General features: G+C 43.3%; 2 protein-coding genes across 5 annotated transcripts; one reads left to right on the forward strand and one right to left on the reverse strand.

Moving 5' to 3' along the window:
* The first annotated feature begins 1,964 nt into the window (after positions 1-1,964).
* SMC5 (structural maintenance of chromosomes 5) lies at positions 1,965-74,107 on the forward strand. The gene is made up of 24 exons (XM_006265195.3): positions 1,965-2,247; positions 5,226-5,367; positions 6,876-6,928; positions 9,599-9,761; positions 11,527-11,661; positions 12,486-12,626; positions 17,378-17,539; positions 27,587-27,658; positions 30,646-30,901; positions 32,420-32,574; positions 35,295-35,408; positions 37,011-37,105; positions 37,302-37,434; positions 39,208-39,381; positions 40,025-40,194; positions 42,338-42,461; positions 48,432-48,554; positions 60,407-60,532; positions 66,407-66,502; positions 66,898-67,002; positions 67,253-67,372; positions 71,097-71,276; positions 71,369-71,464; positions 73,837-74,107. The coding sequence occupies exons 1-24, from the start codon at positions 2,114-2,116 to the stop codon at positions 73,972-73,974; spliced, it is 3,207 nt and encodes a 1,068-aa protein (XP_006265257.2). The 5' UTR covers positions 1,965-2,113; the 3' UTR covers positions 73,975-74,107.
* A 15,455-nt stretch (positions 74,108-89,562) lies between these two features.
* On the reverse strand, positions 89,563-109,990 carry KLF9 (KLF transcription factor 9). 4 transcript variants are annotated; one of them, XR_001373618.3, is made up of 4 exons: positions 108,798-108,886; positions 101,943-102,116; positions 99,609-100,191; positions 97,761-98,340 (listed from the first exon to the last, which is right to left on the reverse strand). XR_001373618.3 is itself a non-coding variant. In XM_006265196.4 (2 exons), the coding sequence occupies exons 1-2, from the start codon at positions 109,291-109,293 to the stop codon at positions 92,861-92,863; spliced, it is 726 nt and encodes a 241-aa protein (XP_006265258.1). In that variant the 5' UTR covers positions 109,294-109,990; the 3' UTR covers positions 89,563-92,860. The 4 variants fall into 4 exon arrangements, 1 of the variants encoding a protein (XP_006265258.1); XR_002087259.2 differs by having other exon boundaries at positions 99,609-102,116; XR_002087260.2 differs by lacking the exon at positions 101,943-102,116 and having other exon boundaries at positions 108,798-108,882.
* Between the last annotated feature and the right edge of the window lie 34,189 nt (positions 109,991-144,179).

Here is a 144,179-nt window from a genome sequence, read left to right on the forward strand (position 1 = left end):
TGAGGCAAAAACACTTGTGATTTTTTAAGAAAAAAAATTGGTGTCATTCTATGTCAATACAGCATAAAACAAGAGTGAACAACTGTCTCAATTTGTTATATATACAGATGGAAATCATGCTCCGATAATGTTTAGTTCCCAATTTACATGAATAGTTTGAACTTTTAACAGTCTTTTTTGTGTTACTGTCTTGTTGACAACAGGCTTATTGCACTATATTTACAACTTCTACAGCTAACCAAATGACACCTGATGTTGACTATTAAAAACTAACATACTGATTGAGACTTGCCTGACTGAGCAAATTAATTAATTTTAGCATGTTTCCCTGTGGAATCAGTTGGTCATTTCCTTTATGTTTAAAGTCAGCTGTTAAAAAGTCAGGAAAATCTTTGGAGATAAGGCAGTAAGGATAATCTAAATTCCATTTCCATCCAAATTTGGCATCATGAACAGGTCTGAAGATGTGCTGCTACTGTAGCTCTCTGCATTGATCCAGCGTGTGTTATGTCAAGGGGAGAGACAGACAAAGCATGATGATAAGGTCCGTGACGCTCCTCCCTGAGGAGTTTTGCGGGCTGTGGCATTCAGCACTGAATTGAGGCAGTGGAGCTGAGCTGCAAGGGCACATTTCATGGCAGCTCCAGTAGCAAGTAAGAACCTGCTCCAAACTTGTATCTGGAGATGACTCCTTTCCTTCTGTAAATAGGAGACAGGTTACACAAGGTGGGAGGCTCAAAAGAAGTTTGAGGTGATGATTACTGTGTCGCTCCTTCCTCTGTTTTGGCTATAGCTGCCAGCACCCTCCAAGCTTGCTCAATGAGGGCAGACCTTTGGCTTTGTTCTCATGTCATTCAGCACCATGCAAACCGCAAGGCAAGGCAAGGCAAGGCTGGTGACTCTGAGGCAAACGTTACTGCAGAGTAACTCGACTTTACGACAGCATGGAAGTGGAAGGACACAGGAACACAGGAAAGCAGGGCTGGCAGAGACTTCACCAGGCCATCAAATCTGGCCCCAGGCTCAAGGCAGCACCACCTCTAAACCATCCCAGCCCAGTATCTGTGCAGCCGGCTCCTGAACATTTCTAGGGATGGAGATTGCACAGCTCCTTTAGGCAGCCTGTGCCAGTGCCTGCCTGACTAGCCTAGGGGCCTTGCCATGGGTTCAAATGAAAGCTGGATAAGAACCAGCCATCAAGTTATTACACATGTTCAAGCACTACCTCCCAGCCCTGTAATGGAAGAGACAGTTTTATGGCAGGATACTGCAAGTGCAGCCCTGCTCAGTCTACTGTGCAATCGCACTATGCCTGCAACCTGCGAGAGCCGCAGAGACAGAAAGCTCCTCCCCCACCCCCAGTCGGGGGCAGCCTGAGGCCTTGGCCTAGTCCTGCCCGAGGTCACGTGTCTGCACGACCCAAACCACAGGGCCAAGCGCGGGCTGTTTGTGCCCGGGGGACTACATCTCCTAGAATGCGCCGCGCCCGCCCGCAGCGCATGCTGGGAGGGCGCCCCACGAGCCGCGGTGCAAGCTAGGAAGTGTAGTCCTGACAGCCCCATGACGCGAGCTCCCCCTCACGCAAACGTAACGCGAGGTAGCCAGTGAGAGGAAACCAAACCGGGCACCACCCACCCGGCCCCGCCCCCTCTCCCTCTGAAGGAGGAACCGCCCCTGCCCAGCCGCAGCCAATGGCGAGTGCAATAAGGCGTCACGTGCCGGGCAGAACGCGCGGCCATAATCTCGAGCCTAGCGAAACTGAAAGTAACGGGCGGACCCGGCCTTCCCCCGCCTCTCTCAGCCAATGAGGCTTCTCGTTACATCGCCTCTCGCTCTCCTTCAGCCAATAGGCTCGGGCGTCGCTCTCTGTTAGCGTTTCCTTCCCCTCCCCCCCACGTCACTCCCCCCCCTCACCTTTTCCCCTCCCCGCCGGCATTTCCGCACCCTGATTAGCCAATGGGCCTCGCGCTTCACCGAGCGCTGTGACGTCTCCCCCTCTCCCCGCCAATGGGCGCCTGGGCGCCGGGAGCGCTGAGCCGGCCGCTTAGTCTCTACACGGCGCGCGGCAGCAGTTCGGGGGGGTGGGGAGAGTAGGAATACAGCCGGCACCAAGATGGCGACCCCGGCCAAGCGCAGAGCTGGGAGCAGCGTCGGGCGGGGCGCGGGCGCCGCTGGCCCGGGGGAGGCGAAGCCGCCGTCCGCGTTCGTGGACGGCTCCATCGTGCGAGTCGCCATGGAGAACTTCCTGTGAGCGCGGGGCGCGGGGATGACGTCAGCGTGTGGCGGCGGGCAGTGGAGGGTGTGACGTCAGCGTGTGGCGGGGGGGGGGGAGAGAAGCAGTGAGGGAACCTCCCCCTGCCCCCACGAGGTCTCTAGCTGTGCTGCCCCTCCCCCCCCAGCCCGCCCAGTAGGGCTGTGAGTCCCCTTTGGTGGTTGCTTGAGACACCCAAAAGACAAAACCGGCTGGGAGCGAGGGCACGGAGCGCCAGGACAAGTGCACCGAGGGGCAACACGGAGCACAGCATGCTGGGCACTGCCTGCTGGGCTGGGGATAGGCAGCAGATGCTCAGGAAGCAGCAGACCCTGCTCAGTGAAACCAGCAGCCTTGCTAGGTCTTCAATTGCAGAAATTATTGTCTTGGAAGCTCAAAATGATCATATTTGCTGAAAAACAATCGTAGGCTGAAAAAAGGAGGCAAATAAGTTTTTTTCTTCTTGACTTTATATTGCGCACTGTAATCACCAGTGGGTGAGTGAGAACCGGGTCCTCAAAGTTGAAGCGTTTCTTTATTTCGAGGCCATTGGTCATAAGAAAGCACTGACCACAAACTTCAAAGTCAGTTAGGCCTCCCTGAGAGTGACTTGGGTTTTGCCTGTGCTGCATCAATGAGCGACCTCAAAAATGATCATACATTTTGAAAGCTTTTGCTCTTATTGATCATATGTTGTACAAGGGTTGAAATTATCATACAAATGCGATAATTATTGTAAACCTGGGAACACTGAGTGCAACTGTCTGGAGGTGTGAATGGGCCATAGATGGATAAAGGTCTTGCAGCCCTCAGGGGAGGCAGGGTGTCCTCCCAGCCAGAGCCTCTGTCTTGGTTGGGTAGATCGCTAGCATGGCTGGGCCAATGAGGAGTTTGACCAAGCCTGTTTGTTATTCCATTGGGTGAGGAAGCTTGGTAGCTTGGCTAGATTCAGGAAGAGGTTGACTTAGAGGTCCTGGGACTAGGGGGGACCTAGTTTATTGGTCTAGGACTGGGACTCTGTGAGGCCTAGTACATTCAATCACATGGGACTAGTTCATTTTTGTAAATGAACAGGTGCAGGGAGTAATGCAACCCTAAACTCAGCAGGCGGTGAAGGGGCTGCAGCCTGGCACGTTCTAGGTAGGCACGTGCCAGGATCTCCCTCTGTTCATGGGGCAGGTTTTGGGGGAGTCTGTAAACTGTTCTAGATGGCCATCCATGGTGACAGCTCTCTGGAGGAGCTGCCAGCTGAGGTCTCCTGATGGCTTGTGGGATTGAGGTGGAGTACACGCTCATCCACCAGGGACCCTCATCTTCACCAAGGATGTCCTGTCACTGTGTCCAGGGGGGATGTAAGGATAGGGATGATGGAGGGTGCAGACCCTGAGCGTGTACAGCTGGTGGTGATGGGCTGTCCAGAAGTGGACTGGCGTATCCCACAGCCTGCTACAGAGAATCCAGCAGTATGGTGGAGAGTACCATGGGGTCTGCCAAGGCAGGGGCCCCATGCCAGCTCTGGGGAGTGGAGACTGTCCTTATGCAGGACCTGGTTCTGTGTGATGCAAGACAGGAGCCCGGGCAAGATGGACCTATGGTCTGACCCAGTAAATGGCAGTTCTTATGTCCCCAAGGGCTTTTCTCTGAGGATCATGCCCCTGCATATGTGGGGATGGGGATTCCCCTCCTCCCCCCACCTTTGTAGTCTCTCACAGCTATGATTGCAAGAATGGACAGATGGAGTGTAACCAATGCCCTGGTGTCGCTTAGCCTGGAGTCATCCTGGGAAACAGCAGTGCTGGGTAGTGCAAGCTGTTCACTGCAGGGAGCTATGGGAGGAGGTGTAACCGCAAGACATGGATTTTCTGGGCGAAACCATTTAATGGCATTCTAATGGCATTGTCAAAAAAACTGCTTTGACATAGGGATGGCCCAGAGTGTTAGATTCAGTCATGAAAATGGAAGAGCCTTGTGGTTTTATATATGTTGGAGTTGCAGTTAAGTACGCTCAATTATGTAAAACTTTGTTCATACACATTAGAAGGAGGGAGTCTGATTGAAGTGTGCCTTCTGAGAACAGCCTGCTCTCCCCTTTCTGCACCTCTGGTAATCTTGTTACTCCCAGTACTTTACTTCTAATGGCAGCCTAAAAATGATGGGATCTGGTCAGCGTCAGGTCTTCTAATGGCACAGCAGTTGATGGACTAAAGAAGGATTTGCTGTCTATCAGTGTGTCTGGCAACTTTCTGGTTGGCAACTGAGCATGCTGTGTCTGGCTTAAATACAAAATCTGAGGAGTTTAGTCTAAATTAAGTTATTGTAGGATAGAAAGCTATTGTAGGTAGCTGCACTTGTGTGCCATGGAATCAGAAACCTTTGCAGAACTTAATATACAGCACAGCAGGCTGTGTCTGAACTTTGAATATAGGCAATGCTCATTAGGATCTGTGATGCAGAAGATGGCTTGTGTCAAATATGACACACTTCAACACAACTTTAGGTGCTTTTGTTTATCAGTTTTGTCAAAATTCTGCTTGCCCTTTTTCCCTGAATGAAAAAAACAAACTAATAAGGGTGAAATCCATGCTCCATCAAAGTAAATGGCAGCTTTGCAATTGCCATACCTAGAGCAAATTTTTCAAATTGGCATACCTCTCAAATTTTTCATTTTCTGCAGTCCTTATGGAAAAGGATAGACGATCACTACAGCTTGATGGCTTTTCTTATGCTGCATCAGATGATGTGGAATTAATTCTTTTTATGATGCAAATTTTTATACAAAGCAATATTTGGGGAAGCACTTAAATCTCATCTGTAGTATTGTAGATGTATTGTTGTGTTGTGCTGTGCTTGCCTTAGACCACTTTGATGTTACTTTGCATGTATTTGTTTTGTTTAAAATTCTCACTTTTTTTTCTAGTATACCTTGCTTTATATTTTATAATGAAGACTAACGTGAAATCATGGTGTCTTTCAGAACATATGATAATTGTGAAGTGTATCCAGGACCTCACTTGAACATGATAGTGGGTGCTAATGGAACAGGAAAATCAAGCATTGTTTGTGCCATCTGTCTGGGATTGGCCGGAAAACCTTCTTTCATAGGGCGAGCAGACAAGGTCAGTACAAATTTCTGTCTTCCAGGTACTTAACTGAGGAAATCACTGAAGGCCCTGTCCAGCAGGAAGCAGCCATAATCCCTGTACTTTTGTGAACTCCATTTGAAGGTGCATAATAGCTCCTCAGCAAATAGGGCCAAGTCTCCACTTAAGAGAGCTTTGATTGCAGAAGTTAGTGAGACTGAGTGCATTGATGCTAACAGCATCTGTGACAACAGAGCCCTTCTTTCTGCCAGCAGAGCAACACCTGCTCAACTGAAAGATGGTTGCTGCAGTAGACTGGGCTCTCTAACCTGTTGGCACAGCTCTTGTAGTTGAGCAGGACCTGGACAGAGCTGCCAAAAGCCGTGCAGTATGAATGTGGTCTGTTAATTTCTCTGTGACAACTACTGTCTGCTGCCAGTACTGGAAACAGAGAGAGCCTCTGTAGGACAATACCTAAGTCTGCTGCACTGAAAAAGCTCTCCATGAAAAACACAGCTCTGCTTTAGGTTTGCCAAGGAGTGACTTAGCAAGACAAGATAAATAGAGAGAATTTGCATTCAGTCTGAAAGTATTTAATTCATGTTGGGACACTCAGATATCCTAAGTAACATAACTTAATGAAAACTCTAGGGCTGGGGAAATGCATGTTCTTTTCCTCTTGTTTCCTGGATAGGGAGTTTTGGGAGGCTGAAGTGTTCTTCTTAAACCTCAGTAGGTTATTTAAGTGGCCTTTGCATGTTCATGTTTATAGACTGCAACAATGACCTCTGACAAACACTGCAGGGCCCACTGTCACCAGTGCATCCCATAAATGTGAACATGTAGAGTCCATTGGGAAGATTTCTGTTTTTTCTCTGTTACTTTGTCACAAGAAATGTATTATTATCTGTGTAGTAGTATAAAATAAATGTCTTGATTAGACAATGGGGTTTTAAAATTGTTTTGACATTTTGAGATTTTTCTGAAAATTCAAGAGTGAATTTGGTGGCCATCTAGAAGTGGTTGTGTCCATTAACTGGTCACTTAGTGACTTAATCATTCTCCTGCCTGGACAAGCAAATATTTTCAAAATAGATGGGTTTGATGGGGCCAGCTGTCAGGTTTCTCACCTTTTTTATTTAGGTATTGTGTATACTGCTAGAAAATAAAAATGAATATGGCTTTATCTGAAACTCATTTTGCTAAATGAGTTTCAAATTATGATTCAAGTATCAACCTTCAGGTAGGGCATGAGTTTTGGAGCAGTCAGTGAATTATAGCAGACTGTTCACTAAATCGCCCTATTCTCTCTTCCGTGAAGAAACTGAAGTCCTGGTCTATTATTACTGTCTAATGGGCTTTCAGTATTGGCCATGCACTGTCTGTATAGTAAGTGCATGTTTGAGAACTGTGTGTAAAGTAGCATAGATTGGTATTGATTATGTGGTGAAATATTCAAAAGCTGTTATGAGTTTTCTGGGAAATTTGACTTTAGAGATGTCTTTGATTTTCAGGTATTAAATTCTGTAGCTCTTTCTTTGCAGGTTGGTTTCTTCGTAAAGCGAGGCTGCTGTAAAGGCACAGTTGAAATTGAACTGTAAGTACTAAAACCACCTTTCAGTTTTCATTTGTTTCTGCATCACAAAATAGATCTGCAAGAAGTCTAGTATAGTGATGTCTCCTGGTTCAAGTAGTTCTGACTCATTTTGAAGTTGATAATATTAATTGGCTTTCACGTGATTATAATTGACCAGCTAATAACCTGTCATATTTGCCATAATCTCAAAATGGGGCTCTTGGCACACAGAAAAAGAAAAGGAGTGAATGTGAAAATACTGTTCCTTGATTTAATTTGTTTTAGCTTTTTATGTATTCAACTTTCATATAATGCTGTTGCAGTTTTGATTAAGTGAACGCATAGAATGCTGTATGTAGTTGTACCTTAATTGCTTAAATTGTTTTTATGTAATACAGAGCTCTTTCTTAGCTTGAAGTTATTTGTTAAGATTGCAACATGACTTCATAACATTGGGTATTATGGGCAGTGTTGGGTCCTGCAGCAAAGAATTGTGTGTCAAACAAAAGGGAAAGAAAATGGACAGAAAGGTAGTTCCAAGGACATGCTATCTTTTATGTATGTAAACTGTCTCTTGGGTCCCTGTTGCATGTTTAAATTAAAACTGGATAGAAATGAGCTACAGAGCTACACATTTTCACGCTTTATTCTTGGTAGCTGGTTGGCTCTTTTTATAGCTCTAATCATTTTTTATGGTGTGGTAATTACTTTGCATGGGAGGCTGGTCTAATTTTATTGTGTGATTAATGAGTTAATTGCATAATATATGTAACATATAGCAGTGGCCTAACAGAGAAAATATTTGGCCATGAATTAGTGAGAGGTACTGAATAAGAGTGTTTTGAAATCCAGCATAAGAAACTATATTGAGAGCTGACTAGAACAGTATTGTCTGGATAGCAAAGACAGTCTTGTTTCCAGAATAAAGAGGTGAAGAAGTGACAACTGAGTCACCTTGGTGATGTGTGAAAGTTATTCAGCGAAAAACCTTGGGTATTGATAAAGAAATTTGGGCTAGGAAAATGTCTGGTAATACAGGGACAACTAATTGTAGTGTTAGAAGCAGAAAGAAAGAAAGAAGATGCAATGACTGCTTCCTTAGGATGATGATTTATACTTTTTGGATAGAAAGAAACTAATTATTTGAAGGGACTGTTTGATTTCCACTCTTTCAGGAGATAGGGGTGGAGCCAAGGATTATTATAATCCTAATAATGGGACCCTCATCTAATTGCAAGGTAGTATAAGAGGACCATAGTTAAGTGTTACCAGAAAGAAAGTGGTGATGGATTTGCAATAGACTTGTTTGTCAACACTAGTCAACTTTATTTGTCAGCAGCAGTTCTGAGTTCATTTGCCTGCATAATGCTGTACTAAGCAATATGTTAGAGGAGTAATTTTAGGGGCAGATTTTAATTCCCATGTGAATGTGTTTATGGGTCTCTTGCTTTCTTTTTATTTGCCTTTTCTAGTGTGTTTGTGGGTTTATATAGTCTAGCTAGTCATTTGAACAGTACAATGCACTCATAGAGATTCTTCATATATCAAACATATGGACATTTAAAAACAGTAGCAATATGTGAACAGTACCTTGCAGAGGGATTTTAGCCAAAGCAGAAAGGCCTGCAGAAGGAAACTACTTGAAACATAATATTTCATAAATCACTTTTATATAGAACACGTGAAAGGCAGGACTTAGGACTTGGAACATCTCACCTGTTGGCCAGGAAGTAAGGCAAATATGTGAGAACTGAGATGACATGCTTACACTGCAGCAGATTGGATAAAAAAGAATTTAATTTTTGAGTATGTTTAAAGTAGTAACTTTGTTAAAAGATGTATTTTCCACTTCACTTTTAAATTGATGAAGTGGATACATTTATTTATTTATGTTTGTTCTTCTAATTGTTACTAGAATTTAGAAACTTAATAATAATAAATATTGCACACAAGCTTTCCAATACTTGTACTCTACAGTTGTAGGGCTTCATTAATACGTGTAAGGTGGCACCAGCACAAAACTCATAAGTAATAGTTCGTATAGTAATTGCAATCAGCACTGACTTCTGGTATGTCAAAACTGTTGGAATGCTTTGACCAAGCTATATTTCTCCACCAGTATTTGATGTCCATAGGACTTACACTCAAAAGTTGTATCAAATGCTTATGAACATGCCATCATTTGTTGCCTGAATATGGTTTTGTAGCCTAATTTTAAGGTTCTATTTTTGATGTGTATGTACTTAAAGCTGTTTTTTAAAAAAAGATCTAGAAGCAGTAAGGCAGCATAGGTAAATTAAGTCTGTTTACATTCCTTATTTGGAAAATTTGGCAAGAGAATGATGGCATGCAGAGGCAAATAATTTACTATCTGGAGAGATCCAAACTGAACTGAATGTCATGTTTGATCAGTAGAAAAATTTCAAGATGGAAAATATGGAATGAGAAAGTGATTACATCTGTGACTGCTTGTGTAAATTCTCATGTTTGCAATTAATGTTACATTCTTAAATATAACTTGCTGATTTCCATTAATCTTGTATTAAATATTAAGGGCAGTTACTCATTTGCCATTCACTAAAAGGCTATAAGATTTCTGATTGTAATGTAAGAGACTAAAACATGCAAGTAGTTTCGTCAGGTATGAAATGCTTAAACTAGTAAATACTTAACAGTTTTTCTATTCATCAGATTTAAACCTCCTGATAATCTTGTTATCACACGTGAGATTCATGTGGCAAACAATTCATCAACATGGTTGATCAATAAAAAGCCTTCTTCCTTGAAAACAGTAGAGGAGCAAATTGCAGCCTTAAATATCCAAGTGGGCAATCTGTGCCAGTTCCTCCCTCAGGTAAGAAGGAATTTTATTTTTAAGGTATTATATACAAATGGAGGCCTATACTTAGGTTTTTTTAGCTTCTAAAAGTACTTCAGTAGAAAAGACAGAAAGAGTTGTGGGATAGAGAGAAAGCTATTTTAGTGTTACTGTGATGAATCCATTTTAAATATTTGTGAGTGCAGTACGCCTAATGTTTTATGGCTCAATTTTGTCAAATTAGGTAATCATTCACCCATTACTTGTTAAGTGGCATAGTCTAATGGATAAGAAATGGTTTTAAAAGGTCTCCATATGGGTGTCCGGGTGGTAAATAATCTTAAATATAACTTTTATTAAATATACAAGATACTCTCTGAGTACTTTTTGTTTTATGTGGAGCACATGTTTGAGAAAGAAAAGTGGCAGAGAGAATCTGGGATCTGTCATGCAGGCAATTGCCTGCAAAATATATCTGCGTAAGAAAATTCCACTAGACCCATTCAGTTCTGGGCAGGAAAAAGATGATGATTTTAAAAAACGTGCTGGCTTATATAGTTTTACCAAGTGGTACTTAACCATGTTAATTATCCCAGGAGCCTAACTGCTTTAAAACATCCTCATGGTAAGTGAGATCTTAAGGAAAATAGCTTTAGAACAAACTCTTGGAGCATGATGGAGTGACATGTTGAGCTTCCCAGGGCAGTCTTTTTTTTACTTAGAGAAGTTTGAAGTATTGTGTAAGTGGGTCCTTTATCCAGCTGACTTCTGCAGAAGAGTTCCCTCCTTCATGAGTTCCTCAGCCGGTTTTCCAAAGCAAAATTCAGTAAACAACCAAGCCAAGCAAAATCCTTTGTCCTGTCCTGGGGACCAGGAGAAGTCATTTTCTGCTGTAGCCCCAGCACAGAAGCTTGGCTTCTCCTTGAAGCAAGCTGTTTCCTTAACAACTTGCTTTCTCCTTCCACTTATTTTCTCTTTTTGGAACTTTTAAAGCTGTCAGTAGGACACTGCCTCCTTAGCCAAATACCCCACAGTTTAGCTGTCTTAGCAGGGCTGACTGTTCCTCCTTAAAAGGACAACTTGTCCTGTTACATATGGCTGGATAGTAGCTGCTATAAACTATGGGCAGAAATTGTCATAAATTGGGGCTTAAGCTAGGAAAGCTCTAAATGGGCATATGTTAACTACTTTTGCTTTTGATAGTGGAGTTACTGGCTAGGCTGTGGTGCATAGCTTGTGTTCATGAGTATTATAAGTTGAAGAGTGAATTTCCAAAACCATCTGACACATAGCTGTGCTAGAAGCTTGTTGCCATCTATGAGCACAGAGAGGCCGTTAGCCATACTAGTCTGAAGTCAACGTAGGGATGTATCTTGTAGGCTAAGTAAATCAAAGATGCATAGGCAGACAAAGTTCCTTGGGTGAATTTGATATCTTTTATTAGACCAACCCAAATAGTTGGAGAATATTTATTAAGCAGGCTTTCAGGTTCAAAAACCCTTTGTCAGGCTAAGGAAGTTTCAGCAGTTGGTGTGTGCTCATGCTTTTATGAGCCAGAGCTCATTTCATGCAATGCTATGAATGATGTAATCAGATCCATTGATAGCATCTGAAAAAGTGAGGTCTGGAACACAAAAGCTTATGCATTTCTGATTTAGTTAGGCTACAAGGTGCATCTCTACCCTGCCTTCGTAAGTATGTGAGAGCTTGAAATAGGCTAATATAGTCTAATAAGGAGTATTGATTTGTTGCAGTGTTATAACAGATGCACAGTGTTTGATATTTGCTTCCTGTTTTATAGGACAAAGTTGGGGAATTTGCAAAACTGTCCAAAGTAGAACTTCTTGAAGCCACAGAAAAATCAATTGGTCCTCCAGAAATGTACAGATTCCACTGTGAGCTAAAAAACTTCAGAGAGAGAGAGAGAGAACTTGAGGTAAGAATCCACAAAATGGGATGTATATAGAAGGATTGTGATAGACTTATTTCATTTTTTTAAAACAAGTACAATAAGTACATTCAGGCAGATGTGTTATATGCTTCTTTTACAAGTATAAGTCTTTTTCCTTTTATGCTTGCTGAACATATTCCTAATAAGTACTGAGTTTTTTAAGTTGGGCTCCTGCATAGGAACCATTGTGTCAGTTTAATATCTAATTGAAGGTCAGTTTGCTATCCATTATAATAATCCCTTTGGTGTAACCTGTTATCAGTCCTGCATTAATGGATCAAAGGAATCTTAAAAAGAGAGACTTGTTATATACTGTAGCTATATATGTGTATATTGCTATAATTAACTAAAAGTTCTGTTAGTTCTCTTCTAATTAAATAAGAAAAGCAGATTACTCTTATTTGGCTAGGACTTCATCTTGAAAAATGAGTAATATAGCAAAGAAAAACTGTTTTCTCCTACTCCATGACCATAACTCATTCTGATCAGAAAAGCTTCAGATTTAAAAGCAAGAATAATTTGAATTCCATTTTATCTAGATCAGGCCTGAGATTTTAGAGAAGATCTAAAGGGTAAATAAAGGTCCTGTAACTTCAAGTACTGCCCTTGGCTGTGACAAGTGGTTTGGGTATTCCTTTGTTGAAGAATGAAATCGGTTTGCACATTATAAAAATAAACTACTGTACTAGAACTTCTGCCTAATACTTAATTTCTGCTTGTTTAAATACAAATGAGATATTGAGGAATTATGAAAATTGTTTTTGTTTTTATTGAGCAAAATAAATAATGTAAAATTCATACTCTGACAGAATTTATGCAAAGAGAAAACTAATTCCTTGGAGAAAATGAAACAAAGGATTGAACGATATAGACAAGATGTTGAGAGGTACCATGAGCGCAAACGTCATCTAGATGTAATTGAGATGCTTGAGAGAAAAAGGCCTTGGGTGGTAAGAATTTTATTTTTAGTCTTGATTTTTTTTTTTCACCCCTGTGATTTTATGAATCTATCACACTAGAGAGAGGGAGAAAGAAACTTGACCCAGAATTGCTTGAAAACTACCAAAATTATAAGGGGCAACCAGATTGTCTTGTGTTCTACTTCTGGCCTCACTTTAGCCTCCAATTAATTCCACATGTTGCTTCCAGTTTATACTTTGTCTTAAAGGGAAAGCAGATTGACTCCCAACTGATAGATCGCTTATTCAGTGCTCTCTTATGGTGTGAGGGTACTGGCTTCCTAGGATGTGATGAATAATGGTAGGTCTTTTTGCTTTTTCAAAAGTAAGCCTTTCAGTGTATTTTGTAGAACATCTGTTAAACAAATGCCTGGAGCTGAGGAAATAAGTGCTTTCACAAAATAAGGATATTCCTTCCTGGGTTTAATACAGACATCTGCGTACATTAAAAGAGATTTGTAATCCAAAAATGATTCAAATGTAGTATTTCCAAATGGATTAAATATTGGAGAACTGAAACCACCAATTAAGCTTTTGTTGTTCAGTCTGTTGGGGCATTACGTAACCATTAAAACGTGCTCCCTTGCTGTTTGGCATCCTACGGTGACATAGCAGTCACGTGGGTTTATATGTGATGGTCAGCTATGTTGCTGTAACAGCATGCTCCCCAGTTACAGCACGCCGCTATGCTAACATAGCGGTGAAATCTAGTGTGCGTTACACACATGGTGCAGTAATCACCCGTACTGCAAAGGAAGTACAAAAGCATGGCGATGTGTAGATGCACCATATATGTGGCTAACTTTTATACCTCATTCACACACAGTAGAATTTGTAATGGATTCAGAAACTCTGTGTAAGACACTCTACTGTAGTTTAGACAGGCAGAGTGCATATGAGGTGACATCGTTTATAGATAAAAACCAAATCCTGCCATGCTTACTCATGCTGCAGCTCTTTCTGTTCCAATCAGTGTCTCCTGAAAACCGAGGCATGCCAGGTATGTGGAACTGGAAAGGCTACAGCAGACGCCTTCTCTTTTGCTTGCTTAGAGAACCGTAATTCAGGAGGAGCATGTTCCTGCTGCAGTCTTGCACATGGGACAGTTTTATTTGGCTGTGATGGCAGCACCTGCATCACAACAACCTTGAGGGGGTCTCATGGCATAGCCCCCTGTTTGAGAAACACTGTCCTCGTTACTGGAAGGGGTGGGTTAGTGAAGTTGGGCAGCCCTTGTGTAATGTAATAGTACTTTTTGTTCAACCTAACAATGGGTGGTTGGACCCAGATTATGCGAGCAGGCCGGAGACAAAAGGGTTTCGGGGCCTTATTCCTTCCTCTTCTGTCTCTCCTTCCGTTGACAGAAAAACACCAAGGAGGCGGTGAGATAAGTAAATGCTTTACTCACAGTTTAGGCAGAAAAAAACTTAGCAGCTGTTTCAAGATTAAACTCGCTGATAACTCGAGAGCTCTTAAACACGTTTGGATGGTATACCCAGTCGTGATGGGGCGTCCGGGGAGAAGGGATTTCGTGGACGCAGGACCTCCTGTGAGGGTGATCAGGCCTCTCCGATATTGTGCGGGTCCCCCCTTTCTTTTGGCGCGCTTGCCTTTTTAAACGGGCTGCATCCGCCTGCCAGTCAGCCCGGGACCGCCGATCTCACGGCTATCAGGCCGCGCCCACTACTTCCCCCACGCCATGAGCACGACTTGCTCCTACGTTTGGCGTTTGGTCATTTTTCTTTCTTTTCTTTATCACACTTTTAATTTGCTTTCTAAAGTGGAACAAACTTTAGAACAAACTGCCTGTATATTCTTATGTTATAGATGTAAGACATTGCCTGTATAGATTTATGGTTGAGACACACATACACATTTCACATTGTTAGTGGAACTCCCTAGAAAGCCTTGACCATTTTATCCTCAGTCAGACAAAAACAATAGTCCAAACCTCGTCCCGTTGGCTGGTGGCAATCTCTTAAAGCATTGAACTGGGTCAGAGAAGACAGCTCTCATGGTAAGTATATAAGAAAAATATTTTATAAGACATATAAGATGTAGTAAGTATACAAGATGTCTGCATTTGTATTATAGCAGAAATAAGCTTATTGAGACCATAAGAGATTGGTTGGCCCTCAAGTACAGGAGAAAAGAATACAAGTATTTAACAGACAGGACCATGGTGATAACCTATATAATCCACAAGGGTGGAATCAAATATTATCATTGTTGTAAAGAAGTCATTCACTTATGGAAGTAGTACGTTTAAAAGCAAGGGTCTTCTGTTTGTTTGTACATTAGTGTACAACTGCAACAGGAATTTTGTAAGCTATAAAGTACAAGGTGCTTTTTTTCATTGTTTTACATATGAGGAATTGCTCAAATTTGTTGGTATTGTCCTTCATTGTCAATTATAAAGTCTATTAGCAGGAGATAGAGGGTTTTTTTGTTTGTTTGTTTTTAACCCCGTCTTATGCTTGCTTTCTTGGGAGCAATAACTCCAATACCACTCTTTCCAGAAATAAAGGAAGATTGAAAAGATAGGGGGCAAAGTGCCTATGTTAGCTCAATACAGGTGAGTCTAATTTCAAGCTGATGTGGGAGCATTAGTTCCCTTTGCCATGGATTCTTACTTTTCCTTGACATAAGAGACCAATTTTTGTTAATGGACCAAAAAGCCTTCAACTGGCTTTTGTAGAGTTAGTGCTTTTTGGAAGAGCAGCTGACAGTTATGCAGATTTGTAAGCACCCATGTAGACCAACATATGTTTAAAAAAAGGAGACAGTCCTCCTTTGCTCAGCCTGAAAGCAGATTAATCCAACATCTGCTGATAATCTGATGATGCAGTCTTATCCTTGGCCCTTTAGGAAAAATCAACTCTTTCATTCTGAGTTACATTAGTTTACTTCACCACTGTTTCACTTTACCATGATACTCTTTGAAGACTCAGCTGGCTTTCACAGTGAAGAGGCTTTTCTAAGGCTTTGTCACATTTGTGTGGACAAAAATTACCTTACCATAATGATATCTTTTTATTCTCTCTCTCATGAAGAGACCCAACAATGTCTTGCATTTGGAAGTTTGTCTTACATTATCCCAACTACATAGTTGGTCCAATAAAAGATATCACCCTAAAAATCTTTGCCTTTCACAGTTTCTGGACCATCATGGCCACAGCATCACTCTTGCATTACCTTATCCATATGAAACATTGTTTAAGGGGGCTGTAAATGTCTGAGCATTAGCCCAACCTGAACAGCGCCAGAAGAGAGACCTAAGTGGGCTCCATTTGCAGCCCTGCACACAGCTGAAAGGAGCTAGGGATGGCAACTATACTTGTGAGGAAGCAGGAGCTTGGCAGAGGGTTGGGGCTTAGGAGGCAGTGGAGCCATTACCAAGGTGGGGAGCAGCAGACAGCCTGGGTTGCGGGGAGGGAGAACACAGGCTGTGCTGGGCTGCGCAGGGCACATTGGGTGGTAAGTGCCAGGCGGGAGCTGCACGGTGTGAGCCATGCTGGAGATGTCATGCGATAGGGGCAGTTGGGAGCAGCAGCTCCATGCATGCAGCTAGTTGCTGCGATCCTGGGGCCTCCATGGAGACCAGACAGGACCTGTGCTGGCAGGGCACCTGGCTAGTCAGGTGGGATGTGGCCATTTAGGGAGATTTGGTGAGTTATTGGGCGGGGGAGTGGTTCTGACTCAGCCCACTGCAGCTCACCAAGGCTCCCTATGTGGCCCATGGGCCCAAATAATTGCCCCACCTCTGATGTAGTCTGTTAAGATCAATCTTCTGCCCCCCTTCTCTTTTACTAGTTCTAGTGGATGCTGAGATAAGCTAAAAAGACCAGAGGAGCAGAACTAAAGTGTCTGGATTATTCTAAATTGTGGAGTGTAGAAAACAGAAAGAGTCTAAAAGTAGGCTTTCAAGACTATCTTCTATTATTTTTGCTTCAGGTGATGTTGTTTTTTCCTGCCTATATACTTCATTTTTCCACTTTTAAATAGACAGCATTTTTTCTACTGCAGTCTAAGTGATGGAGACACTCCTTGCCAACCCTTTTCAAAGCAGCCAATTTTAGAATAACCTATACCCCTGCTAACAATAAGAGAGAAGTCGATTGCTGTCTGGTAACTGGAGGTTAGTTAGCTGTCAAGACAAATGAACACTCTTAAAATGGGCCCATGCAAGCAATATTTTCACTAAACCGCCCTAAAAAGCTTTGGCCTATAAAATAGTGTAATACCAAATATTCAGAGCAAAGGTTATGTAAAGAAGCGTAGCTTTCTAGAGTTCAGACTTCAGTAGGGAAGGCATCAGGGCCCTGCACATACTAGTTAAATTTCAACTGTCTATTGGTGTTGGGCATTGAAAAAAATGTTGATGATTTGAACTGGTAGACTATACTGAAATTGGAACAGATTACCCAGGTTCATTAGTATCAAGGACACTAATGGAAAAGTGTACATCTCTTCCTGTATTTGTTTAATAGGATTATTCAAATATCATTGAACATTGCATGATTTGTTCAGCAGGTACTAGCTGGGCTATATCTTATTACAGAGTCAAGTTGACAAAACCCTAACAAGGTGCTAGAACATTTACTCAAACAGCATCTCTTTTAAAAAGCCTTTGTGCAGTTCTCTTTTTGTTAAATGTGAACACTGCAGGGGCATAAAAATGTATGGCCCACTAAACACAGATGGTAAAATGCTTTAATTACTTTTCTTTAAACTTTTGAAAGGAATATGAAAATGTTCGCCAACAATATGAGGAAGTGAAACAAGACCGTGACTGTGTAAGAGAAGAATTGAAAAAACTAAAAGAAACACAATCTCCAATGATACAGCAAATCCAAGAAATTGAAAAGCAATTCAGAAGTCTGGATGTGAAAATCAAAGAGAAGGTATGCATTAGATTTCTGAGTAAAATGTTAAGACATTTCCATGGATTCAGTTATTGTTGCCTGTTCCATTTTCAGCTTTAAAATATGCTCATTTTTGCATGGTGCGTCTGCATGTGCGCTTCTGTTTAAAAAAAAAAAAAGCCCAGAAGTAAAATATTCTTGTCTGTAGTTTCCCCTGCTTTCCCCTTGAGCATGTTTGTTCTCCATTGAAGGGAATGTGACTTCACTGATTTCTGCTTTCCAATGCAACTTCAGTGACAATGCTGGGAGATTCCTCAGTATAAATTGTTTAGAACAGACATGTTTGCAGCTCTCTTTCAAACTGTATTGAAAATATTTAGAATATTTTCATGAATAAAAGTACTTTAACTGTGTAACTCATGTCTTGTGGCTTAACCCGATTTGTTGGTTTTCTGGGTAGCTGCCATAAAAGTTCTGAATTACCTTTCCATCAAAATTAATATCAAAAGTACCATATTCACTCTTCTGTTTTATTTTTAAAAGGTATGCCATCTAATCAGGATACAAAAATCATAGGTGTCCTATGGAGTTAAATTACCAATTGTACAGTGTTTATTAGGAATGAACTACATGCAGTTTATGAATAGCTAATTGCTTTGGAAGAAAATGAAGGTTGGGTTAAAAAATTAGTCAAAAAACCAAAGGATACAAGATAGCTGAAGTGATGAATTCATATTGAGCAGCTTGTAGATTTGAAGCCCAGTATTTGCTAAGTAAGCCTTGTAACAAATAGTTTAACAAATCCCATATTTTCATATTATATGCTTTCTTTAAAAAAATGTGTTTAGTAGGTAGATCATAATAGATTTCTGATTTCTGATTGAAATGTTGAATTGTATAAGAGATCTCTTATTTGAAATTCAAGACTGTATAAATATTTCCATAAATATATTCCATAAATATTTGGACACTGACTTTAACAAAAGAAGAATCTGGCTCATACGGGGCATATCTACACACGCAAGTAATGTGACTGAATAAACTAAACCTGACCTCGCTGTCTGTGCGTGCGTTTAAGCACAGTAATTTACTGTGCTGCCAGATACCATTTGTATCTGATGGGACTACCCAACAGTACAGTAAATTAATCTGCTCCCTAATTGCTGCACGTGTGTAGATAGTGACACTTTACTACATAGCAAATTAGTCTGCTGTAAAGTGTCTCATGTAAATGCTACATTGCTGTAGCATCGGTGACATAGTGTCAGCGGGCACGAACCATGATGCCAATGCTACTGTGCAGTACTAGTGGTTACTGCGTAGACATTTAGTACTTGCTTTAGTAACAGCTGTGCAGTCGGGGACACACGTAGACACACCCACTGTGTTTGTTTCACTTAGTCAGATGAATTGAACTGTGCCTTCCATATCACTAGCAGCAAAGGATTATACCCATTGTTAATTTGTGATCAGATTTCTGATTTATTTCCTAAATTGGATTTTAACAAAGGAGGATAAAAGTACATAGACCTTTTTCTGTTAAAGATGGGCTATGTTGTTACACCGTTTCCCAAGCAACTAAAACATTTTGCTAAACTAATCATTTAAAAAATGCATGCATGTTTGGATTCATACTCTACAATGCTACTCAAGATTTCCTTTTTTGGTTGGTGGATCAAAATATTTAAATGCTTTTTAAAAGAAAGTGTTCAAATTATTGTCAGTTTTACTGTAGAATTGAGCGTTTTCCTTTTAACAGCTGGAAGTTTAGGATTAATTTTCAAAATGCAGTAAGGGCCTTCATGCTTGTTAGGTTGTGTAGGCACAGCTTGGTATTCTGCAAAGTTTTAATCATTCTCTCATTTTTAATTAATGTTTTACTGACTCATAAAGCAGGAAGGAATTCTGCTCTGAACCGCTTGACACAATTCTTAGCCATATAGAACTACGTTAAGGAGAAGGTTATGTTTCATTTCTAAGAGTAGCATAAGAAAATAGAATGAGAATCTTAGGGTGGAGACAGGCTTCAGCTGTTTTCTCATTTGTGCCGCCTTAAAAATGTTTAAGGCGGCACAAATGCAGAGCAAATAGAAGTCCTTACCCTTTGTTGCACCACATGGCAAGAACATTGGTGGCACAATAAAAGGCAGTAATAGACTCTGAAGTTGTATTGCAGAAGATGTCTGTTACCTTGTGGCGCTTTCTCCACTGCCCCAGAACTGTGCCAAGGGTCTGGGGCAGGGAGAAAAGCACTTCCTTGGTCAGCCAGCTCCCTATCCCCACTGCCCCAGACCTACACCACAGGTTTGGGGCAGCAGGGAAACCCCGTGGGGCTGGCTGGGCAGAGGAAATCCCAGATTTCCATGGGGCTGGCTGAGCAGGAAAAACAGAGAAACCTAACCACAGCTTAGGTGTGGGGCACTGGGAAAACTAAGGGGATCATGTTGCCCCTTGTCTTGCACCATCATGGGTGGGACAAAGGGCCATGTGCGTTTCACCCAGTGGAGTGAATCAGCTGTGCTGCAATGTGGGTGAATTGTTCCATTTGGTGACATCTGTTTCTAGCTTAGTTCTAACTTGAGCACAAAGCCGTCACAAGTTATGTGCCAGGGAAGTCTGGGAACCAAAGCTAGAGAGATGTGAAACACTAATAAATGGAGAAACCAGCTGACTGAGCAACGTACTTGAGTTAACACATTTTTTTTTCTGAAGTCAGATGTAGATTAAGACCCTGATCCTATAAATGGTAACATGTTTATCTTGACTCACATGAGTAGTCCTGTTGTGGACCTGAGCGTATAAATTAGGTAGGCATAAATTATGCATCTAATTCGGCAGTGCTCCAGCTGTGTTCCTAGCAGCTAAGAAGTAGGGATGAAGAAAAGAAAATGCAGCATTTGAACTAAATTGGGGCTGTAATAGAATATTCATTGTGACATTCTGACATTGCTTTGTAATGGATATGGCTTACAATTCTTTTGTGATTGCATTGACTTCATTTACAATTGACACTGCATTGTGATGTGGCATTTCCATAACTCAGGACTTTGTCCTTGTATTATTTGGAGTCTTTAAGACTACTTTTGATGACAGCAGCTCTTCAAGCCGGAGTATTGGTTATTTAGCATAGGAAGAAAGGAAGGTCTTGTGGTTAAAGCAGTAGAGTTGGATTTATGAGACATAAGTTCCATGCTGGTCTGTGCCACACTTTTGGATGATGTTGAACAAATTGGGGTGAAATTCTGGCTACATTTCAAATCATTTATTAAGCTTCCACTCTCCTTTTTTGTGCTAGAAATCTGCACTTCAAACCTCTGTCTCAGTTCTCCGTTTGTAAAGGGTGTATTAAAATGTTTTGTGTTGTGAGGAAAAACTTTAAGGTGTATGTATGAGTGAAATTGTCAACATTATTAGTGGGGACTACATAAGTATGTAGGCTCTGATAATCTAATTAAACTTGTATTTTCCTTGATACTATTACAGGAGTACTAGTTTGCAGAAGAGCTACTGATATGATTTCAGTGACTTCTTGCATGCCAGTCTTTCTCTGTCTCTCTTTTTTTTAATATCATTCCCAACCACCACCCTTTTCCTCTCCTCTGTTGGCATGTAAAAGCCTGAGTGTGCTCCCTCCATTCAGTGCCAGGGAACATTCACTAATATCAATTGCAAGGTGTGGGAGCAGCACCAGTCTCCACAAATGCAGTGCCTCTACTGTCATAAGAACACTGTACTCTAAAACAGGGGTTTTCAACCTTTTTTAAAGGAGTGTACCCCTTCTGGGTACACTTCTGGCAGAGCTGGGGGGAGGGCAGGGAGTGGTGGCAGCTGGATGCGGACAGGGGGGTGGGACACAGACAGATGGGGCTTGCATGCTGCGGCAGCACAGGGTGGTAGATGGTGGCAGCTGCATGTGTGCTCTCCATTCACCCTTCCTCGTGTCCAGCTGGTTGGGTGGTGCTTGTGCAGCCCTCAGAGGGGAGCCACTGCCCTTGCCCCTCAAACTCTGCTCCTGGGAGGTGGTGGTGCGGGGTGGTGGGCGGTGGTGCTCTGTCCCTGCCTGCCTGCGTGTACCCCCTAGCCCCTTTCCAAGTACTCCCTGCTCTAAAGCATTTCTTTTAATAGCATAATGCCAAACTTCCCCTGTTAATTTGATAATACACAGTAACATTGCTGTCCCATCCTAAAATAAGACACAGGAACTGCATGGTTTGCATTCTGAAACATAAGATACTTTATTCTGCCTCTATTGAACTTCATGTTTACTGAACTAAAAAAAAATTGTGTAATTTTTTTAATGAACAATCCACATATAATCTTTGAGGCAAGACATGTATTGCATGTAAATCTTGTTTTTGGTTCAAGAGTTGTGACTTTCTTCTGTTTGTCCTTAGTTTGGCATTAGGTGGATGCTGTCTAGTATTAAGTTCTGCTTGGGTGCATCTGCATGAGACGTTGGGTATGGAGTTGACTAATTAGCTCCATAGTAAATGTCTCAGTGTTTACACGTGCAGCCCTATTAAGCTTCACTGAACTAACTAACTCCACACCAGGGTAGTACTTGTAAATATGCAAAGTAACAAATTCCACAGCAGGGCAGTACTTGTATTTACAAATACTACCCTGCTGCAGAGTTTTTTACTCTACAGCATAACATGTGTAGACAGTGATGTAGCTGGCAGGGGCACTAGAATGCTTCAGTGGGGGTGTTACCTGCCTATGGTAGTTGCCTGCCTGCTGACCCCTGTGGCCCAGCCAGCCCCTCTGCAGCATGTTGAGCCAGGCTGGAGCAGCCCTGGGCTGGCAGGCTGATTCCCCCCCAGGCCTCCTGCCAGCTGGGGCTGCTCCAACTGAGGTCAACATGCTACAATCCTGTGGGGTGCTTATGTAAGTGTGGTGCCCAGGAGCAATTAACTCTGGCTGATATGTGCCAGAGTTTATTGCTTTGCATTATTATGCATGTGTAGACATCTCCCTTCAGGATCAACCATCATGACCACTGTATAATAGAATTTTCTTCAGGCCTTTTATGTGAGACAAACATCAATATCAAATAACTGTGAACCTCACTGTTCCTCTGAGATCATGCCCTTTGCTTGAGAATGTGTACGTGGGGTTAGATGTGCCATGTCCTTTTTCTGGCAGGTAGTAAACAGGGAAGTACTATAGTCCTCTGGAAGGGCTGGGAAGGTGGTAAAGTTGAAAACAGACACAGTGATTCACTTGTAGGAAAGCTAATGTACCCAGAGACTGTGCTGTATTTATAACCACTTCTGAAGTGCAGTTAAAGGAACCCGTGGGCTGGGGAGCTGAAGTGAAAGCATAGGACATGTGCATGGGATGACTGTGTTGTAAATGGATTCTCTAGATTCTGGAGAACATCTTGCTCATTTTGGAGGTTGTGCAAGCTTGCTTTCTTGAGTGGTTTGGAAAAATCTCCCTGAGCCAATCCTACCAGAGCAGAGGTTCCCAACCATCGGGCCACGGCCTGTCACTGGGCTGTGAAGTGTTGTCTGCCAGATTGTGGCACAAGCCCCCTGTTCAGACCCCCATCTGTCCTCACGGGCAAGCGGCTTCCGCTGCTGGCAGTCCCTTGTGGGGTTAAAGCTGCGGGGCAGGGCAGCTCCGGGAGGGAGGCAGCCAGCTCCATGCACCCCGTCCTGCTCCTCTGCTGTTCCGCAGGAAAAAAAGGTTGGGAACCACTGTACTAGAGGCTTCTCCCCTAGAAACTCCAGATGGCATTTTCCACAGATGGGTGCTATTCAGTCCTATTTTTCTTTAAATAATATTTTAAAATATAATGCAAAAATATATTGCTTTTCAATTCTGTGGAGTAAATTTCGTATTGTATTGCAGATGCTCAGAAAAAATTAAAATGTGAAACTCCCCAAAATTGGCACACAATTTTAATGTCTGTTGTAATCCTGGTAGAAACTTTTTTTTCCAGTTGGCATGTAGCTGTCTTCCCAGTGTGCTGACTTTGAGACTTGTTGGGAAATTATTTTCTTTGAAAGTTTTGCTATTGTTTCTCAGAGGACTCATTTCTCTCCAGAGTTCAAGAGGCTTGTTGGAGAAGGAGGGAAGAGGATAATTTATTTTCAATAGTTTAATAAAAACTGATCCGGTTTGTGATTAGTAAAGTTTGATCCTGCAGCTACTCATACAAACTTATTTTTCTTTACCCAAATAGAATCATTTCAGTCTAAGAACAATTAATTTTATAACCTCTTTGGCATATGTGGCTACACATAAAATTAATCCTTGTTCATCAGATTAGGACCTTCAAAAAGATTAGCTTTGTAGTTCAGTTTGACGTTCTTTAGTATTTCTTACTGTAGTAGACTAGGATTTTTCAGTCAAGATGCTGTTATTTTTGGCACCTACTGGAGATACTTTCCCCATGCTATCTTTGAGACCTGTCCTAAAAATTTAATCCCAAAGTCATTTTTTCTGTTCATAAAACTTATTATTTGGCACTCAGAGGTTTAATTTCAGTAGTGTTTTTCCCCCAGTTTTCTGTTTCATCCCTCTGAAATTGATAGAATCCACTTCTCCCAATCACTAAGGCTAGTATTGCATGCATACTTTGGAAATAGCCATCAAATTCCTGCAAGATGGTTTTGAGTTTGTATGCTTTTCAGCAGGAACAGAAACAGTAGTTTGTAAAATGGCAGATCCTTCATCCCAACTATTTTACAGTTTTACGTAAAATCCTAATAGTTGCTCAGAATTTAACACTAAATTTGCTAGATACCAGTGCTGACAAGTGAAATAGAATCGCATCCTCCTGTTTGCGTTTTGGCTTTGCACCTCTAATGGGTATTTTTAGATTCCACCCACTCGCAGCTGTACTTTCCATTCATTTTTGATAATAGCACGCAGATATTGTATTCCTCTGACTGTCTAGAGGAATGGCTTTGCAGTTCTGTAAAATATTGAATAAATCTTAATAGTTGCTATCTCTGTCAGAATGCAACAGATCACAGAAAGGTGGGAAAGTTACTCCAGATAATCATATAATAAACCATTAAAAACCCTATCTCGTTCTCCTGTCCTTGTCATTGTTCATCCTTCCCTTGCCAGAACCAAAATAAAGCACTTTTAGGTTGTCTTCACCTTTCTTTTTTGCCTCCTTTGATTCAGATATTGTCCTTCCTGATATCCTCTACTTTCCTCCTCTTCTCCATTCTGGATCCATTATTTGTTCATCTGGGTTCTTCCCATTCCCACTGTGCTCATGCTGAATAGCATCCTTATCACCACTGCTTTAGGGAGTATATATCTTTTGGCAAAAAATGCTGGATTTTGCTTCCTTCCTGGCAGTATAATTTCCTTAACTTCTCTGTGGTCCCAGCTTCTGTCTGCTGAGTGTTTTCAGCCCTCAGGGCTCAGAGGTAAAGGGCTTGGCTTGAGCCTTTTTGTATTGGTGTGGTATGTTTCCACCAGACAGTAGCATTTGAGGGCACTGACAGACATGGGGGAACCACCCTCCACCCGCTTTACTGGAAAAGGCAGTTGGCTTGACCTGGCTCTGCAGCATCTGTATAGATTATGCACTTCGTTGGGGGGTTTTGGTGCTTTTGTATAATAGCTGTTTCAATTGGCTATTAGGTAAAAGCTCCAGAAAAGCCCTGCTGAAGCACCTGATCTATACAGATGTTGGGCAAGCCAGGTCCAATTGATGCAGTGCCTCTTCTGGGCATGGTCTGGGCTAGTTGTGAGGGTGTGCTGAGTTTAAAGTAAAGCACTGTTGTGTGTTTTGGGTTTTTTTATGTCTGTAAGCAGCCTGAGTGGCTTGTGCTATTATTGCTTTACAAGTTGAAGCAGATAAAACATTCCTTCTTAAACTTTTTTCAGACGGCTTTGTTGCTACCTACTCCTTTTTTCTATTTAAGGGACATCATAATAAAACCTACTTTTGTGTATGAAAACTTTTACCACCAACTGTTGTACCGATAATTCCGCTCTGTCACTCACTGCTGAAAAATTAGAGGGGAAAATGTTTTTTCTTTCCTTGTTTTATAATCTGGAAATACCCTGATCTGATCCTAATGCCATGGAAACTAGTAGAAAGGCTTACATTAACTCCACCTCCTCCCACCCCCTCCTATCACCACCAAACATTGCAGTATGCATTTTTCTCTTTACGTATATTTATCTTTACTGTTTCCTTTAGGCAAACAAATGATGTACCTGTCAGGTCTAGAATACAGCAGCAGAGAAATGACGCATTTGCAAATTAAAAAGTAGGAAATTGGTGGTAAAACCAGAGTTTGATGTAGGAAATCAAATGTGTAATACCTGAAGTTACCATATTTACTGAAATCTAAGATGAGATTTTTTTTCTTCCTCCCCCCCCTTAGTTAACACTGGGGGAGGGGTGTGGAAAACCTCTTGTCCTGGATGGGAGTACAAGTTGACAGGGGGCAGGCAGCTGCTATAGCTCTGGCCCCAATCTGACATTGCAGCCAGAGGTGCAGTAGCATTCCCCCCCACCATCACCCCCCACAAATTTTGCTTCCCCATCTGTCCCCATGCAGATTCAGACCCCTTCCACCCACCCCCCAACCCCCCGCCCAGTCTTTCCCTGCCCCACAGCCTCTGCCTCTTCCCTGCCTCTTTACCCTTGGTCTGGCTCCAGCAGGCCTCAGTTCTGGCACAGACCATTCATTTGCTCTGGCTCTAGAGCAGGTGGATAGCAACAGCGACGGTAGCTCAGGCCTGGCCCCGGAGCTGCCATGCTGCTGCCACTCCTTTGGGACTGGGCTGGGGCCAGAGCAAATGCATGCTCCATGCCACAGACTGGAGTGGGGCTGGAGCCTTAGTAAAGGTAAGTGGTGGGGGGACAGATAGTCAGGGTAGAGGCTATGAGAGAGCAGGGAAGGGGGATTCAAGGCTATTTGGGAGGTGGCAAAGACAGTGGCAGGGGAAGGCATGCAGGGGCACGTGGTGGGAGCAGATAGACAGTGGGGGTCAAGGCCCACTCCCACCCTCCCTACTACCTGTTGTCCCTCCCTCCCACCTATGCTGGAGTGGCGGGAAGGATGAATTTAAAATAGCCCTCTAATAATTAGATTCTATACATGGAAAATGATAACAAATTTATAGGATTTCCATGCATATAATCTAGTTATTGGGGGTGGGTCTTAAATTCAGATGAATTTAATATAAGACCCCCAAATTGATTTAAATTTCTATTTGATTAATATCACTTTTATAAATCTGCTCCAAAAAATGTTTACCATATAAAGTAAAAGCCAAATTGTAGCCTTCCTTAACATGGCAATGCATAGGTATAAGAAGGTTAAGGGTCCCTCATGGGCCTGCACTGGCTAGCCATGTTGCAGGTAGCATCTCAGGAGGGTATCAGGGTCCATAAAGGCCCCAGTTACTATCTCCATTTCTTTACACAGGTAGGTAAAAAAGGGGAAAGATTTGTGTGTGTGTCAGGGGGGCAGAGTGGAGACTTTGGTGCTATACCCCATCTCATTTGCCAAACATGCCCTTGCCAAGGGTATAGCCATGGAGCAGTGGCAGGACTTGAGAAAAACAGTCAAACTCCCCTCTGGGCTGCTGCTAGGGCAAGTCGGCCATGTGCTGCACTTTCCTGTCCGCTCAGAATTGTGGCTTTAGGTTGATTAGACCTTTCTTGAGATGGCATTTTTGGAGAAGTTGTAGCCTTAAAAATTGGAGTCTAAAGTTGTTTGTTTGAAGTATAATTTTAATTTCAGAATCATGTTAACCTTTGTTATTTGGCACATAATAAAATTTGCAGATCTATAACGAGTTATATTACCTTGTAGTTCCCAAACCACTTGCATATAGACAGTTGTGTACAAACTGACTATATGACCACAATAAGTATAAGTCTTTTGACTTTTTCCTGATAGTAGCTGATTAATAAAAATAAATTGCTTTCTGATGAATGCGTGGCTTTTGTTATAAAATAAATTATAGGTTAATAATTGGTTTTGCATATTTAATGTCCTTCCAAAATGTTTTTTTTGTACTTAATAGGGGTTTTTTTTTTTAAAGTTTAAAATAATTAAATTTTAACTTCAAGCTTTTGAATTTCTTTGCACATAGGTTCCTGAAATCAAAGAGACTTCTCAAAAATGTAAACAAAACCAAGATGCTTTGGAGAAGAAAGACAAACAAGTAAGGACCTTAATGGGCATAGTTTCTTTGCTGCTTGTTTGGTAGTGCTTTGCTGTGTTGTGTTGATACTTTACTACCTGCATGACACAAAACATTTGGTAATAATTGTTGGATTTAGAGATGCTGTGTCTGACCCAATACCTGGTTCAGTGAAGCATGAATTCTAGCCCACTTGTAAGGGAAAGTACACCTGGCGTGGCAGTGCACTTATGCTAACTGCTTGCACCTCCATTCCTTTGAGGACCCACAGCTGGTTGGGTGCTTCCTCTGAATTGGACAAGGCAGAATACCCATAGGATAGTACATCTCCCATCAGCCTTCACTCAGGGAACTAAAATTTTAAAGTTTTTATTTCCCAAGGAAAGTGATGCTTCTTAATGGAACAGTTGTTTACTAAGTAAAATTGAAGGCAGTTACCTTGAGACACCATTCTGTTACAAGGAACTCATTTTTGGTTACCATGTGTATATATTATAAGTTACTGCTTTTGTCAGATGTTGTTAATGGATTAAATACTTAAATACTTGATGCTGTAATACTCATGATAATTTTCTTATACCTTGGTGGTTAGGTTGGGAAGTTAGATCATGATAATAATGCTAGGATTGTAGGCTCTGTCTCTATATGTGCCAGCAGGGCCTACTTTATGGGAGTTAGGCCAAACTCCCCTTGAGTTCCTTCTAACACTGAGTTGCTATGGTTCTGCATGTGGCTGTAATTTTAACTAGATGAAAAACCAAAGTTGTTGTTTGTGTTAACTAATCTGAGAGATTTATAACATATAATTAAAAAGTAAAATACCAAAGAGTAAATTCAGCTTGTGTAGCTAAGCAGTCAAGTAATATGAACGTTAAACACAAGGGGGCAGAGCTGAAGTTCCACATTCCATTTGCATTTTATAGACTTTTTAAGCAATTCTGTACTACTGCTCAAACATGTCAGCATGTGACTTTTACTATAATTCTAGATAAACACACATCTAAGAACTTGTAATAATTAGGAATCCTGGTTTTTCTCTGTTAAAAAATCCAAAATTCTCTGATTTAAAAGTGCCCAAATCCACCTTTTCCCGTTATAAAAATGAAATGCCACCATATCAGGTATCAGCTGAACACAATGTTTTATTGATATATTTACATTTTTAAAGCCATTTGGATGCCTGCCAGTTCCTCAATTGTTAAAATAAATTCTAAATGCTTATATATTTGGGGTTTGCTTTTTATTATTGTTGTTTATTATTATTATTATTAATAATAATCAGACAATCAGAGCTCCCCTGCCTCCATTGTTCACCAGGATGCGGGTCCAGCTGTGGCTGTCTCCCTTGCTGCTCTGTGGTGCTGAGCAGCACTGACATGCTGGTGCCCTGTCCCCACCATTGCCCCTTGCTCCCAAGCTACAGCCCCACCCACCCCCTGCTCTGCCAGTGACCCTCACTCCTGACCTGCAGTCCCCTGCCCCCCCCATCCCTGCTGGTGCCCCTCACTCCTGACCTGCAGCCGTCCGGCTCTGCCAGTGCCCCTTACTCCTGATCTGCCACCCCCTGCCCCGCTGGATGGGGATCCCAGTGCCTCAATGTGTGGGGTAGCCAGTGGGTGTGTGGGGAAGGGTGTGTGTGTGTGGGGCAAAGGTTGTATGGGCATAGGCAATGCCATTGCTGATGTGTCAGGAGGATATGGGGGGGGCACGTGTCCCCCCAGGTTTCTTCATTGGCAGTGGGGTGTGGGGCATGGGGCTGTAGCCTGACCAGATCAGCACTGGGCAGGAGCTGCCCTCCATGGCCCAGTGGGTAAGACCCAGTGTGGGAGGTTGGGGCAGGGTGGGGAGACTTGGTACCAGCACTGCTGGGAGCCCTGTGCCAGCCCCGTTGCTGTGGTTGCCAAGGTGAGGTGCCCCCTGCCCACCTGGCAGTAGCGGGGGTAGTGGTGGCTGTGGCTTATGTGGGCAGCAGTGGAACAAGTCTGGCCTCAGCGCAGGCTGCAGGGGGGAGGAGACAACACCTTTGGCACTGCTCTGCCTCAGGCTGGGCCTCCTGTGCCATGCTTAAGTGACCTAGCTATGGTCCTCTTTCCCTGGGCAATTTCTCTCTGCCCCTGCTTTGAGAGCATGGGCACCAGCCTCCAACCTGGCACCACAGTTCCCCACTGCCCTCAAAAGACCTTTTCAGCCCCTGCTTGAGGGGCAGGTGCCTCGGAGCTGGGATTACCAGTGGCACTGAGCACTGCCTCAGACCCCCCTGCCCCGCTGCAACCCCAGCGCTTGGACACCTTCCCCCAGCGTCAGCAGGCACCTGCATTGTGTCACGGGCAAACACACACATCTCACATCCTCTCCACACACAATCCTGCCACACACACAAACTTATACACCCCACGCATCCCTCACACACTGCCCCTTGGACTGTCCCCAAGCTCTGGCCCTCCAGCCCCCCTCCACCACCAGTATCCAGCTCTCAGGGTTGCTCCTACCACTCTGCCTGGCTGTATTGCCCTGTGTGTGTGTGTGTGTGTGTGTGTGTGTGTGTGTGTGTGTGTGTGTGTGTGTGTGTGTGTGCATGCACATGGTGCTCCTGTCTCCAGTTGCCCTCCCCCTACTCCCCCCAGTCTCAGGCAGCCCCTTGTAGGCTGAAACTCTTCCAGCCCTCAAGGGGAAACGTGGTTTCCTGCTTCAAAGGGGAAGATATGTTTTTTCCTCAGGAACCGGAAAACCCAGATTCCTGGTAATAACCAATTTAGAGTAGATTATAACTCTTTCTCGAACAACATCTAGTTATTTTAGTCATCAATTTAGGTTGGAGGTAGTTGGGTTTATTTTTTTGGTTGCAATATGCTGCTTTAAAAAAAAACAAACCTTAGTTACTTTAGCGTTTTATCTTCTAAAATAATCTTTTCTAATTATCTGCCTTGGTTATTTTATGTTATTATCTTCCTGTATGTTGGAATTTGTTTGTAAATTTTGTGTTTAGAAAATATTTATATTTCTTTTAGATTGGTGATATTCAGCAGGCTCTCAGAATGAAAAGAGATGAAGAAATGGATCGACAGAAGAGAATGAACATCACCCGACAGATGATAGCGGACTGGCAGAATGAACTCAACAGTACAGGAGCCTGTGAGAATCTTCAGCCACAAATTGATTCTATTAACAATGACCTGAGACGCTTGCAAGAAGACAAGGCAAATATTGATAGTGACGTGAGTGATTTGGGAAATGAGAAAGAGAATCTCAAGACGGAAAAGAAAAGTGAGTTCACGTGATCACTTTCTTGTTCAGGAAACTATTAGTAGTCCCTCCATACTGAAGTAACTTCTCAGACAATTTGAAACATCAGTAACTGTTCTTGTATGCATATGGTAATCTTCTGTATCGATTGCAGCCTTTCAAGACGTTACTATAAGTGGCAGGGATAGCTTATTTTTATTGGGGCACCATCAACAGTCTGTTTCAAAATATGACTTCCTTAGGTTAGGTACTAAACCCACACCTGAGATCTCTTGCCAATAAGTATATTTTAGGAATCATATTTTTAAATTTTATTTTTCTCTGTGAAGGACTAAACTACAGATAAATGGTGAAACTGATATTCTGAATATTAAATGCACAAAAAAGAAAATGGAGACTTTCTTCCTTACAGTTATAAGAACTTAAAATCTATACTTTTTATATTAAAAAATCAGGAAAATGTTCTATTAAATTGATTTCCACTTAAAGTAGTAGAAACAAATATGGTATAGGATCAAGATGCTGTGTGTAAAATGATTCCCTTCTGGCAAAATGTTATTTTTTTCTTCAGTTTATTTAGGATGAAATTAGAGGTCAGCATTGCCCTTTTTAATGAGCGATACTGTGCTTTAATCCAGGTTTTCCTCTTAGTTCTCTCTTTACTATTAGAGCTAGAATTAACATTTTTGTTTTCCAGATTATATTAATTGCTGCTATGCATGCATGCTTACCTCACGTATAAGCTCACTGTCCCATGTACTTACACATCTATCCTTGCAGCACCCCACTGGGGTGATTTGCTTAGAAAAGTCAAGCAGAAATGACAGGGAAGCCTATATAGAGTCCAAGTACAAGATTCTTTTTATTCCATTTTGATCTGAGCTGGGATCATTCAAAAATGGGTGTTTCTAAGGGTTTTTTCAACTAGATGGGGATCGCCCAACCGGTGAAAAAGGGGTTACTCTAAGAATGCTTTTTTTGTTTTTTCTGAGAAGATTAGACTCCTCTCCCTTGATGTGGTGAAGGAATTATTGGGGGAAGGAGCAGAGGGGAGAGGGAGAAAATGATTCCCACCACCATGTGTTGTTTGGTGAACATCTAGTAGCAAAATGCTAAAATGGAGACTTTGCATGACTATCATACTTAAGTACAAAATCACTCCTCTGGTGGTAGGGAAGAAGCATTCTTATTTAAGGCAGGGCATGTTCAAGATTTTTTTTGGTTGATTGTTTCAGTGTCCCTGATGAGTGCAGAAACATTCAAACATTGTAATAGCAAGCCTGCAATGAGGGAGTATGTGCATGTGCACATATGATTAGTCACTATTAGTCTCTGTTCTGGAGTTATTTTCCATTATTTCAGCTTACTTCTATATTTAGAGCTATATACCAGGTCTGAGAGACAGAAAACAAGGAAAGTTCCCTTCTAACCATAACCTAGGTAATGCACTATTGTAGTTAGTAAATGCTAAAAATCTTTAATTGTGCTGTGTAAATCATGTAGGCCTGACTTAATATTTTATCTTGCATAAAATTACAGGAATAACTGATCGTATCATACAACTTGATAATATGATGAATCTGAAAGAAGAGAAGCTCAAAAGAAGATACCGAGACACACACAGTGCTCTTATGTGGCTAAGAAAGAACAGAAACCAGTTTAAAAAAAGTGTCTGTGAACCCATGATGCTTGTAGTAAGAACATTCATTTGAGTATAATACTAATTGGCTAAACTCTTTTAAAAATAAAGTTGATTGTGTCTCTTACGAAACCTTCAGAAGTCAGGCTTATAGCTCCTCTTTTCTTTAAAAATTAGGTAGCCAACTGGTATGCATGTAAATCAATGTGTTCAAGTGGTTAAGTTTTATGTAATTTACCTCCTACAACTGGTAATGTAAAAAGTGTCAGGTTGTAGTATGCTGAGTAGCCTGAATGAGCACAGTGCTTTCAGCTACTCAAAGAATGGCTTTCCTGGGGAATTGTGCTGCTTGAAGATGCCCTCTGCCTGTTTCTGCTGGCAAGAGAGAGTTTAGGAACCTTCTAAAACGGCTTTGCTTTGTAGGATTGCATGGGAGCAGCCCCCACCTCTAACAGTATCAAAAATTTGGAGCAGAGGTTATCAGGGACACTATACTCCCTAGCTGCTTTGGTTTTTTGCTTTCTTCAGCCAGCTGTGTGCACTGAGACTTATCTTGTGTCCAGTCTTCATTTGTGGGGTTTTTTTTCTTTTGAGACCAGGCTGTCTTAGTAAAGACTGTTTTAGAGAGAGAGATAGTTTTAAGGACATGATTAACCAGTTTTTAACTAATCTTTTTCAAATTACTGCATTGTGTTATTCTGTTATTCATAAGAAAATTCATATACTGGGGTGTTTTTTTCTTGTCTATATCCTTCATTTTTGCTAAATACAGCACAGCCAGGATAACTGAGGACATGCACAAACGTTCATTTCTAGCGGTGGAAAATATCCATCACTAGGAATGATTCCAGGAGAAGGAGCAGTACAGATATTAAGTCTGCAACTGCCCCCTTTCCCTGTTCCTGCAGGTACTGGAGCAGCAGGTCAAACCCCCTTGCCTGCTTTTCACATGAAGGACTCTGGGGTGAGAAACAGGTAGGGGGTGGTGCTGCTTCCTTTGCTTGGCTCTCGGACACCAACAGCTGAGCGAACTGAGCCCTTTTGCAAAGCTCTCAGCCTTTCCACTTGCTGGGGGCTCTGGTGTGAGGAGTGCGTGGAAGCTTTGCCCTGCTACTGCAGGGGAGACCCTCCTCAGCCCTGGCTGGCTGGCAAGGGGAAGCTGGAAGGTTCAGGAACCAAGTTCAGGATTCCTAAGCCTAGTTCTCAGAACCACCAGCTTTGAAATCATAGATCCTGCTGCTCAGATGGGTGGTGCAGGAGGCAAGGGGCAGCTGGCAGGGCCAGGAACTGGACTCAGGGAAGCTCTTCCCGAGGCTAATTCCTGGTTCCCAGGCTTTGCAATCCCTCCCTTGCTGCCCAGCTAGGTAGTAGGGACAATATTTAAAGCCTGGGGGGCAGAAACTAGCTTGGAGATAGCTTTTTCAGACCCTAGGGCTTTGCAGTTCCTGGTCCCACTGTCCAGCTGCATGGCAGGGTAGAGGGGAGAGAAAGGGGCAAAGGGAAGCTAGTGTGTGTTGGCAAAGCCTTCCACTAATTCCTGAAACCAGTATTGGGGGAAGAGGTAAGAAGCAGTGGTTTAGTGACTTCTAAATGGTTGGAGTTAGTTTTTTTTTTCTTCCAGGGCTGTCATTCTTGGTCCTGGCAGAAATGGTGTAACTATTTGTATACTTGTGATTTTTTTCTGGGAAAACAAGGAGAAACAAAATGTCTATACATAGCCTTAATCACTAGAATATCTTGATCATGGGCTATTTTTTATTATCATTCAGGTCAAGTTAATCTTTTCAGTGTCCTGAAGAATCTCATTGGAATCTATTTTCTATGGCTAGGGACAGAAATTACACACAAACTAGTATAAGTGATTGGAAACCAGTTCAAATCTGTGACAGAAGTTCAGTGCAGATAAACTGCTTTCAAAATGGCTGAAACAGGTTTAAGATAAACCTGGATGGATGTAGTACCAGGTTAAATGATTTAGGTTAAATCGGTTTGTTGAACTTCTGTCCTAGATCTCCTCCAGATTCAAGTTAATGTGCAGTCCCCCAGCATCCCAGGATGCTTTGCACTTCCTCCACAAATCCCCTCCATGGGCTAGCCTTGGCCCGAGCTGTTTGCTCTGGGAGACCAGGGAGGCATGTTCTAGTGCCCCCCTGGCTCCTGGCCTGGGCCACTGAAGGCATTTCCAGAATCAAAAGTGAATGTTTGTTTCCTTGCTTATTGGTTCAGTGTATGCAGCTTAGATTAAACTGTGAAGACTGAATTGATTCAGCTTTGGGCTTTTGGACTGTCTAGCCTATAACACATACCATACAATTCTGCCTTGTTTGGAGATTTTTAAGAGCATCTGAAACTTTTCTTTGGGAAGGCTGTCTTGCTGGTTAAGAGAGCTGTAACAGACATAACTGAGCTCAAATTAATGAATTATAATATATAGCTAATATTGTTTTCAAATTTCAAGAAGCTTCCTCCATTTTAGGTAATCTGACTGTGTCTTAAAAAAATATTCAGATAAACTCCAAATGATCTATTTCCTCACAGAGTCTTGTTTTTTGTATTCTCACTGGATCCTAATGAAGTCAGTGAAAAATGAATATCTTAAGGATGAATCTGGAAACTTCCAGTGTATTTTTATTTTACTTGGAGCAGAAACGCTTGCTTGTTTTTATTAAATGTAGGTTTGGTTATTACTTGACTCTCCTAACTGTTTTTGTTTTTTCATTTGTATTACATCTCACTCTCCATTATCTTCCCTTTTCTCTATTTTTATCTGAGCAGATCAACATGAAAGACAATATACATGCTAAATATGTCGAAAATCACATTTCAGCAAATGATATGAGGGCCTTTGTTTTTGAAAGTCAAGAAGATATGGAAATATTTCTTCGTGAGGCAAGTACTTCGTTATAGCATGTAACAAAAATAATTACTTAAAACAAAGAATATTGAAACAGGAACCCTCTTGATTTAGAGCCTATTCGATAAATGTACTTAAGCTCTACACTAGGTAATAGAGAGAGAGCATAAAGAAAGGACTGATTTGCAGACATCCAGCTGGTTTAGTTAAGTAGCAGAAAAAGATTTTCAAGGTACAGGCAAACACAAGGGAGTACAAGAATATTAGTGATGATTATCTTTGTCAAGCTAAGGACAAAACACTTGCAGGCTTCACTGTACAGAAAACACTTTGTTGCATGAGACAATAAGACTTTTACACCATAGATTATTAAGTACCAGACACTTCCAACAATGTTCTTGCTTAAGAGGAAAAGAGAATTCATTAAGAAAATGGTGTATTCCAATGGGAAGTATTTTTTTTCTGATGCACCTCTTCACAAAGAGATGGGAAAATACATTGGATAGGTGTAGGGAGCCAGAGAAATCGGTTCAAGAGAGAACTCCCCATTAAATTGTATGATCTTTCTTGTTTCCTTCCAACTGTTGTAGCTTTTCCCAACTACTGTTCACTAACTGCAATTTTCTTCTGATACAGACTTTACTGAAATGCTTAAAACCATTCTGTCTGCACTTCAAAGAAGACATCTAATTTTAAATAAACGAATAATAGAAATGCTAGCTAAGACTTCTGCGGGCATGTTTTTTACTTCCTGCCTCATACAGTTGTGGATTCAGTATGAGGTTGCTAGAACAGAAACCAAGGATCACCTGTTAAGTGAACCTTCCATCTTTTTTCTCCACTACTGTGGGGGAGTTGTATAATAATCTGTAGTCATTATTGGCCTGCAGTAATTTCTGTAGAATAATTTTGCAGCCTGAGGAAGGAGAAATCCTTTTTTTGGGCACTTGATTTAGCTTTGGTTCACCCATTTTGGACAATGTGCTCTAGATTTGACTGTTAATGGCCGCTGTCTTTTTACTTATACATTTCCTAAAAATATGCTCTTATGCAGTTGTTGGGTACACTGTAGCTTTTGGAGAACTTGGTTGGTTGGGGGAGAACATGGACTTTTGTAGATATTTGCTTACAATTTTACATGTTGTGTTGCTGAGACATTTGTTTTGCTGGATGTGTTGGTTTGTCTAGTAAATTTAAAACATCTTTTTAAAGAATTCTAAGTTTTGTTTTTAGTCCATCTTGAGGGTCCATGTCTTGTACAGAGCATATTTAACAGACCTAAAGGATTTCTTTCCACAGTAGTTTGTTTCTGTCCATTTGTTTGAGGGTCATCAAGAGGACTTTGAAAGATTTTACTCCCTCCCCCTCAGGTGACGAGGGAAAAGACTTTTCCTTGGGTAATCATTTGGGTTGTGGTCAGCAGTTTTCTGCTATTGGAATGCAGAGAAGGTTTTAAATAATTCTCAACATGATTATATGGAAATGGGATTAGTTTCAAATGAAGAAGGAGGGTCAGATCATTAATTTAAAATAAATGTTTACATCTGTCCAATATATCTTTTTTTATAAATTAGAGTAACTTTTAATTTCACTCAAATTTCTATTTTCACTTTTTTCTGAATGTGTTTCATGTTTAGATGCGTGATCATCAGAAACTAAGAGTGAATGCTGTCTGTGCACCCAGTGAGTCATGGGCTGAAAACAGACCTTCAAGACCTATTGAAGAGTTACAGTGAGTAACTTAAAATCACATTCTGTGTTTACTGCTGAATATTTTACTCTGTGCTGTGAATTTTCTTTTTTGTAAGCCAAGCTTTTAAAGATCTGATTTTTTTAAATTATTATTATTCAGAATTAAAGAATATTTTTCTTTGTTTTCTCATCAAACTTAAAAGTTCTATTTGTGATTTTTCTTTTCTGTTCCTCAGCCAGTATGGATTTTTCTCTTTCTTGCGAGAGCTGTTTGATGCTCCTCATCCTGTGATGAGTTACCTTTGCTTCCAGTATCGAGTTCATGAGGTCCCTGTGGGAACAGAGAGGACCAGAAATATGATTGAAAGGGTAAGAAACTCTATTGTCTAGTATGACTAGGACAATCGTTTTGTCAAGATAGTATTGAGGAAAGTAGATGTGAAAGAAGCAGAAGTTGTCATGGGCATGCTATTTAGTATAAATAAATCTTTCATTTTGGGAGGGAGGTTATGGGGACAGGATCGTAGGAACGCATACGGTACACTGAGTAGAGAGAGCTAGTTTGCTGTATTAATTTGAATTCAGGCAGAAGGGAGGGAATGGTAGCAAGGGACAAACTGATTCAGAGACAAACTTGTAGGCAATGGCCCACTTTGTCAGATGCTACAATATGCTTTCATAGTATCTAACAAAGTAGGTGGTCACTTACAAAAGCTTATGCTTTTTTGAGCTTGTTAGCCTCTAAGGTGCTACCCTGCCTTGCCATCTGCATGTCATTATACTACACACAGATTTTAAGACATGGGAGCAAAATATAGGTAATTCTAACCTAACATTTCACAGAAAATTAAATATGTCCTTTTTGTTGCATGCTGAATTGTTTTGGTTTGTTTACTATTTAAAAGTCAAAACTATGAATGTGTTTTATAACCAAAACATGTTAGGTGCTTGGGCCAGAAAGCTTTTGGATATTTTGTTAATACAAACAGGTTCATTTTAAATTAAATGTTTATTTTGGAGCTAGGCCAACTCATGACTCCTCCTCTCCCCTATAAATCATGGAGAACAGTGATATGAAATATCTTCTGCTTAAGATTTTCATTACATTTTGATATTTTGATAAACAGTATCTGCCCTGCTGAGCTGGGTTTCACTTGCTGGGCTGCAGAGTTCCCAGGGGGCAGGCAGCAGGGCGGGGAGCCCAGAGTGGGCAGCCTCCTTTGCTCCTAGCCATGGGCTCTGCTCCAGCTGTGCCACCCACGGGGGAGGGGGAAGCTGGGTTCCATGCTCCACTCCCCACTTGGACCGCAGCAGCCACTGCCTCCCACAGGCAGCAGCCAGGGCTTGTGTTCTGCTGCGGGGGGCAGGGGGTTGTGGACCCGGGTCCCTAGCCCCATAGCCCTGGCAGTTGGGGGCCCCATCCGGCAAGGCTGGGGGTGTGTGGAGTGCTATGGGTGGGGAGCGAAGGGTTCCGACAAGGCCCAGGAGGTTGTCAGCAGGGAGTAAGGGGTACCAGCAGGGTTGGGGGGGGCTGTGGGATGGGAGTGAGGGGTAGTGGCATGGGCAGGGCACTGGCATATCAGGGTTGCTAAGCGCTACAAAAAAGTGGGCAAGGGAGAGCTGCAGCTGGACTTGCATCCTGGTGAGAGGAGGAGGCAGGGGGAGCTCTGATTTTCCATGATAAAAACCCCAAATCAAAATCAAACATCAAAATGTATAGGTATTTAGAATTTATTTTATTATAGGGATTGAGGCACTGGTAGGCTTCAAAATTGCTTTGAAATTCTAAATATGTCAATAAAACATTGTGTTCAACTGATACCTTTATATATAGTGGAGTTTCATTTTAATCATGGAAAAATAGATTTGGGGGTTTTTTTACTCAAGAGAATTTGTCAATTTTTTTTAAATGGTGTTTCATTTTAATCATGGAAAAACATGGCTTCTGGTTCTTTTAATCAGTGAATTTGTGCTTTTTTTTTCTTTTTTATATCAGAGAATTTGTGATTTTTAAATGGAGAAAACCAGGATCCCTGATTATGACTGACACTTTTTGATTGATTTATAGTAACAAACACAGAAGAACTTTTTGTTCAATATAGCAGATTCTTCTTTTATCAAAGATTTCTTTTCCATGTTTAGGTCATACAAGAAACGAAGCTTAAGCAGTTGTATACAGCTGAAGAAAGGTATTTTGTAAAAGTATCAGTTTATACAAACCAACCTGTTTCTAGTAACACCCCTCTGAGATCAGCACAGTTTCTTATCGATTCGGTGGATACAGAAGAAAGAAGACAGTTGGAAGAGCAGCAGCAGGTAAATTGGTTTGTTTGGTGTTTAGGGAAAAAATGTTCAGGACATGTCTTGGAATTGCAGCTAATTTTTTTTTTTTTTTTTTAATTCACTAAACTTGATGGCAGATGCATCTACACATGTGCTTCACTGCAGTTGATTAATTAGCTCTTCAGTGAAGCATCACTCCTTACACGAGCGTCAGTATTAGGGTGCAGTAAATTAATTAACTCCGCTGTAAGATAGTACTGTTTGGGGCAGTTTCTTACAGTGGAGTTATTAACTGTGGTGAAACACACATGTGAACTCTGACCTGGGCATAAATTGTGCCTGGTCAGCCTAGGCAGCAAGGGGCCAGACCACTGCCTGCTGCTTAGCTATGCAGGTCCACACTTTGGGCACTCCTATGCCCCAGCCAGCTCCTCCACTGCCCAACAGTCACCACCTGGAGTTTGGGGCTGACCCCTCGAGCCTGCTGCCAGCCTACGGCGGCTCTATCCGCGCTCAGAGTGCTGCTGTCCCAGGTGCACATGTAGATACTGTGCCCAGGAGTAGTTGACTCCAGCATGCACTATGCTGGTGTTTATTCTGTTACCTTAATAGCACATGTAGATGTCCTAAGTCTGGGCTGATTATAAATAAATATGTTTTCTGTATCATTATTTAGGGAATAAATAATAAGTTGCAGTCACTGGATTCTGATTTGACTACACTGTCTGAGAGGCAGGGACATCTGGAGCACAAAGACAATGAACTTAGACAGCAGAAGAAGGAACTTCTGGAGAGAAAAAACAAAAGGAGACAACTGGAATCAAAAATTGCTATGAAACACGATAGGTATGCTTACTGCAGATACTTTTTCTTTCTTTGGTAGCATTCAACTTCAAGAATATGTCTGATATTCAGCCTCATATCCTATTTTGAATACGATGTCTAGAACCATTTTGCTAGCAACACTGAAACAAAAATGCTTATTGGCTTCTTTTAGATTATGACAGTTTTACCATGAAGTGTACAGTTGGGGAGCCAGGTAGGCTGAAGCCTTGACCCCTGAGTCCTGCACCCCCCAGCCCCGGCTGGGCAGCTTGTTCCAGCCCCAATCCCTCCTTCACTGTGGGGGCGTTGATCTGCCCTGCCTCTCCCCTTCACCTGCCACAACAGACTTACCAGCTGGAGGCAGCTGTGTCAAGCCTCATAAAGTCAAAACCCCTGTCAGAACCTGGAAGCAGGGTCGCAATTTACAAAGGTCGTAAGTGCTATTTGTCATAACTGGAACCATCATAAGTCAAGGATGGCCTTTATGGAAGATCACCCCATCCCTCTCCCTCCTCTCAGTTTTTGTTTGCTGCAAGCCTTCCAAATCTCTGAATCTCTCCAGATCAATTCAGAGGCTTCTGATTTTTGATTTGGACCTTTTAAAGGGTCTCCCGATTCAATTCAGATTTGGAGATTCAGGTGCCAAATCGGGCCGAATCTCCTCCAAATCAAATCGGCTATTAAAGCTTCACGCTGCCCTAATTTTCAGTTATCTCCATCAGGCCAATGAAAACAAATCCAGAACATTTTTTTTTAAACACAGTATCTTAAACCATTGTGTATTGCAGGAATTCACTGTGTGTGTGTGTGTGTGTGTGTGTGTATTCTCTCCTCTACATAAGGAATAAGAAAAAATGTGACTAAGGTTACTACCTGGGGGGAAAAAAAATAAAAAAAAAAAGTTTTTTCTTTTTGTGTCTGTTTACTGAAAAAAATGTACTTGTTGTTGTATAGTAGCCTAACATTTTTACCCTGTGGGCTGGATGGGTGGTGCCAGGTCCCTCTGTGGCCCAGATCTGGACAGTGGGCCTGATCCAACTGTGGGGTTGTGCAGCCCAACCTTGATCTTTCTGCGAAGGGTGGGGTGGGGCGAGAGTGGCCCCAATCTGGATGTGCAGAGTGAGGTGGAAGCAGCCCAGTCCTGGTCCTAGTCTAGATATATGGGGCAGGGGTGGATTGGGGCTTAGCAGCCCCTATCTGGATGTACTGGGGGGAAGGAACAGCCTGGCCCTGATCCCAATTTGGACATGCTGGGGGGGTGGGGGGGCAGCCTGACCCCAACCCAGTTGTGCTGGGGGTGGGGGGAATAGCCTTGCCTCAATCTGGATATGCTGGGGGTGAGGGGAGGAGCCTAGCCCCAGTCTAGACATGCTGGGTAGGGATGAGGAAAGCAGCCTGGGCCCAATCCGGATGTGCTAGAGTGAGGGGGGAGGGAGGAAGCAGCCCAGCCCTGATCTGGAAGTTGTGGGGGTCGGGTCCAGTGGGGCCCAGAGCAGGGTGGCAGGAGTACAGGGTCCCAGCTGGTAGGGGCTCTATGGAGCCAGGCCAGCTCCCCCCTCTCCCTGCTGGTGCAGCCCAGCCTGGCTCCACAGATCCCTAACAGCCTGCTCCCTGCTCTGGGCCCCACCGGTGCTGGCCCTGAGACATTGGTCCCAAGACATTGGGACATTGGTCCCAAGATAGTGACCAGGGGGTGGGGCTCCTGTCAAGGGGCGGGGCTACCCAAGCAGCCCTCGACAGCTTGCCAAAACTGGGTAAGTGTCCCTCCACCTGAAATAATTGCCTGCCTCTGGTTTAGGAGGATCGGGTGGCTCCCTTGCCACCTTCTCCTGACCCCCCACTCCCTGGTCTCCCTGAGCACATGAAAGTGTAGGTCAACTTTGAAAATACTGACTTTGAAATAAACATGCCTGTAGTAATTTTGTTAATCCAGAATTGATGCATTTTACCTTTTTTGAAACTGCTGCAGGCTTAACACAGATGCTCCATAACCAGACTTTTAAGCAGTACTTTTGTATCTACTTATATATAGTACAAACTCTGTGTGCTGTTAGTCCAAAGCCAAAAGATTTACCATATAGTTCATTGGGCTGGGCCTCAGCAGAGAAATTTGGTGTCTCAACACAATGTAATCAATTAATCATAAATTGTTTTTTTCCCATAGTTTAAGACAGATGGAACAAGATGCTATCAACTTAGACCAAGAGGCGCAACATACAAATGCAAAGATCAAAGAAATCAATATCCAAAAAGCCAAACTTGTTATAGAATTAAAGGAACTTGTTAAGGTACGGCTTCTTTTCTGCCTTGTATATATTTTTCTGTTGTTATGAAGGGTTCAGTTTTTATATTAAGAAAAAACCCCAACAGCATACTAGAAAAACAGCACAATAGCTAATGTGCCGAAGTGCACATGTAGACCCTGATTGGGAGCAATTGCTCCCAGTCAGTCCAGGCAGCAGGGGGCCACAATTGCTGCCGGTCTAAACCCCAGTCTCCACAGGGTGGGGGAGAGCTGCCCTGGTGCTGGGGAACCTTTCCAATCTGGCCCCAATCTCTGTGGGGTGGCCAAAGCTATCCCAGCTCCAGGGCAGCTCCCTCCCTGCCTGTGTGGAGATTGGGGTCAGCCTCAGTCTCCGGGGGGCGGGGAGAGATCTCCGTGTGGCTGGGAGAGAGCTGCCCTAAAACCTGGACAGCTCTCTCCCTCCCTGCAGAACCCAGGCCTGACCCCTGTATCCCCTGCCAGCCCAGGGCTGGCACCCAGGGGAGCCTGGCGCTCCCCCTGGCTGCTGGAGGGGTGGCAGAGTAGTGTAGGAACAGCCTAAAGGGTTTCGGAATCCATTTTCACATTTTTGCTCCCATCGGGTGCATGTTCAGATGCATGCCTGACCACAGTTTAATGTAGCTGAATTTTCTGCACAACAAATTCAGGTGCATTATTTGCACGTGTAGACATGTCCACGGAGATTTTTTTTAACTGGTCTTTGAACACACAGTTTTGTGCATCAGTAAATTACAAGTTGGTCTGCATTTTAGCATTATGTGTTGTTTTAAAAAAAAAATTAAAAGAAAAGAAGGCCGATTCCCAATCAGAAGTGCATTGGGAGCCCATCCCACTCCTTAATTATTTTCTCCAGTTCCTAAGCCTTTTTGAAGTGATGCTTGTACTAAACGTTTTCTTGCATTCTGTGGAAATCTTCTTGTGTGTACTGTTATCTTTAGAATTGAGTTGGATATTCTGAAATCCTTTAGGCTTTTTTGAGGTAATCTTTACCCTGTGACTCCCAGTTTTGAGAAGTGTTCAAACCTAATCCTATGCAAAGTTGAATGTTGTCTTTTGAAGCAGTCTGATTTCACTGCACTCATTAACCAGCATGAAAAAGAGAAATGACTGGTTTAGATCATTTTGATTTTCTATATATTGATTGAGCCCAGATGGCATTGTTCGGAATCTTCCATAAATCATGTTGGGTCAAATACCTGAAGCAGTTTTGAAAACCACAAAAAATGCAAAAGATAACCATTTTTAAGGCATGGTGAACCTGTAGACTTTTAAAAATTATTTTTAAAAATGATCTTGTGGTGATGATAGGATATTAATAAACAACTGGGTTTTTTTTCCAAATAATATTTTACACATTTCTAAGTTCTTAAAATATCAAACAATAGCATACTCTTAAGTATGCATGCATCAGTCCATATATGTGCTGCTTTTCCTACAAGGTACAAACAAAGTGATCAGGATGTCCACTGATTTAATGGACAACCTGTTTGTAGGAGTGTTCTTATCTTCCTCTTGCACCCTATAGCAAAGTGGCTTTACCATGCACTTTTGTATTTCTGAGCAGTACAGATCAGAAGGTATTTAACTGCACAGCTGGGCAGAGGAGTGAGAGTTGTTAATTACTTCAGGAATATTGCTATACTGCTTATGCATTGATTTAATTTAGAGGGGGGTGGTGTGCGTTCAGGAAAGATTTCACTTCAGTATAGTTGCTAAAAACCTATTTTCAATTTTTCTGTTTTTCTTTTTCATCCCTGCTCTAATTGTGCTTCCTGTTTGGTTCCACATATGGATACTTAGGCTTTGGATTGAATTCTGTAATTTAATTAGTTTTCAAGCACAGGTAATTGGGGTATTCAGATATCTAATCCAGTGATTCTCAACCTTTTTAGACACAAAGCCTACAGCCTGGATGAGTTTGACACCCTTGCTCTATTTTTTAAAAGGTGGGCCTTGCCACCATCCCATGCTTCCAAATGAAAATAGCCCTGAGTGCTGAACTGAATGCTGTAGGTCAGGGGTCAGCAACTTGCACCAGGGGCCAGACTCAGCCTGTCAAGCAATTTTATCCAGTCTGTAAAGCCTGGACATTGTCAGCAAGTTGGTGGCAAGGGAAACTGTGCTGGTGGTTGGATTGCAAGCAGCAGCTTGCTTTCTGACCAAGCTAAATTAGTTTGGTCTGCCCCTAAAAGGCTGCTGACCCCTGCTGTAGATTAGTAGTAGGCATATTCTAGGACCAGACCCCTTTGTGGACTTAATCATAGGGACACCTCATTTTTAAGCCCTATGTAGCCTCAGGCAAGAAATTATGTAAAAAACATTTTGCTTCATCAGAATGATGGAAGTTATGTCTGTACACAATATCTGTATTTTAGTTGCCTAAGCAGCTTTTCCAGTGAGAAGTTAGATGCTTAGGGGAATCTTGAAAGCTCAAATGGGTCAAGCTGAGCTACTGTGAATCGCGCTTAGACTGAAGCATATAAAATAAAACTAAGAATCTACCTGCTTAACTTGTTTTATTAGTTTGTCTTGGTTTTTAGTAGGTAAGCTTTACATACTGTACTTTCCTTTTTGAAAAGGAATCTTGCTCTTCTGAAAGGTTTACCTAGTACCCAGTCTAATTTATAATGGAAAATTTTAATGGTTTAAAAATTGATCTCTTTGTGAGGCTATAGTTTTCTTTAGGATGGCCATGCCAGTTATGGCTTAGTAAGGGGTATATTCTGGAGATGCTTTCAGGTTTTTCTCAAAGACAATTCAAAAGTAAAAGACTCTTCAAGTTTTGGTAAGGAGGGGGCAATATGTCCCTCTTCAAATCCTGAAGTGGTTGAAACAGAAAACCTTAGTGAATTCTGCTTCAAAGATTATTTTTCAGCTCCTCACTCATAGCTATGAGTTGTATGTTTAAGAAATAGTCCTTTTAAACCAGTGTAACTTCTAAGGTTGGGGAAGAAGAAAGCAATGCTCTTCTCAGCTGCAGGTGTATCCCAAGGTCATCTTGACTGGTCTTAGCTATAGAGGGCAGAAATCTTTGCCATGGAGAAGGTAGTCCAAGGCCAAATAAAGTTCCCTCTGGCACCCACTTGGTCACCAGTCACAATACCCTAGTATTAGCGAATTTGGTGCTAAGTCTCAAAAGCCCTGTGCTGGAATCCTCTGTACTAACTATTCTTGGAAACTGATGCCTGCATTCATCTGCTTTTTCTGCTAACATTCTTGTGGCTCAAAGCCTCTACTGCACTGGGAGATCTAGCTGCCTATTCTTATAGTCACTGCATATTGAAACCACAGTCGTGGATCAGGGTCCCTCTCTGTTAGTACAAACACAAAACTGAAAAATGGTCCTCCCCTTGAGAGTAAGCTGAGGAAGCAAATGGATACAGACAGGGGAGTGCAAGAAGATGGTGAGCCAGTATTGATATGCATGTTAGGTAGTTGTCTCAGCATACCAACAGTCTGCTTGTTATGTGTTTTTTATTATTTAAAAAATCAAACTATCTATCTAGTATCTACCTCCTCAGTGCATGTTAAAGCTCAGTTTGATTTTTTTTAAATTTATTTTAATCTGATGTGTCATCTTCAGAGGATGAAAACTGTATCTATTCATCAGGTTCAGGTACCAAAGCAAGGTGTGACTGACACTCTTCAGAGTGTGATTCATCTCATCTGTATCGGATAAAGTCTAGGGCACACTAACATTGTTATAAGCTAAAGAGCTCTAAAAGAAATAATGCTGAGCTACCTAATCTGTACTCTGTCCCCATATTGTTGGCTACTGCTGAGCAGTAAGGTGATTCAGAATGCTATTGTTTACATTTCTGTTCCTAATGAGCCGTAACAGTTCAGGTGCCTTATCCTCTAGCTGAACGTTGACAAGAAGCAAGACTCTGAAAGGGACGATCTACTGGCTTTAATAAATTATTCTAACTCCCATTTTTTTCATCATTTAAGACTAAGTCGCTCCCCACCCTAAGCTGGAGTCATCTGTTACTTGCATCTCTGCCAAAAGTAGAAAGAGATGCCTCCCTTCCCCTTTATATATTGTTAGAGGAGTCTTCCACCAGGTTAAGGCTGGAAGGACCCTCAGGAAGTTATCTAGTCCAGTCCCTTACTCGAGACAGAAATATCCCTAGCTAAGCCATCCCAGACAAATTGATCTTATTTGCATTAAAAAAACACCCAAAACAAACTTCCAATGGTGAAGATTGTACATCCTCTCTACTTTTTTTCATTGCGTAGCTACTTTGTTGAAACAAGTTCTTAATATCTAACATAAATCTCCCTGTTGCAATTTAAGCCATTACTACTATCCTTTCCCCTGTGGACACAGAACAATTGATCTCTATCCTTTTTATAACCATGCCTTTTTTTTTTTATCAAATCCCTCCTTTTATCTGTATTAAATCCTAGATTCACTTTGTGATTCCCCTGTAACCCACAGGTCCTTTTCAGCAGTTCTGAAGCCTAGGTAGTCATTTCCCATTTTGTATTTTTGCATTTGATTTGTTCCTTCCTAAATGTGGTACTTCATGTTTGTCGTAATGCAATTATAACCTATTCAGTGCAGACCATTTTTCCTAATTTATCTATTTAATTTTGAATCTTAATCCTATCCCCTAAAATGTCAGTTCTCCCACCCAGCTTGGTATTATCTACAAAATGTACACTCAGTTCCAGTGTACTAAGTGGGTTGTTGGTTGTACCCATGTTGGTCTAAGGACAAAGGTAGACAAGGTTCTTTGTGTAAATGTGATATCTTTTATTAGACCAACTAAATAGTTGGAAAACTTGTTCTTTGCAAGCTTTTGGGCACAAGCACCCTTCTGTAGGCATAGGGAAATGACTTTCTCTATGCCTGGAGAAGGGTGTTTGTACCCAAAAGCTTGCAAAGAATAAGTTTTCCAACTATTTAGTTGGTCTAATAAAACTTACCCAAAGAACCTTGTTTTCCAGGGCACAAAGTGTACAGTCAGAGCACAAAGATACAAGTCATTAATGAAAATATTGAGCAGTATTGGGACCAGGGCAGATCCATGGGAAACTGCACTTGATATCTCCTCCCAGTTTGATGTTGAGCTGTTGCTGCCTACTCTTTGAATGTTATTGTCTAACAGCTTTAGCATCTGTTTTTATAGCAGTTTCCTCTAGACCAGGGGTTGTCAACTGGGGGTACACGGGAAGGCCCTAATGGGTATGCACAGGCGGGCAGGGATGGAGCTCTGCCACTCACCATCCTGTACCACCGCCTCCTGGGAGCAGGGCTGGGGAGAGAGGGGGTGGCAAGGGCAGCAGTGGGCTGCACAGGTGCCACCCGGCTCGCTGATCGCAGGGGGGAAAGCTTGCATGTGGCAGCCACAGCTGTCACCCACCACCCCCTGTTGCTGCTGCTTTGCATCTAGCCGTGTGCTGCTACCCCCCCCCCATGTCTCCCATCGGGGGTACACTTATTAAAAAAGGTTGAAGACCCCTGCTCTAGACTGTATTTCCTTAACTTAGATATATTATGAGATGCAGTGCCAAAAGCCTTACTAAAATCAAAGGACATCATTTTTTAAATTATACCTTTTTTTCCAAATACAGTATTTCCAAAAAAATCTCATTTTTTATTAGTCTGAAGAGTATTATCTTAGATCCTGTTTTTTATAATGTTCCCAGCCACGAGAACTGTTAAAAAACAAATCTGCTTGTGGTTTTTCTTTCTTTCTGGTTTTGGTTTGGTTTGTTTTTTTTACACGCTGCGGTCTAAGAAATGTGTTTCTATACTCTGAGAGGTCAGGTGCAACTGTTGGCTTTTACAGTGTGTACAACTCTGTGTGTGTGTGTGTGTGTGTGGTCTTTTGTGAGCTGAATCTTGTTTGACTTCATGTAGAAATTTTAAATGTCTTGTGTGTTGTTTTCAAAGCCTTGATATTGGCAGTGGATCAATGTGTCATGAAACATTAAATGGTTGATGCTTTGTATTTTTTCTATGTAGGATTGCATAGCATTGAACACTCTGAAAGTAGATTTGGTTCTTCAGAGTACTACAGTGTCTGCCAAGAAGCATAAACTAGACTCTGAGTATAAAGCAGCAACCGGACATGTAAGAGCTTTAGAGGTAAGCTTTGCTTTCAGTTTTTTTTGTATGTTGGTAATTACTCTTTATTTTGAAAACTTGTATTAAAATACTGCCAGTCTAAATAGGGGTGTTTCTGCACTCTTCCTCAGCAACACATTTCCATCCTTGTTAATGGTTTAGATGTCTTCTTTTGCAGCTGTATTTATTACTTTGACTGTCTTCCCTTAATACTGAAATGCAGCTTTGTTTCACTTTGGTATGATGGCTGCAGTTTCTATGAAGTTGTATTCTTTTTTTATGTGTTGTGCATTACCACCCCCCTCTCCCTTCTTCTTTTTTTTTTTTTTGTCTGGGCTGCCACCTAGAATTGTCGTCATTCTCTGGTAGTGAATTGGAGGGGTCATTCAGTTGTGACCACCTCCCCTGAATGGATTATAGAAAGTGGGCAGACCTGTATGCATATATAGGGCCAAGAAAAAATCTGAAGGAGTGGGAAAGAACCCCTCTTTTGTGTTGCTTTAGTCTCCTTATGCCTTTATTAAACTCCTGCTTTTGGTGAGCGATTGGGGGGCAGTTCTTTTTTCATGATGATTAAGAGGCAGCCTTTGTGAATTAGGTAGGTCCTTATACATAACTGACTGGATCATTGTACTCAATAGTCATCAGTGGCTCTGTCTATAAGGGAGCAGGTATCAAGTGGTGTTCCCTGGGGGTCTGTCCTGGATCGCATATTGTTTAATATTTTTCTTAATGATTTGCATGATGAGATCAAGTGCATGCTTTGTAGATTTTCAGACAACACCAAGTTGGGTGGAGTTGCAGATGCTCTGGAAGGTAGGATTCAGAATAGACAGACTGAAGAATGGTCTGCAATCAATCAGATGAGATTTAACAAGGACAAGTGCAAAGTGCATGCACAAATAAAGACTGAGGAATGACTGGTTAGACTGCAGTACTGCAAAGAAGGACCAAGGGTTTACAGTAGACCATAAGTTGAATATGAGCCAATAGTGTGCTGTTGTTGAAACTTCCCCTCTCCCTGAAAACCCAGCATACTGGGTTTTATTAAAAGGAGTATCACTTTGCCAATAAAAGAAAGTAATTCTACCACTCTCTTCAGCACTGGTGAGGCCTCGCCTTGGAGTGCTCTGTCTAGTTTTGGGCTCTACACTTCAAGAAGGATGTAGACAGTTTAGAAGGAGTCCAGAGCAGAGCAACAAAAATTATTAGGGGCCTGGAAGATCAGGCTTATGGAGAAAGGCTGAAAGAACTAGGGTTTAGTCTGGAGAAAAAAGACTGAGGGCAAATCTGATAGCAGTTTTCAAATACCTGAAGGGCGATTACAGAGAGGTTGGTGATGGGCTTTTTTCTATGGCTGTAGGGGACAGGAGTAGGATCAATGGCTTCCAGCTTCAGCAGGGAAAATTTACATTGATGAGTAGGAGGAACTTTTTGACTGATGGTGGTCAAGCACAGTGCTGCACACTTACTTAGCATTGTTTGGTTTGCAAACATGATTCACAAGATAAACCTGGAGTTTTCCAATAGAAATCCATGGTTGTGGTTTGTCTGAGTTCTTTGCAATAGAAAAACTACTCTATTATTTTTCTGCAGTCAAAAAAAAAAAAAAAAAAGAGTGAAGACTAAGTTTTGGCATTTTCCAAGGGCTGGTTTGAGTCTGAGGGGTGCTTTCAGTATAAAAAGTTTGAGAACCACTGAGAGTAAAGGTCCAGTCTACTAAGAGGAAAACCATTTTTTAGAAACTGAAATTAGGTTCTTGGCAGATAGTACTCAGGCACTTGTTTCACACTTCATTCCTCATACCTAGGGCCTGGTTTAAATCATGGTGCAGCTCCTTTAATCTTGGAGTCACCCTGTGTGCCCTCCTGCTACGTTTTTTGTTGCTGTTGACTGGATGGTTCACAAAAACTGCAGGATATTTAAAGCCGTGATTTTTGTTGCCTGGCCATCAAGAGTAAGCAGTACCAATGGGTCCCTCTGCCAGTCAGTGGCAGGAGGGCGTGTGGGGGGAACTTCAAGATTAAAGGAATCACCATGATTTAAACCAGGCCCTAGTCATTCCATGGAAATTGAAGCATTTGCTGATACGTCTTTCAAGACATTGTTCTTGGGGCCTTAACCAAAGATTGCAGTGGCATTGATCTGGTAGGACCAGTCCCAGGTTTAAGTCTTACCTTGTATAGTCTTTATGAGAGAACCACCAGCCTGCAAGTCTAGCTGGAAGCATGTAGTAGCATGGGTCACATATCACTAAGGAACCGAGAATAGCTGTACAGTCCAGCTTGGTGATAGTCCTTCACAAAAAGTTGTCTTAAATGAAAATCAGCATGCAATTTGATACTACCTATTGTTCCCTTTGTATTTTTCATTTTTTTAAATAGATTGATTGAGATTTTAATTTATATTTATATAAAAAGTGCATCAGTTTCTTGATGGATAAAACTTGACAAAATGAACAAACCTCAGCTAAAAAGCGAACTACAAGCACATGATGAAAAAGTCATTTATTTGAGCCACTGTGCTGAATGATCCAGCTAATGAGACTAAACTCAGCATAGTACCAAATAACTGGTCATGCCCTCCTTACAGGCTCCACAGTATGTCATAAATGTCTTGTCATAAATTTACTATCCAATAAACAGGATTCCATACAGTGAATTACCGCTGTGCTTACCAGGAAGGAGCTGAGGAGACTGAATAGTATATATAGGTAGTATTTATAGCCTTCTGCCCTTTTATTTTTCAGCTGCTCCTATGCTTAGCCTAACTTATCAAATAATAGAAGGGAAGTGCCTCTGATATGGGTGCTATCTACAGGGGACTTCCTGGCCTTTTCTCTGGGCTCATTTGTGACTGAACCCTAGCAAACTGGTTCATTATGTGGATTGGTTGTAAAACGGATATTGCTGAAGTTCTGGTGCAGCCCTTTGGTAAGTTTGCAGGTCCATAATGTTAGCTGCATCACTCCCTTGTCTTATGCTCAGACATCTCCTTTCCCTGTCTTTCTGCAAACTGGTTTCTTTGGCCCAAGGCAGTTCTTTAGAATGTGTTATGCGTCTTGTCATAGGTGCATGTGTACCTTGTACACAAGATCAGATCGTTTGAAAAAGAGAGTTTCTGGGAGCCTGTCCACATCCTGTACATTTGCTTGTTCTTGTTTGAAGGCACAAAGGGCAGGATGACTGATCTCCTGATTCACTGAGGAAAGACTTGTCTCCCACACTGGCTTTATCAAATTAAATCACACCAGCACTTCAAACACTGGCAGTGGTTTATACTGGACTGTACCTTAGGTATGTTCCAGTGGTGATTCACCTTAGTTTAACCTACCAGTTTCCTTTCCAAAGCCATAGTCATCGCTGGGGGAGACTTCAGCTACATTCCTTGAATGTTTCCAGAGCCTTACAGGTAATTTCTGATTAAGCCCATTAAACTGTCTCTTTCTTCCTCTTTGTAGCTATATCTAGCTTGTTGAAAGGCAAAGTCATCTTGTCAGACACTTCCTACAGCATATCTCCACCTATTATCAGTTAGCACAGATGAGGTTTTCTGTTAAGTGTCAGAACCTATGCAGTGCCTTGCATGTCCCAATATCTGATATCTGTAAGGTGGCAACATAAATCTGTCAGTTTGTGCCAGATATTGCACCTTTAACATGCTGGCTTGGTCTGATGTCAAGTTGGGAGACAGTAATCAATTATTTTTCACTGAGGCAACTGGTATGCCTCATTCCCCTCTCAAGAAAGAATTCTTCTTGTTAGTCAGACTGTGGGATCTCATTCACGTTCAAAGAACAGAAAATGCTCACTAGTTCTGTGGACTTTTTTTTTGTTTGGTCCACGTGTATACTATGATTCATTATTGTCCTGCTTTTGAGAGTCCTTGAGGATATGGATCTTGATTGCAAAAGAATTTGAGGAGATATTCACTCTCCTGGGATCTTATGCTTATGTGAGAGCACCTGGAGATCCCAAGCATGTGTGTATAGCCTGGACAGACTCTGCTATTTAGAACCTCATGAGCTTGTGCAGTCATAAATGGTCCTACTGTGTGATCCCTACCACTGTCTGCAGCATCTTGAAGCAGTTACCATAACTACCCTATCTCATGTCCTCTACTTCCTTGCTTGGGATACTGGTTTGGGTTTTTCCATTCTGTTGTGTTATGTTTTAAAGAAGAGCGAGAAGCCACCAGTTTTGGAATGAAAATTATTTTTTTCCTGAAGTTGCTATATTTGCCAGCTCTTTTGACTTTGTCAAATGATTATGTTTGATCTCATAATTACTATTTAAATTACATTGTTTAATGACAGAATCTTGGGTTTCATCTAAGCTAAAGTTTCTCACTCACAGTTGCAGACAAAAGTTTGAAAACAAGGACAAAGTGTAAGGTGAAGGCTCAAAAATTAGAGGGCAAACCTACCAATATATTAAAAGAAAAAAAAAAAAAGCCCATCTCATAATTTTGGGGTATGTGACTCATGCTTTCTTTGTTTACCATTAGCAATACTAGTCACAGTCACATCTATGTTTGGATCATGGTTTAAATGCTGCTTTTGGGAAAAGATTATTGTTCATTTTCTGTAGGAGGAGTCTGGATTGCCTCTGACTCATGTCTCCTACCTTCAGTTTCAAGACTTAAGTAGGCTCTATTTTAACCACATTGATTTTCTTTTTATCAGAGTACTATTTTATGTCACTCTTGTTGATGATTTACATGGATTGGTTGAATTTGCTGCATAAAAATATTGCACAAATATTTCTCACCAGCATTTCTAGAGTATATCTTCATTTTTTTTCTCTACACTTTTTAAATTTTTATGAAAATGACTGTCCTTTCCCTCCTTCATATATGACCACTAGTAACTTAATAACCATGCCATGAAATTATAGTCTTTAAGAGGGCCATCAAACTTCAGTTGGCCCATTCAAAAAAAGAAAATAAAATGTCTTTTGTTTCCTTTTGCAAAAATCATGAGCGTCTAACATAACACTTTTAATGTAGATTAAGGGAGTCTTTTCTACAAATTGGATATAAAGGGGCCCCTTTCCAAATACCTTTTGGTTTCTCCAGTAGAGCCATTGCCTTGTAGACAAAGAGCTGAAGTGATGACAGTTGCTGATGTGTTAACGTATGACCTATGTCTCTCTTAGCATCTAATATTGGCTGTAACAAACAATTAACTACTGTTAATTTTTTTAAAAGATAACAAATATCCCATATCCTAATGCCTAGTATTGGTATTGTACATTAATGAAACAGTCATGTGGTTGATGGATTCGCCATTCCATTGATGCAGTGAAAATCCTCTTGGTTTGTATGCAGCCAGTAAACTACAGGCTACCGGGATCACCCAGCATACTTGTATACAGCATCAGGCAACAAATCGGTACAGAGAAAACCTGAGAGAGCGTACTAAAAAAATCAAAGGCTTCCTCTGCTCAGTAAAAATGGAATGTTATCTGCTCGTTTAGCAGGAGACTGTTTCTAAGTATGCTGCCCACCATACCTGCAGTAGAAGCTAGTGTTATAGAATTCAGAATGGCAAAGTGTTGCCCTTACAGGTAACCCTTCTGCCAGGAACTGGATAGTAGTAATAAGGACTGGGTTCAAGTAATGGGTTCCAACTTTATTTTGACTTGAGCCCCCAACCAAAGTGAGCAAACTCAGAGGAAGTACCCAGAAGTGCCATCTAGGGACTCTACCACTTAAACCAGCCAAAAGTGGTAGATGCTGGGTAGGGAGACTTACCTAGGACTCCTTGCCACCTGGGGTTGCCTCTCCACTCTGAGGGCTCTATCATTTTTGCTAGCCAAAATGGCAAGTCCTGGATAGGGAAAATGACACTGGAGTCTGTGACTACTCAGCTACTGGAGAATCATTGCTCCTTTTGAGGTTGTTTATGCAATCCCAGCTCATTTAGACCTTGATCTGACCAATAGCAGGTTCTGGGATTTCACCTTTTTTTTAGAACTAGCTGGTGATAGGTTTCTACCTGGATCTACTATTGGGACTTTTGTCCATGGGCACTTTTCCTTTAAAGATTGATGGCCAACTGCAATGCCATCTAAGGCAGGGGCGGGCAATTATTTTGGGTGGAGAGCTGCTTACTGAGTTTTGGCAAGCCATCGAGGGCCGCATGACAGGCAGCCAGGGGCAGATAAATATTAATTTTTCTAAATTTTTTAGGGGCCCCATGGGCCTGATGGAATGGCCTGGTGGGCTGCATCCAGCTTGCGGGCCGCATTTGCCCATCCTTGATCTAGGGAGTAACTCCTATATGGGGTCTGTCTTATTTTGTATTTTCCACTCTGGATCTGAGGGTCACTTCACTGCACAGATCAGCGAGTGCTGACCCATCATTGACCTTTGTACAACTTTCCCTTTGCAGCGTCTGATCTATCTGGACCTTTATTTATATTTCCACACTTTATTCACAAGCAGTAAAAACAAGTGCAGGTAAACCCAAAACCTCTGCACATGCAAAGGGAATTTACAGAGTTACCATAGCAGAACATATAAGCAGGGTTACACAGTGAAAAACAGATTCCTCATCAACGTTGGGTGAAAGACTATGTAGTTTCTGGTTCCCACACTTACAGAAGGTGAGCCATTTTACATGTGGTGTAGTCAGATATGCAGAAGAATCAACGGTCATGCTTGGGGACTTGACCAGTCAACTATTATGATTATGGCAACTAAAGGTTGAAAGACACAAAGTTAAAGGTTGTACTTGCCAATACTTTATTCATAATGTTTGTCTCATTAAAAAATGTCAAGTGTTTGAAGTATTTTAATAAGACTTCTGAAGGCTGAACAAAACCCAGCTCATTACAGATTTGACAGAAGTTTGCATATGTTCCTTTTGTAAGGTCTTGGCACTGGGATTTTGTGGAATGAGCAGCATGTTTTAGGTTCTTGAATTGAAAGGCATTCATCTTCTGCCCCAAAAACACATGCTTTGGAACATGTCAAGCTAGCAACTACAGACCCGTGGGACTTTTGTTATGTCACAGCAGAGCATTAGCATTATTTTATTAATTTTTTCTATTTCATTTAGCTAATGAACAGGAAAAGCAAATGTATTTATGACCCACATTGAACAGTAGGGAGGATTGTTAGCCCCATCTGCTCCTTAGATAATTGGCACAGTTACCTTCATGTTTATGATGATTGTGTTTGAAAGAGACTTGGTAATTGTTGTGCTTTGATAACTTGTTAATTTTTAGGTTCATTTGGGGCAAACTTGTATTGGTATTAATACTCAGTCTGTATGTTGCAGTGTTTTAAGATTTCTTTTAGGCCAAGTGTTAAGAAAATGCAAATTCCATTTCCTTCAGTTTTCAATTATTTAAATGCCATCAGTGGTTGTGCATTCAGATACTAATTCATGGGAGAATACTGGCTATTGGCAACTATATTTGCTTAAACTAACTTTTCATTTTCTACAAAACCAACTGAGCCACTTAGATGCAAAAGAAAAGAAATGGTTAATGAATACAGACAGTATGAGAGGATTGTAGTAAAATGCCTTTTGGTAAGCTGTACCCTTGCCTCACTAGTGTAGAATTTTTATCATGTACCTTTTAGTGCCTCACCTCTTCACTTACCCGTGTATTTATTCTTTAAAACTTCATTGAGAGTGGCTTCAATCAGTTGCTTTTTATCTTCTTTGTGTCCTCTCCCAAAAGTGTTCCACTAATTTTACACCTGCTCAAAGCCTGGGGCATACAATATTCACTTCTCTGTGGTGGATTGTCTGTGCCTAAAAACATCACTTTTTAAAACACTTTTTAGCTCTGAACAGCTAGAAGTGGGAGCTTTAAGAACTTGGGAAGCTAAGATTCTTAGCTTCTCTAAGGAAGATTTAGGATTGACAGCTAGCCTTTGAAGGGCCATGGATGCTACAATACAAAAATAACATTTTCTATGTCCAAATCGTAGTACAGCCCTTTTCACTGGTTGTTTTGACTTTCTTTGAACTATTTATGTTGGATTGTAGATTGTTGTTATATACCATAATTATGTAATTATGATTACATTGTATTATAAATATCATTAGAGATGATAGGACAATTGTTTTTATCTGAATTTTTTTTAAACCAAGAGTTTCAATTGCATTTTTTTTCAAAGGTCTCTCAAACCTTTCTACATTGTTTCCTGTCATTTATTTAAATGGAATAATATATTTCATAAAATATTTCATTAAAATAAATAATGCAGCATATATAAATATCTGGTAGAGCAGGTGAGATGTTTTATTGGAACTGATTAGAAATGACCTGTGTATACCTTACTCTGCTGTTTTTGATTGCTGTATACTCCTTATGAAATGTTCCTATGAAATACTTCTCAGCTAATTCAACATATAATGCAAGCCTGGTTCATTTTATATAATTTAATGTACCTACAGTACAATAAATTCATAAGAGCTTTGATTTTTATATATAAATGTTGCAATGAGACAGTGGAAGCCTATATTTTTTTACTTCAGTAGTTAATACTATGACTCTTTAGGCAAAATGGGTGAACAGCCAAGGTGACAGGTTATAAATATTCCTCAGTTTTACACAGTACAAAGATTGAAATGGTTCAGAATCTTAAATCAGAATAGCTTTGAATTGGTCTTAAAGCATGAATGTTTTAATATGCTGATTGAGACCTTCAGAATGTATATTGTTCCAAATCTCAAAGTTTGGTTTCTTTTTAGCCACAGTGTGGAGAATCTCCTCCAATTATCATTAAGGTAAAAATGATAGTGTGTGGATGTTTTTGGGTTTTTTTTTCTTTTTTCTCAAAATACCAAAGCTTTGAGGAACTGTTTTGATAGGTAGTATCCCAGTATTTTCCTGTTTCCCATTATCTCATTTTCCCAATAGTGAAAGAGCAAGCCCACATGCAGAAATAAATGTTTGAATCTATTTTGGCTACAAGGTCAGGGTAGGGAGGGGAGGGGGCTAGCAGAGGACACACAGCAGTCAAGGGAACCTTTTTATCAGGTTGAGGCTTAATGTAGAAAACTTAAGATACAAAGGCATATATTTTCAAACTCTTGAGCATCTGTAAAGTCTGACATAGCTTCAATATTTATTACCTGCTCTAACACTTGAAAAAGTAACGTGAATTAAATTTAATATATTGACAAAAATTATTCTGAAAAAGTTTTATTACAGGTAATTCTCTAATAAGGCAGTCACTGTTTAAAAAATATGATTAGGGTTCTTTATATAGTAGGATACACAACATTATAGTTTTTAGTTAAAAATATTTCAAATATACTGTTATCCCTGAAAGTCTCCCACATTGTTGAAGTGTGAAAGCTGCAGTTTCATGAAGAGGGGAGTTCTTTGGTTTAGATCAGGGAGGCCACACATATGGCCCATGGGCTGCATCTGGTCCTCTGACATGGGCCATTTGGCTTGCAGACTTTTGCCCTGGCTTTGACAGTAGTGGTGGAGTTTTCTGTGTTGCAGCCAGTGTTCCAGGGGGAGCAGCACTGCAAGCAGAAGCCTTGCCACTGTTGCCAGGGCTGGAGCAAAAGACCTGGCTCAGCAGGCTCTGGCTGCAGTGATGGGATTTGACCAGGGTGTCATTGGGGCTGCTCTCACCAGACATGGGCTGCCACCATTGGAAACCATGGTGTTGCTTGAGTTGCTAGTGCTCAGCCCTTGCTGCGGTGCTGGCTGCCTTTGGGATCCTCCCCTGCGACTGCAGCCAGAGCCCCAGCAGAGGGGTTTTTGCCTGCAGTGCTGGTGGAGCTGCCAGTGCTTCTGCAAAAGGTGGCAGTCTGGCTGCCATGGTGGGAAGCCCTACTACTGTGGCCAGACTTGGAGCTCTGGCCTTGGTGGCATAGCTTCTGACCATACTGCTGCTTGGGGTGCCTGTGTCCCAGGACTCACCAGAATGCTGTCCGTTATTGCAGGAAACGTTGCCACTGCTGCCAGAGCGGGGGCGGGGCTGCTGGGGTTGTTGGCATGAGAGCTGGGGTGTAGCCTGCAAGCACCTGAAAAGGAAGGAATGCAGTCCTCCACTTAATTTTGAGTTTGACATACATGGTTTATACAAAGTCCTAAATGCAAGCTTATCCAGCAGCTCTCCTAGTTATACAGTTGGTCCAATAAAAATATCACAAATAGCCTTGTTTCTTGAGAAATTAACATGGTTCCAGCCAAATTATGAAAAATTTTGTTGCTTTTTTTGCAGAAGGCACAGAATAGTAAACTAAAATCCATTTTTCACTATGGTTTTTAAAAAGATAATTGATATGTTGTCAGCAATTGGTCTGCAGAAAAATCTCTGTGGCTTTTTTTTTTTTTTGATATTATAAAGGCAACTAATAGCTTTGTCGTATTGACCGTGCTACTGTGATACCAGTAGTACAAATGACAGCACTTACTCCAAAAGATGTGACACAGCACAGTGTGATATGCAGATATTGTAACTAGCTGGTTGGTTTATAGCTACCTCAAGGACCATAAGCCACCTAAACTGCATTAGTGAAGTGTTCCTACAGTTATTCAGCCCCACAGAGAAACAAGGTATGTTAGCAGGGTTAGAGCATTGTACAAATATACCAGACTCTTAAGTAAGGCAACCTAGCCTTGGGCCCACCCCACCAGGCTTGATAGTTTCCAGTATCCAAGTTAGCACATTGAATGCTAGATCAAATATCTCTGCACATGGAGCTGATGTTTTTAGGGAACTATTTACAATGACTCAAGTCTCTTTCTGAGTTGTAACGTCTAGTTCAGAGTCCAGCATTGTTTAAGTATAATAAAGGTTATTTCTCCATCCCCCCACCATGTGAATTACTTTGCATTTATCAACATTTAAATTAATCTGCCATATTTTTGCCCAGTCACCTAGCTTTCTGAGATCTTTCTACATGCTTATTATAACGCACTGAAAAGGGGAAAAAATGGGCTAGTTGGAAGTTGTCATGGTTCAAATTCAAGAGGGTTGCATTAATTAGCTTATTGCACAAGTATGAATGCAGACATTCTGCATATAAACTTGTGTGGGGGTTAAATCCTGGCTTTATTTATTAAAAGCATGCTTACATATACTAAAACTGTGAAAAAAACTTGATCCATTCACCTAGATTTAGCATTTCTTGACTTTGGGGATGGGGTAGGACTTAAAAGTCAAAATGAGATGAATGTTTACAGTGTGAAAATAATCCTTGTCTTTGAAAACCATCTGCCCCAACTTTTCAGACCTGAGTATAAGTTGAATCAAATGTCTTGGATTTAGGTATATATGGTGTGACTTCAAATTTAAGAGAACACCCCCTAAAAATCAGATTCTGTACATAGAAAACTATAAATTTGTTATAGTAGAATCTTACTTATTGGAGGGTCATCTTAAATTTGTCTCCCCACTTCTGTAGTGGGAAAAGCAGCAGCAAGGGTCTGGCACTTGTGTCCCCTCCACCGGCATCTTGCTCCCCGTATCCCTACCCTCCCTGCCACTTTCCACTCCTCAACTATTGCCTGCCCCACCCCACCAACAGCCATTTGCCTCCTTTGCTGCCTTGTACCTTTCCAAGTGGAGCCCAACTGCCTCTTCTGGCTCAAGGTACTACCTTTTTACTTGTTGCTCTATTGTAAGATGAGGCTTTGTTTTCCTCACATTGAATGGGAAAGAAAACCTCATGCTGAAATCAAGTAAATATGATAATTGTATTCAGTATATTAGTTCTAATAGGTAGTAGAGCTCAAGAAGGGATGTATGAAATCTATCCTTTTTGCCTGTTTCCTTTGTTTCCCTCTATCTAGGACCATTGAATGTAATTCAGAGTGACTGACAACCGAAGGCTTTCAATTTTCTTTTATAGCATGCTTTTAAAAAAAATTCTTCTATTGTAATAGGAACAGTTTCGTGTGCTGGATGAAAGAAAACGTAGCCTGTTGAACCACTGCAAGGAACTGATGAGAAAAGCCAGACAGGTGTGCAACCTGAGCCCAGATGAGCCAGTTCCACAAGAATTTCAGACTGTAAGTATTAGGCATCTGCCTATTTTTAAAAACAGTGCAATGAAGTGATTGCTGATTAACGTAATATTCAGAACTGCACTTATGACACCGCTAAACCTGAAGTAAAATAATTCGTTTGTCTAAGCAAGTAGTTGTTTTCCCACTTTTTTCCTTGCTTCATGTCCAGTTTAGTAGAGTGGAGGTTTGCAAGATACAGCAGAAGCTGTGTTATCCGGCACTTTATCAACTGGAAAGCTCCACTAATCAGCATCCGAGGTTCGCAGCAAGAGCGCAACTGGAAGTCCCACTTCCGGTTTCACCACCGCGAGCCGAGTTCTTCACTTCTGTGGCCCACGGCCCGGGGCAGAACAGCCTGTGCAGGGCCCCTGTCCATGTCCCCTGGCACACTGATGCTGGGGTGTGCACCAGACAGTGCGCATTTGATTAACCAGCATATTTGATTAACCTGCACCCCCCATTCCCAGGGGATGCCAGATAACCGAGCTTTTGATGTAGCACAAGCACTTCCTTTTCTCCTTCAGAGGCTCATGCATGACAACTTATGCTTCCTGTATTATGGGCTTGATCCATAGAAAGTGTTTGAAATCATTTGTAGACATCCCAGTGACTTCAGTAAGGTCTGCACCAGATCCTTGCTCCTTACACTGATCTTCTAACTTAGAGGTGGCTAACACATGGCACGTGTGCTACAAGTGGCACGTAGCAGACTGGGGTTGGAGCAGGGAACACAGTGACAGAGAGGGTAAGGAGCCTGGATAGAGTTCAGAGGAGGGCCACCCATTTGGTGAGAGGGCAGCAGGACAGGCCCTATGAGGAAAGACTGAAGAACCTGAACCTGTTCAGCCTTGGGAAGAGGAGGCTGAGGGCGGACCTGGTGGCTGCCTACAAACTCATCAGGGGGGATCATCAGCAAATAGGAAGAGCACTATTCTCCCCAGCATTACCTGGGGTGATGAGGAACAATGGTAATAAGCTGATGGAGAATAGGTTTAGGTTAGAGATCAGGAGACAATATTTTACAGTTAGGGGGGCCAGAATCTGGAACCAAATTCCTAGGGAAGTGGTCCTCGCCCCTACCTTGGGTAAATTCAAGAAGAGGTTAGATGATCACGTGCCTGGGGTCTTGTGAACCCAGCATTCATTCCTGCCTGTGGCAGGGGGTCAGGCTAGATGATCTGTTCAGGTCCCTCCTGACCCTAGCTACTATGAAACTACGAACAGAAAAGAGCAGAGCAACAGGTTTGGCAGGGAGCAGAAAGCAAAGCAGCAAACTGGGCAGGGGAAAGGGATTGGGAAGGTTGTGGGGCTTACCTTGCGGTGCACCTTATGCTGAGAAGGTTATCCCCTTCCCTCCCACCCTGCTGTAGTTAATTTCTTGCCTTTTGCTTTAGTAAGGGAAAGATATGCACTCTTTCAAGCATTGTTATATATAAAAACTCACAGACCACCATTCTTACATCTACAAGACCAGCATTCATCCTAAGAACACAGAAAAGTCATAATCTCCAGTAAGGCCCTTGATACAACCACATCAGCTCTAAGGAGAATATTTTTGATGCCCATATGGCCCTCCTAAAATCTGCCTTCATACAACAAGGACTATCCTGTAGAGAGAGACTGTATCTGAAAGCCACCCAACTACCCCAAAGTAATCTGCTACAATACAAAAAACTGCCTCTGCTTCTACCACACCCCAAATGGTCACTTACTGTCTCACGCTGGAACCAGTTAGAAAGTCATCAACAGGGATCCTAGTTTTCTCTGTTATAAAAATTCCAAAATTATTTGATTAAAAATATCCAAAATCTGCATTTTTCTGTGATTAAAATGAAACTGTGTGTGTGTGTGTGTGTGTGTGTGTGTGTGTGTGTGTGTGTGTGTGTGTGTGTACATACGTATGGGGGTCTGTGTGTGTGTGTGTGTGTTTCACACACACAGACACAGATTTCACACAGACATTAGGGCTGGAAGGGACCTTGGAAGATCATCGAGTCTAGCCCCCTGCTCCAGGGGCAGGAAATCAGCTGGGGTCACAGGAACCCAGCAAGATAAACATCCAGTTTTTTCTTGAAGGCTTTCAGAGTAGGTGCTTGAGCCACCTGTGATGGCACACTATTCCAGACCTTGGGGGCTTGGAGAGTAAAGAAATTCTTCCTTATGTCCAGCCTGAAACGGTCTTGCAGGAGTTTATAACCGTTCAACCTTGTCATCCCTTGGGGCGCTCTGGTGAAAAATCGTTCCCCCAGATCCTGGTGAGCACCCCTGATAAACTTATAGGTGGCCATCAGATCACCTGTGACCCTGCATTTTTCCAGGCTGAAGAGTCCCATAGCTCTCAGCCTATCATCGTAAGGTCTGTTTTCTTGACCTGATCATGCGCATGGCTCTTCTTTGGACTCTCTCGAGCTTCTCCACATCCTTTTTGAATTGTGGAGCCCAAAACTGGATGCAGTACTCCAGCTGCGGCCTCACCAAGGCTGAGTACAATGGGAGAATGATGTCCCGGGATTTGCTTGAGAAGCATCTATGGATGCAAGCCAGCATTTGGCTCGCTTTACTAGCCTCAGCATCACACTGAAGGCTCATGTTTATCTTGTGGTCAGTCATGACCCCCAAGTCCCTTTTATCCATAGTGCTAGCCAGCGTAGCACTGTCTAGCTTATAAGGATGCTGCAGGTTTTTCTTCCCAAGGTGGAGAACCTTGCATTTTTCAGTGTTAAACACCATCAGGTTCTCATCCACCCATTTCCTGAGCCTGTCAAGGTCAACCTGGATTGCCCTCCTGTCCTCAGGTGTGGATACTTTACCCCAAAGTTTGGTATCATCGGCGAACTTCGCCAGTCTGCTTCTGACTCCAATGTCCACATCATTAATGAAGATGTTGAACAATATAGGTCCAAGGACAGAGCCTTGAGGGACCCCACTGGTCACAGGGCACCACGACGATTGACTTCCATCAACCACCACCCTCTGGGTCTAACCACGGAGCCAATTCCCCAGCCAGCAGATCGTGGTAGACCCGAGGCCGCAGTTGGCCAGTTTTCCCAAGAGGTGATCATGGGATACCAGATCAAAGGTGTCATAACCCAATGATTTTTAGTGCCTCGGCACATTGGAATTTTCCCGCCACATGGAGCTTTCTTTGCACGGTGGATTTCTCAGCTGCAGAGAGAAATCCCCGGTGCAAAAGAGTTCCCGCTACACACATGCAAATTAGTGTCCCACTATTGGTCAATTCTAAATTATTCCTATGTGGCGGCTAGCAATTGGCTCGCTAGCCGTACAAAAGGTTAGAGCAGTTTCCGCCCAAGTTGGAGGACTCCACAACCATCTCGTGGAGAACTCTGAGTGCTCTGTGGAGCCTAGCAAACTCCGCATGTGTCTCGGAGGAGGACATAGAGGCCTGATCAGCTCTTAGCCACTCCCCGTCATAGTGGAAATTTGACGTATCCCCCGTGTTCAGCGCTCGTGGAGTCGTATATCGACGACTCATCTTGGTTCGGTGTGGTTCGGAAGAGATCTCACTTGTGTTTGTTTGTGTGCAACTGCAACTCAAGCAAGTTTCCTCCCTGCACTGAGACTATCGGCAGTGTAAGTAAAGCTTTCTTTATAAAACCAATACGCTTCCGTGCCTAACTCTACTCCGTCGTGGAAAAACCCCACCTGACGGTCCGGGCTACTGGCCATAGTCTTAGACTGACCCTCGGTCCCGACAAAAGGCTTTTTTGAAGTCAAGATATACAACATCAATCTCCTCTCCCTTGTCCAGGTGATAGGTCACCTGGTCATAAAGGGAAATGAGATTGGTCAAGCAAGATCTACCTGCAACAAACCTGTGCTAGCTATCCCTCAGGACGTTGCCATCAGCCAGTCTGCTGAGGATGACCTCTTTGATGATTTTTTCTAAGACCTTCCCCGGGATAGAGGTCAGGCTGTTGGGCCTGTAGTTTGCCGGATCCACTTTCCTCCCTTTCTTGAAGATAGGCACCACATGGGCCTTCTTCCAATCTTCAGGCACTTCACCAGACCACAAGGAACTCTTGAAGATCCGTGCCAGGGGCTGAGCTATGATGCTAGCCAGCTCCTTGAGTACCCTGGGGTATAAACTGTCAGGGTCAGCTGACTTGAAGGTGTCCAGCCTCTCAAGGTGTTCCTTCATGAGGTCAGCATTGATGGACGACAAGGGATCTCCCTCACCCAGAGCTCGCTGTCCCGTAATGGGCAGGGGCAACCCATGGGACTGATGAAAAACTGACACAAAGTACCCACTTAGTACGTTGGCTTTTTCCTGGGCATCGGTTGTCAGTTGTCCCATCTGGTTCAGCTGTGGTGTCTGTGTCTGAATCGCTGATACTCTGAATCCGCATCGAATCTTCAGATTCGACGAGATCAAATCAGGAACAGCGATCCAAATCAGTGAATCAAATCACTGCCCCTGATTCAATCTGAATCGAATAGGGCCCGCTTTGCACACCCTTAGTATGTATGTATCAGTTTAACACAATGTTTTATTGATATATTTACAAATTTAAAGCAATTTGGAAGACTATCAGTGCCTCGATCATTGTAATAAAATAAATTCTAAATACCTATATATTTTGGCATTTGATTTTGGTTTTCTTATAGGAAATCAGAGTTCCCCTTGCCCTTCTTTGCTCACCAGGACCCGGGTCCAGCTGTGGCTGTCCCCTCCCTGATGCTTTGAGGTGCTCTAATTAAAGTGCTGCCCTCCCTACCCCCAGAGCATGTGTAAAAGTGCCCAAAGCTTTGTAAGTTGTTTGGACACTAAAAACTGAGGCCTGAACAAAGACATCAACTTCATGGCTCATAATCTACTGGATTCCTAGTAATTGTGTCTTTGCTCCCCAAATGTTAATGACCCTCTCCCTTGTCTATCCTTTCTTCTGCAATTTTTTTTGTCTGTTAGGTATTCCTGAGAAAGTCTCACTTTTCCTACTATGCGACTCTTCAGACTGTTTTTAGTCATACTTGTGCCTGCTTTTCTCAGGCCTGAAGAAATATACACTGTATCCCAGTCATACATTTGGTCCAGTAAAAGTTATTACCCACAAAAGTTCTAGGTTAACTTCAGTGTCATTACCTCTGTTCTAAGTGGCTGTTATACTGTCCTAAAAGCAGTTTTCCTTTCTCTCCCATCCTCTGCCTGTCTTCATCGTCTGTCATGTTTATGTTTCTCCAGTAAAAAACTTGGTCCTGAATGTTCCTAACTGGCACAAGAATTACCTTTTACTCAAAAACGGGATTTCCATGATGACCAAGCTCTTTAATTGTTCTCTCTTCAGAAACTGCATCTGTAAAGCACTGTGTACATTTATGGCGCTATATAAATTCTCTCTCTTTCTCTCAAAGAAATTAAGCAGTGCTATAACTAATTATTTTTTGCTTTCTTGTGAAAACTGCAATAACCTTGGTTTAACTAGTCAGAATTCACAATTTTCCATTTTAAATTTTGGAGCCACGCTCTCTTTCAAGCTTCATCATCTTTGTGCTAGTTAAACAAAATGAGGGCTAGAATTTGGCTTTCTTTAGCCAGCTAGAAATTCCTCCCCAGAGGGTGAAGCTCTTGCTCTTGTCATAGCGGTAATCTAGGCAGTTTTTAACCTGAATTGGGTTTATGGTTGCACTATAAAAGGCCAAGGAGTACAAAGTGATAACCAGGTCTCCAAAAGCCTCATTCACCATCTCTTCTGTATTAAGTGCATCTTGGGAGCAAATGTATTAGCTTAAATAGATTTTGTCCTAATGATATAGCAATGTCCATAGTTTCCTGACTTCTTGGTATTTTCTAGTCAAATTCCATGCCTTTCTCTCAATACTAAATTACCTAGCGTATGCAATATTTTCTTCTTGTAGGCATTCCGGGATCTTCCAGACACGTTGGATGAAATAGATGCTTCACTGAATGAAGAGAAATCGAGAGCCTCCTGCTTCACAGGCCTGAATGCTTCTGTACGTTTTCCTCAGTATAGTACTTGCCTCCCACTCTGTCCTAGAGCTCTTGGTAATAATAAGATAGACAGCAGGAACAATGTGCTGTAAATGCCAGATCCTGCATCTATTAGAATTTTAAGTAGGTTCTTCCAAAGGAACAGCATGTTCTGTGCCTTTTTGTGCGTGTGTGTGTGGGTTTTTTTTTTAAGGCACTGTAACCTGAAAGACAGCAATTCCTTACAGTTTCTTTGCTTCAAAGCTGTGTATCTTGTTCAGTGTATAAACAGTGCAATAAGGTATTTAATTGTGGGTGAACAAATGCAGCGCAGTGTGATATTTTACCATTACAATTGAATTAATAAATGTCAGTTTAAAAGACTGTATTTTAAACAATTTTTTTTTTTCTCTGTCAGGTTGTAGAAGAGTACAGTAAGAGGACAGAAGAAATACAACTGTTGACAGAGGAGCTAGAGAAAAAGAAAAAAGAATTGAACAACTACAGGCAAAACATTTCGCAGGTAATCTTTGACATGAGCACTTCTGTTTCAAATGTGTCCTTGCCTTATAGTTAATGAATAACAGAGAAATCTAAGTGGATGTATTCTTACTTTAAGATGTACCACATTCATTAAGACATTTCAAGTTATGTTAGTGTAAAATGAGATATTGGCAATCTTTAATGTAAAACCACCTGTTAAGAACTGATTATTGAAATTGCTGTTGAGAGTACCTATACTATTACAGTGATCTTCACATTATTTTTTTAAGGTCAAAGAAAGGTGGCTTAATCCTTTGAAACATCTGGTCGAAAAAATTAATGAGAAGTTCAGTACCTTTTTTAATTCTATGCAGTGTGCTGGTGAAGTCGATCTTCATACAGAAAATGAGGTATGAATCAGTATGTATATCAATAATGAATGTTTGCATTTTAGTATGTGTTCTTATACTTATATATTGCAAAGGACCTAAAATAGATGGTTTGGGGTTGGTGGGAATATGGGACACCTACAGGATTTAATGAACTTTAAGACCTCTTGACCCTTTTAATTGAAATTCCAATGTTTTAAATATTGAAACCAACTGGTTAGTGTTACTGAAGGAAAGCAGGTCCATCACCAGATGTGTAGATTTTAGTCAGTCTCACTAGAGATTTCCAAAATCCAACTGGAACTGAATAACCGTAACATTAATATTAAAGTTATGCTCCAAGACATTTGGCTATCCCATCTTCTTCCTCCTACAGGTATCTTCTCTGTTTGTGATATGTGCTGGTTCACATTTTCTAGATATAGCCACACCTTTTCTGCCAAGCAGAAACCTTTAGAAAGAACAGAGACTGTTGGAACCCCACATATGCTTCATCACAGAGTCAGGCTTTCAAAGTTGGGGGATGTAAAGAGCCATAGGTCTGGTTCTCTGTGGACATTTGCACTGAATGGAAACAATAATCCTGCCTTTCTTTTCATACTTTGCTATTCTCTCCAGTTAGTCAGTGTCCTATATATTAGCTTAGTATTTAAACAAATACCATATTCAGGTAGTGGTTGCTTCTGTAGTTCAGGGTAACACCAGTGCTTACTTGCCAACTGGTGACTGAAGCCACCTTTCACAATGGCACCAGCTAGCCATGGTCTTGGTGCTTAACCTGTCTGCATCTTGACAGACTGTGATGCTTACAAGAAATGTCCTTTATACTTCGTCTCTGATAGAGGAAAAAATAAGTATTTGAAGTGCCTTGGGGAGGAGCTTTGAGTGGAAAGGAATGAAGTGAAAACTAATATACTTTCATTTGAAATTGATTCTCTTTAATGAGGATTTTGAGAGACATTTATGAAACAGACCTTTTACATGAAGCATGCTCTGTTGTAATGGCAAGCTATTATTCACTACAGTCCACATTTTTTACTGCTGCTTTGGAGAAAAAAACTACTATGAACTATTCAAATTTTGTCTTAAGTGTTTAAAATAAATTAAACGCTGATAGCTCTTGAGATCCTTGAGGCAAAATATGAAGTATCTTCTAGATTATGACTTGTTAGAGAATTTGTTTCCTAGTTGGGAAAAAAACAGCACTTTTACATGAATAGCTCATTTAATTGTTTTGTTGTAGAGAACTTTAATATTGTGTGAAGGTCAAGCATGCTATAACAATGCTTTCTACTTGTTTATACTTTGGGTCTGACTCTAATAATATTTGTTTAACAACAATTTTTTTATCTGCAAAAGAACTGGTTGAAGAACAGAAATGCACAATTGGAGAAAGAGTTAGCATTTATTTCTGTTTACAGGCATCTGTTTTCTGGTATCAGTCTAAAAAAAGAACTTTACAAAAGAGGAAAACAAAAGCCCTAACTTTTTTGCTTTTAAGTGAATGCAATTAAATTAGGATATCCGTAGCATCTTTTCCAAAAACAATGATGGCTGTTGACAGAGAAGTAAAGAATAGTGACTCTTGAACAAAAGTGAACATGGACACACAGCTTATGAAATAGAAATATTTTTAAAAAGAGCTCGAATAAGCTGTTAGAAAATCCATCTTTTCCCACTTAGCCTTTAGGTGAACAGTAGTTGTCAGCACAAATTTAGTGATTGCAATATATCCATGCCTTATTTGAAAACTACTGATTAATGACAGTTGGTATGATCATGGACATAATGAGCAAGGTTTTCTCTGCAGATAGATTGAAAACCCTAGGAAGTACTGATGGCTTCAATTGATTGTTCATAAGCAAATCCACCACTGCTGTGCACATTCCCCCACATTCTTAAACATGGAGCCATTTTGATCAGCATTATCCATATGGTCCATGTACACATCAAGATTTTCTTGTTCCATGTGAATTTTTTTCTTTCAAAACTCCTTCTGGATCCAGAATGGCTTCTAATAGCTACAGATGGACACTCAAAATGCTTCTTTTGCTTGGGAGACTCCCATATTCTAGGAAATGCTCCATCTGTAAATTTTTAACAGGTTTGGGAGGTGAGTCTACAGGTTTACTTCCTTGGCAGTCTGCCAAGGCCTGGCATCAGACCTAGAAATCCAGGGCCCCGTCAGATGTATCTCTTGGGATTTGGTGTGAGCAATTCCTATTTACCCACAGAACATCTTTGTCCACTTTGGCCAGAGTGAACAAAAATCCTCAGTGGATGAGCTTATAGACTTATAAAGGCAGAGGGAGTTATAGGGCAGATCCGTCATGAAGACCACCCTTAGAAAGGAAGATTTCTTCTTTCCCAGCATCGCATCTCACCCCTGAGAAGTTGCTGGTGAGACTCTCATCAGCATGGCATAGCTCTCATGCTATGACTTGGCACTACACTTTGTGTTGATGAGCCAATACCTGTGGCACTGTAGAATGCCTCTTCATTCCAGGGCTCTGGCTTCATCAGTTTCGTGCTTTGCAACAGCATTCTTCAAGGAGATTCCTCGGCACTAACCAGTAAACTAACACACGTGCAGGGGGCGTTGAGACTGATGCTTGTTCATGTCACTGACAAGGGTTGCATGGCCAGCACACCTGTTCATCCTGCAGAATCTCAATTTCTTCTGCTATATATTGTCTATCACTGGATGTACAGGGACCCACCCCCTTCTCCCCAGCTTCCTGTGTCTCCCCCCTCCACCTGGCTTCTTACAGTACTGGCCTCTTCATTAGTTCTTCTCTTAATACCAAGTGATCACCCCTATACCTAGTTTGCTTCCTCTCTTGTGTGCTTCTTTAGTAGAATGGAGTACAGGTATATACAACTAAAACCCCCTGTGCACTTTACGGATGTTGGGCTAAGTCTCCCATCTTCTTGTTCATCCCACATACCTATACTGGATAATTTCAGGTGATCCATAACCTCTTGAAAAGTTTGTTAATGGCTGTACAGATTCCGGTGGAGGAAGTCAAGGAACTGACCCATAAACTGAACGTTTTTCCCTCTATTTCTGTGGAAGGCCCATAAATGAGGCAATTTTGGATTGGACAAGACTGATCTGGCAAACACTAGCTACAACAACTTATGCCTCATGTAAGATGGACAAGAAGCATCAGATCCCATGTTTCTACACCCATTCAGTGCCCATCATCACCCCCAGTCAAGATACTAGTTAATGAAAAGTCTTATGCAGAGCCACCATACCAGAAAGCAGAGACAAAAAAATAATTTTTATTTTGGCTCTAAAAATAATCCTCCAGTTCAGAAGACATGGTATCTTCAGTTGCAAGATTGGATGCTGCTTTTATAAAAGAGATACCTTAGTTAGTCACTGCTCTTTACATCAGATTGATAATAGATGGAATCTTAATGCTTTGGAATTAGCAGTAGGGGATTGTTTGTATGGACAGCCTTTCTTAGGAGAGTGAGAGGTTACTTACACATCAAATGAGCTGAGAAATGGGGTGGAGAAAAATACAAACATAACCAGAATAGATCAAAAGTAAGAGTTAAACCCTAGTTTAAAAGCATTATTCATTCTGTTAATATTAATTTGTCCTTACCACTTCATTTTCCTACTATAGGGCCTTTATAACATAAGCTTTCTTTTGCTTGTGATAAAGGCCCTATAGTTAAATTGGATGTTCAATAGAACTGTTTAACACAGTTTGTCTGCCTGCTTTTATAGGAAGAATATGACAAATACGGGATTCGAATCAGAGTCAAATTTCGCAGTAGTACCCAGTTGCATGAATTGACTCCTCACCATCAGAGTGGAGGTGAGAGAAGTGTTTCCACTATGTTGTATTTGATGGCTCTGCAAGAACTGAACAGATGTCCTTTCAGGGTTGTAGATGAAATAAATCAGGTAAGGTTACAGCACATGAAAGAGTTGTTATTGTACAGATAGTTTTGAAGTGACAGATGTGTAAAAATACATATATATATTTATTTTTAAAGGGAATGGACCCAGTCAATGAGAGGAGAGTTTTTGAAATGGTTGTGAAGACTGCTTGCAAAGAAAGCACTTCTCAATACTTCTTTATTACACCAAAGGTGGGTGCCTGAAAACAATAATTATCTCAAATGCATTTTATGTTTGGGTTTATCTGATTAAGAGAAGAAACAGCATTGATAGAGGTGAGGTCAGTTTGGTTCATTTCATTTGAGACTGCCCAAGGCTAACTAAAAACAAGTGACCAGATAGTTTATCCCCATTAACATAGTTGTCCCTGCGCTCCACCTTTTTAAGGTTACACAACCTGAGGTTTGTGGTTCCCTGAATGGATCATACCAATAGGCTGCAGCACCCTTGGGTGTCTGAATAAAGGGAAAGTCTCTAGTACAGGCAGGGAATTAGTGGAGCTCATGTGCTCTAATAGTCAGGCAAAGTGTCTCCTTCAGCTCTCTGAAGGAGGCTGTAGGAAACCCTGCGTCAAGGGAAGAAAGGCTACTCAAGCATGAAGCTGATGGCTTGCAAAAGGGTTAGAGCTATGTTCTTTGGAAAGAAGGCTGCAGAGAAAATGCTGATCAGAGGTAGAATATTTTGTTCCTGAGGGCCAGGTTTAAAACTTGTCCTGTCCTAATAAGCAGAGATCTGGGTTTTCTGTTTGCCATGGGAAAATGCAGAAAAACATGGATTTTCTTCTTTAAATTAGAAAATCACAGATTTTCTCCTTTGAAGGAGAAAAATGCAGAAACGACCAGTTTCCCCAGCAGGCTGGCAGAGTTCCAGCCTGCAAGGGGCTGGGAGGAGCAGGATACGGAGGGAGGGGGCACCACATGTGGCAGCCAGGCAGTGCTGGAGAGGCACTCCTTCAACTCTCTCCAAGTAAGTCTCTGGGGACAGAGGGGAGGGGCCCAGAGGCAATATGTGTCAGGGCACAAGGAGGGGGTGGGGGGCATGTCCCAGAGGTGGTCTGCCCTGGCTACAGCTCCATGCCCCACCGTGGGTACAGAAATCTGGCGGGTACATGCCCCTACCCCAATTCCCTTGTATTGCCTGTGCCCACACCCCCACTTCCCCACACACCCACCCCATTCCCTGCATAGTAGGGGTGGGGGGCCATGGGTCAGGAGTGAGGGGCATCAGCAGGGCCAGGGGCTGTGAGTTGGGAGTGAGGGTCACTGGCAGGTGTGGGGGTGGTTCTGGCTTGGAGGTGAGGGGCCAAGGTAGGGGATCGATATATCAGGGCTGCTCAGTGCCATAAAGCAGTGGGGGAGGGGGAACAGCCACAGCTGAACCAACGTCCTGGTGTGTGCAGGGGTAGCTCTGATTTTTCATGATAAAAACAACAAAATGAAATGTCAAAAATATATAGGTATTTAGAATTTATTTTATTATAATGATTGAGGCACAAATAGGCTTCCAAATGACTTTAAAATTATAAATAGTTTAATAAAACATTGTGTTCAACTGATACCTACATAGATCTAGATAGATAGATCTGGATAGATGGATAGATAGTGACATTTCATTTTAATTGCAAAAAAACACTGTTTTGGGGGTTTTAATTAGAGAATTTGGGATTTTTAAACAAAGAAAACTAGGATCCCTGCATAAATCAAACCCAGAAGAGGAGATGTGTTCAACTTATTTTGGGCATTTAAATTAGAATGGGTCCATGGGACAGACTTCTCTGAATGCAGCTTCCACAAGTGTCAATGCTTTGCAGAAAAGTAGGTGAAATTATAAAGTTGAATGTTGTTTGGTAACCAGTGGTGCTAGTAGAATAAGTGCTTTATTAAGATACAACCTCTCCATATCCCCAAAACTTAATATTTTGAGATGAGTTAGCAGGTGTGAATCAACATCTTTTAATGTATTATACTACAAGTGTTCACCAAAGACCGCAGAGGTCATTGCTTAACTTGTTTAATGTTTTTGACCTAACATAAAATGAAATTGACTTCAAATGGTGCTGGTGTTTCTTGTTATCTCTGCACTTGCAAGTTTTTTATCTCACAAGCGTGTGTTTTTATTTGTTCTCCCCATCATGTTCTCTTGTTTGCTGTGCAGTTGTAACGAATCTTTCCTCTTTTCTCTCCCTTTCTCTTGGATTTTCTGCCTCCCTGCTCTAGGGAAAGAAAATAAATTAGGCTCTGTAGAAATAGAAGTGACAGCTGCCAAGTAGTAGTGCTTTACTACTTCAGAAGAAAGCTCACCTGGGTCTCAAGTCAGTTTATTTTGAGCAGAATTAAAATGTATGAATTATTATGGTGTTTGTTTCTGGTAGCTTGTTTTACAACATATTTCCTGAGCATTGGCAGGTAAGGTATTGCTAAATGTGGTGGAGACATACATATAGGGCAAGTGGCAGAGAGTGGGAGAACCAAGTTCTTTAACGGAAACACTGGTCTGTTTTTCTTAATACAAAGGTGAAGGGTAAAAGGTGTTGCTCATAGTCTTTTTGCTTCACTTTTCACAGCTGCTGCAGAATCTCACTTACAATGAAAAAATGACCGTGTTGTTTGTCTACAATGGACCTTTTATGCTAGAATCAACCAAATGGAATTTAAAGGCTTTCAACAGGAGGCGGCGACGAGTTGGGTGGACAGATGCATAGTGATTTTCATTGCCTTTGAAACCTATGGTGAAACTACATTTGTAAACGAGTGGTTGAACCTGAGAGAAAATCCATGGGGAACTTAATAGTGAATCACTGGGCTGCTTCTTAATAAAATTATTTTTACAGTTAATATTTTCTCAGAACTCTTATAGCTGTCTGTTCTTCCAAATTGAAACTAATTTTTACCACAGACTTAACAGGAGGGCAAGCTGAAACCAGAATCTTATTTGCACCTTTCCATTATATCAGCACCTAATATAACAAAATTTATCAGGAAATTTCAGCTGTTTGTTTCCAAATAACTTATTTGGTTTATCCACTTATGTTCAAAGATTGTGAAGTTTTAAAGTTAATATATAGTACACTAACTCATATAGTTATAGTAGATCACACTGAAATGAATTCTAATGAAATGCCAACTGTGAGAGTAAAGCAGAAGGATTTGTGATGTCATTGCGTTTTCAGAGTGTGTATTTAGCTTTATAACAATTTTTTCTTTGGTAAAAATACCATATACTATGTAAATATGGATTATTGTGTATATTCATGTTTTTTCCTGTAAAGTCTATTTCAGCAATGGGAAATGAATGCCTATTGCCCTTCACCTCATGCCCACCCACAGTGGAAAATACATTTTTAGTGTATGGGGAAAACTAATATTTACAGCTTGAGCCAATAGTCCTTTTTATATTTTATACCACTGTGGTGGTCTTCTGTGGAGAACTACAAAGTACCTCTGGAAGTAGAGCTGAGGGACTTGTAAGTGAAATACTTATGGTTTGTTTGTGTTTGTGGTATTGAATGGGAAAAGTATTCCTATGGATTTTTATACTTGAAGTCAGCAACCCTTCCTTCACTGTTCTGGTTTTCATGGAGTGGTTTTATACTCATAGTGAATAAATAGTAGCACTCTGATGTAGCTGTTAAATTTGCTGATTAACTGATGGGGTTTGGATTATATCTGTTAGCAGTAACTATTAAATATTTGTTACCCATAGTAATTGTGAACTTATATAATAGAATGTGTCAATTGCTTCTTATTCCTAACTAACTTATAATAACCAAATAGGCCAAAAGTATGGACTTGTATAAAAATGGAAGACCTGTTTTTAAATTTACTATCTCCATCTACTTGTACTTAAAGAAAATGAACTGACTTGTCAGTACTGCCTGGAAGTCTACAGCAATATGTAATCCATCTAAGGAATTTTTTGGTTGAACCAGCATTCATGTAACTTGCCAAAAAGAGGAAAAGAGAGCAGGGGGAAATATCTTGGGGCATATGTCAGGTCAAATTTGGTCAAATTCTAGTTTTTATCTTATGTAAAAATAGGCTTGGTACAAGGACAAGCTTCAGAGGAATAATTTTTAAAATATTTTTCATGCCTGCATTTGAAGCATTATCCTAGGCCCCTGAGAGCCTGAAAGTCAGACTAACCTGTTTTTCTTCTTTTTGAAGGATGAATATGTACCATACATAGCAACATATAAAAACAAATTCTGTCAAAAGTCAGCTATGAAATTTTGAAAAGCTTTTTTTTTTTTTAACTAAAGATGTTTCTTTAAAATATCTCACTGTTCTGTCTATACAAAGGATGATGGCTGAGGGAGTTGTTAAAGAAGTAGAGAGAACTGTACACTCTAGATAGTGTCCTCAGAAAGAGCTTCTTATTAGTTGACATCTGTGCTGTAAGCTGAGTTACAGAAACTAGTTAATTTCTTGAAAATCAGTAGCCATGTAGGAATTATATTTGACAGAAGGACTGAGTGTATAAAGGGATTAGGGCCTTAATTCTGGGAATAGTATATTCAGAAAGGTGCTTCCATTTACTGTACTGAGACTGCATGTCCAGAAAGGTTGCGTATACCTCATTGTAAGACCAGATCCTTAAACCTGTCCACTGATGTATATAAATGCCCTGCTTCCCTGTGACCTCACTTCTCCAAGCATTGGATTTTTTTGTGTTAAACTTCCCTTTTCTTCACAAAGAAAGTGCTTCTTGGTTAGACTTTAGAAAATTACTGGAGGAAGAGAACTATATCTATTCTTTGTCCAAGGAGGTTAAAATGTGCATTGTGTAACATGCACGCATTAGGGTGAAAGAAACGAATCTTCTTTAGGCTTACTTTTCTAGGACCTATGGCAGCATTTATAACATGTATTCAGTGATTCATTTTAGAAATATGTAGGGTGTCTCACCTGGTATAATGTTCTCATGCACATGCTATGTTCTCGTGCACTTACCTCAACTTAGCATCTGTATGTATTGCATGCTATGAGAAAGAAGTTCTCTCTCTCTCTGGGCATTGTGGATGTGGAGCAAGCAGGGAATCTTCAAATGCCACTTAAGAGAAGAAATATTTACTCACTACTAACAGGCTCTGTTTTCTCCTTATACTCAAGCTAAACCTCTGCTTTTTCTTTTTTCCCCCCTGAGTTCTATCCCCTGTGGTTCAGTGGTAGAATCTTTGTCTACCACACAGGAGATCTGGGTTTGATTCCCAGACACTTACACAACTACAGCCATGGAGGCACCAAACATCTGGATTCAGTCTGGTCGTTGGATTCTGTCTCAGTGGCCTAAAGGGAGGATGGAAGGTCCGGACAGCCTCCTCTCCTCCGAAAATTCCTGCCTGGGCATATGCATTGAAGGTCTGAGTGGTCTTCATGTATGCACCATGATCCAGGAGGATTGACAGTTGCCACCCCTGAGTTCCACTCTTTCTTATGGAAGGGACTAATGGGTTTGGACAACTGAAGTGCATGGCATCGTTGCTGTGACCTGTGCTTCTATGGCCCAAAGGGTGCCTTTGTCCAGGAAGTTCCTGAAACTCAGTAGGAGCAGGGCTGGAGTGTGTGACTGAATGCATTCCCAAAGTGAGTCTTCTCAGGGTAACACTTGAAAAGTTGATCATTGGAGTGTATTCCTTCTGTTAGGGGTCTGATTATGGTATATCCAAAACTGCAATATGACTACCTGGTTGGGGTTCTGGTTTCACAACTATAAACTACCAATCACCTTTGATACCTCATTACTCAGAAGTGAAACACTTCTCTATCTTTTTTATTATTGTTATTTTGTTGTATTTATATATTTAATTGCTTCTGCAGCTACCCAGCATCTGCCCCTCTCTCAATCCTTCCTTTTCCCACAGCAGCTGTTCTTCTTTTCTCTTACTGCTACTTTGCAGCTTCAGTGAATAAAGTGCTATGAAAACCCTAGAAATTCATTTTAAAGATGTTTGTCTGCTTAGAGGAGTATTAGCTTAATATACTAAAAATGAAGGTTTTACTAGTGATCAATTTCCCTGGGGACTAAATAGTAAGTACACCTTACAAAAAACAGGAATAGAAGGGAGCTCACATAATCTTTTCATTTTAAGTGAAAGTAGAACTTTCTTTTTATTTTTTGAGCACTTTTCAATGTCCAGTTGAAACAGGAGCCTTTCTGGATAGGGATATAAATAATAATGACAAGTGATGTATATGTTCCTTTCCACCTGTGGTTTTCATGAGGGGCATTCTGTGTTTTAGCCACCAGGGGCTGCAAGCAGCATTGAGATCTCATTGAGAGTTCTTCCTTAAATAATAATGGAGAAACAGAAAAAGAATCTACACACTTTTATGTTGTATTTGCATTCGGGGAACTATCCACATGTGGGCCCCTTGATGCATACATTGCCAAAAGTATATTAGGGAAAAAAAGGCTTCAGGTCATGGCACCGTTAATACAATGTAATAGTGTACATGGTGCACTCATTTGTTAAAGGTAAGACACCTATTAGAAATGGGGATGAAACTGCCATTTGCAGGTGGGAAAGAGAACTTTTCCTTGCCCCACAAAGTACTAAGCTGCTATATCACTTGCAGTTTACTTTCTGGTGTTAAAGGTAAAGGCGAAACTGTTTTGAGTCTCTCAATTCCAGGTTTCCCAAGACTCAGCATTGGGTAACTACTGCCAACACCAGCCTTTTCACCTGGAGTTTTTATCACGTTCCTCCTTTACTGCTACCTTTATTAAAGGACTATATCTGCCATGGAATGTAGTAGGTGTTTTTCAAAGGCTAATGTAAGGGTAATCTGTCACCACGGCTGCACTCCAGTTTTCATTTACAGGCTCTTATTAAATGGATTAATATTAAGAACTGATGGAGGTTCTCATTTATTATTCATCTACTCTAACTTCTCGACACAGGCAAGTTTTAAAGATACCAGTTCTAACTTGTCCTGCAGAATCTTGGGTCGTGAGTCCTCCAGCCATGGTCTCTACCTTCTTCTCTTGTCCATTGAACTCCTACAAATGTTTGATAGATTAGTCTGTCTTGAATCATTTCTCGGCACCTTCAGTTAAGGTGCTGAAAAACTCCACTCTAGATGGCAAACCTCAACTCTATTAGCTGTCCTTGCTTGACGTCTGGCACATTTCCTGGTGGCTTCTAGCCACAAAAAGGGCCTTTTATAGCATCATTGGCAGTTTAAAGTCCTGGCTTATTTTGAATGGCAAGTTTTACTTTCCTCAAATTGCATATGTGAAAGGATATTAACACATTCTTTGTGCAGTCCATGCCCCATATATGAAAGGAGACTTAACATTCTCCATGCAGTGTTATTTTTTAATTTTTTTTAATATGTAGGAAAGAATGAAAACTTACTTCTAGATCACTAGTTCCCAGCCTCGGTGCATGACGCAAATCAAGGTTGTGGGGGGTCCACAGTAGGGTAATGAAGGGCCCACACATGCATGCACAGTCACACGCACAGCCTGGGAGCAGTGGGTGAGACAGGGCCACCATGCACAGAAGGGGAAATGGTGGCTCCCCTGCCTCTGGGATGCCACTGCACTCCACTCCCAGCAGCCCCTGCAGCACTGGGTCAGGAGGTAGCCGATTTAGGTTTGCAGCAAAAAAAGGTTGGGAATCACTGTTCTAGCCGAACAATTACTCCAGATAAGGAAAAGGATTTTTTTGTCCCCAGGTAGAACCTTCCTATAAAACAGACCTATTTCATGTTGTGTCGCAACAGTTCTTGCAGGCTTTACTAGTTCAGTAGTACCTGCTACTGACTGGCTATGCCCCAGGTACTGGAACTTCCTAGGAATTTTTCATTAAAATAGGTTTTGAAAAATTAAAGTAGCTTCTGCAAACACACCTTTTCTCTGTTTTCTCCTCCCCTAGATGCTTTAGTTCTCATAAGGGAAAAAATATAATGAAATATTTTACTGAAACATTTCATTTTCAAATCCATTGATTAATCTCTGTCAGAGTTGCTGCAGTGCTGTGTAACAAGTCTGTATGCCCCTATTTTTTCTCCATGGTGAAGTTCCCTTGCTGGCCTACATTTTCCAGGATGCACCATGATTTGCCTGTGGTTGAAACTGCACCATGGATTGGAAGATCTATGAGAATCCAACCCATAGAAAGGAATGGTTGCACAGGGCACTTTTAACTCCAAGTTCATGAACTTACTACAGTAAGTCATGGGATAGATGAATGTCAGACTACCAAGTGAAATGTGTCTTTTGAGTTTGTTGATACAAAAGTATTTTTCTTTCAACAAGGGACTTTCAGAATTTTTGGCAGATGGATGTTTTCAGTTCTCTCCTAAATTGGAATGGAAACAAATTTCAAAATATTGGTTTTTTTCTTTGGGACAGAAATTCAGACTTGCAACCAGCTCTACTGCAAAGGGAGCCAGCTGGGAGTAAAAGTCAGCAAAAAGGGCCGGTGTACCTGTCACAGGAATGTTCCAATTGCCAAATACACCTGGAAAGTGATGAATCTCTTGCAAAGTGCTCATGCGTGCAGTTGCAGTTGCCCCCAGTAGCCTAGATTAAGGGATTACTCTAGAGAGTGATTCAGGAATGGCTGTTTTGCCTTTAAACCTGCACCCTAATTAAACTTAAATTGAGGCTTTAAGTGTTGGTGGGCCCTGAATGTCATACCATCCAGTGATGTGAAGGGGTGGGCTACAATTGCCACTTAATGCTGTGAGAGACTATGGACCCAAACAGAAGAAGATCCAAATACAGCTATTCCCCAGATACCCTTCAGCATTCACCTGACTTAAGTTTTCAGAAGCCCTATTCCCACTGCTACTCAAGTAGGGCACATTTTCCTTATGAAGTTTCTGGTCTTTAATTATTAAAGACTTCGGATTTTGAAATAATATGCCTCAGCTGTCATGCATGGAGCTATACAAAACTTGGCAGCTATGCTTATCCAAGAGCCCCAGGCTGTCCCTTGGGCATATAGAAAAGCACTCTGCAGGTAAGTGGGAGACACAAGATTAATTTTGCTAGTGGTGGTGAGTAGGGAAATGCATTGTTGGTTTTACTAGAGGTGGTTGTAAGGGGACAAGATGAGTTGGCTGAGAGGATGGTCACAGATAATGGAATGGAGTCTTGGAAAAGAACAACTCAATGAGCTTTGGAAGGATGTGGAAGGCTTATGGAAAGTGAACTGGTGCTGGGGGCAAAACAATGGGAATCAGTGAAATTAGAAGTGGAAGAGGTGGAGGGTCAAAGAACTGGAGAGAAAGCATGGAGAAAACGACCATATAAGGCAGTACAGAAGGGAAGAATATGGCAAGGAAAATTGAGCAGAGGAAAAATGGGAACATCAAACTTAGTGTTGCTGTTATTAAAAAATTTAAGAGAAACTTCTGTAGTAAAATGTATCAAATACTTTGGGGTGGGTAAAAAAGGGGGCCTACAGTTCTGGTTATACTTCATAGATGCTATAGGAGTCTGGTGTTCCCAGCACAAAAGAAATTAAGGTAAGTTATCTTTCTATTCTCCCTATCCATCTGCTTGCAGGAGGAAACATGAGCCGCCTTCTGGGATGTAATAGGATCAAGGAGCGTACTGACTAGTAGGTAAGAAAATAACCAGTTCCATTTTCCAGTATTTTTTTTATAACCTTAAACAAATTTAGACCATGAACCTTAAACATAAATTTAAATTTGTGCTGGTTTCTATCTCCATTAGTACTAGCTTTCCTTAGACTGGGGTAATACAATGGCTCTGGTACAGATGTAGCTTTTTCTACGTGTGCATTAATGCATTTTTCCTAATGTGCATTAAATTCAGTATCTCCAATACGAGGTACTAAATAAATGTGCATTAAGCTGCCCTAATGTGCAGTAGCAAAAACACATGCTTTTTTAGTGGCTTGTCTACTCATAGTTTCTGTGCTGCTTTAACACTTACAGTTTCATAGTAGCTAGGGTCAGGAGGGACCTGAACAGATCAACTAGCCTGACCCCCTGCCACAGGCAGGAATGAATGCTGGGTTCACAAGACTCCAGACAGGTGATCATCCAACCTCCTCTTGAAATTGCCCAAGGTAGGGGCAAGGACCACTTCCCTGGGAAATTGGTTCCAGATTTTGGCTACCCTCACTATAAAATATTGCCTTCTGATCTCTAACCTAAACCTATTCTCCATCAGTTTATGACCATTGTTCCTCGTCCCCTCAGGTGGTGCTGGGGAGAAAAGGGCTCTTCCTATTTGCTGTTGATCTCCCCTGATGAGTTTGTAGGCAGCCACCAGGTCCCCCCTCAGCCTCCTCTTGCTGAGTCTGAACAGGTTCAGGTCCTTCAGTCTCTCCTCGTAGGGCCTGTCCTGCTGCCCTCTCACCAAGCGGGTGGCCCTCCTCTGAACCCTCTCCAGGCTGGCCGTATCCCTTTTGAAGTGTGGCACCCAGTACTGGATGCAGTACTCCAACTGTGGCCTGACCAAAGTCGCATAGAGGGGCAGTATTACCTCTCTGGACCGGCTTGAGATGCATCTTTAGATGCATGACAAGGTATGGGTGGCCTTGCTGGCTGCGGTCTGGCATTGGCGGCTCATGTTCATCTTGGAGTCAATAATGACTCCAAGATCCCTTTCCACCTCTGTGCTTTCAAGAAGGGAACTCCCCAGCCTGTATGTATGCTGTGGATTCCTTCTCCCAAGGTGCAGCACCCTGCATTTATCTACGTTGAACCCCATCCTATTCTCATCTGCCCACTTTTGTAGTCTGTCTAAATCTAGTTGCAGCTTTTCTCTCCCTTCAAGTGTGTCCACCTCGCCCCACATCTTAGTGTCATCAGCGAACTTGGACAGTGTGCTTTTCACCCCCTAGTCCAAGTGGCTGATGAAGATGTTAAACAGTGTGGGCCCGAGGACCAAGCCCTGAGGTACCCCACTGCTCACATCTTGCCAGGTTGAGTACAACCCGTCCGCCACTACTCTCTGAGTGCGCCCCATCAGCCAATTTTTTACCCATCCAACTGTGTAGGCATCAATGCCAGAGTCGCTTAATTTATTGATGAGGATGGGGTGAGAGACAGTGTCAAAGGCCTCCTTAAAATATAGAATGACTACGTCCATGGCGACACCATCATCCAAGGATTTAGTTACTTGTTCATAAAAGGCAATTGGGTTGGTTAGGAAGGACCTTCCTTTGATGAGCCCATGCTGATTGCCCCTGAGCTTGATCTCCCCTGCAGGCCCCCCACAGATGTGCTCCTTGTTGATTCGCTCCAAGATCTTCCCGAGCACCGAGGTGAGGCTTACAGGCCTATAGTTACTTTTGTCCTCCTTCCTTCCCTTCTTGAAAATTGGGACGACATTAGCCAGTTTCCAACCCCCGGCACCTGGCCAGATGACCATGAATGCTCATACAGCCGGGCCAAGGGCTCCGCGATGACTTGGTTTTAAATTAGCATAGTTATAGTGACATATTCCTTACTGTGGATACAGTTATACTAGAATAGGGGGTCTTAGCCCTATATAGTTTATAGAGATAAACTATACCAATATAGGCTGTTTTTGTTCCAGTAAACATTATCCACATAGGGGAATGTAGCACTTGAATTACTTTTAATACTAAAAATGTTGGATCTGTAAGCAGAAATAGTTCAATTGGTTCAAGTAATTTGCATAGACCAGCTCTTAGGCAGGGCCTGCAGCTTCCTTCCAGGGTTCAGTTAAACAAGCATGGCTATTTGCAGTGCTAACATGGCATCTACCACTGATGCTATCATGACTTCTCCTTGTCTTTGAAATGCTGTGATGAGGGAACCAGTCACATGCTCAAGAAAGCTACCAGTTCGGAAACACAAATAAAGATTCCTGAGGCCATGACTGAAACATAAAACAGACATAAAGATGTCCCAAACTCTATAAATGTACTAGCTTTTCCACAAGGAGCTCAGCTGTAAATACAAATTCCTCCTGTGCCCCTGCAATCCTGAGGTGACTTCTGTTTTCCAGAGTCAGGCAGAGAACAAAGTGGCTACTAAGAAACCAGGGCTTCTCTCATCTTCATGCCAGCACAAAGCTGCTATGTTTGCACAGGATTTTAATGAGTTTTATGTAGTCAGTGATTTTCCAATTTGTTTTGCTGTTCCCTCCCAGGAACCATTTCAGAAGAGGGTATTTTTGGGTCTGGGTTGGCTTATTAAGAATTATGGAGGAGAAAAACTTCCTGTCTGCTAATTCCAGGTTCTCCTAGTCTCAGAGGCTAAGTACAGACAGTCAAAAAGCCTGAGGCTGAATTGATTCAATCTTCATATGTTAGTCTTAACTGTGTAGATTGAACCAATAAGCAAGTGAGCAGACATTCACTTTTGATTCCAGAAATGCAACTGTATGCCTCCAGTGGCCCAGGCCAGAAGCCAAGGGGCACTAGAGCATGTCTCCCTGCTCAGCTGGAGCAGACAGCTTGGGCCAGCCAAGACTTGCCCACCCACCCTGTGAGGGGGTGTTTGTAGGGAAAGTGCAAAGCATCCTGGGATGCTGAGGGACTATGAGTTAACTTGAATCTGGAGGGGATCTGGGACAGAAGTTCAATAAATTGATTTAACCTAAATCAGTTTAGTCTGATACTGCATCCATCCAGATTTATCTTAAACTGGTTTCAGCCATTTTGAAAGTGGTTTGTATGCACTGATTTGCACAACTAATCTGTGTTACAGATATGAACTGATTTCCGATCACTTATACCAGTTTATGTGTAGCCATACTGTTCTGAGCCGTATGCCCCCCATTTCTCCTGTACTTTGCTGAATGATTGATATTTCATTTTTCAGCATCTCAAATTTTTAAAGGTATTTGGGTGTTGCTATATTCAGCATTGTAAGGCTTTCAATAAGATGTAGCTTTGGAGGTACCCATACCATCTTTGTAAATATGACTCATCCCTCTAAGTCAAGTATATGGAAGACTGTCTTTTCAGACGCTCTCACCAGAGCCAGTTGGACTTTTGGTTGTGTTGTGCAAAGGTTTGGGTTATGCAATGAATGCTGATCAAACATTGAATTCAGAGCATGTTCCCCAGATTCCTTGGTTCTGAATAAGTACCACATGATAAAAGGAAACTTAATTAAAACCATATCTGGAATCGAAGAGAGAGCAGTTAAAAGTCGCATCAGAGTCAAAATGCTGGACATGCAGAGGATGACTGGTGAAGTTTTAAACAGTGCTTCAATTTATACCAGCAACAAATGGGTGCCAGTGAAAAAGGAGAACAGCTGGAATATCTGGTTCTGAAGCGCTTGATGGTTCCTAATCATTTTCAGTTAACACATGCAGTGGAAGTTATCTGTGGAAAATGTAAGATAGGCACTTGCAGAATGCTGTGTTCCACATACAAATGAAAAATATAAGAGGCTGTTAAACAGAATGTAAACAAAGTGAAAATGTAGAAATGTTTTGCTCTTCAACCATCGATGGCTCACCATCTTGCAGTTTTGGGGGTCTGTCTTTTAAGTCCTTGTTAAAAGACCAGGTTATGACTGGGGACAGCACACTTAGAAAGAGAACATCGGAAGAACCAGTATTAATTCCTGACAAAATAATTTAGAATTTGCCAACAAAATTCAGTGAAATAAAAGGCTGTGAAATATAATGTAGACTGAAGCTCTTTGAGCATATATAGTGCTCTAGCATAATGGATGCAGAATTCAAAATACTACAAGAGAGAAGACCAAGTAGAAATAGGGAACTTGGTATCAGTACACGCACAGCATCACTTGCTCAGAGGGATTTGAAAGAAATAGGAACAATGGAAGACTTTGCAGTAGAACTGAGTAGGACATCAACTTAAAACCAATAGGGCATTTGTCAATTTTAAATTGGACACAGGTGCATGAATGAGTGAAGTGCAAGAAGTCATGACAGCAACACTAAAAGAAAAGCCAGAGGCAGAAGAAGTTAAAACCATGAAAACCAGGACTCATGGCAGTGAGCTGCTCCTCTCTAAGGAGAAATAAATGTGACATAAATGTTTGGGTAAATTATACATTTAAAATTATGTAGCACCAAAAATTGCCTATTACTGGATTAAAAACATGTTATGTCCCTGGTCTCTACAGGAGAGGGCACTTGGTAGAAGGCAGGGGAGCAAAACAATTGAAGAGTTTGAGTATGTCCTTCAGGGGATATGGAATCTCAGTCAACTCTGGAATGGGACAGAAAGAGTACAGGCAGTCCTTGGACTTGCAACACAATTGGTTCCTGAAAACCATGTCTTAAGTCGAAATGTTGTAACGTGGAACCAATTTTCTCATAAGAAACAAGGTTATAAATGGGGGATTGGTTCCTGAACCAAGGCCCAATACCCTATTTTCACCAAAAATACCCCAGAATGTTGTACTCAATCAATTATAGGTGAGTAATATAGCTACATTAATGTATTTATATTGTAAATAGCAATCATATTGATTTGGAAGGACTTCTTCGAGGTGACTTTGCTGGACTTTTTGAAGGGCTCTTGGTTAGACTTTTTGAAGAGTTCTTGGCTGGAGTCTTCTCAGCAGTCCTGGCTGCAGGTTTTCTGGAGTCTTGTCTGCTTTCCTAAAGAAAGTGTCCAAGGAAGTTTGGACAGATGTTCTCCAGGGAGATGAGCAATACAGCACACTTGTTCACTGATGTGGCATCACATCGGATCAAGCATTGTAAGTCGAAACTGACGTCATAAAGTTGAAACGGTACGTTGTAAGTGCGAAACATAACTCAAAATGTTGCAAGTCGAGGACTGCCTGTACAATTGTCTCAAGATTCATGACCCTGGAAAAGTTCCCTTTGCAAAAACTAAATGAGTAGATTTTTAGTCTCGTTGCTCTGGGAACTGAAATATTATGTTTATGTAAATGCTGGTGGTAGTTTGGGAAAGGGAAAGGTGTGAGGAGCTGTATATTTAAGAGGCTCTAATATGAGCTAGTTGGAATTGATAACTGTTTTGTGCAGGGCTCATCAGTTACTGATCAGACTCTCTTGGACTCTTTGAGTGACTGATGAATACTGCATAAAGAGCTGGACTGAAGTTCTTTGTATATCACTACTTGTTACAGTATCCTATCCCAGGGGAATGATAGAATTTGTTTTCTGCCTGTTTGCCAGAAGAAATATTTAGTAACCAGTGACTTGGCTGATATGTTATATGACCAGGACAAATCTCATTAGCAAGTAAAACCACACTTTTGGGTTTGGTTTGTGGAACCATAACACAGATATTTAACCAAGGTCATTTTAGCATCACCTTTTTGTTTAATATTTTTCACCCTTTGGCATAAAAATTGGGAAACAAAAGACCTTTCCTTCATATAAAAAGTATATCTTCTTACTCACCTGGCCTGTATTCAAAGTCACATTATATATATATTTATTTTATTGGCTGAACGAGATCTTCCTTGAGTTTATGTAGCTTTTCTGTAGTGCCATTTTCCAGAAATGCATGTACAGCATAAAGCAAGGGAAACCTGTAGTTAAATAGGCAAAACCCATTAGTATCAGTGGATACAGTATTAATACAAAAGTGGTATAAGCATAGGAATGTCAGGAAAAACAGTATTATTCCCCTGCTAAAACTTGTAATAACCCATCCCTGTACTTAATCCCTTTATTTCTACTATACCAAATTTTTCTTCAAAAATGTTGTAAGTTATTACCACATCCCCTGCTTAGTTGATGCATTTTAAAATATTTTACTTTCTCCACATATGACAATCTCTCACTTGCTAAATGTATAAGCAATTCTTTTCCAACTCCCATCCCATTTTTCAAATGCTTTCTATAATGAGGGAAAGAATGAATTGTTAGTTATTGGCATCTTTCACTAATGCAGGAGAGATATAGAAACAGAACCCTCGATCTCTGATCTTGGTGAATAAGGAAAGGATAAGATAACAGCTTAGCTGCAGACTTTGGTCTCTGGCCCCATAGCCCTGGCAGCTGGAGGCCCCCTGCCCTTTTGCGCCAGAGCAGGATGGGGCTGGCCCTGCCCTTGCCTGGGCCCGGGCAGTGGGATCGGGCCCTGGACCGGCCGGCCACCCGGCAAGTCTTGGGAGCACCGCCGCGAGGGGCACCGGAAGGGCTGGGGGAGGCATTGGGGGTGAGTGAGGAGCACCAGCAGAGCTAGGGGATCTTTGGGGGTGAATGAGGTGCACCAGCAGGGCTGGGGGAGGCATTGGGGGTGAGTGAGGGGAACCAGCAGGGTTGGGGGGGAGTCTTTGGGGGCAGTGAGGGGCACCAGCAGGGCTGGGGGGGTGGTGCCGGGGGCTTTTAATTTTAATAATGGATTTTAGGGTTTTTATCAGAGAATTTGTGATTTTTTTTTTTTTTTATCAGAGAAAACCAGAATCCCTGCTTATGAGCACAGATCTGGGTTTTCCATTTGCCATGGAAGAACAGAGAAAACCACAGATTTCCCATTTTTATCAGAGAAAGCCCCAACCCTGCCCGAAGGGGAAGGGAGAGGGGGAAGGGCAGTGCCTGACACTCGCGCTTACCTGAGGCTGCTTCAGGCTCATCCTTCTAGCTGGAGGTAAGTGGGGCTTGGGGCTTGTGGGGGCAGGCCTGGAGGGGAAGCTGGGTGGGTGCTGAGGGAGCAGGGAGGTTTGCAGCGAGCCAGGCTCTCCGGCCAGGATGGGGTTTGCAGCCTCCCTGCTCCAGGCCAGAGTGCCTGGCCGGCTGCAAACCCCTCCTCCTGGCTGGGGAGTGTCCATGCCGGTTGGGGGATGAGGGAGTGGGGAGGCCACAAACCCCCCTCCCCCCCCCAGCTGGAGTGCCCAGGGGGCTGCAAACCTGCCTTGCTCCTGGCCGGAGTGCCCAAGCTGGCTGGAGGCTGAGGGAGCAGGGAGGTTTGCAGCCAGCTGGACACTCCGGTCGGGGGGAGGGGGACGTGTTGCAGCCTTGCCACTCCTGGCCAGTGTCCAGCTGGCTGCAACCCCCCTGCCCCCCACCCCCTGTCCCCTGCTTCCTCAGCTCCCAGCCAGTCTGGCCAGGAAGTGGGGGGGTGGTTTGTAGCCGACTGGGCACTTGGGCTCCACCCCCCTGGCCAGAGTGCCCAGCTGGCTGCAAACCCTAGGTGTATCCCTCACTGTTGCAGGGTTGCACCCCTCGCTGCTGCCCCTGCATGCAGGGGAAGCATGGCCAGGGCAGCATGGAGTTTGCAGTGGCAGGCAGCTTTTGTGTGCGTCCCCTGTGTGCTGCCATGCTGGGTTGCATACAGTGCTCTGGAGGGCAGCAGGATGGGGAATATGAGCCTGCAATGTGCACCTGCACTGCCCCCACTCCCCACAGATCTGGGAAGTGCAGGTTCCCTCTGCCCCCTGGGAGTGACACTGCTGCTGGGTGCCAGTCCCACCTGCAGGCAGGAGCCTGCTCATGCTCCTGCTGCAGCAGCCACTGCCTTCTGTTGGGGGCAGGGGACTGCGGACCTGGGTCACCGGCCCTGGCAGCTAGGGGCCCCCCCAGCAGGGCTGTGGGGCACAGGCTATGGGTGGGTGGCAAGGGGCACAAGCAGGGATGGGGAGCTGTGGGGGGATTAGTGAGGGACACCAGTAGGGCTGTGGGTGGCATTTTATTTTAACCATGGGTTTTGGGATTTTTATCGGAGAATTTGCAATTTTTTATCAGAGAAATTGTGATTTTTTTTTTTTTTTTTTTTTTTATCATGGAAAACCAGGATCTCTGCTTATGAGGAGAGACTGAAGGAACTGGTCTTATTTAGTTTGCAGAAGAAAAGAGTGAGGGGGGATTTAATTGCAGCATTCAAGTACCTGAAGTGTGGTTCCAAAGATGATGGAGTTGGACTGTTCTCAGTGGTGGCAGATGACAGAACAAGGAGCAATGGTCTCAAGTTGCAGCAAGGGAAGTTCAGGTTAGATATTAGGAAAAACTCTCACGTGGAAGGTAATAAAACACTGGAGCAGGTTACCGAGAGAGGTTGTGGAGTCTCCATCCTTGGAGGTTTTTAAGGCCCGGCTGGACAAAGCCTTGCCTGGGATGATCTAGTTGGAGATGGTCCTGCTTTGAGCAGGAGGTTGGACTAAATGACCTCCTGAAGTCCCTTCCAAACCTCATTTTCTATAATTCTATGATTTTTCAGGACTGACCAGGGCTTGGGCTACACACATAATTTCAGTAAGTTGTATATGGTTAATTAGCAAAGTCAATTTTGAAAATCTGAAATCATGTATTTGAAGAATAGAGTATCCGGACCTTTTCTCAACACATTGTCATGAGAGTATTTGTTTTTAATCATTCAAATTGCTTTCTGCAGTCACACTCTTGACTTAAATCATTCTCAACAAGAAGATTCATTTTTAGTTTTTTTTATTTGGACAATTTATATACATATGTACAAAAACACCTAGACCTACTTGTTTGTACAATTTCATGTGATTTACAAAACAGGACGGCAAAATAACTTATAAAGGATACGAATACTGTACAAAAATAAAACTGATTAAACTGTTGTAAAGGTTGGTATTATACAGTGTTACAGATCATTAATCTGTAAAACAGCATTTTGAACTGTGTGTCCAGTCTGGTGCATACTGGACTAAGTCCATCTGCAAACTGAAAACAGACCTGTAATGCAAGTCATGAAAAATTGTTCACAAAAGAAGTATATTGTATAGCTATACCTTTTTAAAGCCATGGCTTCTCTATGCAATAGTGAAGGGCTTTTGTAACTGAGAAGAGCTGTCCTAACTTCAGTCTATAGTATTTCCAATAGTATGACAAGTACATATATTAGAGAACCTGATTTTTCTTTCTTTTCCACCACCTGCCACCGTCTCTTCCAAAAATTCAGTTTAGGATACAAATGACTATCCTGTAGTTTGCTTTACACATTAAATCAAATATTTATTTCTACTAAAAAACAATCTTTATTTATGTTTTCATTAGTGATTAATGAACCATGTCCCGTTGGACCATACCAAGATACGGTATATACTAACACAAATTCAAATGTTTGTTCCTGTTTGGAAATTCTTATAAACTTGATTTTATTGCAAGTAACATAGACACGAGTTTATACTTTCCATCATCATATATGGGAGAATACACTACTTTTTATAGAACTTGAAAAACAAATGTTTGGGGGTAGAAATGTATGTTCTGCCCCAAATATTCAGGTTTGCATGACTAACCTTGGACAGCCACATCTGTACTTAGGTTTCTACTGGTAATTTAGAGGTCATTTTTGTTGGGTTTTTTTTTCATTTTAAACAAGATTCTTATCAGCTGCAGCTCCCAATATAGTAAATGGGAGGGAAGGGTGTTTAGCATTTCATAAGATCAGACCTTTAATTTGTTTAAATCCTGCACTTTTCCCACAAAATAGTTAATCTGCAACAGTATAGTTAGTCTGCAGGACTGACTCTAGGCTTTGTATTAACGCTTTCAGTACAGAAGCTGAGATGGGTGTAAAATATTGAGTCACTTGGTTACATGTAGTCCTGACCTCACTTAACAGGGCAGCATTAACAGTACTGGTAAATATTTTTATACTAGGTCAGTAGAACTCATTGGGCTATCTATTTTATTAGGAAGAACAAATGTCCTTACAGCTTATTTTGGACACCAGAAATTAATGTTTGGTATTTAAAATAAATGTTTCAAAAGCTGAAACGGAGGTAGAAAGTGTGCTTGGTTTCCTGATGTTTTCACTGAAGAAAACTCATCCCTTTTTATTCCACAGACTGCTCAATATCCCTAATGCCTTAAAAGCAGTTCTCTTCACATGGATGGAATTTATAATGAACTACACAGGTAAAAACACTATTTGCGAACCGATTTCTAATGCTGAAAGCATATATAATTTTAGAAGAAAATACTCTATTCTCTGAGTTGATTTTTGTTTGTTTCTAGGAAGCAAGCTTTTTATCAGGTAAAACAATAAGAAGATACTATAATTGCAAGTGTACTAACAAGATTTTTATGTACAAAAGTTTACAAGAGGGTCCAAATTCATCCTCAGTGTAAGCACCATTAACTTCAGTGTGATTACTCCATTGTTGAACTTGGCCCTGAGTGCCTAAAGTAGGGCTGCACCTCCCCTTCCTCTGCTTGAAGAAGGGTCAAAAACAAAGTTGAAAAGAATGTTTCTTGAAAGAAAAGTGTGTAAACATAATACTCCACCATCTGAATAGATAGGGAGGGAAAAATCCATTATAACCACCTTAGAGTTCATTCTTTTAACATAAGCAAAGAAATTCTTAGATAATGCATATGACTTTATGTTTTCCTTCTAAGTTGTTTCTACTCTTACAGAGTAAACCAGCCTTTAAATGAATGCAATATTGCCATTATAGTTAAATGTGTCAGGTATGACACACTGGTATAATACAACGTTCATAGCAGTGAAGTGTATGTCATACGAATATTATGACATGTCTTCCAATTATCTCATATTTTCCCCCTATGCTTTATACAACAGCTATGAGAAGATATAGGAGCCTCTGTAAAGTGCTCTTGAAAATTATTTTAGCTGTTTCCATTAGCAGAGTGCTGTTACGGAAAGGTCTAGTCTCTCCGTAAGCACATACGTTTCCCATTGGATTTTACAGGAGTTAGGCAAATGTATGAAGAGAATAAATCTTTAAGGCAAATGTATGAAAAAGAAGAAAAAAACCTGTTAAAAAAGCAGCATTTTGAAGATGGTAGCTGCTGTTATGCATCCGTTCAAACAAAACACAGCAGAGTAAAGCACTGTTAGTGGCATTTATATAGTACAGTACGGTATATATTCTCAAATGAAATTACGAGAGGTGTGTTTCTATTCTCATTCCCCTGCCATGTTATTTAGGCTGACTTATATTTTTTTTTCCTGGCAACTGAATAATCGAGCTAAGTACTCATATTGTCAGAAAAAGTCTTGAGTATTTTTGTGTGTTCCATTTTGGGTTTTTTTTTGTTTGTTTTGTTTTTTTGCTTTAAGTATCAGCTTAAGTTATAGACATTTTTATTGGAAAAAGTGCAGCTAATATTCAAAAGTATAGTTCATACAAAGAAAAATTAAAAAGACCCAGTTACTTAATGGTCTTCTTTAGTATAAATTCAACTAATTTTTGTATATCAATCAGATATTATTAGTAACAGATGTAATGTTTTTTTCTTAACAGTCTTTAAATGATGGATCATTCTGAGATAGAAGTAAACCCACTTCTAAAATGTGCTATGGAGTTTTGTTGAGAATTATTTAAGTGACTTGGAAAGTGGTTTTACTAAACAAATTTTAAATACAAGCAGCATACATTGTTCAACAAAACATGTTTGACACAGCAATCACAAAGACCTTGGAGTCACTACTGTGGTATCACAGGTCAAACCACCCAGTCAGACATATATACACCAGTGTTGATTCTTTAAATTACAAAATAAAGTTGTTATCTGACCCCCATCCCTGCCCCCACCCTCACTTAGCAATTCACTCCTTTAAGACTGTTGTTACCAGCACAGGGGGACAAAAAATTTATTCTGAATGTTAGCTACATGTGCTTTAAAAATGCAAGTAGGGAACATTAACTGTACAGTGGCAGACTTGTGCTGTTCGGTTACGTCTTTGCCAGTGTTGTTTCCCCTCCCCCCCCAGTGTAGTCCGTTATTCAAAATGAGGTGGTAACTGATCTTTTTGATCTCTTGATCATGCTTGGATGAAACTCAGTGTGGCGACGGGCATGCTTCGTCAGGTGATCGCTCCTCATGAACCGCTTCTCGCAGAGTGGGCATCTGAACTGTTTCTCGCCTGTGTGGGTTCTGTAGTGTCGAGTCAGCTCATCTGAACGAGAGAACTTTTTAAGGCAATCAGGCCATGTACAAGGGAATGGGCGTTCACCTGCAGGAGGGGAACGAGAAGAAAAGTTAAGGGCGAAAAATTCAGTTAAAAAAACATCTGAGCAGAACAATACCAAACAATATTAGAGTATGATAAATAATAAAATGTTGAATAACAGTCAAGGCAGCATCAGGACACCTGAAAAGAGAAACTATGCCCACAGTGCTGCTGATAACAGACTCTAGTGCTTCATGAGGTTTCACTGTCACCTACACCTGAAACCAAATGAACCATATGTGGCCTAGCTTCACAAAACTTGCAGCCTCATGCATTCCTGGCATTCCATATGTTTGTGATGTGATTCTGCCTTAACATTGTCGAAGTCATCATTAAGGTCTGGGTGGGGGGATGCCAATTAGGACACTTTTTATATTTACTATTCATCTGGACAGTTTCCATGAGGGTGTAAGCTTTTGATCTTTCATGTGACAGATTGGTTTGTGTGAATTTGTATTTTCAAATGTTGAACTGCATAATTTTTTAAACAACATCAGTACTTTTTGGGGAAGGGGACATGGGGAGGGGATGGTATACGAATAGTTTTCTAGGACATCTATTTCACTAAAAGTGATCCGTAGCTGTGAGAACATACCCTCCAAAGGACCCATTATCTAACAGGAAAAAACAAAGACTCTCAGTTTTCTGACCAGCTAATTGGGGGTCAATGAAAACAAATGTCCCAGGCAGAGAATTACTTTTTCTTTACCAACAGACCTCTCAATGCAGATGTGTGCTGCCTAGGATGAGGAGCAGAATCTGTCACCTTAAACAAAAGTGAATTGCTGAACACTCTTAAAAATGAAGGTTTTAAGAATGAACAATAGTTGTTGTAAGCGTCCTTATGTACCCAGCATCCCTAAACATAATCTGTGAATGGTCTAAAATACAAGTCACAAATGTTCTGCACTACCCAGTACTTCAGAGCCTGGACCACTGACTGTCCATTGGAGGGAGTAGTAATTGAAAACTGGCAAGCAGACTTCTAGTCATACCATTATGTACTAGTACATTCTGAGGCCTTAATTTTCTTTCTGATGGGAATATAAATGGAGATTTTTGACAGCTATTTATAGTCTACCTCAAAATATAAAATAATCTTCCCATGCATTTTTTCATCTTGGAACAATCGGGAAGAAATTCAAGAACTGCAGTAATTCTTGATGCTGTGAATTTGGCACAGCATTCAATCTTATCTCACATTTGTAAATTACTAAAGAAAGTAGCTTGCAATAAAAATGTTGGGAAGTAGTCCCATGGAAGTGGTAGAGAGAGAAGGGGTAAGACTAGAGTTTTGTAAAGAATGTTTAGAAATGCAGGAAAAGGAAGAGTATAATACCAGGGCCCAAATAAGATGTTGAGGGAGAGGATGATTGGGTAGTATCAAAAGCATGAGCAATGTCAGGAAGAAAGATGGTGGAATGTAGGCAGTCTGAGATTTAGTCAGGACATTGCAGCTTGAAGACCTTGGATCAGGGGTCAGCAACATTTGTGGGCAGAGTGCTAAAAACAGCCACAACCTTGATTTGTAAGATGTTCGTGTGCCAGGGATAAAAAGTGAAGAAACTGCAAGGGGCCCGATCCTTGTTGTGGCAGTAACGCCCTGGCCTCTTCCCTGCTGTCTGCTCTGAGGCGCATGGGCCAAGCAAAATGCCTTCACATGCCATGCTCTGGCACACATGCTAGGGATTGCCAGCCCCTGCCTTAGACCTTAGTTAAGAGCTTACTCTGGTGGGTGAAGTATTGTTGCTTACAATATATCTCATGATGGTTTAGATTCTAATTAGCTATGTGGTGTATCTTGATAGGAGGATTTTTTGCCTTGAGAAGGGAATGTACTACCGGGGGAATGTTTCTCCCCAAATGAAAAGGATGTGGTATGAATTTAGATTAGACTCTGCAAATATTGTTAAAAGCAGGACTCTTCTGCTTTCTATGACATGGCTTCAGAGTTATCTCCTCATCCTTACTGAGATTTAGAATCATCTTAGGAAACCCACTGGCCTTTGGTCATGAAGGATGACGGTAGTAGAAAAATACTAAGTCGCCCTTGAACAGTAATGGAGAGGAGAAAAGAGAAATTCCTTTGCATTAAGTCCAATCTTTGGATCTTTAGTTTTGCAAAGTTCTTTGGTACGGTTGAAAGTCATTTTGAATAGTTATTGTCTTTGAAGAAGCTAATTCAAATTGTATTTGTTTACTGGACCAATAGAATTATTGAGTGTGCTTCCCTATAAGGAGCAAATAGTGAAGTAGTAATATTAACACCCTCTTTTGGCTTTAATTTTACCCTGAATCCATACACAGCACTTTAGCTGAGCGTTTCACTTGCATGGCCTTTTTTTTACTACCTTTCTCACAGTTTGTCATAGCTTCTTGAAGCAGTGGCTTATGGGAAAAGCTGCCTGGGACCCCCCAGGGGGAATTGTGGAAGAACAGGTCAAAATTCCTTCACTCCCAAAGCAGCTCAGTGATGACTAAAGCATGAACTTAAAATGGAAATAAGGAGGAATTGTCCAAGCTCATTCTTGGCTCAGGCAGAACATTTTCTACTGGAACGCCTGAAAAGTAATCACTAAGGGTCTCAAGCAGCCCAGAAGAGGCAAGTTGATGGTATCCCTGAAATAGCAGCAAGCCAGAGAAATAAGACCATTGGTAAGATTTGGGACTCACCACTTTCCTCTTGCGTAACCATTTCCTGTACTACTTCAATAAAAATGTTGCTCAGAAAAGTACTGTTTTGGGGTCAGGGTCACAGACTGAAGGAATCAAGCTGTTCTCAAGGCTCAGGATAAGGAGCAGTTACTGTAGAGTTTTTGAATATAAAAAGGGGATTTTCTTTGCCTCTGTGGAAACTAATCCAACTCTGTAGTCATCACAGATTAGAGCTACTGTTCATCTGCTCTGTTCCTCTGCTGGCTAGAAACTTGATGCTGGTGTAGCTTTTGGTGTGGTGAAAGTAAGGCAATGCAGAGTGTTGGTGGGGCATGTGGTTAAGGTGGCAGATTTGCCAGACATCAGTACAGGATATGAACAGTTTTGTGCGTCCTGAAGTATGAAGCACTATTGATGGAACCTAGCTGTATTTTATCTACCCTGACCCCTCTCCCCAGTCTAGGAATACACTGACAGAAAAGTTTAACTCCTTGGTGATGTAAGCCTTAATGGATTGTCAAGGATGCTTTCTAAATGTGTACATAAGTTAGCCAGGCATAGTGCCTAATATAAGGAAATAGTCAAACTCTAAGCTTTTCAAGGCCGCATGTAGACAAAATGAGGGGCATGTGTGCACAACACTTTAAAGTGGGTTAAATGCTTTTGCACCACTTTAATGGTGTCAGTGGTTGCATGTGTCGGCTGTGTATTGCACTGTGATTCCAGCCGCTGTAGCAAATTTGGCAGCATAATGTGCCTTAAATGACTTTGGGTGCAGGAAACTAAAACTCCTCCAAGGAGTTTGTTTGCTGCCCCTACAGCTGCAGAGCAAAGCACCGGGCTCTGTGCAGGTCAGGGGCTGTGCAGGAAGCCCATGCAGGAAGCCCATGCAGGCAGCCTGGAAGCAGCCTGGGAAGGCAGACTCTGCCCAAGAAAAAAGAAGCGGCAAGCCTGATCTTTATTTATAATTTCCCCCCTGCTCTGGAGCCTGCCTGCCTGCCTGAGCTGAGCGGGGGCCTGCTGCTTCCCTCTGTGGTTGTGGTGCCTCCCAGGACCACCTGAGCCAGGTGCCTGTGGGTGGGTGCCACCTGGGGAGGCCTGCCGCTGCCATAGGGGGAGGCACCAAGCCCCCCCCCCCATAGCCCAGGGACCGCTCAGCTTGCTGGCCGCTCACCTTCCCCTCCCCGTTGCCGGAGAGGCCAGGTAGTTCGGGTGTGTGCACGACATGGGGGTTTAAAGGGCCCTAAATTGAAGCAGTGTTTTTAAAAACCCACTGCTTCAATTTAGGGCCCTGTTTCATCTATACACGGCTCAAAAGAAGGCAGAAAGTGTGTGTGCGCATGGGCAGGGGCAAAACTCTTCTCCAGGCCCTCAGTGATTCTTTTGTAAGCCTGCAAATTCACTGTTATCCCTGGTTTATGGGGTTATAACTGATAACACAAACCTTGAGAGAGAGCGATTTAAAATGGTTGATTTGACAGATGCAGAATGTGGTAGTGTGTAGTGTGTGTATTTAGGAGGCTTTGTAAAGTGAGGTGGAAGAACCTGCTGACATGCAGTGATTGTGCAATCAGCAAAGATGGACAATGCCTGTTGCATTTTGTCCAGCATTTACTGAAACTACAGGTAGGTGTTTAAGAGCCCACAGACTGAGGAAGTTGAGACAGGCATTAGTATATGTTTATGCAAGGAGATGGCCAGTGCCACCTGAAGCTGAATTGGGTGTTAACCCTGCCTTCACCTGGTCTATGCTATATTTATTAGATTTGTTCTGATATCTAGTCCAAGACAGAGAGAAGAGGTGATAAATAATGTTGTTCCTTGAGGCAGGCAGAATTAAGTGCTGACAATTATTGTTATTAAATATTGTCTTTTAGTGGTGGGTTTGCATCATGTGGCAGGATGCACTTCTTAAATTACTTATTGGTTTGATTTTTTTTTTAAAGCTGGGTAAGCAAGAGCATGATGTACTGGAGTGGTGATGCACTGTGTGTAGATTAAAGTATAGATAAATGAGATAAATGATGCAAATCAACTTTATTTAAAAGCATACACAAGCCAGCTGACATAAGTAAGAAGGAGAAAAATAACAAATTGCACAGAAAGTATGTTTGCAGTTATAAAGTTCACATCTAGAAAATACTGGTTCTTTGTTCTGTTTGCTGCCAGGGATGCAACAAGGAATGTCATGAAAGTACTGGGGAGAGAGGGAACAGGCATGAGGCAGTCTAGTACATGCTGGCTGTGGTTCTGAGCATCATAGGAAGTGGCATATGCCTTTGCCTTTGCATCTATTCTCTGGAATCAAAAGTCCTCTTGCTTCAGCAGTCTCATTTTGTTATCATGCCGTATACATTCCATCATTGATTCTCTGTTCTCCTGCCTAAATTAGTCTCATCTTTCCCAAAACGACCAGCTTTTTCTTCCTTGAATCTAAAAATTGTATAAAAGCGCCTTTGCATGCCCATCTGCTAGTCATTTTCTATTTCCTTCCAATGAGATGATCAAGTATTTAGCCAGTTGTGATTCCTGTTGCTATTCTCCTGCTCTGTGATGTGCCAGCATTTCCATGTGGTAGTCCTGCTGCTGCAGCAGTTTCTGAAATGAACAATAAGAACGTTGTTAATAAACTTATTAATGGTACAGATAATCCTCAGTATTCCAAAGAATGCAATGAAAAAATACTCCTTTCTAGTCACTTTCTCATTTCGGAGTCTCACTGGAAAGAGATGGTATGTACTACTAATATTCAAGATGGTAAGAGCATAAACCAATACTTTTTCCCCCAATTTAAAATCAATTATTTAGGGTTGAGGGAGGGAGGGAGGCAGAGGGAAGATTTAGGAGCTGAATCTCAGTTGGCTCAAAAGAGATTACTCAGTCCAGACAAAAAGCTGGTAGTGAATCTTTAGACTAAGGATTCCAGAAGAGAAAAAAATGATACCACTGGTTTCAACAGGTTGAGAGCAAAGCTACTAATCTTGCACTTGAGTTATTCTCATAGTAGATAAGTAAGCAGGCTCTAGGATGGGAGAGCTATAGTGACCTTCTCTGGGGATATGTGGAAAATATCTTTTAATTTAATTGCTAAGACTAGGTGAGTGCTGAATTTTATAAAAGACTTCTGGGGATCACTTGGAGAAGAGAGGAAAAAGTTAAGATAAATTATCTTTGCTAGAGCTCTCAGTAAAATTTGTTGGCTGGTAGCACTGGAGATGGACAAGGTGATGTTTTAACAGCCTTACTACTAGTTAATTCAAAGTAGTTTGCTTTCAAGTAGTGTTTATGCATTAAAGAGAATGATAGAATTAAGTATATTTGCAACTATATGAGTTGGATACCTAGCTAGATGCTCTTGCTGGACAAATGGGCCAATGGATAATGTCACATACCTGGTGGAATCAGGCTGACTATGATGTAATTCATTTCATTAATATTTTCCTGCTCTGACATTTAGTATGTTTCAAGATTTGACTTGTCAACAAGATTTGATGCTTTTCTCGTTAACCTTCATTTTGAGTCTGACCGTGCAACCTGGCTAAGTTAGATACTGTGCATCCCATGCCTGAGGCATCTGTCCTTATTTGAGACACCTGTTGTAGCCAGACATGGAGAACTAATGTCCTGACCTCTCCATCTGTTCCATAACAGAGGTATCTAAACTGGGGGAGGAAGGGAAGGTGGGCCCAGGAAGATGCCCATTATGCTGTGGTGCAGAACCAAGGGGGGGGGCGGCTTCTGTTATTCTTTGAGACTGTAAGCACCCACAAGAATGAAGCAGTATTTATAAAGCACCAGACACATCTTCCCGTGTTCATATCATGCCAAATCAACCCAACTGGTACACATAATAAAAAACAACATACCTTATATACCCCTTGGTCTCCCAGCCCACTTGAATCTGTCTGGCTACCGGAGCTGGAGCTGCCCTTGTCCAAGAGGTCATGAGATCCTGGTAAGGTCTTGAGGACCCTGCTTGTCCTGGCCCACATCCCTTGCCTTGGACTGGACCATGATGAACATTTCCTCCTTTCTTGATCCAGTATTCAGCCTGGTGCTGTCTGTGCCTCCAAAATACCTCAGGCTCTGTAGATGGATGAGTGCCAAGATATGGTCCAGTTCATTGCAGGAAAAGAAATAGGGCTGGTTTTCCTCTTTACCCTTAATGACTGCTGTTATTGTATGCTTTCATACACATGCCCATTGGCCTCTTCTCCCACTGCTGTTTTCCCACCCCAAATAAATTTTCTCCTGGTCACTGCATGTGGACTTCGAATCAGAATCCAAGGTGTTCAGAGTTAACGTTCAGTTGCAGCTGAACTCTCACAGGCATCTAGACATTTACCTCTGGGTAGCTGACAGGATGCCTGCAAAATAGTTCTTTTCCTTCTGAGGTATGTTGTAAATTGTCTTGTTAAAATCCATGCAGTGATCTCAAACCTCCAGACACTGGCAAAAAATAGTACACAATAAAATTTAAGGTGAGGGTGGTGCTATTTTGGTAGGTAAGGGGCTTTTGGAAAACTTGAACCTGGGCTAGCAAAGGATGGGAATTAAGCCAGAGCATCTAAGCAGCAAGGGTTGATCTGTAGAACATCAGTGAGCAAATCATTTACACAAATGGGATTATTACACCAATAGTTGGAGTGCCACAAATGGATTTATATGCCTAAAATGGAAGTTTGGCACCCATGTCCATTATTTAGGCATTTCTAAGATTGTCAACACCTCAGTTCAGCTTCTGCCTAACCTTCAGGTGCCTAAGATACAAAACCAGTTAAGTCCTGACATTGTTAAGCTGCATAGAGCCCAAGAACATACCTACATTCCAGTTAGAGACTTAGTTACAGACTTCGTTCTAAGACCTTATCTTTCTTGCCCAACAGCCTTAACTGATAGTCTTCCTTACTGGATTGGACCTCCACACAATACAAAACATCTGTTTTTGGAGAGGTGTATCAAGTTTTATAGTCAATAGCCCCCTGGTGAACTGCTGAGAGATCTGAGAAACCTTTCCAGATCTCTCTTCCTGATTTGGAGCAGGGACCTGCCACTCGTATAGAAGACAAATGCCCTAGCCTCCAGCCTTTAAGAAATCTGGGGTAAGTTTTTTTTTCACTGTCCAGTTGACGCTGTTCCACTTCATACAAATAATTAAATATTCATTGAACCAGAGAGAGAGAGTGACTGTACAGCCTGATGGTTCGGATGCTCACTGAGGATGGAGGAGAGTTAGGTCTGTGTTCTTACTCCCATTAATAATTAATTATTTCTACAAAGTAGAACAGTTTCAGCAGAATGAGACACTTGTCCAGAATGGTGTAATGGTTAATACGCTCTCCTGCAGCCTGAGACACTTGGGTTCAAGTGCCTTCTTCTGATCCTGCAAAACTCAAAAAACAGGTTTCCTACCTCCAAGTTGACTGACCTAACCCCTGTGCTATGAGATATGATGTGACTGGGGAGGTTTTTCTCTTTGGGGGAGAGAGAACTGACTTGGCCTATGCACCAAACTTAAAGACAGGTTTTCTAACCTAATAGAGTCATGTAAACAAAAATGCAGCTAGCTCTGCTTTTGAAGCAATGTGTAGTTCATATTGTGGTGTGTTCCTCTGTGTACCCATTGATGTATTTTAGATGCATAGTGTATGTTAGGAATATTAAATGGTGGTTAGCTGCCAAACTGCTCAAATAGATCCCTGGCCAAAGCTACAACACATGTAAGTACCATACTTGGTACTTGTTGCCTCTATATTCTGTGTACGCATTATTTTCCTGTTAATTCATTAGTAGATTATTCATCCAAAGTATATGAAGACAATCTCTGACTCTGTCTATATTTTCCTGTCTCAGGTATTTATATAAGTTTGGCAGCTCTGCCAGTGTATGAATGCAAGTATGGTGCAGTACAGCAATGTAGTTTACTGAATGTAAATGTATGTATCCACGGTGATCCTAATGATTAGGAGTGAGAGAGACAAACTGACAAAGGCAGGTTAGGAAGAAATATACCAATTGTTCCCCAAACCACAGCACAACATGATATAGCATAGTTACTCATTAGAATCAGAGTTCCAATATATCCATTACTGGTAGGAAGTAGGAGTGAAAGGATAAATTAAAGCTGTTTGAATGATACCATACTCCCCACTACTGGCTTTCTGTCATCTTCCATACCAAATTAAAGTTATTTAGTTTACCTGCTACTTGTCTGATATTTTCCGTCTTCATCCCTTCTTCTTATACCACTAGACTAGTTATCCTCATGTTATCCTTCATTCCTTTCTCTGTGCCTTCTTATTTGCTTCACCTTGAATCTTCTGGTCTGCCTTGCTTAGGTACTTTTTTCCATCAAGTCTCTATAAATTTTTAAGCTTTTTAAAAAAAAAAAAAAAAAAGCAACCCATATTTACCTGAATCCAAGATGACTTCAAATTTAAGATGACTGCCCCCAAATAATTACATTCTATACATATAAAATTGATACAACTTGTTATAATTTTCTATGTTGTGGCTTTGACTCTAAGCCTGGGTTGAGGCTGGAGCCCCAGCAGCATTCTGCCTCTCAGTGCCTCACCCTCAAATCCAAGACAAGGGGCTTTTTTCTTCCATGTTGAATGGAGGAAAAAGACCTTGTTTTGGTTTTGAATAAATACAGTACAGCTTGTTGTTTTAGAGAAATCTGAGTGTAAATTACATGTCCTATTTTCATAATATATACTGTATTTACCCGAGGCAGGCTGTACAATATCCCCCATACTCCCCCCTGAGTCATACACACAGGTCACCCCTGTTCCCTCACCACCAGTCTGCAATATCCCGTGTTTCTCCCAGTTGCGAACTCGAGGCAGGTGGTGGCTCAGCTCTGGTTTCAGCCCCAAGCCTGGACCAAAACCTGAGCTGACTCACCACTTGCTGCAGACCGGTACTCAAATTGAAGGCAAAGTTTTTATTTCTCAATGCTCTTTTTGCGGGGGGGAGGGAAAGGGAACCTCATGTTGTATTCAAGTAAACATAATACATGCATCCATGTATCTATTAAGAAAATAGTTTGTTATATCCTTCCCTTACCTTAAGACAGAGTTTATAGATTCATAGATTCATAGATATTAGGGCTGGAAGGGACCTCAGAAGATCATCGAGTCCAGCCCCCTGCTCGAAGGGCAGGAAGTCAGCTGGGGTCATAGGATCCCAGCAAGATAAGCATCCAGTTTGCTCTTGAAGGTGTTCAATGTAGGCGCTTGAACCACCTCCGGTGGCAGGCTGTTCCAGACCTTGGGGGCTTGGACAGTAAAGAAATTCTTCCTTATGTCCAGCCTGAAACGGTCTTGTAGTAGTTTATGACCATTTGACCTAGCCGTCATCCCTTGGGGCGCTCTGGTGAACAAACGTTCCCCCAGATACTGGTGGTCACCCCTGATAAACTTATAGGTGGCCATCAGGTCACCCCTGAGCCTGCGCTTTTCCAGGCTAAAGAGCCCCAGGGCTCTCAGCCTGTCATCGTAGGGTCTGCTTCCCTAACCTCTGATCATGCGCGTGGCTCTTCTCTGGACTCTCTCAGTCTCAGTCTGGACTCTCTACAGTTGTTAGACTGTAGGCTGCTTTGGGTAGGCCCATGTTTAATTTTTTTTTTTAAACAAAGTGCCCAGCACACCATAGGCTGTACTGGCAATAATTCATAAAACATAAAATCTTGCCTTTGAATAGTGTCCCAGTTCAAAAACTAAGACTTCAATAAAAGTAAGTACCATATTCCTTTTGAATATAAGATGCCTTTAAATTTAAGATGTCCCACCTTGTATGACACTCAATTGTAAGAAAAAGAAAACTTATCAGACAAAGACATATTTATGGTGCATATAATGCCTTTCACCAAAATTTAACACACAAGCCATTTCTAGGGGGGGAAAAATCATTTTAACAAGTGCATCGTATGTTTCAAGGGAAGACAAGGTTCCTTGGGTGAATTTGATATCTTTTATTAGACCAACCCAAATGGTTGGAGAATAGTTATTAAGCAAGTTTTCGGGTTCAAAAACCCTTCATCAGGCTAAGGAAGCTTCAGCAGTTGGTGTGTGCTCTTCCTGGATGGAATGAAAAGTCCTATGTTTCAAGGAACCTGGCAATAAGTTTCAGGCTGATATTTGAACAGGATTTGTTAGGCAAGATGGTAGCTGTGTTTTAATGTCAGGTTGTTCTTTTCTTCAAATATTTTTACCATTTAAAAAGAGGTTTAAATTTAAAAATGCTACAAGCTTCCAGTCATAGAGAATGAGACTCCATTTAGTATTAAATTCCTACCATACAAACAGTATGAGCTTTCCCCATGTAGCCTAGTCCCTGTGCTTCTGCCAGGTAATGGAAGTAGCTTTGGGTAAGAAGGTAGTTTTGTCTCCATGAGCCCAACCCTGCAAGTTCTACTTTTCACCAAATCACACTTGTGGCAATGGGCCTGTGCGCATTGTGCCTAAGTAAGGCATGTGTGCCTACGTAATAAGTGCGTGATGAAGTTCCATAACTGTTTGCCCCTAGCACCACCTCTCTGTTGAGATCACCACCCCTACATTCAAACACGATGGATGTAGAACCTGGTCTTTTGGAAATTAGCATGAACAAATCAAATGCACAACATATAGGCAACCATATGGTCATCAGGAGAGTTATCTTTAGTCTCTTCAACTGAGGTCAGTTTTGAATTAGTGGTTATAGGGACTAAAAGCTCTAATTCTCCCTTCATCCTTTGTTCTTGTAACTTAATTCCTTTGACTGCTAAAAGATGTCACTGTTTTTAGCTTTGCTCCATTGCAATGCATGTCCAATTCCTTGGCCTTGCTTAGCATGCTTGTACAAAAGATGCTGTTAATAAAATGGCAGAAAATGGGCTTGAGAAAAAAATTATGAAATCATTTTTGATTGATATACTGGGGCAAATATTAAAAATTGAATGGCAGGGAGTAACAATTAATGGACATGCATCTACTTAAACTGAAAACTGTTAAGCAGCAACAAATCAAATTGATGGCCTGGAAAACAAGTTCAGATTAAGAAATGCCAGGTTGATTTTAAGAGTTTCTGGATGTATAGAGATAAGAGAGAAATATATATAGCAGGAAAAATTTGCCTACCCCTGCTCTACAATGTCTAGTCATGCATAACTTTAGTATATCTAATAAAACACTCCAGTGTACTTGTGGAATTGCTCTCTTTTTAAAAAAATTAAGTGTTTTCTTGATAAACTCAACTTTTCAATATACAGCTTATCACTCATCAATATACCTGGATTTTTGTGTTGGTATTTAATCACTTAGAATAGAGGCAGGCAACCTTTTCTAGCTGCAGGCCGGAATGACCCAACCTGAGTCAGAGGCATGCATTAGGAACCAGTTGCTGCTGGTGCCTGCCCCCGTGGCAACATGGGAGACCAAGCACCCCTTCTGCTGCACAACAAAGTACCCCTGCTGCTGAATATTGCTGAAGCTCCACATCCACAGGCCAGATCCAATGGACCTAAAGGCCAAATCTGGCCCATGGGTTGTGGGTTGCCAACCCCTACTTAGAACAACAGTACACTTGTATCAACATTTTGACTTAGACCTACAATAGGGATTAAGGCCATGTCCTCACATGAGTGCCTACTCAACCTTCTTTAAAAGCTGTTAATACTGCTTGTAGGCAGGGATGTGGAATGTACAACATGCTAGTTTGCATGCCAATACCCAGAGCGCTAGTCCATCCAATTTTTAATTTAGAGTAGGATGAATAGTTGAAATTTGGGAACTAACTGGAAATGATACTAAGTAACTTCCCTTGTATTTTGCATACCAGAGTTTTTCAAGGCTGCTGTTACATTTAGCTACTCTGTCTTCCAAATGATCTTCAGAGTTGAAATATCGTCTTACTGCTCTCCAGCCTTTCACAAAGGCTGAAAATGTTTAAAAACAATTCAAAGTGTGTGGTAGTACAGTGAATGTCCTTCCATACATAGATTTCTCTTTCTCAGCTTGTCTGTCTTGATATAATTTGCATGGTGTAGAAGTCGGCAAATCTATGAATCTCCTCCCACAAATTGCATGCACTATTTTATAAATCAAGACTACTATATTCAATCAGCAAAGTACTTTTACTTGGAAGGCAATTGGAAGTTCAGCTAGATGGCTTGACCACCAACCTAAGAAGTTAGAGAATGCCGGTTATTCTTACCTTGCTCGCGTAGGCAGTCATTGACATACCTCAACTAACCTCAGCAGTTGCTACTGAATGAAATAGAACAGTCCTCCGAATCCACCCCACCCCCTTCTGAGCTAAGCATGCTGTGTCAAGAGCCCTGCCAGCATGGAGAGTGGAGGACTGGTAATCAAAGCCAGTTCTCTCTCCATGTGATACAAACAGAACTGCTTGACCAATGGGCAAGCCCGTTCAATGACGCTTTAACTGAGAGATTCATATTTAACTATCTCCTGTCTTAGGAAGGCTGCTTTTATTACATATATATTATAACAGTACTTTGAGGTATGTTTTCCTCCCTTTCCTCCTCTACAACCAGTATAAAAGTTCAGCAAAGTACAAAATCATCTATCAAAAGGATGCCAGGATTTGGAATTAAATAAATAAAGTGCTGCGAAGGGTTTGCTTTTTTTCTCATTTTCTTTTTTTTTTTCTACATTCAAACATGACACCTTAATTCCCAGCATCTTTTAAGCAGCTTCATACCCCAGTATTGTGATCCCTATTACAGTTTAATGCACTAGAACACGTTAAAGAAGGTCTACAGTTGCGATGCTTATCATTTTTAAGCAGGGCCCGGGAAATCTGAATGACTGTAGCAGATACTTTTTGTGGCTAGGTTAACATTTTGCCATGCTACTACATCCTCAGAACCATGTGAGCTACTTTATGGTATTAAGACATCCAGTGTTACAAATGGTTTGTTGTGGGGACCCCCCCCCCCCCCCCCCCGGACAGCATTGGTGGTAACAACTATAACATAAGGTAATAAGGATAGCTGCACAGTGCAGAATTCCCCTGTTGCCATGCCAAGGGGATGCCATGCCATCCTTTAGACTTAACAGCCCTCATTTGGGGTCAAACGTTAGGTTAATAGCAAAATTGTCATGTGATCAAGTAGCTTAGCATGTATGCCCTATCAAACATCCCTGGGACTTAGGTTTCTAAGTCATGTGTCCTCAGAATTATTTTACTGAAGAGCAGTCAGTCTGAATGAAGACAACATTAGCCTCAGTTTGTCATTATGTGAAAAGGGGAGAGAAATGTGAGCACCCATATTCACTAGGCGCTGAACTGAAACCACACATTCATTTTACGTGGGCCACATTTGACACGAAATACTGGTAATTTACTTTTGGTCACTATCAACCTATATGCTGCGTACAAAACATGGAAGCAAAAATGAATGTTTCTGTATCCCATTACCAGTATGTCTTCCTTGACTACCTTTTCATACCTTCCTTTTTCATACGTCATATATTCTGATTCATGTAGGAGTTAAATGTACAGTACACCTGAGGTAACAGACCAAAATGATTATTCAACAGGTGTTATAAAATACCAACAGTAAGCCAGATGGAGTGCACATAGCTTTAAAAAATAAAAATGGGTTGAGCACTAGTCATTATATAATCTTTAACAAAAGCTTTCCTTTTAGACATGTGAATGTATTGCAGCCTTCTTTTATTTTAAAAATGGGCTAAAATCTCTGCTAGTGGCAGCAGACCAAAATTCCACTAATGTCAATGGAAGTGGTGCCTAGTTACAGCAAAGAATTTGGTCTTTTATTCTTCTCATGCTTAATATTGGTGAAAATGGTAAGTGTTTCCTTAAAAACACCTGTCCTCAAAAAATATGCTCACCCCTCCTCCCCTAGAGCCACTGTTGTAATTAGATTGGTTACCATGAAGGTGGCTTTCATGTAACCTAGGACTCGGTGAGCTGCAGCCTTTCATCAGAAAATCTGGTTGTCAGAGGCTCATAAACAGGATAGACGAGTGCATTAGAATATTAACCACCAACAACTTTTGTTCATGCTATAATGGTAAATAAAAGTAGCTTTGACTTGTCAAAGATGGTTACATTTTTAAAAGTGGGATTTGCTCTAAAGCTACCTTTGCCTTCCTTGTCTATTTTTCATACCTCTTATATTCCGATTCATGTAGGAGTTAAGTATATGGGTTTCTTTGTGAAAATTCGTAAAATTCGTCATCAATCCACAACCTCCAAAACTGACCACGCCCTTCATCTCACAGCAAAGCTCCAGAGGACAAGTCCTAACACACTGGATGAATCAAATGCAGCAGCTCTGAAATTTCTGTCTTGGTAGCTAATCATATAACGATTGCATCATCTACTGTATTGTCAAAATACTACGCTGTACTAAGCAGAGTTATTTAAAACCCCTCTGGAGACTCTTGGCCAAATGTATAGCCATCTTGGCAAGCAGAGAAGGTAGCAAGCAAAAGGCTAAACGAAGGCTAATATGCAGTCCCTATGAAACCCTGTTGTATGTGCAGCTTTCATGCAGTTTTTGGTCAATCCTTTCCAGTCTCCTAGAAAAAAATATAGCATCATTTGAACTGAACAGCTCCTCTACTGGACTGATCTTTCTAGTTTTACAGATGCAGGGAAGGGTGGTGGTGGTGGTGGTGAGGGGAGGAGGGGGGTGGTGGGGAATCTCATTGACGCACGGACAAGAAAACACCCGGTGCTCTCTATCCAAAATATACTGTGTCATTTCAGTAACATGCTACTTTGAGATCCTGATGTAGCCTGAAAGCCACTGCACTGGTAGCTAACAACAACAAGAAAGAATAAGCCACAAACATGGAGGATGGGAGGTGAAAAGGTTAGCATGTACAAGATAATCAGTAAGGGTGCAAACCAGGACAATCGACTTCCTGAAAATGCTTTTTTCTATTCCTTGCAGCATTTCAGGGAAGTGGCAACCTGCATGACACAAAAATCACCTTTTCGTTGTCAGTGCTGCCTTGTCACACTGAGTTAACCCCAACAGCCCCCCTCTGTAAGGAGAGACCACAGCTAACCTGTATGCACTCTGTAATGGGCTTTAAGATGGGAGGATTTTCCATAGACTTTGCCACATCCACTGTAGGGACATTTATGTCTTTTTTCAGTGGCTAGTTTCCCCTTTGCAGGCACTCCACTGTGGAGGAGAGAGGTGGGCACGCTGCCAGACTCCTGTCTTTCCACTGGGCTGTGGGAAGGGCTCGACCCAGATTCAGTGGTCACGTCGCTGTCTGATCCCACATCCTCATCTGGACTTTCTACACTGTCACTGCAGACGGAAGGGGTTGGGAGGGGTCTGTATTTGTTCAGGTCCAACAAGCTTTTAGCAATCGTGACCAACGTACAATAATCCTTCCAGGCATCTCTGGGGTCATTCAGTTCCTTGGTCACTTCTTCATTAGGCATTTTCAGCAGCTCTGCATCCTGAGGCTCGTGCTCCTGCCCCGCAGAGCGGTTGGAAATGGAAACCAGGCACTGGGCAGCCACGAAGTCCATGTAGGCAACTGCGGACATGGTGTAGACGAGTAAACACCCAAGAGGAGAAGCAGAATCCGGGCAGGCAAACTTCTGTGTCCTTCCCCCTGTGGGTTTTTTTTTTTTCTTTCTTTTTCCTTTTCTTAAATCAGCAGACTGCTGCCTTGGGGCTGCAGAGGCAGGAGCCGGGGGGTGGGGGAGGATCCGAGCAGGGAGCCGACCTCAGCCACGGAGCTTTATGTAACAATCCATGACTTCCACAGGCAGCCTCCACAACGTAGTACTACACTGGGGGGGGGGGGGGCCCTCTCTGCCGGGGATCCCCAGGAACTCCAGCTTGCACTTCAGCCCTGGTAACAAGCACAGCGAAGGGTTATCGGCAGGCTCTCCCGGGAGGAGTGGCGCTCTCAAGTCATCCGTTTGCAAGGACCGCAACCAGAGCGCCCCGAAGGTGTCGTGGCTCCCCCCGCCCCCCCGGCAATCACCCGCGGAGCGGCGCGGCGCGGCGCGGCGCGGCGGGAGGCTCCCGGCACTGTCACCCGCGGCGCCGGCAGATCAGACAAAGCTCCAGGGCGCAGAGACACTTTTCCCCCCTTGTGCCCGCTGCCGGGTGCGCTCCCCTCGCCCGCCGCTGCTCACTGCTCCGGCATCCTCTTGCTCAGCAGCAATTTCGCAGAAGCCCATCACGTAAGGTTGCAACCCCCCCACCCCCACCCCCAAACTGGTCAGCGGGGAGGGTGATTCAACTCTGTTTACCTTCTCCCCCTTCCAGTCAGAAGAGCTTTTTTTTTTTAGCATGAGAGGTGTGTCTAGAAACCAGGAGCCCGGCCAATCCTCATGTTCCCTCCTAGCGCCTCGTGCTACTCCGGGATCCTCGGGGCTGCGAGTTAAAAGGGCGATGCGAGAGGCAGGAGGGAGTGGGGGGGAAGCAGCAGCAGCGCACGGAGCAAGCCCCAGGAGGGCTGACAGGCTCCGGAGTGGCCTGGCTTGGGCCAAGCCTTGCCCCGCGCTGGTGCTCCCAGGGTGGGGGGCATCCCCGCGCCGGAGGCTTGGTGGCAGGCCTCTCCGCTCGGCAGGTTCCCAACTTGGGTTTCCAGCAGAGATCTGGTTAATTGCCTAGCTGGAAGCCCTACAGTCCCAGCAACCAGCCAGCCAATGGAAAGTAAGTTGGCTGATGTCACTGAGATCAGTTTAGCCAATCCGAAAGAAATTCCAAACAGGGCTCAACACTTGCAAACCTAGAGAGAGATGGAGAGAGCAGCAGAGGAGCGTGCTTTCTATTTCCTCGAGATGTTTAGAGGCACTCTCCGTCCGCGGAGGTCTGGAAGACCCAGCCAGAGAAAGCCGTGGCTGGGATGATCTAGTTGGGCACGGTCCTGCTTTGAGCACTAGATCAGTGTTTCCCAACCAGTGGGATGCATCCCACTGGTGGGACGCAAAGGTTGTGTATGTGGGACTTAAAAGTTTCCATTACTGATTATTATAATACTAACATGCGTGTAAGCGTAAAAATACGCTTCTTGGGAAAAGTGGGGTTTTGTTCTACCATGATGGGACCAGGGCTTTTTGACAAAATGGTTGATGCAAAAGGTTGAGAATCACTGCACTGACTAGATGACCTCCTGAGGTCCCTTCCAACCCTTATTTTCTATGACTCTATGCAGACATAGAGGGTCTTTCTTTCATGCGGCTTTAGGAGCAAGAGCTATCATCAAAGTTTGAATTCCAAATTCCCCAACAAGACCAATGCCCTGCTGGAAAGCGAGTGTAACACCAGGATGTTGCTCTCAAACTTGTATCTGAGGCAGGATGTTATGTGCTCCATGGGTTGGTCAGGGTTTCCACAGTCTCAGCCAGGTGAGGTTTTTAGGTGCCACTTGTACATCAGGTGGTCGCACCAGCCATGTCCAGTGTGTATCCTATTAAGGGTTGTCCACACGCTCCATGGAAGGGTTGAAACCCAGTTGTTGCATTGGTGGCTCAGAAACAAGGTGTTTATTTGGGAACGTGTTATCTGCCCAAGCTTTCCTCCAAGATTGTTCAGTGTTGGGGTATAGCAGGTGCTTGGTTCATGTCCAAAAAGGTTTTTGTGAAATCATGTGACAGGTTGGGAGATCTGGAAGATCTCTGTGGATGGGAAGGTCTGGATTACTATTGAGGGTGGGGGACACTGAGATGAAAGGAGCCACATCCCCAGTTCATTTAGACATCTATAAAATATTAGGCAATTACCCGTCATGAGTGATGGATTTAAAATAATGAAGGAGTGTTTACATGGCTGCCTCCCCCCACTCCCCACCTCCACTCACCCTTCAGGAGCAGCCATGTAAGCACTCCCTGTGCTGCCACTGCCTCCTCCTCCAGCCACAGGTGCGGGGGTTCCCTTCCCCTGCCCACCTTCACCTCCTCCACTGAGCAGCAGGACTTCCCCCTTCTTTTCCCCCCCTCCCTGCCAGCTGTTGGGTGGGTGCCTGTTTCCGCCCCCTGCCCACCTCTTCCTCCTCCCCTCTTGGGGCCGTGCAGCCAATCGCCGCCTGCCCTTTTGGCAGCGTAAGTATGCACAGTTGACCAAAAGCATTATGAACAGACAGACAGACAGACAAAGTCCTTTATTATGTTAGAATGCTGCCTGGAGGGACTTGTTTTCCTTGGTGGTGTTTTTAATTAACCTAAGCCAAAAGTCTGCTGGATTTGGTAATAAAGTTAAAAATCATCCATGACCTGCAAAGACTATCATCGTCATCACCACTTTATTTCACAACCTGCTAGAGTCGGCTCCAGGACTCTAGGGTCTGCAAGAGAAATGATGTGAGCTCTGCCCTAAAGAACTTACAAACCAAATGTTGACATGCCTTAGGGAGCGAGACAAGTTAACGTGATAGGATCTGGAGGAAGGACAAAGGGAAGTTCAATATAGTTACACAGTTACTCAACAAAGGCAGAAACACAGCATGACAGCATGGAGGAAAACTCGTCTTATTTCTGGTAGACTTAGTGATAGGCAGATTTCAGCAATAGGTCTTTAAACTTTTCTAAAACATGGATACTTGCTCACCCTTATGAATGTGAATAGTAGTGCTTTTGGTAAAATTGCCTCAGTGTTCATAGTATCATGCAAACTTCCTTAGGCTTGTAGCATACAATGAGTAGGGAGACAAAGTGGTCTGTTTATATCAAGCACCTAGGATGTTTATAAGGGTGACCATTGTAATTGTGCTTTTATGAGTAAATGGTTGTGTAAATATATTTATCTGTGGATCTTGAAAAAAAAATTGTCCCATCTGTTTAAAAGTCTTACAGAGTACATGCTATAGTTCAAATTTTTGCCACAGGCCTAATACCTAAGCTCAATAAAACATAAATCTACATCTTATATCTGTTTTTTTTCAACAGCTTCTAATTACCTTTAAAACTTAAAGCATATTTAATTAAGGTGAATAAGTGGAATGTACCACATGTAAACAAATGGGTTTTACATTCTCCCTAAAAAGAAACCACACGTCTAGATTAATGCAAAGTTACCTGACAAGCTGCTGTTGTACATATTTTGTTTGTATTTATTGTCATACTTTTGATTCTGGTTTAGCCACATCATACCCCCAGGTATCTCACTAAGTCCTCTAAACTATTTGCTTTGTCTTGAAAATCAGCTATACTGATCTCTTGAACACTGTGTAGGCAAGATCAAAAGAACATTTCTGAATACATCTCCTACAACAGTTTGATTTAAACTCATATCCCATTCTGCTGTGTAAGGGGTTTACAGCTATAATGGTGAGTTTAGGCCCACAGCTTGTTGTGGAGATCCTGACCCATTCAGGTTTGTGGAAGACAGTCCTAAGGTGGTATGCCTTTGGGTAGAATTTATAAGCAATGTGATGTGTGTGTTTTAACAGATAAAGTGTCACCTGGCTGAAATGCAGTCAAGTAACCATTGCCTGACTTTGAGAACCTACTCAATCATTGCCTAATTTCTACCTATCCATGTCTCCATCTTGACTTTTATTTTACTTGTTGCAGTGATTGGGTGTTTTCATGGCATCTGAGCATGTTGTGAAAGTTAACTAAACTGACTTTGAACTCTGGGAGTTTACGAGAAAGTGATTTCCTTAAGAAATACACTGCCCCTATCTCAAATCTTCATTTGTAGTATGTTAGCTTGTATAGTCTTAATTTAAATATCAGAAAAAAAATAGATAGAATGTCTTTGAATTTACCAACCTAAAAATTTATAAAGCCCACTTCTGTGTGTCTTGAAAATCTGTGCCTGTGAAATAGGTGTGTTTCTTCTCCTGCTGCCTTCTATTTTATATCAACAGGAAACTGATGCACAGAGGGCTCGTCTACATATGCACAATTACTGTGCAGTAGTGAAATTACTAAAAATGACTGTGCAGTATGAGCATGTGTCTATACATGCACACCTGTACTGTGCAGTAACTATGACGACTTATACTGACTTGGGCGTAAATTTGCTACCTGCATGATGTAGGTAGCAAATTTACTCCCGGGTAGTTACTGCACAGTAAAGCACATGTAGTGCTTACTGTCCAGTAATCCTGTGTGTGCGGACTGACTTGGGACTAACTTATTAACTGCACTGTAACGCCTGCACATGTAGATGCCGGCATAAAAAACGCTTACTGCGCAGTAACTCACTGCACAGTAAATGCACATGTGACATGCCCAGAAAGACTGAGTTTCTTGCTGCCTAGTATCAAATGGGAAGCCTGAGACATACCAAGAATTAATCAATTCTTGAGTCCTTGTCTAGTGCCTTAACTAAAGACACTCCCTAAAACAAACAGGGCCAAAACCATAGTGTTTTATAGAGTAAAAACATTCCCTTTAATTGAACCTGGCATGAATGACTGGTGCCTCCCGAGACTGGTTGGAGGGGGGGGGGGGGGCACAATTTGTGGGCAGCAGTGTTGGTGGTGTCGGGGTGGTGAGCGGTGACCGCTCGCAGAAGGCGTCGGAGGGGGCAGGGGTTGTGAGCGGCTACTGCCTGCAGAAGCTGGCAGTGGCAAGCAGTGACTGCCTGCAGAAGCCGGCGTCGGCGGTGGAGGGGGAGGGTAGCAAGCAGCGACCACTTGCAGAAGCCGGTGGTGGTGGCGGTGGCAGTGGCCAATTTCAGGGCCCCCTGGATTCCTCCATACAAGCTTTAAACTAAGCCCGTTGGGGGACGGGGGGACTACCGCCACTGCTGGCCCGCTGAGCAATCCTTGCAAAGCCAGCGGATCACGGCACTCAAGGGAGCCCACCCCAGCCCCAGCCCCAGCCCTGGTAAAATCTGTGGGCAAGGAAGGAGCCCCCCAGGGGGCACTTGCCTGCCTGTACACTAATGCCAGGAGCCTGGGGAATAAGCAGGAGGAACTCATTTTCCTGCTCAGTGCAAACAATTACGATGTCATAGGGATCACGGAGACCTGGTGGGACTCCACCCATGACTGGACCACGGGTATAGATGGCTATACCCTGTACAGGAGGGATCGTGTAGAGAAAAGGGGCGGGGGTGTAGCTCTCTATGTTAAGGAAAGCTACGCGTCCCTGCAAGCCGATATTGGCCACCAGGGTGGACGGCTGGAGACCCTCTGGGTTAAAATCCGTGGGGAACACGGCACAGGGGACACAATGGTGGGAGTCTATTACAGACCTCCCACCCAAAGTCCTGAGCTTGACCAGGAGTTTGCCCAGGAACTGGCTGAGGCAGCTTGCTCCAGGACCATGGTTGTCATGGGTGACTTCAATTACCCGGACATCTCGTGGGAGGATCGCTCAGCAAAATCTGAGCGGTCGCAGAGCTTCCTCTCGTGCGTGGATGACCTCTACCTGACTCAAGAAGTCTATGGGCCAACGAGAGGCAAAGCGCTGCTCGACCTGGTACTGGCTACTGGGGATGACCTAGTCGGCGACCTAGTGATCGATGGGAAGCTGGGTGACAGCGGCCACGAGCTGATCACCTTCACCACCCGCCGAAAAGCTGGCAAGTCAGTCAGCAACACGCAAGTCCTTGACTTCAGGAAAGCCGACTTTGACAAGCTCAGGAGGCTTGTCAGTGAGGCCCTAAGGGACTGTGACCACAGGGAGAGGGGAGTTCAAGAAGAGTGGTTGCTCCTCAAGGGAGCGATCCTCAATGCACAAACTAAGTCTATTCCATCTCGGAGGAAAGGCAGCAAGAGGGCACAGCAGCCCCCCTGGCTCTCCAGGGACCTAGCAGACCTCCTGAGGCTAAAAAGAAAGGCCTACAAAGGATGGAGGATGGGAGTCACCTCCAAGGAGGATTATTCTGCACTGGTCCGGTCCTGTAGGGAGCTGACTGGGAAAACCAAGGCTGCAACTGAACTCCAGCTAGCTTTGAGCATCAAGGACAATAAAAAGTCCTTTTTCAGATACGTGGGGAGCCGGAGGAAAAACAGGGGCAATGTTGGACCCCTGCTGAACCAGATGGGGCAACTGACAACTGACGCCCAGGAAAAAGCCAACCTATTAAATAGGTACTTTGCGTCGGTCTTTCATCAGCCCCATGGGACGCCCATGCCTGCTACAGGGTGGGGAAGTCTGGGTGAGGGTGATCCCCTGCCCTCCATTAATGCTGACTTCATCAAGGAACATCTTGAGAAGCTGGATACCTTCAAGTCAGCCGGCCCTGACAATCTTCACCCCAGGGTACTCAAGGAGCTGGCGAGCATCATAGCCCAGCCTCTAGCGCGGATCTTTGAAAACTCTTGGCGCTCTGATGTAGTGCCCAAAGACTGGAAGAAGGCCAATGTGGTGCCTATCTTCAAGAAAGGGAGGAAAGTGGATCCGGCTAACTATAGGCCCATCAGCCTGACTTCTATCCCGGGGAAGATCTTAGAAAAGTTTATTAAGGAGGCCATCCTTAATGGACTGGCCGACGCCAACATCTTAAGGGATAGCCAGCATGGGTTTGTTGCGGGTAGGTCTTGCTTGACCAATCTAATTTCCTTCTACGACCAGGTGACCTATCACCTGGACAAGGGAGATGAGATTGATGTCATATATCTTGACTTCAAAAAAGCCTTCGATCTGGTGTCCCATGATCGCCTCTTGGAGAAACTGGCCAATTGTCGCCTTGGGTCCTCCACGATCCACTGGCTGGAAAATTGGCTCTGGGGTCGGACCCAGAGGGTAGTAATTGACGGAAGTCACTCATCGTGGTGTCCTGTGACCAGTGGGGTCCCCCAGGGCTCTGTCCTTGGACCCATACTGTTCAATATCTTCATTAATGATGTGGACACTGGAGTCAGAAGCGGACTGGCCAAGTTCGCAGATGACACCAAACTTTGGGGCAAAGCATCCACACCAGAAGACAGGTGGGTGATCCAGGCTGACCTGGACAGGCTCAGCAAGTGGGCGGATGAGAATCTGATGGTGTTCAACGCCGATCAATGCAAGGTTCTCCACCTTGGGAAAAAAAAACCTGCAGCATCCTTATAGGCTCGGCAGTGCTATGTTGGCTAGCACTATGGAAGAAAGAGACTTGGGGGTCATCATTGACCACAAGATGAACATGAGCCTGCAGTGTGAGGCTGTGGCTAGTAAAGCGACCAAAACGCTGGCTTGCATCCATAGATGCTTCTCAAGCAAATCCCGGGACATCATTCTCCCCCTGTACTCGGCCTTAGTGAGGCCACAGCTGGAGTACTGTGTCCAGTTTTGGGCTCCACAATTCAAAAAGGATGTGGAGAAGCTTGAGAGAACCCAGAGAAGAGCCACGCGCGTGATCAGAGGTCAGGGAAGCAGACCCTACGATGACAGGCTGAGAGCCCTGGGGCTCTTTAGCCTGGAAAAGCGCAGGCTCAGGGGTGATCTGATGGCCACCTACAAGTTTATCAGGGGTGACCACCAGTATCTGGGGGAACGTTTGTTCACCAGAGCGCCCCAAGGGATGACGAGGTCGAATGGTCACAAACTATACTACAAGATCGTTTCAGGCTGGACATAAGGAAGAATTTCTTTACTGTCCGAGCCCCCAAGGTCTGGAACAGCCTGCCACCGGAGGTCGCTAAAGCGCCTTCATTGAACACCTTCAAGATGAAACTGGATGCTTATCTTGCTGGGATCCTATGACCCCAGCTGACTTCCTGCCCTTTGGGCAGGGGGCTGGACTTGATGATCTTCCGAGGTCCCTTCCAGCCCTAATGTCTATGAAATCTATGAAAGTTGCCTATGGAACCTGGTAATAATTAATGAACATGTATGATTGTCTTAGGTCCTGGGATACAAGCTAAATCTTCAGAGCCTTTATGAGTAAATAGCATTTGCTTGTCAACAATCATAGTTAAAATCCAAATGTATAATTATAACTTCAGTATCAAATGGACAGGTGTTCACATTGTAAACCAACCACACACACAGTAATTTAACACAACTGGCAGCCTTTGGCCATGAGAAACTACTCCATTCATGTCAGGGTCAAGGTCATTAGCAGTGCAATGTTTGAGGAGGCTGCTTGTCCATCTGACCAAAAGGAATAGCACAGTTAATAGCAACTGTTTGTTATGCAGGGGAGTAAAAGAGAAAAATGGTGACCTCAGGATGAATAAGTAAAGAATGGATCAGGTCAGGGCAAGTGCCTTGCAGGCAGACCATTATGGGGATGAGGCAGAGTGGAGGCAGCAAACAGGACAGCAAAAATGTAAATCAGGGCATAGTGAGCAATTGTCTTCATGGCCTCTGAGCATGTGGAGAAGAAATAACCCACACCTTCCTTTTTATTCTGTGTAGAATTTGATAATTAAGAATAAGCCAGAATGGAAAAACCTTTCTTTTCTGTGAAAGCTCCACAGAAAATGAAACAAAAAGACTTTCTGAACCAATGTTTAGCACTGAAATAAAAGAGGGTCTCTTTTTTTCCTGGGAGATTTCAGCATGGTACCTATATGTCTACTAGATATTTTTTGAAGAACCTTGTAGTATTGCTGATCCTTAATGTCTGTACTTCTGAGGCCTCTTATAGCAAATGATCCCTTTTCTACTGTGATTGGCAGTAGCCTTTCCTTCAACCCACAAGTCAATCCATAAACACATCTAGTAGCTGGTCATTTTACTTTAAACTTTGTTGACTGCCTCTTTGGTAGTATGCAATATTTTCTTCCCTCTTGCTTTCATGTCATTAAAGGTAGAACATAGTTTTGTAACAATATTTATTAAGTGTTTTGAACATGGGAAGTGATGTGTATTATTCTTTAATTTTCTGGGGCCTTTGAATAGAGTCACAAAGACAGGAATTGTTTAACACAAAATGAACAGGATTTGGTGAAGGCAGAGGATTGATCAGTTGCAGGATGGTTAGAAATTGCTAAAACACTTAAAAATGAACATTGTGAATGTCTATTAGCAAATACGTTTTCTTAAAGTGTCCAATGAATGACCCTGAAAATGTTACACTGCATTTTTATTTTTATGCAGGCAGTAGCACAATAAAATATTGTATCAAGCTCACAAACACAAGAGTATTAATAAGAACACTTTACATTTACATAGCAACTTTCATCCCAAAGTGTTTTTATAAATTATATACACACAGCACCAAGGAAATCTAGCCATTTCTGGTGTGGAAGAGTCATTGTAATAGATATTGCAAAATGGAGCAGAGGCAGAATTTTGCCCAGAACACAGGAGCAGTCCAATGCTGGGACAGCTCCAGGGAATAATCAATATAGGTGGGCAGCCCAAGGGGCAGCATTGGAAAAAGGAGACAGTGGGGAAGAGTGAGGTCTTCATCCATAAATATGAACAGTACTGTAAAGCTGGAAAGGGAGGCAAACAAAAGAATGGAAACAACCCTTATGGCCTGTTTGGACAGAGGACTGGACAAGCTGAAGGCTTCTTTTACACTGAGGCCAACAAAAATAAAAGTATCCCTTTGGGTGAGGATATTCTGATGGAGTACTTGGAAAACCCTAAGAAATACATTCCAGGAGCCAAGATGATCTTTGCTAGCATTAAGAAATTGTAGAAGATAGACAGACTTGGTAGGATACTCCAAAGATAAGGTCCCAGGAAGACCTGCTATAGGTACATTATCAAGCTACCTTTTAAACAATCTCAGATATGTCTATATGAGTGAAGCCACCTCTATTACTGCTGTATAGACCTAACCTTAGAGATTTTTCAGTGAAAAAGAATAAATAACATTTTCAGAGCTAAGTCAGTCTTGCAGAACAAAGGCCTTAGAAACTGAGTGTCATCAGATGGCAGTTTTTAAAAATGATGTCACATCATTTTATACAGTGGATTTACACAAGGTAAATAAAATGAGTAGCTGGGTCCTAGTCTTAACCAGTTTTTATAAACAGTTTTTTAAAGTGTGCCTTTGCACACCTATACTAGTAGAAAACATTTTAAACAGTTTCCATTATGTAGGAATTAAGATGCAAATGGGTCAGGCAAGCTTGCCCCCCCAACCAAACATATTGGGGCTTGGGCATTCCCTAAGATCAACTAGTCAGGGAGATCTTGCATCTGACATGTTTGCTTTTTACTTTTGAGGCCTACGAAAGATCACCATATGTGAAACCCTGGGGCGCTGCAATGTGGTCTGGTACTGGATATAAACATTGTAACATGTTGTAAGGCTGGTTTGTACAGACTTGTGTAATTGACTGTTCTAGGTGGAACCCCTGTAGAAAGTATTGAAAACATTAACATTTTTGAAAACTGATAGCAGAAGAGGGCTGAAATCAAACAAGGTTAACTAGTGTGTCTTGGCAAATCATGACACCCTTGGCAAATCATGACATACCAACCCTGGCAATCTTCAAAAAGCGTCTTGATGCTCATCTTGCTGGCATAATATGATCCCAGCGGTTTTTCCTGCTCAAGTGCAGGGGGGCTGGACCTGATGATCTGTAAGGTCCCTTCCAGCCCCTAAAAACTATGAAACTATGATGTAGTTTCATACAAGTATAAAACTTGTTGGTCTAATAAGAGATATCATCTCTATCAGGGGTGATGTGTAAGGGGGTGCACACAGGTGCATAGGCACCCCCTGAGCATGGCGGTGCACCCCCTACAAAAAGGCACCTGCGGGCAGTCGCCGCTCACCACCCCGCTGCTGACAGTGCCAGTGGCGTCTGCAGGAGCTCCCTGCTCACCACCGCTGTGCTTCCCCCGCCACACACCTACCACCGCCTTGCCTCCCCTAGCTGCGAGGGGCACGAGTCATTCATGATCTCTACTATGAGTCCTGATTGCTTTTTCCTCTAGACCAACACAACTACAACCTGGATACATGAAACTATGATGTAGTCTGAATAAGGAACTGACTAGGATGTGCATGTTTTAGTGTCTTGCTACTTCCAAGCATGGAGAAAAATGTGGTATTACCTGGTTAAGTCTTTAGCATTGTGCAAGGCATACAAACACATGGGTGTGTCAGGGGGAAAGCTGGTCCAGTTAGTTGAATTCCTAATCATATTTTTTTCAGTGCACAGGCCTCTGTGCAAAGCAGGTCTTTAAAGAGTGATGTGAATACGCAAAGGCTAAGGGTAAGGGGGGTCTGACACACAAGAAGGCCTGGGAGAACAGTGCATGCACAGGGGCCAAAGAGGAAGCATGCACCGAGTCAGGAGTGGGAGACGGAAACAAAGATGGCATTGACTTTGGCCTCATTGGCGTGGTGGGGAAGGATGCCAAGGACACGAGATCCAAGATGCAGATTAAACTGTGAATGTCACTTCTATTGGGATGGCCACCGCCACACTATTGCCATTACAATGAGGCACATTTTTGAAAGTGCAGCCTATAGAAGAATGAGGGAAATCATTATGTCCAACATAGAGAGGGGGGGCATAATTCCTTCATGCAGCACCAGCCTTAATCCGTGATCTGCTTCAGGTAGAGCAGGTTCGTAGCTCTGGAGAGGTTCACCCCCCCTCCACAGCAGCCCCCTTCCCAGCAGAGGGAAGCCCGGGGGGTGGGGGGCAATCCTCCTCCGCTGCACTGCAGGCTGCAGCCGAACGTGCATTGCAGCCAGCCGGGTATCGCCCTTTTAAGGCTGTTCCGCAGGCAGCAGAAGGGAGGAGGCGGAGAAGGAGGGGAGTTCATCTGAGGACACAGTCCCAGTTCTCAGAAATCCCTTCGCTGCTGGAACATCGAGCTCCCTTTACTGCAGTTGAACAAACTGCCCTAGATTGGGGGCTGCTGAGCCCGCCCCCAGCTCGTGCCCGCTGCTCCGGGCGCCCGAGCCCACGTGAGCGGCACTGAAATTAGCACCTACACCTCCGAGACCGGGCGGGGGTGCCTGCTGCTGCCGCTGGCTTTTCTGAGGACGAAGCTGCCCAGGCTGACTCCTGGCCCGGGGCCACCATTAGTGCTAATATCATGCAATGCAAATGTTGGATGGCTGCATCCCGGGGAAGCTCCTCGCAGAGCCTCCCCTCGGCCTGCAGCAGGCTTTGGGGGGGGGGGTCTCCCTCGCGAGGGCGCTTCCTGGGGATGCTTGGTTGAACCCCCCTTGGGAAATAAAGCGCTGACATCTCATGAGCCCCCCTTCCCCTGCCCACAGCCCCACATCCTCCCCCCGCCTCCCGTGCAGCCCTTCCCCCTCCCCCGCCCGCGCTGGCAGCGCCGCTCCCGCCCATCCTGCCACTGCTCGTCTCCTCCCCGCTTCACCTCAGATGCCCTCGAGTCCTCGCTCGCTCCCCCGCCCCTCGCCGCCGCCTCCATCTTACGCACACACACGCCCCGCGCGCCCCCCCCGCCGCCGCCCCTGCATTGTGACGGGAACACAGGCAGCCTGTACGAGCGCGGGCCCCCGCGCCTTGCACCAGCACCAGCACCACGGCGCCGCTGCAGTCCCCCGCCCCCGCACCGCCCTGCACACGGATACACACGCGGGGGCTGTGGGGACACGGAGACACACACACCGGGGGGGGGGGGGGGGACGGGGACAGGGATACACACATGCGGGGGGAGGGACACAAATACACACACGGGGTATGGATACACACACGTATGGGGGAGGGACATGGATACACACATACGGGGAGACACGGACACACGCATGAGGGGAGGGGGACACGCATGGGGCAGGGACACACGTGGGGGGAGGAGGGCACACATGGTAAGGGACACATACACCCACGGGGACACACGCACACACACAAACGGGAGAGGAGAGACACACACAGATGGGAGGGAGACACACGGACGGAAACGTGGGGGGAGAGGGACACATACACACACACAAACGGGGGAGGGAATGAACACACACACACACACACACACACACACACACACACACAGGGAAAGCAGCATGCCAGCCCTTGCCCCTGCCCCCGCAGGGAGACACGGTGCCAGGCACCCACAGTGCAAGGCGGGGGCAAAGCCAGAGCTGCTGCAGCCTCGCAGCCTATCCTGTTCAGTGAGGCTGAGCTCAGTGCCTTAGTACTAGCTCCGGGTTATAATCCCTGCCCAAACTCAGGGCTTTTTCCGAGGCAGCGCACACAGGTCCGGGGGCTGTCAGCGGGCAGGCTGCCACATGAAAACCGAGCTTCCGCTCAGGCACCGCCCTGCTCCCACATCTTCAAGAGTCTTCTGGTGGTGGAGACGGGTGGTCTGGGGTGACCCAGAAAGGATTTTGCCCCATAATCCCAGCCTAATCCCAGCTCTCTATTCAGGGCTCCGTACTTTGAGGCGTGATACCATTTTTCATTTTTATTAGGAAATATACATTTTTGATGAAGCACTAACTCTTTAGCATGTCTAATCCATTAGTAAGAACCTTTAACTGTGTAAAGAGGAGCTTTGGCAAAGGAATCAGGAACTGGGAATAAGGCACCAAGGTCAGCCTCATCCCTGTTCCTCACTCCTCCCCACCAGTCCCTGTGCGATGGCAGCTGGGGCAGGCTCAGTGCTCAGCCTGGGAGGGGCGAGGCTCCCCTGCGTGGGGTGTTTACGCTGAAGAGTCATGTGGGGGCGGCAGCTTTGACGTGCTAGGGTTTTAAGGCAGAGCTGTGTGGAAGGCAGCAGTTGTCAGCACGTACAGGGGTTGAGAGGGGGAGTTGTGGGACCCTTCTCCTCCCCACCCTTTCCTGTTCCCTTTCACCACCACCTTGGCTGAAGCAGCTTTCTGTTGCCAGGGCTTGTCTAAGCAGAGTTTGGAATACATTTAGCTAAAGGATGTGTATATATACAGCCAGGAAAGGATTGAGTTGAGCCTGATCAGGCCCTGCAGTGTGAATGCATTTGTGTAAGGTCCTCTGTTTCTGCACAGTTTGTTGCACCAGAGCCACCCCCCCCCCCACAGAGCAAATATTTTACTTCCCACCCAAGAGTTTAGCCAGGGTTTTAAACCGGGGGAGTGACAATAAACTGTTTCCTTGTTGCGACCCTGTTTATTTACCAGGAATGTACCCAAGTCCTTTCCCCCTGAAGAACAGAAGACAGTTTGGCTGCTAAATATACCAAGCCTGTTTCTATCAGCCAGCCTTCAACCCCCCAAAAAGCACTCTCAGCTTTCTTTAGGTCATACTCCAAGTGCTACTCAAGCTGTCTGTGATTTTTTGCTCCTTTTCTCTGTCTGCTTCCACTCTCTCCCATATTTCTGGCTGTTTTCTCTTTTGTGCGTGCCCAGTTTCACGAGAAACACACACACACACACACACACACACACACACACACACACACACACACAAACCTGCTTAGCCCTCTCTGTGTCATTCATCAAAGGTGATGCCAAGGTTATTTCTGAGCCTGAGCATCCTGATCATCCATAGCTGAACCCTCCAACAGAATTCATTCACAGTCACTTTTGGTCATGTGAATTAGTGCTTAAGGACAGGACAGACTCCTACTTTGCTCCTTTCCCTCATGTGGGTGGTCTGACCCACACAGGACGTGAGCCATAAAACAGGTCTGCCAAACCCAGAATTTCACGCTCATTGTCCTGGCCCTTCTGTCTCTTCCCTTCTATTTCTAGTGCTCAGAGGGCATGGCAATGCATAAAAAGCCTCCCTCCCACAACTCCTGTGCTCCATTACATCCCATGCTCTGGCAGAGACAAGAGGAGGGAAAATAAACTGAGGGGTGGGCACTTGCATTAGGTGCTAGAGGCAGCAGGGATTGGGCAGACTGAGACCCTAAATCTAGCCCAAACCTAGGGCAGGGACTGCCTGTTTGTGTTGTCTTCCTACAGTATATAGCATAATGGGGTTCTCATCGCTGACTAGGGTTCCTAGGACCTACAACACAGATAATAAATTACAATCCTAAATCTAGCCCCAAACCTAACCAGAATATTAAACTTAGCTAAGGGAGTCTATCAGTCCCAAACAAACTGGGCAGGGAGAGTCCTACCAACCTCAGCCTAAATCTTAGCCTGGGGCTCCCTTGTGACAGGCAGGTTTGGGTTAAATGCATTTATGTTACAATAATGCTATGCACCTCAGTTTATCTAATCTTCTTGTGCACTGGGAAAAGGGCGAATGGTGTTTTGAAGTAAGCCTGTGAGAATCAACCTAAGTACTCACCTAAGGGACCATCAAAGAAACAGTGAACCAGTATGCATATGTTGACTCATCCTGGCCAAAGTGTATTCACACCCCAGGACCTGGAGAGACTACCTGTTGTTTTTTGCTAGAAAGGCATTTTTGTTGTTTTGTGCCAGCAAGGCATTTCAGAGAAGACCAGTGCAAAGAGAATTTTGAAAAGGGAATCTCCACAGCAAGAGGGGAGAAAGGAATACAGGATGAAAGAAGACTGTGTCTTGGGAAGGAACAGCTGGGGCTGCTTACCTGATAGGGGTACTCTGCCTGTGGGCCCTCACTCCTATCCCTCGCTGGGGCAGACCCAGGTCCTACCTTGCCTATCACTAGGTCCCTAGAGCTTTACAGACTTGTGTCCCTTAAGCCCCAATCATGAAAACATTCCTGGTTCTTTCACCCTAAACCTAACCTTAGCTCAAGCTACTCTAACACTTCCAATCTAGCTCTGGCTGGGAGATCTGTAGGTGCCCCCTTCCTCAGCAAAAAAACCCAAAACCCAGACAACAAATTTGGAGACACCTGAACCCCATCCCTGAGTGATCATTAGTTGCTACAACCTGCAGTACCAAGGTGAAAACAACCAGGCCATGGAGTGGCCCTACTACTGTGAGAACAGCAGTGTGTGAGCAGCCTGTGGAGCCCCTGCGCTTAGGCTGGAGAGCCCTTTCAGTGTCAGTCATGACTTCAGCCTGCAAACTTTCCTCTTTTCTAATATTAATCCTAAATCTAACCATAATTCTAACCCTAGCTTATACTACTCCAGCAGCTCCAGCCTAGCCATGGGGAGGGAGGTCCAGGGCAGATCCAGAGGGGATGCAGTGGCACAGCTACACTCCCTTTTCTGACTACTCTGCAAGAGCAGAAGCCCAGGATTGTAAGTCCCAAAGAAGGTAATCATTCTCTCCTCTCTTCCCTTTCATGCTCAGTTGCACATCCACTCCTTCTTGGCTCCCTTGCCTGCTGCTGTCAGGGGTGGATTAAGGTGTACTGGGGCCCTGGGCAAACACAAAATTGAAGGCCATCTCCAGCCATGGGAGCTGGGCTGCAGGGTGCGGGGAGGGGCCCCTTCCCCTCCTGGTGCTGGCAAGGGAGGCTGGGGGGATCCTGCCGGGCTGTGGGTGGGGGGCACATGCCCCACTCTTCTCCCTGTTCCCCACCCCGTCTCTTCTGCTATGGCCAAACATACACACACAGGCATGCCCACAGATGGGTATGCAGTAGGGCTGTGCGAAACAGCACAGTTCCACTGTGACTTCTGTTTTGACATTTCAATGGAACAGTGTTTTGTTTCGAGTTTCATTTTGTTTCAAAAGCACTGTTCCGTTTCGCTTCATCAAAACTGTTTCGCTGTTTCGACGTTTTGCCCATAGGCTATAATGGGGAAGCATGAAACTGCCTATAACTTTGCCATTTCTTGCCTGATTCAGATGAAACTTGCAGGAATAGTAGCCCCTTCTGAGGGCATGAAACCTGCCATGTTACAAGGAGATAGGTGCATAGGTTTCTGGGAAACTGCACCTTAAGGTATTGACAAGCAAAACTCCTGTCACTTGCTGGCAGCGGCAGCCTCCTGTCATCTGGCAGGCGGATTTGTGGTCTTGCACCCTTGGGAGTGCTGTGGGGCTGTGCTGGACTCCTCCCAGGGATGTGGGTCCCCAATCTGCCTGCTAGATCACAGGAGACTGCTGCCGCCGCCTGGAACCATTGCTGGGTTCATCCCACACTCAGTACCAGGAAGATTGGTGCTGCCATTGGCCCCAGGTGGCAGCAGCATCCTCCTGTGATCTGGCGAGCAGATTGGGGCCCACATCCCCAGGAGGAGTCCGGCACAGCCCCTGCAGCCCTCCTGGGGGTGCAGCCAGGCCCTTGATCTGCCTGCCGCATGACAGGAGGCTGCTGCAGGCTGGGACCGGGGCTGGGCGCAGCCTATGCCAAACGCCAGGAAGGTTGGTGCTGCCACTGACTCCAGCTGTCAGCAACAGCATGCTGTCATTTGGCACATATATCCAGGGGCCTGCACCCCTGGGAGGGCTGGGGACTGTGCCAGAATCTTCCCAGCGGGCGCAGCCCCCGGATCTATGCTGGATGACAGGAAGCTCCTGCTGCTGGTTTCAAAACTTTCAAAATGTTTTGAGTGCACTTGTTTCATTTAGAAGCTGTTTCGAAGGCTTTTGTTTCATTTTGATTTCACTGGTTCAAGCCTGAAACTCCTCAAAACAGCTTCAAAATGAAACACCCAGTGAAAATTTTGCACAGCCCTAGTATGCACTCTGCTCTCACTCACTCTCCGCACATGGACACACAGGCACAAACACACTCTCCCTGCAATAAACAGATATGCATGCATGCACACACATGCAGAAACAGACACATACAGATGCACAGACATGCACACAGACACACAGGTGCATGCACAAAGATGCAGACGCAGATGCACACAGACATGCACACAGACATGCGCACACACACACCCTTTCCCCCCACAGGACCCCCCTCCCCTCCCATCTCAATCAGTTTGAGGCAGCTGGCAGCCAGTAGCGCCCCTCCCCCGCCCCCCCCCCATGAGCTGTCCATGGCTCCGTTTTGCCTCCCTGACCAGCAGGGAGCTGCTGCCCAGCTGTGCCCGTGTGGGTGCACGCATGCACAGGGCTGGGCCGACTCAGGCCAGGAGTGTCACACTGTGCTGCTGCAGGCAGGTGGTGGCACTGGGCCCAGGAGGGGTGGCTATGGGGGCCTAACATGAATTTTGGGGGGCTATAGCCCCCCAAGGCTCTCTCCAGCACCACCGCCCACCTGCAGAGGTGCAGCACTGTGCAGCATTTCTGGCTGGCTTGGCCCCAGCCTGCCCCCCTGCCCCCAGCCCCATTGGGGGAGGAGCCCCACTTCTGGCTACAGCAGGGAAATCATTGTGAAAGCTAGGGTTTTAAACTGGGCGCAAACACGCTCAGCTTAAAACACCAATTTCACTTCTCTGCTGATGAGGATCCTGGAGCCTGAAGTTGGTAGGGGCCCCTGGGCTCATGCCCAGCTGGCCCGTGCATTAATCTGCCTATGGTTGCTGTTGGTGTCCCTGCTGCCCCACAGTGAAGGAGAGCTCTTGTCCTGCTTTAGCCAGGCTGTGTGTGAGCTGGGTTTAGCCCGGGGCACTGGCAGTGGTGGTTGTAGCAGGTTCCCCTTCAATGCCTGCTCCCCCTCAGGTGTTTCCCCTAGTCTGGGAGCAGGCATGGGAAAGGGGAACCTGCCTGCTGCTGCCACCACTGCCACCCAAGGTTGAGCCCAACCCTTGTGTAGCCCAGCTGGGGCAGGACTGGAGCTCCCCTCATCTGTGGAACAGTGCAGACACCTGCCCCGACAGGCAGGGGAAGGAATAGGGAGGAGAAGCTCAGGGATGTGCCTCTAAGCATGGAAGGGAAGGGAAGCCTGGGTGGAACAGGGTGAAAGGGGCGGTTACCTTCTTTGAGACTTTAAGTTCCCAGATGCTGCTCCTGGGGCACAGCATGCCTGCCCTAGTGGGAAGGAGAGGAAGAAGAGGCTAGGAGCTAGGGGGTGCAGCCACCCCTGCAGCACCAGTTGCCTCTCTCTCACCCTCCCGTTATAAAATTCTGAATCCTCTTCTGCGAAGATCCATAAAAGCATGAAACCAAAAAAGTTGGAAAGCCCCCAAACCCTATCCCAAAGCCCAGCTGGGAAATTCCTACCTGCCACAAACTTCACAGTAGCAAGAGAACCTGATCATCCCCAAGCCTAACCCTAGCTGGGGCAGACCCATGGCCTACCCTGCTACCACTAGCCAATAGATTTGTGCCCTAAACATAGGCTGATTGGCCCTTTAACCATAACCATAATCATAACCCTATCTTGGGATGCTTCAGCCTAGACCTGGGTGGGAAACCTAAAGGAGCTGAAACCAAACAAAGAGCTTGGAAAATCCCCAAGTCCCATTTTATAGTCTAGTTGACTGATCCTCTCCTGCCAAAGCCCCCATGGTAGCAAGGAGAACCCTACTATTTCAGGGTTCACCAAGCCATGTAAGGAAAACCATCTCCAAGGCTAAGTCTCAATAGGGGAGCCCCAGATTCTAACCCACAATACACTAACCTGTAGATCCCCATCTATTTGAGCTATAAAATTACATGGGGTAGGGGGGGTTCCTCACTCATGAACACAGCCAGAATCCTTCACCCCCGCTCTAGCATTATCCCTAATGTTAACCATAACTCCAAACTATAACCTTACCTTCAGTTTAGGCTGCTCCAGAAGCCGAAGCCAAATCATGGGTGAAAGCCTCACAGAAGCCAGAGCCTTCTGAGCATCCTGAATCCTAGATGGGAAGTCTCTGTCACAACCCCCATAGTAGCAAGGGGAACCTGGCCAACCCAAGTCTGCCCAGGTCCCACCCAATTTAGATTAGCGGGGCCTGTAAGCTCCCATCATGAATACAGCCTAAACCCTTCCCTTACTCTAACCCTAATCCTAGCCCTAGCCCTACCTCAGGCTATCCCAGAAGCCAGAGCCTGGTTGTGGGCATGAATCCCATAGAAGCTAGATACTAAAAGCAAGGCTGGAGAGCCCACCATCTCCATCCCAAAGCTTAGCTGATAGATCCTTATCTGCCACAACACACGAAGTAGGAAGAGGAGTTTGACCACCCCCAGCCTAAACCTATCTGGACAGTGCCAAGTTACGCCCTGCTGGCTAGTAGCTTGTAGAAAGCTACTGACGTGTGCCTTAAAAATGTAGGTTGTGTGGCTCTTGAAGCCTCAATCATGAACTCAGCCTGAAGCCTTTCCACTTCTCTAACCCTAGCTGTTGTTTGGGCTGCTCCAAAGGCCCCAACCTGAGGCTATAGGGCACAGAGCTATGCAATGAGCTTGGATAGACTCAAACCTCATTCGAAGGCAAGCTGGGAGATCTGTAGTGGCAAACAAAATTCTACCACTTTTGAGCCTAACCCAACCCATTGGAGCCCAGCCACCCCCATGACAACCCTTCAGTGCGGGAGCCTAAATAAGATTCTACCCTACTTGCCTATGCCCTAAACTTAGGTTGGGAGGCCCCTTTCATTCCCATTCATGAACACAGCTCCTTCTCTAACCCTATTCCTTACCATGTAATGAGCCTAGGCCCAACTGAGGCTGACTATTTCCCATGCACCAGCTGGAGGTAATCAGAAAATCAAGACTGAGTCATCCCTTATGAAGAGGTCCCAGCTGCACTCACTATCTAAGCTCAGATCAGACAGCAGAAAGCAGTCTGGACAACTGACTGTTTCATTTCACATCTGGCCTGTTTAGAACTCCTAAACCTGACTTGGGTTTGGCTTGGACTCTCCTCCCAGTTCCTGTTTATGACCTAGATCAAATACTTACTTGTACCAGGTCTTCATCTTGATATCCCAGACAAGGCCTGATACCTGGCTTGACCCTGGCATATACTCGGTAACCCCCTCCACTCAGTTGGACTACCTATGACTTGCTCACCCCCTGATGGCAACTGGAGTCCTGCAAAGAGTCCTTGCTGCCCTCCAAAGTTCAAAAAATGCAGCTGCATACCTGCCGTGACTCAGGCCAGAAGCCAATGGGTGCTAGAGCAAGCCTCTCTGCTCAGCCAGAGCAGACAACTTGGGCTGAAGCTAACCCACCTACCCTGTTAGGGTGGGTTTCCAGAGGAGGTGCAAAGCATCCTGGGATGCTGGGGGACTGTAAGTTAACTTGAATCTGGAGGGGATCTGGGGCAGAAGTTCAATAAACAGATTTAACCTAAATCAGTTAAGTCTGATACTACATCCATCCAGGTTTATCTTAAACTGGTTTTGGCCATTTTGAAAGGGGTTTATGTGTACTGAACTTCTGTTATCTTACAGATTTGAACCAGTTTCTGATCACTTATACCAGTTTATGTGTAACTTCTGTCCCTAGCCTGTATGTCACCTCTCACAACAGCCTGAATCATATGTACATGGTAAAATGCCTTATGAGGTTACGGTTCTGCCTTATGCTGTGTATGTTTAAAAACAACTCAATGCTGAGCTAAAGGCATCTAAATCCCAGGAGGGTCAAAGCTGGGAAAGGTACTCAGGCTGGAGCTAATTGTGGACAGCAAGCCTAGTGGGATTAGGGATTGAGCCCGAAAGGCTTGTGGACCTGATTAGAGAACACAAGAGCCCTGTAGAACTGAGCAGAGACATCTAGCTTTGGGAGATAAATAAAGAGGGTGTAGCTCAATGGGGCATATCAGGAGTAAACACTGGCCAGGCTAAGACAGGAACAATCCAGTGGAAGGCACCTCAGGTTTTCTACAGAACTGTGGGCCTATTACATAATTATAATTACTATCAAGTCATGGCAAGTGAGAGACAATTAGGCACTTTGGGATGTCAGGAGGTCCAGCAGGCAAGGACTGACCACCAGGGGGTGGCAGACCAGCCCAGGATACCCTAAGGTCTGCTACCCTGAAACACCTATCCAGGACATGGGAGACCCTCACTTCTCTTCCTTAAAGAAAGGTAGTGCCCAGGAGGTGTCAAGGCAAGTGGAAAGAGAAAAGTATCAGACAATGTTCAGGGCACCCTGAAAAGTTGGAAGTTCCCAAGTGACTGTGAAGAGAGAACAGCTGAGTTAACTTTGGGTGTTTGGTGCTGTGTGGGCTGGACTGGGGACAGAGGAACTGTACAGGTACATATTCTCAAAGCACCATGCTCTAGCACTGCATAGCTGAAAATAAAGCTCCCCAGATAGATCCAGGGCGGCCTTCTTCCTCATGTGAAAGTTCTGTGTCTGTAGAGGCAGAAAAGGAAAATTAAAAAGCCAGAGAATACTTGGGACACAAACAGGATCATGAAGTTTAGAAACAATGCAGATCAAAAAATTGGGTTTTCAACTTACCAAAAATTTTGTACAGCAAATATCTGCTTTCTTTGAACATTTGAATACAACATGGCTTTTGTTGTGATGTGCTAATGAGCAATAGAATTAGTCAACTGAATATTTAGCGTCTTGTGTAGATGCGCCCACTGTGACCTGTACAACATAAATTCACTTGTAATCTTATGCCAGAGCTGTATTTGCTACAGAATGTGAACAGTTTCATGTATAGTTTTGATCTGGCCAAAATACTGGAGTATTATTTTCATCTGCTTAGACTGTTGGCATATTTTTTCCATGCAGGCAAACAGCAACCACTTCCTTTCAGTCTAAGGTTTTTCTCTGCCCCAAAATGTCACTATTTAAGTGATATCAGTTTTAAATTTAATTTACTTAAACAGGACACAAACTGATTTGCAGCTAGCTTATGTCAGTCTAGTCTTTATTCAGTCAGTTATCTAAATTACTTGCAAAATAAAGTGGCTAAATTTGATTTGACTAAAGTCTGAAGTTGGCCAGCTGTAGGTGAATCAAACTTAAATTGTTTTGGGCCAGCCCAGAGGACTTGGGCTTCTAAAATGGGATTCAAGCACCAAAATTCCATGTAAATTCCAAACTCCAATCCTGAAGTTTACTTAGTGTCACCATGTTTAGAAGCACTTAAACTCTATTCAGAAGTGGATCCAGGATTTTTCAAGAGAAGTATGTGGGAATAATGACTGGAACTGGATGGGTTAATATAACCCCTGCTCCTAGCTTTCTCCTCCCAACACTGGGGTGGGCAGACCATGCCATGAAGCAGCATCTGGGGACTTTTTAAAGTCCCCAAAACATGTAAAAAGTTATCTCCTTGCTCAGAGGTATGCCCCCTGTCCTTCTCATCCCCCCTATCTCCAACATGCAGATGCTATCTTTGGTGTCCTGGGGATGGGGGGAGCTCCAGAGCTACTCCAGACAGGCTGTGTGTGGTTCATGTCCAGCCTGGGACAGGGGTAGCAGTGGTGATGGCAGCTAGGCAGGTTCCTCCTTCCTGTGCCAGCTCCCAGGCTGGTAGGGAACACCTGGGCTAAGTACAGATGGTCAAAAAGCCTGAGACTGAATCAATTCAATCTTTGCAGGTTAGTCTAAGCTTCATAGATTGAACCGACAAGCAAGTGAACAGACATTCACTTTTGATTCTAGAAATGCAACCACATGCCTGCAGCGGCCCAGGCCAGAAGCTGGAGGGTACTAGAGCTTACCTCCCTATTCAGCAGGAGCAGACAGCTTGGGCCAAGGGTACCCTGCCTTGCGGAAGAGGTGTAAAGCATGCTGGGCTGCAGGGGGACTGTGGGTTAACTTGAATCTGGAGGAGATCTGGGACAGAAATTCAATAAACTGATTTAACCTAAATCAATTAAATCTGATACTACATCCATCCAGGTTTATCTTAAACTGGTTTCAGCCATTTTGAAAGTGGTTTATTCAAGTATGTCACAGAAGCACTGAACTTCTGTTGTGTTAGTGATTTGAACTGTTTTCCAATCACTTATACTGGTTTATGTGTAATTTCTGTCCCTAGGCCTGGAGGGGATGAAGCAGGGAGAGGGAACCTGCCCACTGCCACTACTGCTGCCACTGTCTTGGCCTGAGCCCAGCTTTCTTGCTGCCTGGCTGGAGTGGCCCTGGAGCTCTCCTTGCCCTTGGAACAGTGAGGTCGGCAATGTCAAGCAGAAAAAAGGGAAATGGGAGGGGTGGTGTAGAGAGGGGCCGTACCTCTGAGCATGGAGGGGAAAGGGTGGGTATTCTTACTTTCTTCGGGGACTGCTGCTCCTGCCATGTGGTCAGAAAGGGGGCATGGTTGCTTCACTGCACCTGCTCTGTACTCACCCCTGATCCTGTTAGTGCCTTAGTTTTCAACCTTAAATTTTAAATCCCTAAGTTTGCTTTTGGATGTGCTCAGAAGCATCTCAGTCTTCACATGGATGACACCTCAAAGGCTGAGCTGACATCTGAGCCCCATTCAGAAATGAATGATACACCTATCAGTTTAAGGACCATACAAAATGCAGTGAAAGCTGTCACTTTAATTGAAAATGGAGAGAGAGAGAAAGAGAGAGAGACACACAAGAATCAATAATTCTTGTTACAAGAAACAAACAAAATCTTACAAGAAGAATTTGAAGCATTAGAATATCTCGTGGCATCCATTCAGAGGGTATATATGACTGGAAAGATCTACTCTATGTAATTTGGAAACAACATAAGCCAACATAAAGCACACAAGGGAAACATGATCTGTGAGTTGTGGCTAAAAAGCAGTTGGAAAACAGTACTCAGATACTTACCAATGGCTTACTCTCTAACTGGTGCAGCTCTGAAGAGGTCTAATACTGGGGGCGTGTCTACACATGTGCTTTGATGAGCAGTAGCCTATTTTACTTCACTGTAAAGCGTCACGTAAAAAGCTGTGCAAATATGAGCATGCACAGTAAAATTGGCTACTGTGCATTAAGCATCACTTAAAAAGCGCGTGCTTGCAGTACTGCGCATTAGGGCAGCCTAATGCACATTTCTTTAGTACCTTACATTGGAGGTAATAAATTTAATGCACATTAGGAAAAGCACTTTAATGCATGTGTAGACGTGCTCTCTGATATTTTCATTAATGCCTTGGAGGATTTGCAAATGGAACCAAGATAAAAGGTACTGAAAGCATTTTTGGGGGATATGGGTAGAATTCAAAATGATTTTGACTAATTGAAATAGTTGTCTGTAATAAATTGAAAGCAATTCAACAAGGACAAGTGCAAAGTACTATACTTTAGTAAAGGTAACCAACTACATGCATACAGAATGGAGAAGATGGGCTGGGAGGCAGGTTTGTAGAAAATCATCTGGTAGTTACTGTGGATCACAAACTGAACGTGAGTCAACAATATGCAACTGCAACCCCCCTCCCCCACAACAGCATATGGGGATGTATAAACAGATGTGTATTACATATAAGACACTGAAAAAAATCTTTTCACTCTACTCATCCCTGATAGCACTCCAGCTGGGACTTTTGTTTCCAGTTTTGAGCACTGCACTTCAAAAAAGTTCTGGATGAATTACAGAGTCTGGAGGAGAGCAATAAAAAATGGTCAGAGAGCTAGAAATTAAGAAGTAAGGAGAAGATTGAAAGAATTGGGTTTCTTTATTCTAGAGAAATTAAGATTGGGGGTAAACATGAGCATTCAAATACAGGTACTCCTCACTTTTCGTTATCCCAGTTAATGTTGTTTTATTATTATGTCACTGATCTATTAGAGAACATACTCGTTTAAAGTTGTGCAATGTTCAGTTATAATGTTGTTTGGCCGCCACCTGCTAGTAGGTAACAACTGTGATGTAATTGGATTCACATAACATTGTTTCACTTAAAGTAGCATTTTTCAAGAATGTAACTATGACATTAAGCAAGGAATAGCTATATATAAACGATTGTTACAAAACGGAAGTTTTAAAACTTTCATGTCCATTGGGGATAGGACAAGAAATAATTGGATTAAATTTCAGCCTGGGAGATTTAACTGGGTATCAGCAAAATCTTTCTAATTGTAAGGGTAGTTAAGCAATGGAATAGGTTACCTTAGGAGGCTGTAGCATTTTTCTGACTGGGCTGTGGAATAGTCATACCTAGTTATTAGGGCCAGAGCAAGTACCAGGCAAAGAACCGACGTCTAAACCCAGGGATCAGGACAGGGTCACAGATGGCTTCTGCAGCCAGTGGCCAAGGTGGAGTTTGGATACCAAGGCCATGGTCAGGAAGTCAGAACTAGGAAACTGAACCAAGCCAGGTTTGTGAAGTCAGTCAGAAAGCCACAGATGACAGGCCAGCAGCTCAGAGATATATTCAGAAGACATATATAAACACCAGGAATGAGGAACAGGAAACAAGGGCACGGCTCAGAGTGAAAGCAAGGGATTAGTGCAGTCTACAAGCCCACTGCTTGTGGTGCTCTGTGTTAGGGTGGGTGGACTTTCTACTAGTGCAGTAGCCAGTGATTGACTGTAGGAAGAATGACTCAGTTGGAGTGTTGAGTCACCACAAGGAATCTCCATAATGGGAGGTTTTCAAGAGTAGGTTGAACGTCAACTGTAGCACTTGGGATGCTCAGGTCATCCTCTTATATTAGCCAAACCCAGGACTGTTTAGCTTCCCAGAAACAAGATGAGTCCAGTTGGCCATACAAATAGCTGTCAGCAATGGCAAAGGTATTATTGATCCTGACTTGGGTTAAGGTGGAGGGTAAACCACAGGTGCATACAAACATTCAAATGAACCAGAAGAAATTTACTGGTTTAGATTCTGTCTCTGAAAATCCCTACCAGTAGAGCACTGTACAAGCATTTGAGTCTGGGCAAGTGCCTCCCAGACAACCTGAGCTGCTGAGGGGTCACAGCCAGTAGGTCCCTGTGCATGTACCCAGCATGATCTGCAGGCTCCCCTGGCTGCTGGATATTGCCAAGAGCAGCTGAGTGCACAGGCCAGTCCCTGACTGGGTGGCTGCCTTAGGAGACCATGCCCTTCCAGAGCTTCCAGGGAACCCCTCCTCTGGAGTGAAGGCCAGGGATTTCTCTACATATGAGTTGGACAGGTGGATTATCCAGGGCTCACTGTTCTTCCTGAGAGGGCTGGAGGAGTGCAGGTTCAGGTATAGGGGCCACCTTACCAGAAGGTTTAGGGGTAAAAGAGGAGCTTCCTCTATTGTTGGGGCCACCAGCACTTCACAGTCTACCGAGGGACCCTGATGTCCTCACCCACTTGTCCTCCTTCAGAGAATTTGCCTGTGGGACCTTTGACCATACTTAGGGGTTGCTTCAGGCCCCCAGACCAGAGGTTGGATGTCTTTTTCCAAGCTGCGGTTGATGTCTCCACCATGTGTGGACAATACACATGGCCTAGGGGGCTAATTGCTGTAAGGTTACACCCCCACCATGATGCTTTTCTCAGACATAGACCAGAGGGCCTCTCTCTCATCCTTGAGCATTTCATCCATCATCAAGGGAGAAAATAACTTGGTCTTAGTCATAGTACCCAGAGTATCTCTCAAGGCCATCCTCTGTTGCTAGGATGAGCAGACCAATCCCTCCCTCAGACATCGGAATTACACCCATGCTACCCCACCTACCTCTCTAATGCAGCAGGAAGCATGGCCCCTTCCCACCTCCAAACTCTTATCAATAGTTCTACCAACCCCTGGCTTTGTGTTCCCCATTGTTGGGTGGGCCCTGGCTGGATTCTGATTAAAAACCAGCATTGTGAGCCAAGGATCACCCACCCCCTTCTCCTAGTTCAACACCAGAGCCGAGGTTGAAGCTGCCAAGGCAGAGTCCACCTCACACAAAAGGTAAGTGGACAAGAGGGACCCAGGTGCAGAGGACAACCCCAAATCCCACCCCTCTACGCTCCCTGGGAGAGTAACTATGCATAGTTTAGACCCAAGCATTTGGCATTTGGGTGGCCCTGCTTTTCTCCATAGTGGTGAAAGGCCCTAGTGGGTGTCCATATAGTCGAGGCCCCAAAGCGCACTCATGCTTGATTGAGTACACTGAATAAAATATTAAAGTTCCAAGCCTACAAACACACATATGTAGCTTTACTTTTGCGGGTAGCCACAAATCATAATTTTAATCCTTCTGTATCTTTCACATACTTCTATGATCCAGGCTTTTTTGTATTGAAAGTAATATTCATTTTCCCTGTGAAAAATGAGATATGGAGGAAATTTTTCAAGTATGTCATAGAAGCACTGATCCACCTGGAAAGCATTATAGCTTTAAACATTTTTTTAAATGTAAAAATCTCTTGTTAATTAAGTACTTTTCTATTTACTGCTCTCTAAAGCAGTTATTCATAAACAGAGATATCATATTTGGATTTAATCCAAAGTAAGATTTTGATATAGCAAAACTAAAGCTGATTATATTATTAGCTGAATATCAAAGTAGGAGGAATAATCATTTCCCAAATTATGATTTGTGTACCACACAACCTCCTCTCCACAGACCATTTTATTTCAAACAGGCAGAGAAAGGGATTTAAAAATAGTTAAGCATTGTAGGTTATTGTATTTTGAACAGTCTCATATGGGTTCAATACACTTTATTCTTCATGGGACACAGGGACACAGAGTTTGACTCAGAGGAACTGAAGAAATTGAACAGAGCAGCAACGGTAAGTCCAAGGAACATATTTATCGGTCTTACAGGCAAATGAGCTGCTTTTTAAATGAAACAGCTACTAGAATGATTTGCCATTTCTCCTGGCACTGTGACAAAGCATACATAGTGACAGGAATTCAATAGAACCATCACTATAATTTGCAATACTAGTAGAGAAATTTGAGAACTGTTATTTTAATTGTGTTGTAATTTCTCCGTATACAGCGTAATAAAAGTATTTAGATTGTGATGTGGCATACCAGAAATCAATGAATATCTATGTATGTTTGAGTGTCCACATATGGGCAAGATTTTTAAAAGTCACAAACAGTTACTTGTAAATGCTTACTTGCTGTATACCAGTACCCAATATTTATTTGGACAACTTAAAGTATGTGCCACTGCCTCTTTTTCATTTGTAGCTGTGCAGACCTGCATTATATCTCTGGCATCACCAACAACTTAAAAGAAAAATTTTATTCCATCGTACACTAAATATAGATTTACAACCTTCATTCTTCTAAAAAGCAACAGTAATTAAAGAGACAGCTTCAGCGATTTCAGTGTTACTGTTGCAGTAAATGTTTTTTAAGGTCTCCCTGTCTGTCCCTGTGAAGAAAAGTACCTGAGATTTAAGTCTGCTTTCAAATAAGTTTCCATGTGTGTATGCACTTGGGGATCTGTAAGTTTGAAGAATAATAACTAACTGATGACTTATTACTTTTAATTCCTATTAGTTGAGTTAAAAGAGATTGAGCTGGATTTTATCCTTCTTATGCATTATAAATAAAATTCTTTACTAGCTTTGAGACTGCTACATTTGTTTCAATCCAAGGATGACAATAGACAAATGCAAGTACCAGTGAGGGTATAATTTCTTGTGTTTAGTCTTTATTACTACTGTTTTTAGAAATTCTATATAGCAATGATTTGCAGAGCAGCTTAAATTAACTCTAAAGGAGCTGGCTTGGGTACTAGAAGCAATATAGACACACAGGGCTCATCCACACGAGCATGCATGTGAGTCTTGCAGCATCTCAAAGCCCTCAAATTTGCAGCACAGGGGCAAAATTACACCCCTGGATATCCAGCAGCCAAAAAAAAACTGTGGGGGGAAAAAAGTGGGACAGGGCTGGGGTGCAAGTGGGGGGTGGGGCTGGGTCAGGCAGTCATTGGAGGGGCTGCAGGAGCTGGCAGGGGATGGGGCCAGGTGGGCCAAGAATCCGGGAGGCTGGGGGAGCAAGTGGGAGTGGTGCATGTGGGCCCTGCAGGGGTGGCTGTAACCCCTGTGGGGGGCTGTAGCCCTTGTGTGGGGCTGTGGCATCTATGGATGCTCTGTAGCCCTATGGGGGGCTGTCTGTGAGATGTGCAAGAGGGCTGCACCCTGCAGGGGGGCAGGAGACCCACCCCTCCTGAGCAGCCCCCCCACACAGTTCCCTCACAATCCACCCACATCTTTTCACACCCCCCCCACATCTCTCCACAGCCACCCACATCCCTCCCTTCCCACCCTGCTCCTGCAAACCCCACATCCTGCCCAGCACATACCCTGTGTGCCCAGCTGCCAGACAGGATGAGACCTGTTGGCAGGAGCTGTGGCTGCAGGGGCAGCTGTTCCCACATCCTGATTAGTGAAGGGGTCACAGGGAGGTCTAACTTCTCTATGGTAAGAAAACCAAAGGCAAACAGCAAAACAGATAGGTATTTAGAATTAATTTTATTATGATGATAGAGACACTGGTAGGCTTCCAAATTGCTTTAACACTGTACATATATCAATAAAACATTGCCCAAGTGGTCGCTGTCTCTCTGTCTCTCTCTCTCTATATAGTATCACAGTGCTTAGGGTCAGAAGGGACCTTGACCCCCTGCCCTGCGCAGGAACAGGTGCCGGGGCCATATCACCCCAGCCAAATATCTGTCTAGCCTCCTCTTGAAGACCCCCAAGGTAGGAGAGAGTACCACCTCACTTGGGAGCCCGTTCCAGAGCCTGGCAGCCCTAACTGTAAAGTAATGTCTCTTAATGTCCAGCCTCAACCTTCTCTCTAACAATTTGTGGTCATTATTCCTAGTAACCCCAGGTGGTGCCTGGGGGAACAGAGCCTCCCCCAATTCCCACTGGTCCTCCCTGGTGAGTTTGTAAACGGCCACCACATTCCCTCTCATCCTTCTCTTGTGGAGGCTGAATAGGTTCAGGCCCTTTACCCTGTCTTTGTAGGGCCTTCCCTGCTGCCCCTTGACCATGCAAGTGGCCCTCCTCTGGACCCTCTCAATGCTATAGTGGTCTTTTGTTTTAATTGTGGAGAAACATGGATTTTGGGGGTATTTTGCAGAATGACTTTGAGATTTTTTTAATCAGGGATTTTTCAGTTTTCAAGTAGGGAATACCAGAATTCCTGCTGGGGAGGCAAGTGGCAGGATCCAGGCCATGGAGTCTGCTCAGAGCTGGCACCTTGGACCCAGCTGGAGGTGGCTGACCTCCTGGCCATTTGAGGGCAGGAGGACATGATTTTACAATTCAAAGCAGGCCATCACACTGGGAACATCTTCTGAGCTATAGCTGCCCAGATGGCTGGACAGGGGGCACACATGGCAGTAGTGCCACACAAAGACCAACTCTGCATCTACAGCCCACTGGCAGCTGGCCCAAAGGGACAGGTGCCTTTACTGGCTGTGAAGTCCCCACCTGGGTTTGGCAGGTGCACAGCAGGTCACAGCTAGGCAACAGCCCCCACTGCCCAACTGCTGCAGTGGGTAGAGGGTGCAGGGAACTCTCAGGGCTGATTCAGCAGTCCAGCTGGCACAAGGGGTAGTGTCCACAGGTACCAATTGTCCAGGCCCCAGAAGCTCCTGAGAGCGAGTAGTCCTGAGCTATTTGACAGGGCAGCTTTTTGTTCTGCTGGGGACAGCACAGGTGCTGGTCCCAGGCTCTAGCTCCCCCTGGCTGCAGATCCAGGAGAAGCCAGGCAAGGTTATTTTGCCCCAAGTGGCACAATTTGCTCCACCCCAAAATGCAGTGGTGATGCATAGGGGGCACGCGGGGTGCACTTGCACCCCCTGAGAGTGCTGGGGTGCACCTCCTGACAGCCAGTGCTCCCCAGTTAGGCTACAGGCAGGGGGTGCAGGTGGGAGTGCTGGTGCCCCCACTGCGAGTGCCAGCCAGGGAGTGGGGATGCCAGGAGTGCTGCTGGCACTTCCAGGAGTGCTGCTTATGATCAGCACTTCCAGGACACCCCCCCCCCCCATGCCTGTTGGGGAGATCGGCTGAGGAGGGCCCCCCCCCACCAGTCACTGACTGGCTGCTGGGGGGCATATGCCCCCCCCGGCCAACTCAGGAAGCACCAGTCGCCCATGCCAAAGTGCATGTTCAGGCACGTGCAGTGAGGCAAAAAGCCCCAGCTCAAATTTTTACTGCTTCTATTTGAGCTGCTGCAAATGCACGTGCTTGCATGTGTCCATGTGCCCATGGTGCAGTGGCCCATGCCCATGGTGCAGTGGCCCATGCCATTGCTTTTACTATTTTCTTTTTGCAGCTTGGTAATGAGAAAGTTCATTTCTCTAAGGTTTATAAACTGAGCATGTTTTATGTTGGAGCCCCTGAAGAAATAGTCAACATTATGGTTTGTATTCTTATTTATTTACATTATGTACATCATTTTAAGATGTAATTAGATGCTGAAGAATGCCCTGATCTTATGGTTCAGAGAAGTTTATTTTCCCTCAGTGTACAGCACAATTGGCGAGATATATTAAAAGAGCTCTTCACCTTTTAACCATTTGCTATTGCCTATGGTACTGAAGTAGGTAGACTTATGACCTGATCTTGTAAATATTTAGTCCTTGTATAATTTTCTCTCTTATGTTCCAACTTCTGGACAATATATAAAGAACCACACAATGGCTAAGTCATTTGTGAAGTTCCTTGATAAGTTCTTTCAAACCTTAGGGTGCAGATAGACATCATATTTGACTGGGGCCTGGAGAACTAGAATCCAGGTGGCAGAAGTGGGGAGGGGTCTTATGCTGCCACTGAGACCCCTGCTGCTGCTGAGACCCCATGCTGTCACCCCTACCAAGACAACCACGGCCATTGCCAATGACACCCTTGCTGGTCCCCAGCCCCCGGTCTCTGTGTAACTCTTTGGTTCCAGCAGGGAGTGGGTGTATGGAGTTTCCACCTCCTGATTCTGGCAGGGGAGGGACAATCAGGGAGAGCAGAAGTGAGCAGCAAGGGAGTACCCACTGACATTGGCTCCGGTCCTCAAGAAGGGAGCAGAGCTACAGCTCTGGGAGATGGCAGTTGCAGTGTGGCACTGACAGTCCACTGCAGCCCCCATGAGCTCCTGCTGGTTAGAAAGCAGTTGCAGGGAGTGGCTTTTTGGCTTAAGAGGGGACAGTGGTAGTACTGGTCAGCTCCCATTTTGGTGTCTGCTCCCTACATGCCAGTCATCCCTACTGTGTCCCCTGCCAGCTAAAAGCAGTGGCAGGAAGAAGAAACCTGCTTACTGTCCCTGCTGTGCCCAGCTGGAACAGGGTATGAGCAGCTCTGGGGTTCCTGCCACCCCATGCCTGGGTCAGCCAGAGACAGCAATGGCAATAGGTAGGTTCTTTTTTTGTGCCTACTGCCTGCCCACCCCACCCAGGTGCCCCCCACCAGCCTGGGGGCTCCAGCTATGCCCTTTATCTCCATCATGGTCTGACCTTAGTTCCTGTTTGGACTCCTTGGGGGACCCAGATGTCCAGGAGCCCCTTTGTGTGCTTTCTGGACAGCTGGCTTCAGCATGTAGTACAAGGAGGTGTGAGAATGAGCCACCACATCCCTCCCAGATGTTAAAGTAAAATGTTGATTTTGCTCAGGGATCTGTTCCAGTACAACTTTGAATACAGTAACAATAACAAATACAACCCCATTACCATTCATCCATCTTCTGTAGATTGTCATAGTTGAGTAAGTTAACACATGCCCTTTAGCCTCTTTTGATGCTGTGGAATGTACAACCCCCTGGTTAGGTTAGAAACACTTGTGTCAGGAATTCTTCCTTACATGGTTAGCATGCACATTGCCCAATAATGTACTTTGCAGTCACAAGCTTGTTGATCACTTGATATCTTTTCATCTGTTTGGATTGTTTATCCCACTGGTTGTGTGTGTAGTTGGTGGTTTCAGTGTTATCTGTAATGACTCATATGTTTGTGAACTTTCTAGTACAAAGCTTCTTAGAATTGGTTTACATGCCAGACTTCTCACGTTATCAACCCTTATTCCAACGTTGTGCAATAGTTATGCAGAACAGTTCGTTTTTAGGTAGTGTAAACAACAAAAATTGCTACTGAGAAAAACTTGCCTCTTGTTTTTTCTCGGATACAGCCTGTGGTGGCAAAATCCATTTTATTCCTTCTAGAATTGGCATAGTTCTGAAGATCATGATCCGTCTCCTTGGAAAATTCTTTTGGTTGCTGGCAGTGCAGACAGTTAGCAGTAGGAATAAGATCAAGCTCTTAGACTTTTGGAATAATGCCTGGATAGACTGAAATATTCCATAACTGTTTAATTTATTTGGTGCTACCTTTGTTTCTGTGACCAATATCACCTGTGCTACAGAAACCAGAAGTACCTGCTACTTTTACAAAAAGAAATACAGCAACTAAATGTTAGATTTATTGGGTCTTTTAAAAAAAAGTAGAAGTACTTACAATATATCTTAACAGACAACAAAAGCAGAATTAAAACAAAAATGTTTAACAGCTCACTTTCCTTTCATCTGCTCAGTATGTTGTCATGGGCAAATGGAGACAAACTGCATGAAAACTGATCAATGGACTCACTGGCCAGGTCCAGATGTGCAGGCACGTGAGGCTTAGGGTGCTACAAAGCTCTTAACAGTGCCACAAACTGCACGCCCAGCACATTAAAACATGCCCTACACTGCAAATTTTCAGGGACAACGTTTGCTACCTAGAAATCATGGTAGCAAAAAAAAAATACACTGCAAAAATGTGGTGTGGTGTGCTCCACAACAGCATGCACTGGCAGATACAAAGGCTCGGTCCTCCCAGAAGATGCTCTGGCTACTGGCTAGAGCATCTCCCTTTCTCTAGTTCTGCCCTGGCTCCTCTAGCATGCCAGGGAAAACAGCAATTTTATGTAATTTAAGGGAGATATTTTTATTTTTAAATTAAATAAAAATATAGAACTATGAGAAAGCAGAGGTGTTGGTATAATATCTGATCGACCCAGAATATTCACTTTGGACATGTCCCTGTAGAGACATTGTCCAACCTAAAAGACAATCACTGATGCATGGAATTATGTGCTGTAACCATAACCCAAAGATTACTTTCAATTTATGGTATTTCT

This window comes from Alligator mississippiensis, chromosome 3, assembly GCF_030867095.1.
Source record: "Alligator mississippiensis isolate rAllMis1 chromosome 3, rAllMis1, whole genome shotgun sequence".
In the NCBI taxonomy this organism is placed as follows: Eukaryota; Metazoa; Chordata; order Crocodylia; family Alligatoridae; genus Alligator; species Alligator mississippiensis.

Bases quoted from the DNA above. Each gene is read 5' to 3' on its own strand.
- SMC5 (XM_006265195.3), top strand. From the start codon at position 2,114: ATGGCGACCCCGGCCAAGCGCAGAGCTGGGAGCAGCGTCGGGCGGGGC. The intron at 67,003-67,252 runs GTAATCTTTGAC...TATTTTTTTAAG, and splicing joins ACAGGCAAAACATTTCGCAG to GTCAAAGAAAGGTGGCTTAA. The intron at 67,373-71,096 runs GTATGAATCAGT...CTGCTTTTATAG, and splicing joins ATCTTCATACAGAAAATGAG to GAAGAATATGACAAATACGG.
- KLF9 (XM_006265196.4), bottom strand. From the start codon at position 109,293: ATGTCCGCAGTTGCCTACATGGACTTCGTGGCTGCCCAGTGCCTGGTT. The intron at 93,091-108,797 runs GTTAGCTGTGGT...CCCCTCCTGCAG, and splicing joins CCATTACAGAGTGCATACAG to GTGAACGCCCATTCCCTTGT.